The 144,179-nt window shown below is 45.9% G+C and overlaps 1 protein-coding gene and 1 long non-coding RNA gene across 4 annotated transcripts; one reads left to right on the forward strand and one right to left on the reverse strand.

Annotated features, from left to right (window-relative positions):
• Positions 1–31,804: 31,804 nt before the first annotated feature.
• On the forward strand, positions 31,805–103,551 carry VEGFC (vascular endothelial growth factor C). 2 transcript variants are annotated; one of them, XM_045821425.1, is made up of 7 exons: positions 31,805–32,337; positions 80,660–80,873; positions 82,294–82,484; positions 91,175–91,326; positions 98,765–98,883; positions 99,506–99,839; positions 103,045–103,551. In XM_045821425.1, the coding sequence occupies exons 1-7, from the start codon at positions 32,191–32,193 to the stop codon at positions 103,157–103,159; spliced, it is 1,272 nt and encodes a 423-aa protein (XP_045677381.1). In that variant the 5' UTR covers positions 31,805–32,190; the 3' UTR covers positions 103,160–103,551. The 2 variants fall into 2 exon arrangements, with proteins under 2 accessions (XP_045677381.1, XP_045677382.1); XM_045821426.1 differs by having other exon boundaries at positions 31,806–32,337; positions 98,765–98,871.
• Positions 83,097–89,329, reverse strand: LOC123807388. Of its 2 annotated transcripts, XR_006783638.1 has the most exons (5): positions 89,127–89,329; positions 87,220–87,298; positions 85,102–85,307; positions 84,369–84,563; positions 83,097–83,832 (listed from the first exon to the last, which is right to left on the reverse strand). It is a non-coding gene; the product is annotated as an uncharacterized LOC123807388 (long non-coding RNA). The 2 variants fall into 2 exon arrangements; XR_006783637.1 differs by having other exon boundaries at positions 83,097–84,563.
• Positions 103,552–144,179: the final 40,628 nt, after the last annotated feature.

The raw sequence follows: 144,179 nt of genomic DNA on the forward strand, positions 1-144,179 counted from the left end.
GCTCACGGGGGTAATCTCACTTCTGTCACTTCAGAGTCACCTGATCTGAGACCTTAGCTACATCAGTGGGATCCTTCTCCTGTGTCATATGAGCAGTCTAATCACAGGACTGAAATCAATCGCATCCTGCATTGTCCCCCAGAAAATGGTAGGTCAAGAGGACCAGAAGTTGCTCTTTTGACAGGGTCACTAGGCTTGATGAAACTCTAGTCAGATTGTTTAGGAAGAAGAGACGACATTCTTGCAAAGTCTGCACTTGATTTAGGACCCATATAATGAGGGAGTGTTACTAAAAATAGGTGTAGCTTTTTTTTATCCAGTCTGACAAATTCTGACTTGGTTTGTGGTATTTAGACCAATTACAGTTAGCGTGGTTGTCATGGTTAAGTGTAAATCAACTGTCTTGCTATTTTTCTTTTCTATTTTTCTGGCTGTCATTTATGCTTTTTCACAACATCGTTGCCTTCTTTTTTATTAATTAAATATGTGTTATGATACCATTTTATCTTCCATGTTCGGTTACTTTAGAAATTGTTTTAGGGCTTTTAGCGTACATTTTTAATTTACCATCGTCTATAGTCATGAAACACGTTACCATGTCCCATTCAGTCTGAAAACCTTACACTATTTCCCCCCCTAACTTTTGTTATATTATTGACATATTTTAATTTAACTATCTTAGAAAACCTGTGCTACATGGTTATTACTTTGCTTAGATATTCGTTTACCTTTTTTTAAAAATGAATCATTTCTTCGGAAAAGTTTAATCTGCCCTTAATCCTCTCCAGTGTAATTTCCATGTCAGACAGCGTAGGTTTTTTACATCTTCCACTTCTCTGTTATCTTTCTTTTTTGTTAAAACAGAATGCAATAACCATTTACCATTCTTGTATCGATGATAACATCTCGTCTCTTCTGAGCAATTTTGATCAATTGATTCTTCTCCTGTTTCACACTTTCCTACTTTTAACATGCCCGATACTTTTTTATTGCCAGAAATTGTGGTTTTTATCTTATCGAAGGCCAGACATTTTTATAATCCCTTAAATGTACTTGTGCTTTCTTATGGGATGCAATGATGTTACTTGGGAACTGATCCTTTCAGATTTTCATTTTAAGTTTTTTTATGTGTTTCTTTCTTTTTTTAATATCTTATTTATTTATTTTTAGAGAGGGAAGGGAGGGAGGGAGAGAGAGAGAGAGAGAAACATCAATGTGCGGTTGCTGGGGGTCATAGCCTACAACCCAGGCATGTGCCCTGACTGGGAATCGAACCTGCCACACTTCATTTCAAGTTTTTTTACGTGCGAACAGAGCTACCCTGAACTAAATTACTCACTCTGTGGACATAAGGCTTTTCTGTGTGCTCTCCCCAATCAGCCACGAATCTCAGGGGTGTTCAGTGTGGTTGGTGAACACGGCACTATACCAGCACCCTGAGGGTTTTTTCAATGGCTCTTCCCCCAGAGTTCTTTGTCTCTCAGTTCACTCATCTCCGGGACTCCGTCTAGAAGAAACTCTAGGTGTCTCGGCTTCCGTGGGCCCTTAGCTCGCTCTCCTCAACGTAGGGACTACAGAGCCTTCTGCCTAGGTTTCCCCTCCTTGCACTGCAGCTGGACACTCAATCACAGAAATAAATCAAGTTAATTGAAAGAGTATCCTTGTTTTTTTTTCTGTTTCTCAGAGACCACCATCTTTTGTCTGAGGTCCTGCATTTTACAAAGCATTTTCTCATATATTTTGTCCACTTAATGGTCATTTGGGGCAAGAAGGAAAAGTCAGTCATTGTTATTGCATCTTGGGCAGGAATGGAATACCTGGATTATTTTTTATTATTATTATTATTATTATTATTATTATTATTATTATTATAATGACAGTGTCCTAGTAAAAGCAAACCAGGGAAAATGGTTCATCAGCAATCATTTTCTCAAATCTGAAAAGGGTACATTGTGTTCAGCTTTAGTTCTAGTTTTCATTTCTGCAGATTGTGTCTTAAAGGAATGAAATACACATATATGCACACAGTTGTTTTTGTAAACCTTATGTCCCTGGTGTTATATACGTTCCATGTACTCTCACTCCCATGAGAAACTTCCGGGAAACAGCGTAACGGGCAGGATACAGTTCAATGAGTCTTGAATCCTGGCCACCATTGTCTTCATACCATCAAACCCACCTCACAAACCTTACAGTGGCCCATTGCCTGCCAGGCCCTAATAGCATTTCACTAAAAAAAAAAAAAAGAAAGCCGATAAAAAATGTGGTATCTTCCATGAATTTTGATAATCAAATCATGATTTCAACTATGCTGCTATGTTTTAGTTCACACTACTCTCCATATTTTTTATTTTCCTTCATAAGGAAATTTTTGGTGACTCTTTGTTAACATGAGAAATTCAACATTAAAGACTTAATGGTAAAGGTTTAGTATTTAATGTCATATTTTTGACTTCAGATATGAAATACCTGCACCAAAGGAAAATTTTACTTTTTGCCCTAATTTGGCTAGTGTGCCAAACAGAAATGTAAAGACTAGGTGAGTGGGAGCATTTTAACCTAATCAGGCTGAATTTGCAATAATAATAATAACAATAATAACAACAACAATAGAAGAATATATAAGAATAAAAGATAAGCAGGGAATGATGAAGAATTACAAATCTCTCGGTTGCTGCATGTCTAAGACATATTGTATATTAGTATTATTTTAGCCATACTGAGCTCGCCATTAAGAAGACATTTGCAAGGAAAACTGGGAATACTGTCAGTGTTCAAATGATGAGTGGTGTTGCCTTGTAGCTGTTCATAAGAGTAATGCTGGGGCATATGGTTTCCCACGTCTGTGTCGCTTGAACACCAGGCATTAGGACAACTGTGCCTACACAGCCCTTGGCCGCTGCAGGCGCCACACTGAGCATGCTCTGCTCCTCACCACACACACGCGGTTTCTGTTTCGCTTGTGTTGATTTCCCGCTTCGTTTAAATACCAAAAATCTGTTTTTTAAATAAAGAAATATAAAGCAAAGATACATTGTGACTATTCAGTTTTAATTGAGTAATCTTGAGTGAAAATTTATTTGAAAACATTTTGCATCTCCAGCCACATTTCAGCTGCACTGCCTCAGGAAAAACAGTGACCACAAAGGAGCAGAGCAAAACAAGGGCAGAAAAGGGTCCTGCCCAGGAGAAGGGAGCTCAGACGTCAGAGCCTGTCCGGGGGATCAAAGGCAGAACAGGACATGTCTGTACTTGAACACAATCTCATGCAAATAGACCAAGTTCAGGGAAGAACGGGCCAGAGCAGGGCGAGAGCTCAGCTTAGGCACTGTGGCTTCAAGACGGCAGGGACTGGGTGATGATGAACTCCTTTAACTTGACCTCATCTGAGAAGCACTTTATCTGCCCTTCCCTTCTAAACGAAAGCTTTGCTGGAGAGAGCAACCTTGGACGTAGGTCCTTGCCTTCCATGACATAATCAATAAAATACATTAAAAAAAAAAAGACGGCAGGGACCTGCTGGAGCTCCAGCACTCCCAGGGTGTCACTCCCTGGCTTGTGCTGCTCTCACGCACAAGCCAGGGGTGTCCGACTGGCGAGTGTACAGTAGGAAACGAGAGTGAGCTCAGCGCTCTTACTCCTTTTGTCTCATCAGTCCTCGCAGCCATACCTTGAGGCAGGTGCCTTTATTCCCATGTCACAGAGGAGGACACTGAGCCTGACAGTAATTAATTGATCACTGGTTCGCTCAAATGAAAATAGCACCTAGAATTCAATCCCGCGCCTCCTTCCTTTCAAAACGTTCTCTCATGAGCCCGTGCCCAGCAACGGCCCGGCAGGGGCCTGCACGTTGTTTCGTAGTTTGTACTGAAGGACGGTTCGGTGTGGGGATTGTGGGGGGTGAGGGTGAAGAGCGTGTCAGGGGGTACATGGTCATGGAAAAAACACAATAACATTTTGATTTAATTCAGTTTTAAAAACCAAAAAAGTTGAATAAGAGGACTTTTGGAAACTAGACTAACTACTTGTAAAAATGCCTTTCTGTTTGATTTGCCTTAAACGACTTATAGCAACGTTTATATTATTGGGATGCTGGGTCAGTGGGATGCAGTGTACCCACACTATTTCGTTTTCTTGCTGGTGCTTGGCATTATATCCATATAGCCAGGAACTCGAGTTCTCAATTTGAGTCCCCAGTGAAAAATTTTCTGATGCATTCAAACGGTAAATTTTGATTGATCAGGTCCTCAGCAGTCTCACTCAGTGATCAGTCAGAATGACTAACACACCTGCCTTCTTTTTCTGTAGGTCCCGGTTTCCTCGGTATACTTTTAAGGTATTAATCATAAAAGACTGAGAATGGCTCTAGTGACAGGCATTCCAAATTCTCTATGATTTCTTTCTGTACGTTTCCGAAATATAAAACGTAACGGAGTGATCGATAGTGATTGGAGGTGACACGCGTCAGGGTTCTCCAGAGGAACGGAACGAAGGCGTTAGCTCAGGGGACGGTGAGGGTTTGCAAACCTGAAGTGTGTAGGGTGGCGGGGGGGGGGGGCGCGCAGGCTGGGAACTCGGGCAGGAGTTCGGTTTGCAGTCTACAGGCACAACGTCTGTTCCCGCAGAAAGTCTGTTTTCGCTCTCAAAGCTTCCGACCCGCTGGATGAGAGCCGCCCAGATCCACTGGAGTCCACCCCTTACCTCAAGCCCCCTGAGGGCGGGCGTCAGCCATGCGACAGCACACCTCCCTAGCAACACCTGGCATGGTGTTTGAGTGGACCTCCGGGTGCACCAGCCCAGACACGCTGACACAGGAAACCACCTGTCACACGCAGGCAGCATGGCATTTCTCGAAGTGCACATTGAGACATTCCTAGAAGAGTAGAGGGACATGTTTTAGGAGCCCACGAGTGACCGAGTGAGAGATCTGATGGGTGTCAGTGAAACGTTTTCACCTCCTTTTGGGCAGACGAACGTCCTCTGGTGTGGTTCTGCGCCCACAACCCTTCGACTCCCTTCTCACCTTAGACCAGGTCTGGCGCTTCTCCGCTCTCCGCGGCGACCCAGTGAGGCTCCCTGAGAGCCCTGTGAAGGGCAACTAAGGACATGTCACGACGTCTTTTCTCTGGGATATAAAATGCCATTGTCAAATTTTCGCTCTGCGAAAACTTGTTAATGCTCCTTTAATTATAGTTGGATTATTTGTTCAAGCCGATGTTCTTCTAGAAAAGAGAGATCTTGTTAACATTGACACAGAGTCTTCAATGAAAATCCCACGTGTGGAGTGTAACCTTGTCCACGGGGACAGAGAACAAGCCCACACGCCCCACCGGACGGTACGACCTTTTCTGTTTTGATTTTCTGGGTGATCGTGAGGGTTCATTGGCCAAACACTAACTGTGCTGACACAGTTGCTATGTGCCACGGAGTACCTGGAAATAAAGAATCGGCAGAAGATATTTTTTGAATTTCTGTCCCAAGTTCCTCTGTGTGTGTTTTTCCCCCCTTCCCACTACCGCGGGAAGGAGCAGTGACCCCCACCCACACGGCAGAGTGCTCACCGCTCCGCTCCGGGTCTTCGGGCAGCTGGTCCAGGCTCCGTAAGCAGCACTGAGAGCCTCGTTTAAAAAAAAAACACTCATTCGCCAAGATGCACTCAGAAAATTATTAGTCTTTTTTTTTATAGGCCTGGGATGTGGCAACCTGCCATCACCTGCCCAGGTAGAAATTTCTTTTATTTTTTTTATTTAAAATCTTTTTTTTACTTTATTTTTAAATTCATTTTTAGAGAGGGAAGGGAAGGAGAAAGAGAGAGAGAGAGAAACCTCAATGTGCGGTTGCTGGGGGCCGTGGCCTGCAACCCAGGCATGTGCCCTGACTGGGAATCGAACCTGCGACACTTTGGTTTGCAGCCTGCACTCAATCCACTGAGCTACGCCAGCCAGGGCAGAAAATTATTAATCTTAAAGCAGAAATAAATTGGTATTATCGTCGCATTGAGCTGATGGGTAAGAACAGCACGTCCTCAAGGTTATCCACTCTAACACCGTGTTAGGTCGTTCTCTCACTGACCTTGCTTTGGGTGTGCCCTTGGGGCCATTCTCTCCATCTGCTCTTGAAGTCAGACAAACGTTTGAAATATTTAGGCTTTCCTTCTAAATAACTTCCTCTGTTGTCTAACCGTCCACTGTTCTTGTGGCAGTGAACTGCAGGCCTTCAGGTCCCTCGGGGTCTTCCGTTCTGTGTTGTTCCCAACCCCTTGCACACCCCCTGAATGCCTGGGGGTGGGGGTGGGCATCGCCTTTTAAAAAAACTGTAATATGGTGGTGGAATCATCTCAAAATCAGCGATTGCAGTTTGTTTGTTCCATCTCATAGATCTAAACCAGAAGTGTCCTTTTTAATGATGTTACCAATCACCCGTTTATTGGGGGAGGTTAAGGAGGGCAATAATCATCGCATGGCAATATAATTTTGCAGAGGACATTTCTCTGTGAAGAAACAAAGGAGCAAGTATTTGTAGCATGCCTACTTTGTGCCAGGCACCGTTAATGAATACTCACTGCTTTCTTACTCCGCCCATCAACACCTGTAGCCGGTCTTACAGGCCCATGGCACCTGTGTGAAACCCCTAGGGCTGAATGTCTCCGATTCATAAAGCTTCAAGTTTTAGGGCCTGGGGTATCGCCCTGCAATCAACATTAATACTTTCTCACTGAAAAGTATACATAACTGCAGAGGATGAAATTAGTAAAGGCTATAAATAAATTCATGTCAGTTCTGGTCAGGTGTGCTGGCCATGGGTACAGGTCAGAACAAGTTTTGCTGCCAAATAAGAAAAAAAAAATGAGTGGTTTTCCGGTTTTGGTATTGTGAATAAGGGAGAGTGAGCCTGTATTAACTGAATACTAGGAAGAGGAATCTGACATCTAGAGAGGTTCATACAGTCAGGGATACAGAATTTAAACCCAGACCTGGCTGGGTCCAGAAACCGTTTTTGTTGTTCTGTCATTGAACCTAAATTAAAGATTGATGCACAGATGTTCTTTAAGAATATTCAGAAAATTGGATTCACCAAGGGACACTAAAAATAAAGGCTTTCAAAGATTACCCATCCCTGAATCAGTTTTTTAAACACTTCTGTTGAACAGTTTTCCACTGCAACCGCCCATCACAGAACCACAGGGGAAGGTTATTTTTTCACACTCTGGAATTTAACATATTCAATAAAAGGAAAGTTCATATTCTTGCCTTAACTTCTCTAATCTCAAATTAACTCAAGCTGCTAATAAGAGGTTGCTTTGTCACGGAAACTTTGATGTTAGATTTGGTTTGAAATTATTTTCATGGCAACCTATGCAGGCTGTTCATTAATTAGAGTTTGCATTCGCATCTATTCCCATCCTACAAAGGCCTCCCTTTCTCCAGCCCACAAGGGGGTGCAGGTTGTTAGCAGGTACTAGCTGGACGCCCTTAGCATGATGGCAGTGTCCTGTCTCGCCTGGACAAGAAATGTTGGCGGAAGGATTGCAAATGCTTTGGATGCTACTCAGCCGGAACGTCAACCAGGGCTTGCAGAAAAACATGCTGTTGTCCCAGATCCCAGATGCTGCGTGCTAAAACCCTTGGACCAAGCAGTCCTTTTTTGGAAGGCCAAATGTAGTCCCCGTGTATTGCAATGAGCCAAAACTGTCTACACTTACCACACTACCCTTAGGTGAACTTCCCATAATTATACCACAAACAAAGAAACACAGAGTAATCCCAGTGGAATGCTTTCAAAGGGAAATAAATGACATATTGTGATTGTCTTCAATGAAAGCTTAGGAATAATTCATGCCTTAAGGTCTAAAAAAATGGCTCTTAAAAACCAGTAAAATTTTTACTCCTTTGCTGCCATCCTCAGTTAATGGGAAGCCTGTTATAAGATAATCATCATCACAAAAATTTACACTGCAGTCAAATTAATTGAAGATTTGGCAAGAAATTTTCTATTTCATCCATAAATGTGATTTAATAATTATAAACACAATTTTAATTGGCCATGTCTAGGGATTCACTGTCAAATTTTGGTCACTCAGAGAATCAAGCTGTTGAGAACCTAACATAGAGACCAATATTTAGAAAGACATTATGCATTTTCAAAGATGCCAAGTATATTATGCCTACTTTCCTTTTTTATTGATAGAATAGAAAGTTATAATTAGACACTATGCCACCTTAACATAAAACTGAATTTATCTGAGAGAACTATTAAATAAAAAGTAAAGAAAATGATCATTTAGATGCTACTTTTGATCTCTTTTTTTATTGCTGCAGACCTTTATGTCCTTGAATTTTTTTTTTTATTTTAATTGTTGTTCAAGTAGAGTTTTCTGTCCTTTACTCCCATCCCAGCCCACCCCGACAGCCCTCCCTACCTCCCTCCCATTTCCATCCCCCCAGTTTTTGTCCATGTGTCCTTTATACTTGTCCCTGCAAACCCTTCCCCTTTCCCCCTGAAATTCCCTCCCCTCTCCCCTCTGGTCAGTGTCAGCCTGTTCTGTATTTCAGTGTCTTTGGTTATATTTTGCTTGTGATCTCGTTTAAAACCATTGGCAATATATTTATCATGTTGGCCTAAAAATATATCACCTAGGTACTTTTAGCATGAAAATCCCACAGTGGGTTTGAAATGAAAATAAACAGTCCTCTACTTATATTGATGATTAAAGCTTCTAAAATGACATCATTCCTGAGATTCAGTGGAATTTTTCTAATTGCTGGCAAAATTACTTGAGTCACAAATCACTGGAAGCACTCGCTGCATAAACAGTGTAATGGTATCCACACTCCTCTTAGCAAAATTTTCCTTGGACTCCTTTTCCAAAAACTGGATCAACTTATATCTCTAATGTTTTCTAAAAATGCCTCATATTCTCCAAAAAGTGGTTCAGTGCCTGTAACATAATGTATTCACGGCCACTTTTGGATACTTATATAAATGTTTTTCATCTATATAGAAACTTTTCTTACTAAGTAATAATTCCATTTATAATATCACAAAATTAGTATTTACTGTGAAACTGTTTCATTGGTGTTAATAGGCACTTCCATCATCCTGCTAATATTTATAGCTGAGACAGAAAATACATAATTATTAGTTGACTAGTTCATTAGGAAACTCACTCAGGCATAGGAAATAAAATATACCCAGAAAAGACATCACAATACACAGAAAGAAATGGGAAGATGACAACTTTTTTTTCCTGGCTAAAAATACAAATAAAGAGAGCCCAACCACATAAAAACAGACCAACCATACCAACATTTCATTTCCTTCCAATGTAGTTATGACATATCAAAATTGGCTAGCCAAGAAACGGGAGACAAGCTGGAAATACAGTAAAACATTGTCCAAGCCAATTGAGGTAGACTTGCTGTTGTCCTTAATTGTGCCTTTAAACACAGGCAAAAATGAGGAAGAGAATCCACAGGAGAGTGTATGGCGTATAGAAAGGAGGAGTTAGATCCTTACCATCATCATCTCAGGGGGTTTCGATGTGTTTACACTTGTTCTCGTAAAGTATGTATAAATTCATATGACTTAGCTGTCTATTTTTGTTCCAATTATGTATTGAAACGACGATATTAAAACCTCAAATATCAAAGATGCAAGAACTAGATGGCAGAGCAGATAAGGGTCACAAATTAACAACAGTTGTGGAATAACAAGCCAGGGTTCTCCAACAGAGACAGACCCAACAGCATTTACAGGGCGGTGGTGTAGAAGATATTGTATTAACTGGTCGAGGTGCGTACGGCAACTGAGGCCCGAAAACCTGGGGCTCGTACGTCCAAGGACATTAGAAGGTGGACTTCCCAGCTCGAGAAGTGAGCCCGTGGGGGAGAAGAGCCGAGGGAGGGAGGGAGGGAGGGTGCGGCAGGGTGAACAGTGGCGGCCGGAGACTTGGCTTGGCGTGGCGAACGCAGAACCCAGCGCACAGCTGCTGTGCCATGGAGCTGTACGTCTGAAACTTGTACCATTTTGTAAACCAGTGTCGCTCCAGTAAATTCAACCAAAAAGGAAAAAATAAATGTTTGTTGCTGTGTTTTAGAAAAAGGAGGCAAAGAAGAGAGCACATTCGCCCTTCCTCTGCCTTTTGCTCTGCCGGAGTCTTCAGTGGACGGGCCGGGGTCCACCCGCACTGGCGAACACGGACCTTCCCACGGAACTCAGTCCACGGATTCGAGTGCTAACCTCTTCTGGAAACAGCATCACAGACACACCCAGGAGTGTGTCTGGGTGTCCTTTACCCTCGTCAAGTTGACACATAAAATTAATCATCACAAGTTGTAAGAAAAAAGTTGACTGGGAACTTCTCTATGTGAAAGACTGGTTGATTACGGTAGATGTGACAGAGGAATTCCGGTTCACCGATTGGGTGTTTCTGTCTTGGCAAGTTCACGGGGGGCCAGTCTAGTCCTTGGGCCGGCAGGGTGAGACCTTGATCGCTTGTTACTTTGGTTCAGCAGGAGGAGGCGATGAAGCACCCGAGAACCTATTTACACTGTTCAAACAGCCTCGCTCCAAAGAAACAGAAGATAGAGGGGCCAATTTATTAATTTTCCAAGGGAAATTTATAATGAGAGAATAATAGGTCTACTTGGCCAATTACATACTAGAATATCTTTTCCTTAATCAATGATTCTCTAAAGCCCTAAATTAATTCATCCAGTTTCTCCATCACCATCCACTTGCTTAAGGTTGAACAACACATTTTAATTCTTTATCAATGGCTGAAACCCTTGAAAGGAGGCAGCCCTTTTGTTCGTAGGATTCACCGAGCTCAGATCACTCTTTCAGGCTTCACTGACCACTCGCTGGGGCCTGTGCCTGTGGGGTAAGATGCCTGACAGTCGTCTACATTTAATTTACGTGATTTCTACGTTGCACCTTCCCCTGCAGTTGAATTCAAACAAATTGGCCGTATGCTTGCTGCAACTCCACTATGCGTAGCAAATGGGTGTGATCTGATGTGTCACTCTCACATGTGATGGAGTGGAAGGGGCGCTGAGCTTCCAATCAGAAGCACTGCGTGCCCAGGCTGTTTCTGCCGCCCACTGTGTGTCAGACACAAAAACAAAAAAAACCCAGGCACTATGGTAGTAATTTTATCTTCAGTCATCATTCTTAAGAAACAATAATGCCAATTTACTCGAAACCTAATACAATTTAAAAAGTAAATTTGTACTTCAGTCACCACATCGAATTAACTGGTGAAGATGTCACTGTGAAATGTGCCCAGTTTACAGATACACGTGCGTATGTCAGCATCTCTGAAATAAGTCTGTTGAGCTCTGAAGGTCCGCAGCCTGTAAGTGTGGACCCACTGGCTATTCACAGACCAAATGCAGACAGCAGCAAGTGTCTGCTCCTAACTTAGTAAGCCCGATGTGGTCATTTATTTAGTCTCTTAGAGCCTCCGTTGAACAGTATTCCTATTACCGGCCGTGTCTTCGTCATTCATCAGTTATGAAGTGCCAGTGAGACCAAGCATGGGGTTCACAGAGAAAGTCCTGGTTCTCTTCTCTTACCCTATTTGCCGCAGTCAACGCTATCAAAAGGGAAAGTGTGTGAAATGGTGAAAGTATAATGGTAGTAGAGGTCGTCGTAGAGGGATCTTCCAGGGAGATGACCGAGTTCTTTGCCTACTCTCTGCCTGGAGACGGAACCGACACCCTGCACCCCTGTGGGAGCGCCCCCAGCCCCACGTTCTCCAGCCAGCACACCGGAAAAAACCTCCAATCAGAGGAAACAGCATGCCGTACCACGTGGCATTTTCAGCCCAAGGAAAACACATCGGAATATTTCTTGAATCATGTTGGACGTAAACTCCGCATCTTCCCACAGAAGAACACAATCCGTACATGTGTGTCATCCAGAGAAGATCATCTGGTTCAGGTGGGCACGGCCAACACCGCCCTTTCGGGGGGCATCAGGAAAGCAAACAGCCGTGACGGCAAAGGAGAGCGAGAACCGGACGACAGAAACGGTCAGAATGTGCAACTGTATTTGAAATCATAGTTCCTGGTGCTCAGACACATAAACTAATGGCCAGTGAGTGATTCGTGTCTTTTAAAGGAGTTGCAGATTATAGAGAGAATCAAGACACCATGAGTTTGATGAGAAGCCAGAGAAAAATAAGGAAGTCGTGTCACTTGTTTATTATTATACACTTTACTGTGAGTGACAAAGTCTACATTGTAGATGAAACTATTTTCCAAGGGAAGGAAAACAAATCAATACTCAGTGTGGCACAGCCTGGCAAAACTTTCCATTCATGAAGACTGCTATTCAAAAGTTAGTGCCTTTCAAATTAAAGGATCTGAGGCAGGTACAGAAGCTATCTGAGAAGATCTACAGGAAAAGCCATAAGATTAAAAGACGGTAAACTCTTAGGTGCTTTAAACCAGAAGAGAAAGAGGAAGAGACGGCCTGACTGATCGCAGAGAGGCGATGAGCCCAGAGAACCACCCCCCCCCAGGGCGAGCGAAGCGGGGGGGTGGGAGGGAGGGTGCAGCAATCAGAAACCCGACTGCCAGCGGGGCAGAGAGGCGTGATGACTGCAGACACTCAAAAGTCTCAGCCCGGAGCCCACGCTGACACATTCAAGTTCTATCTGCTGTGTCTTCTTTTCAGCTCTCTGTTGTGTTCTGCTTACACGTGACTGAATATTATCTTTTCAATTTATCTAGGGAGCTTTATTTTCTAAAGATGTCCTCAGAGACACGCTTCCAGCAAGCCTGTTTCTCATTAGCGGACATCATAAACAGGAGTGTGTTTACAGCGCGGCCCCAGACAGCACAGAATTCCCTTTTCTCCCAGGGAGGCCCGGTGGGCTGAGAGCGGGGCTGGCACCAGCGGGGTGAACTTGGGACCCGGCTGGGACAAGACAGAATGGCGGTCCCTGAGATAACCTTTAAGTAGCCACATGCATAACTCTGTGTGACACAAAGACAGACCGTTGTTTTGAACACTATCTTAAGTGGTTCTAAAATATAAAAATCCATTCATGCAGAACTTAGAGTGTGTGGTCATTTAAAATGCTTACCTTCTGCTCAGTAAATGTTGACTGCCCACTGTGGACAATAAAGAGATATGACGATGTCTAAGACATTCTTAAGTGGCTCTGGTGACTCATCTGACTTACTGTAAAAAATTAAACCCTTAGAGATCACTCTTTAATACCATAGGGGTGCTTGGAAAATGCAGTTAAGCCAATTACCAATTAGTGAAGCCGGTTATAATTATAGTCATCAGTGGAAGTCAACAACATTATCCTAGGAAGTAACTGAGAAAGTTCGCAAATACGTTGATGAAAGAGAACATTTGCACGTATTTTCACTGTTGTAAAATACTTCTCTAAGGCCTTGGCTAGCAAAATTGATCATCAAAAGGAAAAGTCCACTCACGTGTACCCACTCACGCTGTCTTCCTTCCATGGAGGTGATTTCACTATCACGACGGTCGCAGGCAGCGAGACTGGGAAAATTCAGACAAAAGACGATGTAGCTAATTTACCCAGAAGTACTTGGGAGTGTGGTACTGAATGAGGAGCCAGTGGCGTATGATTCAGAATGGTCTGTATGAATCTGGCTCTTTCTGAATTTGTACGTAATGGTTTACTGTGATATTACTGTGCCCAGAGTAGTATGCATAGAATATCAGTGGTAAGTATGCAATGCAGCTCCTTTAAATATTAAAAAATATATACAGAGGATTTTCAAAAGAATATATTTTTATTCCTGACTCTGTTTAACATTAAGCAGAAGTCTAGTCCCCAGATAATTTCTGCAATATTCTGGGACCCCTCCACTTCAGGTATTAAAAGATAATACTGAACTAGTTCCAAAAGAGATTATTTAATCTAAAAATGCTATTCATTTCCCAAACAGCTCATTAATTGCTTAAGAGTACATGCTATCCCTACATATTCATATGACATTTAACTTTGTCATTTTTATGACTATAATACAAATTGAATTTTAAATCAGTTATTTCTGTCTTTATAAAATAATTCTTAAAAGGAGTTTACATTTACATTATATTTTTCTTGGTAACAAAATAGTAATTCCAAGTTCAAAATTTTATAAAATGTAAACTGTTTCTCAAGGTCTCAGTACATGTCCTTGTGGGAGCTAAAACACACATGCATTTGAGAGGATGGCAGGCGGAGTAAAAGAAACCGCTGTAAAAAGTTTACGTACATAGTGATGAGAATATTCTCCACTAATTTTTGTCACCATTACTTTTTCTAACTCTTGAGAAAATATAGTATGAATTCCACTAGTAGTAGAATTCCACTAGTAGTAGAATTCCACTTTAATTGTGACGATTGCGTCTCGCTGCAGACAAGTCTCTGCAGACTTCTGTGGCCGTTGAGAGAGGAAGAGGCAGGGAAATGGGAACGGGACGGGAAGGCAAACAGAGACGTCTGTGCCAGCAGAAGGGAGGTGAGCAGAGTCAGCTCAGTGGACACGGGAACTGGAGCCTGGGGAGGCATCTGGACGAAGCCCCCGGAGGATGCAGCGTATCGCAGACCGTATCTGTCTGCTGAGACTTAAGTGACCATGGCTTTGGAACGTAGCTTTTGTGCAGAGCTGCTAGCAGGGGTGGCCAAACTTTTGGCATCTCTGGGCCACACTGGAAGAAGAAGACTTGTCTTGGGCCACACATTAAATTTGCAAACATGAATGAAAACTGATGAGCAAAAAATGGTTTTAAACAAATGTATGGTTTTGTGTTGGGTTGCATTCGTAGCCATCCTGGACCACATGAGGCCCGTGGGTGGTGGGTTGGACATCCTTGCGGGGGTGACGAGGTCAAGGAAGGTGTTTGGGAGAAGGCGCAGGCCTGTGTCTCTCATGAATGTTTGTCAGGTGGAGTGCTCTCATCAGAAGACGGGGAAGGAATCTTTCCCTGAAAGAGAGAAACCTTGAAGAAATTACGATCCATAAATAGCTAGTTTGGCAGCAACCACAAAGGACAGATTTTGGGGATCCAGATTTAGTATTCCTTATTTCCCTGCTCCTAATCACCAGTCAGGTCATTGTATTACAGTAATTGACTCGGGATTATTCAAATTTATTTCATCTTCACTATATATATATATATATATTCCAAACTGATATACTCCAAACTGATTCAAAGCAAAACAGAAAACTCTTACTTGGTTGGATTTTAGCAGAATGACGTTTGGAAGAGCAGCTTGCTTCCCCAAAGTTACGAGCAGGAGACGGCAAACTATTCAAGGGGAGGGCGCTGTGGGGGCCTTGACCTGGGAAAAACGTGAAATGCCTAAAATAGAGGGTGTTCTGCTAAGCAGAACAGTTTTTTTTTAAGTTGATATAAAATTCACGTAACTTAAATTCACCATTTGAACCACTTTATTTATTTTTTACTTAACATTTCCTATTATATAAGTTTGAGGTATGCGGCCTTATACCGCAACACCTGCCTCACTGCGGAGTGGTCACCGTTACAGACGCAGCCGCCACCCCGCTGCGGACAGCGGCTCCCTTCACCCACTCTGCCCCTCTCCGGCGCCTCTCCCTTTGGGCAACCACCAGTCTGTTCCTTGCTCCTATGAGCTTGTTTTTGTTGTATTTTCTTTTTCTTTTTCTTTTCTATTTTTTATTCATCTATTTTCATTGAATGTACTGGGGTGACACTAGTTGATTAGATTCTATAGGTTTTGGTGTACAGTTCTACAACACAGCATCTGTATATTGTACTGTGTGTTCACCGCTCCAAGTCAAGTCTCCTTCCGTCACCCTTTATCCCCCTGTCCCCTCTCCTACCCCCCTACCCCCTTTCCCTCTGGCGATCACCATACAGTTGTCTGTGTCCATGCATCTTTTTCTTCTTTGCTTAATCACCTTTCTCACACAGCCCCCAATCCCCACCCCTGACAGCTGTCAGTCTGTTCTCTGTATCCATGAGTCTGTCTCCACTTTGCTTGTTAGTTCAGTATGTTCTTTAGATCCCTCATATGAGTGAAATCATACGGTACTTGTCTTTCTCTGGCTTACTTCCCTCAGCATAATACTCTCCAGGTCCATCCACGCTGCCACAAAAGGTAAGGTTTGTTTTTGTTTTATTGTGTTTGTTTGCTTTGCTTCTTTTGGGATTTCACATAGGAGTGAAATCATGATATTTCTGTCTTTCTCTGCCTTATTTAATTCACTTAGCTAGCATAATACCTTCAAGGTTTGTCCATGTAGTTACAAATGGCAAAAGTTCATTCCTTTTTATGGCTGAGTAGTATTTCATTAGCATCTTTTAAATGCTTTATCTATTGATGGACATTTCGGTTCTTTCTGTAGCTTACCTATTTTGCATAATGCAATGAACATAGAGGGGCATGGACTAGCTGGCTCAATGTGACTAATTATTAGGAAAATGCAACTCAAAGCCAGAATGAGATACCACTTCACACTCATTAGAATGGCTATTATCAAAAAGGCAAGAAATAGGGGGTGTAGAAAAAAGAGAGGCCTCATTCACTCTTGGTAGGGTTATAAATTAGTGCAGTCACGAGGAAAAGCAGTATGGAGATTCCTTAGGAAATTGAAGCTGAAACTACCATGTATCAGCTCACACACTTCTGGGTAAGAGCTATTAGGAGAACACAGGAACGTCTGAACCATTTGAAAGTGTGTGCCATTTCGGTGGTTTATGGTACAAAGTGGGCAACCGTCATTCCCCACAGTAACCACATACCCAGGAGGACCTCATTACTCCTGCTTTCCTCTTAGACCAACTGGTTGTTAACAGGTGTGTTTAATTTCCACATATTTGTGAATTTTTCAGTTTGGCATGATTAAAATTATTTTGAATTTACTGAGATCTGTTTAATGGTCTAAGATACGGTTAACTCCAGAGAATATTCTACGTGCGTGTGAGAAGGGCGTGTAGCAGCTGGTGGTGGTTGTTCTATCAATGTCCTTTGGGTTTTGTTTGCTTGTGGAGTTGTTCAAGTTTCTACTTCCTTGCTGACGTCCTCTCTCCTTGTTCTATCCATTATTTAAAGTAGAGTACTGAGGTCTTTGACTATTGTTAAATTGTTTATTTCTCTCTTTGCTACATCAGTTTTTGCTTTTGTATTTGGGGTTCTGTTTAGGTATATAAGTGTTTACGGTTGTTAGAGCCCCTTTAATTGACCCTTCCATCATCATATAATGTCCTTTTACATCTCAGAAAAAAATTTATCTTAAAGTCTATTAAATCTATTTTATATTTTACATCTATATTATCTTAAAGTCCACTTATCATGTCTTTGAAATGAAAGTGAGCCTCTTCTTGATAGCATATTTTTGGATCATTTTAACATATCCATTTGCCAGTCTTAGCTTTTTAATTAGACAGCTTAATGCATTTACATTTAATGTAATTACTGAGAAGGGAGCATTTGTATCTGCCATTTCCTTGTTTATTTTCTGGGACTTAATCTATGACACACATATTTCTATGTTTATGTTCTTTGATTTCTCCATTCTTTATTTACATTAAATAGATATTTTCTTGTGTACCAAATTTCTTGTGTACCATTTTAATTCCCTTATTTGTTTACTTTAGTATATATTTATGTGCTATTTTCTTAGTGATTACCCTGGGGATTTGATTAACGTATTGATTTATTACCATCCAGTTCAAATTAATACCAATTTAGTTTCCATATCTAAAAACTTTGTCCCCATGTAGTTTGATATCCCCTTTATGTTATTATTGTCACAGTTTACAACTTTACACAGAATGTGTCCAGACATATAGATGTATAATTACTTTATGTAATTGTTTTTATTAGATATCAGAAAATATGAGTTAAAAACTCAAAAGACATTAATAATTGACTTCAACATTTATCTATGTATTTACCTTTACTGCTGTTCATTGTATCTCCATGGAGATTCAGCTTACTGTGTAGTGTTCTATTTCTGCCCCCAAAACTCCTTCTGGCACTTTCTGTAGGGCAGGTCTACTAGCAATGAACTCTGGCATTTGGTAGTTGTTGGTTATCTGGAAATGCCTTAATTTCCCTTTTAATTTTAAAATATAATTTAACCAGAAATCTTAGTCGACCATGTTTTTTTTAGCACTTTGAATATACCTTCCTATTTCCTTCTGGATTACATATTCTTTGAGGCAAAAATCTAATGTTATTTTATTATTAAGGACTCCTCCCTTGTATGTGACCAGGTGTTTCTTTCTTGCTGTTTTCAAGATTCTTTTTTTGTTTTGGTTTTTGACAGTTTGTTTAAATGTCTTTTTTTTCCACCATTACATCTTCAAATATTTATTCTGTCCCCCTTTCTCTCTTCATCTGGGAGTCCCAGTCCCGCTGTACCTATGGTTCTATGCCTGAGGGCATCTCACAGGTCTCTTATGTTCTGTTCATTGTTCACTATCTTTTTTTTCTTTCTGTTGTGCAGACTAGACATCTCCACTGGGATCTGTCTTCAAGCTCACTGAGTCTTTCCTTTGCTGGCTCAATTCTGCTGCTGGGGCCTTTTAGTGAATTTTTAATTTTAATGTCTGTACTTTCCAATTCCAGAATTTCTATTTGGTTTGGGTTTGTTTTTAGTGATTTCTGTTTCTTCACTGGTATTCTCCATTTGGTGGAACATCATTCTCATGACCCCTTTTAGTTCTTCGGCCATGATTTTCTTTATCTATTTGAACCAATTTAAAATAGGTGACTTAAAGTCTCTCTATATGAAATTCAACTATCGGGCTTTATCAGAGCAGTTTTTATTAATTGCTCCTTTTTCCTATGTTCTGGCCTGTCTTCCTTGTTTCTTTGTATGCCTCATATGCTTTTGTGAAAACTGGACATTTAAAATATTATAATATGACAACTCTGGAAATCAGATTCTCTCCCTGCCCCAGGGTTCATTTTCTGCTAGTTGTTGAGTTTTGTTTAGTTATTTTTTATGACCTAATTTTGTAAAATCTGTATTCTTTGTCATGTTTGGTCACTGAAGTATCTCTTCTGTTACCTTAAGGGTCAGCCAGTGATTAGACAATGTTTTTAGATTCACTCTGTGTGCGTATTGGCAGGACATGTCCTTAACTGTCAGTGAGGCGGTTTGAACTTGGCCTTAGCCTTCACTTTCCACTTGTACCAAGCTTGAAGGTCAGCCAGAGGTGAGTGGTTGGGGCATTCTCAGGTATTTCCTGAGCCAGTAAGTGTAAAGTTCTGGGCATGTGTGTGGCCTTAGAGACCCCAGCAATATGTCAGAGGTTTTTAAAGTCCCGTTTCCCCAAAACATCTCATTCCTTACACTTTCCTTCTAAGTGCTTTGTTTAGCCTGTTTTACCTCAACTTTCTTCCACTGCCCCAGGCAGCAGCAAATAATACATTTGTCTATAAATATTTTTGACAAACATTGCCCTTTTAGCCAGTTCTCCAGGGAACCACCATACAAGGTTAAAAAAAAAAAAGAAATCCCTCAACCCTCAAAGTCCTTTTCTTTGCAAATAAGGTCCATTCTGCTCCCTCTAGTCCTGACATCTGTACTAGGAATGTGGCCTGTTATCTTCAAGGTCACGGCCATGGTAGTGAGTAGGGAATGGGACCAGAGCAAATTCAAACACCACAATACTGGGCTCTTACTGAGAATCAACCACATTTTTTTCTTGATCTAAGCATTCCACTGGTTGCTGCAAGCTATTGGTTAGATTCCAGATTTCCAAGATTGTTGATTCTGACAGTTTTTGTTAGGATTTCTGCTGCTTTCACGAAGGGACAGACTTTTTCATTTTTACTGCACCATTTTTTCTGACCTTCTCTAAGCAAAATCTCCACACAGGTATAAGCCAATGAAAGCTTTCTGTGAGCTGTTAAGTTGTTTTTGTTATTGTCATCTTACTAACACCCTATTATTTCATTTCGTTTTTTTAGTCGAGAGAGAATGTTCAATTTTATAGGACACTTTATAGACCACTTCCTAGAAAATAGCCATGCATAGAACAAGTTCCTCTTGTTTTCTAAACTCAGCCACTGACACTAAAAGTTCTTTAACAGGGCTGCCTTGTGATCGCGCCTGCGGATAAAATATCCGTGACTGGCCCACTGAGACCGTGGGCCTTGTGATTATTAATGCCACTTGTGGGGGAGGCCTTCAGGGTACACTTTGCAGTGTTCAGCTTATCTTCCCTTCTGAACACAATCACTGTGGCACTGATGCATCCGAGACTGCTGTGCTTGTATCACTGAAGAGTCACTCTGAACTATGATTGTCCCTTTAAGAGACTCGCAGGCAATGATGGGACGTAAAGACGCCTAGGAAAAAGAGAGCAGAGCGTGCAGAAAACAAGATTAGTTTTCCTCACTTGACCTTTACCAGAGAGAATTAAGCTCAGATGTTTCAGCAGCGGCGGTTTTAGAGGATGCCGCTCTTCCTCTGTGTTTAGAAACTCCAGGGGGAAAGGCTGCAGGAACTTCCGCTCCTCTCTCCCCTTGCTACCCCCATGGGACACGACCTGATGTGAATGTCACAGGTTAGTCCAGAACCAGGAACGTCACCAGATCGGGGTTCCAGAGAAATGCCCTAAGTTCTTCCCCAGAGCTCTCGGATAAAGGCATCCTTGGGGGGACCTGCAGGTGACGGTTTGCCCATTTACTCTGTGGACGTACATGTGAAGAGTAACTATAATAGTTGTGGGGGAGGCAGGCACGTCCCATCCTCGTATGTTGCCATTTGGATTGTCACAGAGCATCAGTGTCGACGGCAGGAGCGACATTCCCAGTCACGGGGACATTGAGGGCCCAGCGTCCTGCTTTCCCAGGCCAGCGGTTGCTGTTGTTCAAGTTCACTTTCTTTGAGATAAGAACCCCAATCTTATTTCAGAATACGTATTCTAAATCAATGAGAAAAATCAAATGTCTTCAGCTATCATTAAAAATAAATTTAAAAGAGGAAGCGATTAAAAAAAAGAAAAATCAAATGTCGAAACTTAGTACTCAGTCTTTTCGGAAAGAAAAGGCATGCCCACGTGGGGACTGTGAGGTGCACAGTGTCCGGGCACAGAGCGTAAGGTTTTCAACCAAATGCCGCCCAGCCAGCCAGCCCAAAGGGGCTCACTGCTGGCGCTGACAGTGCCCCGCTCCTTGGACACAGAGCGGCCCAAGACTTACTGGGAACGCACAGGGAGCCTTTGCAGAAGAGCAAGGGACTGCTCCCGAAAGAAAGAGTAAGATCCCATTCCCCATCCTTTGAGGAAATCCCAACAGAGATTAGTAGGCAAGAAAGCTCACTAAGATTTTATCTTCCTGGGAGATGAAGACCTTATAGAGAGGGGCTGGCACCAGCGACAAAGCACAAGGTCAGGGGTGAAGGTCTGGGTGAAGGGGTAGTGCTGTCAGAGGTGAGCTTCTTGATAGTGAAGACATTAGCAAGGGAGAACATGCACAAGGAGCAGCAAGGGGCAGCACCCCCTGGAGAAATCAAAGAAGAGAGGAGAAATATGTGAGCTAACGAGCTGGAGCTGGACTGGAAATGTGGATGCTGGAGCCGGCTGAGGACCCGCTACGCAAAACCCTGGAGCTGAGAACCGGACCCCCAGCAAGCGAGAACGGAGGTGCCAGGCAGCTGGAACCCCAGTGGAGCCTGCCCGGCACGTGGCCCTGTCTGGGCACCTTCGGGGCAACATGGTGTGGGGCAGGTCTCTTTGGGCCCTGTTAGGAAAGAGGGGGCAAGAAACATGGGCAAAGCACCCATTCTGAGCAAACGCCACATTCCAGGAGGCAATTTTTAGTTCTGCAAGACGTGTGTGTTCCTTAAGTCAGCCTTAGGCGTGGCTCTTTGAACCTGTGCCGTGGGGTCAGCAAATCAAGGTGCCTGGGCAGAAGGGCAGGGCCAAGAGGAGAAAGCGCAGGGCTTGAGGGGCTGTGCCCTCCATGTGGCCGGGGAGCCGGGAGGAGGGGCAGGCCACCGGGGAGGATGGAGCGCACGGAACGGGTAAGACATCAGAGGCTAAGGGTTTCATCTGACTGCGAAGTCCAAGGCGCGGTCCTCAGAGAGAACCAGAGGAGCAGGAGGTGTATCTGTAGAGGTGAGGATGGGGGACCCCGGCAGGCTAAAGATCTAGCGTGGTGTGCACCATCCGTTTCAGAGCAGGCCAAGGAGGACGAGGGCACAAAGAGGAAACGGGGGTAGGGAAACAATATGAAGCTCACGAAGGAAGAGCCAGCCCGTAACACATCACTTGGGTCATCGTTGCTGGAGGGAGGTCACATATTTGGCACTGAGCTCTACCGCAGGCAGAGAAAAGGCAGACACACCATCTGATGACATATGCATAGTGGCCATGAGATAAGAATAAACCAGTTACTTTGGCAAACGATGTGTTTTCCTAACAGTAAGCCTGAGGAAAAATTCCTGCTGTGGTTCTTTAAAATGAACGTGTTATGTGCTGTTGTTTCTAGAGTCCGAGAGGAATTTAGTTTTTAAGTCTGTCATGAAACATCTACATCTCTGTACACACACACACACACACACACACACACATATACACACACACGGTCCTCCGAATCAATCCTTCCGTCACCCTTCCCTGGCCCCACAAATAATTCTCTGATTGTCCAGATTTTCCCCATTACCCATTAAAGTGGCTTCGATCTTATCCTGCCTTCTCCCATTAAAAATTAACTCTCTAGCCTAACTTTTCAGCACCCTGATCTCTTTAAGCAACTAATCTGATACACTGAACATTTTCCGGAAGCTGTGATAATGAGTTAATATGTTACCGCTTCTGAAAACCGTATTAACTTCACGGCTTCTGGTTGTATGTCAGGCTAGAGATTTTTAACTTTGGCTTTTGTTGAGCAAGAGCTGTTTTCTTTCCTTTTTTTTTCCCCCAAAGACAGCATAAGTGGCCCACTAACATGTCAGATACGTGCAGAAGGAGCTGCCCAGGTTAAGGCTCATTTATTTTTTATTCTATCATGTGCCTGTTTCATTTGCGGTGGGTCTTTGGTAGGCAAGTGACAATTTAGTCCTTGGTCAGGAGGAATCAAGTGGTGGTGGTGGCTGAAGCTTAAGATGAACAGTTAGAAATCAAAAGCCACGAAACTACTAGCACGTTTGCAAGCTGGAATTATGCCTTCCATGGAACATGATCCGGAAGAGGGATGCACGGCAGGGAGCAGTCATTGTGAATTGTGAGGACCCGGAAGGTCAGGGTGGTCTGCTTCCATCACGTGCCAGAAGGAAGTTAGTTCCGGAGGGCCCGCGCATTAGGATGAATGTCATGCTTCTGAGCACAACCGTGCACGGCGGTTACATTTCTGCGCCATACACTAGTCTCAGCTAACTGGGGAAAAGTGCAATAAAAACTTTTCCAATGGTCAGCTTAGCTTTACGAAATGTGGGTGAAGCACAGTGAACTTGTATATAAAGTGTACGTGGTCTATTCTCAAATATCTCGACATAATTGTGGATAATGAATCCTTAGATTATTTCTTTTCTGTTGTTGTTATCGTTGGGATTTTTAGCTCAACTCCCCAGTTGCAAAACAGCTTCCTGAAACAAAACAGAAAAATACCTAGACCCAGAGAAGAAATTTAGAGGCAAAGGGCCATTCAGGTGCTCTTGTGTTGATTTTGAGAATAACTTTCTCACGATCCAGTTACTGAATGGTGTTAAGTGGGAAGTTTGAGATTTTCACTGTTTATATGTTATCTGTCTTTTAATTATAGAAAGTATCATGCATATGCAAAGTGAACAGAACAGTATAAAAAATCTCTGTCCACTCAGTTTCAGTAGTTATAAAAGTTCTGCCCTCCTTAGATCTATCCCCTGATTTCCCACTTCCCACACATATTATCAATCATAATGACAATTACTTTGTGGGTAAAATAATCACTATTATTATTATTATTATTATTATAGGTCTATTTGGGGTATGTTACATCCACAAAAAAAGAACTGAAATCTGGGCAGTGTAATCTGGTAAATGGGTACAACTCCGTAACCCACACCCACTGTGATACATGCAGGTCACAGAACACCTCCGTCTCCTGGGGAATGCCTGTGGCTCTGTTCTCACACCCTTCCTGTCCCCTAGGCCACGGTTCTGACTTTTCTACATGGTTTGACTGTTCTGGAACTTCAAATAAATGGAATCTTAGAATTTACCTTTCTTAATTATTTTACACTAGGTGCTTTCATTCAAAGAAGACTCCTGGGACAATAATAATGCTAGTCCATCAATCAGTAATTTATTTTTAATGCTGAGTAGAATTCCATTGTATGACTATGCTACAATTTGTTCATTTATTCTCCTAATTACTCTTTTAATTTCTTTTTTGACCTCTGAGTTGTTATAAAATGTTTTTTTAATCGCCAAATATTGGGGACTTTTCTACTTTTTTAAATATATCAATGGTTAATGATTTCCGATCTATTTCCATTAAAATTAAAGAGCATGCCCTATAAGATTTCAGTCTTTTGAAATACATATGTATTTTATATATATATTTATACATACTGAGACATTTTAAAAATGTTTTAGGGCTCCTGCGTATGGTTTATCTTGGTGAATGATCTATGTTCAAAAATAAAAAAATGTCTATCCTGGCGTTGTTAGAAATATTAGTATATATATATCTGTGTGTGTGTGTGTATTAAATAGTGCCAGTAAGCCAACATGATTAATGGTGGCATTCGCACCTTGTATGTCAGTCATTACTCATTATTTTTGTCTGCTGGCTCCACTGAAGAGGGTGCAGGAGTCTCCAACAATAACTGGATTTACCTGTTTTTGTTTTGGCCTGTCAGTTTTCCCCCTCACGCATATTGAAGATGTTTTTCAGATCACACAGAAGTATAACTCTTCTGTTTGGCTGGTGCACTGATGCTTTCACCATTTGCAACTTACCTCTCTCCCTTTGGTTAAACCTGCCGTCTCGGAGTCGGTGTTCCCCGACATACAATACAGTCAGTCCAGCGTCGTTGTTATTAGAGTCTGCGAGACGTAGCTTCTTCCAGATTCCAGCTTTCAACCTGCTTGTGTCTGGAATTAAAGCATTTCTCTTGCAGAAAATATATACTCGGGTCTTGCTTTTATAATCAATCTGAAAATCTTCGTCTTTTAATCGGAGTGTTTAATCATTTACATGTAATATAATTATTAATGCAATTTGATTTAGTTTTGCCATTTTACTATTTGTTTTCTTTTGGTCTTATCTGTTTTTTTGCTCCTTTGTCCCTCATTTTCTGATTTCTTTTGGGAAAATTTAATTCTTTTACAGTGCTTAATTTTGATTCCTCAATTGGCATTCCAGTGCTTTGCATTAGTTTTAAGGTGGCTGCTCTAAGCCTGGGTGGCATAGCTCAGTGGATTGAGCATGGGCTGCGAACCAAAGCATCGCAGGTTCGATTCCCAGTCAGGGCACATGCCTGGATTGCGGGCCATGGCCGCCAGCAACTGCACATTGATGTTTCTCTCTCTATCTCCCTTCCTTCCCTCTCTAAAAATAAATAAATAAAATCTAAAAATAAAAAATAAACAAATAAAGTGGCTGCTCTAGATAGTATATGATCTTTAAATGAACACAGTCAACTTAGTGTTAACATTATACTGCTTTACATACAAATAAGGAAAACTTGCTACAGCATGGTTATTCACAATTATTATTTGTGCTATTTTTCTTTATGTGCTACAACTAGTCACATTATAAATTGCTCTCATAATTACTGCTGTGTTCATGAAATTAATAAATAAATTATATATGTGTGTATTTATGTGTTTTTAAATATGTACATATTTGGCTAGAGACTTACAATTCTGGTGACCTTTATTCCTTCCTTTGGATCCAAGTTCCTACCTGCTGGGTAATTTCCTTCCAGCCTGACAACCTTCCATTAGCATTTCTTGTGTAGGTCTGTTTCAGTTTGTCCTTCACGAGGAGGCCCTCCTCCAGCCTCTGTCTGGTTTTGGCAATTCTCTCAGTGACTTCAAAGAGCTGGGGGTTTTCGGGGAGTTAGGGGACAGGACCAATTTTGTAACTGTTATCTGCAGCAGGCTTAGTCTAACCGAGCCACCCCACCATTAGCAGAAGCTGAAATCCCACTGTTTATATTTTAACATACTAAATTGTAGCCCTATTTATTCATTAAGGAAACACTTCTTAGGACGTTAAAATGTGCTAGACATTAACAAAGACACAGCTTATTCAAGGAATTCCAAGTGATTTAATGTCGTTAGGAGACAGAGCGTGCTGGGGAGAGTGAGGAGCTGAGTCTGTGGGGAAGAGCCTTGCAAGCTCTCGGCGTCTTATCTGGTGGGAGATAAGGAGCTGTTGACGGGCCTTAAGCAAGAGAAACATAGGCAGATGTGGGCTTTTGAAAAACCAAGGGTACAGAGACCAGGGAGCAGCCTAAAATTCTCCAGCGAGACATGGCAGATTATGTACCAAGGAGAAGCATCCTAATGTCCCGAAAGAGGCAGCAGGGCCAGTATTCAAGCTCCTGGACCCTGGAACCAGGCTGCCGGGATCCCGGGTCTCTCTGCCTCCTTCTCTGCGGCATTGGACAATGTAGGTCCCTTGCCCACAGCTCCGTGTCGGCATTTACATCCTGCAGGTCACAATGTCTGTGTCCTAAGAGTGCCGGGAGTACGAGATGCATTAAAATACAGCCAGACACCTGATGAGCACTATATGACTATAATGTTTATTTATTCTCAGATCGGTTGGTAGCACTATTTGGTAGAGAAATACAATGAAATAAAATTTTCAAAGGGCTTGAGGGTATATGGGGGAGATAAATGGTAATGGAAAAGCACAGTAAACATAAATAAATAATGGAAATGTTCAACGTGCTGAAGAAAAGATAGTCGATGTTGGAATTTTATTATCTGCTTGAATAATCATTTAAATACAAGGTTAGAAAACCAGAAAAAATGTAATACATGTAAGGAAGAAATAAAGATTAGGGTATCAGTATTCGTAATTATTCGTCATGCTCTGTCCACAAGGTATTGAGAGACTGTTACATGCCAAGTAATCTTTGCGGTTATATTTAACTATATCAGCATATGTTAACCAAGTTAGCATTCACAGAAACCCCACACGGAGCAGAGAGGTTCACCAGGGGTCACCCACCGTAGATCTGATGGGCAGCCAAGAGCCTCCCCCAGAGCAAGCCTCGTTTGGGAGGCCTGCAAAGGCGAGACAGGCCCTCAACACGAGCCGTCTGCCCCTGCCCCCTCCTGAGCCTCTCCTCCCTGCACGTCTGTTTACAGACCTTATCCCCCTCCGAGAGGCGGCCCTGGAGCGCGGGGCAGCGGGAGCAGACGCCTCTCTTTCTGCCAGCTTTGGTTTCAGTCACCTCCCCTGGTGGGCTCCCTTCCATAGAAAATGCCAGTGCACGGCCGAGCCCAGGGCTGAACGAAACCCAGTATTCCAACACAAAGGACTGGCCGGCGGGCGGGTGAGCCCTCCCAGGGAAACGTGTACCACACACAGAGCTCTGCTGTTGCTTTTGGACACGGCGTGCACACATTTCTCCCAGCGCTGGGGTCGCTGCGAGAAATGACGAAGGACGGAGGAAGCGGTATTCAAGGTGGAGGCCTTGACTTCTGAGTGGCTAAGAAACAACAGTCGTTGGTCAATTATCCAGAACCCTAAGCGGACAATCATGAAACAAAAAATAGCTAAGGAGAAAGAAACCCCAAACACGCAGATCAGGCATGGCCCCTGTCACCTAAATTAGTTCTCAAGGTCGGGAGGGCCCTGGCCTTGTCCTACAGCTGCCATTGTGACACCCAGCTCTGCCGGGGGAGCTCCCTCCATCCAAAGACTGTGGGCTTCTGAAGACTTCTTAGGGATCCCTAATTTTAAATCTCCTCCTGGAATGTCAGTCTGATGATGAGAGGGTTAAGTTTTTTGGTTTCTTTTAGCTAGGATGCATGAACCTAGGTATTTACTCTCTCACGTTCTCTGAAGTTTCATTGCCGTTCTAGTGGTCAAAATCACCCGAGATTTCCTCCCCACTGGGGTTCCTAGGCATTTTTAATGATGTCTTTTCCAGAGGACAAAGTCTCTTGTGTTTTTCGGTTGCACAGTGGCTGCTTGGGGGGACATGGAGGAAAGACAACTCACACACACACCTGTTGGTGGTAAGACTGATTACACTGCATGGTCCCCACGGCGTGTTCTGCCACATCTGCCCGCAGGGCGGCAGAGCCCACAACTGGGGCGCAGACACTGACTATGTAACTTACTTCAAGGGAGGCCTGTGCTGTGTTCGCAATGTTGAAGCCAACGATTGCTCCTCTGAGTTTGCAAATACCACTGACTTTCTCCGCTTTGCATGAGGATGGCGAGTGTCAGGGACAAGAGCATTTCTGAACAAACAGCAAGGCCCTGCGACCTTCTCTTGAAACTAATCATGCACAAGGGTGCCTGTACTAGTGGAGAGGCAGGTTGGCGTTCAAGTGAGTTTTGTTTTTTTTGCTACGGTGAGAACCATACCTTTCCAGCAAACAGAAGTGTTGTTCCACCTTGAAAACTAGCACGCACCGACTGGGCTGTTCAAACCTCGCAGCAAGGTGTGAGCGCATGAGCGAGCTTGTAAGTGTTCACAAGGTAACACTTGGCCTTAGCCTGGGGCCCTTGCCCACGGCCACCTGCCCAGTTACCGGGATTAATCTGGCGCAGGTGGAACGTGCACCTGGAGACATCCTCGGCAGCCTTAATCACATGTTTTCACCAATGCCGACCACACACAGCAGTCCATTTGTCCTGCTTGGGGTGGGAGATTTCCCGTGGGATGTTTGCAAGCTTCACCTGAAGGCTTCTGGTGAAACTGAGTAGCCATTCGGAAGGGGCCGGCGGTCACCCTCGGGGGTGTTTTTCAACAGCTCTTGCGCTGCTCCACAGCAGGTGTTGTGCCCCAGAGAGCAGTTCTCAGCACGGATCTTTGAGAGTTTAAGGGTCAGTGGGAACTGGCGTGCTTGATACTTGATTGGAGCAGCTGTGTGGATTCCCACTCCTGTTTTCTCCCCCCTTTTAGTTTCACTCCTCGAGGGTGTGAATACTTTCCACCCCAGAATCTGACTGTCGAGTGAATCCCCTATTTCTGACCGTGGGTGGTTCAGAGAGAGCGAGGGGAGAGCCGCAGTCGCGTCTGCTCCGGGAGCCCCATCCCCAAGTTCTCTGAAGTGGGTGCGGGCCACCCCTACCACCTGCTTCCCACTGCGCTCATCTGTCTGTTTGGGGGCATGGCTTCCAAAAACGGTGTCCAGTGTTTGCAGTCGTTTCAAATTCCCCTGGTTTCCTTATGGAATTTGGGGTCTCTCAAATCAGACGCGGGGAATTCACGGAGCTTTTTCCATCTCATTTTCTTGGTCCCCGAGAACACATAAACAAGGTGATGGATATTCGGAAACCCTGCATTACACGTCCTTAGCACTGCGCATCGCTGTCTAAAGTTGTGCCCATCCTACACAGGCTTTGGGGAGTCTCTGAAAATCAGTCTCAGCTCAGGCCGTGATCAGGGCTCACACCCCACCAGCAGGGTCTCCTGCTGACCTGGTTAACTTCCCGGGTTCCTGGCTGCCTAGAAGGGGTGGGAGGCTGGTTGGAGAGAGTGTTGGGGCAGGGGCCGTGGAGGCCACCGCATGGAAGAAGAGGAATAGGGTGATGAAAGCGTTTAGGCTTAAGTGATGAAGTGGGCAGACCTAAAAGAGAGGTGACCCCAGACCCATCAGCCCAGAATCTCCGGTGGTGCTCAGGTGTGCGCCTCAGGTACAGTCGGCAATCGATCACACATTAGCTGCAGGTACACGGCACAGTGGTTCTACATCCGTACACCTTACGACGTGATCCTGTGCGAAGTCTAGCACCCCCAGACAAAACGCAGACTCTTGTGAACATCCCCACAGCTACTGCGAAACCCCCAACGTGCACTTTTTAACCCCCTAAAATCGCCTTTTGGTATTCCAAGTGCGATGGAAGCTGAGAAACACCGAAACAGGGGATGGTTAGAAAGACGCGCCAGCTTCTTAAGCCTTTCCCCAGTCAGGTCTCAGCTGTCCTCTTTGCCAGGTTTAAAGGCCAATACGGCACACGGACCAGCAGCGCACTGAGAAGAAAGAGAGCCAGAGGGACAGCTCACCTACAGCGCCCGCATCCCGACGCATCCCGATGAGCTCGGGCGACGGGGTGGCTCCCAGGGGACGGGTTTAATAAAGATAAATGTCAAAGCCCACGCCTTGGACACAGTCACCCGACCTCACAAAGGCAGGGCAGTGCAGACGGGACCGAACAGCAACGCCCAGGGGACGTTCCTGAGGACCGCAGCTGATTTCACGTGGACCGTGAGCCCACGTTCGGATCTGGCTGCCAGGAAACCAGCTCGGCCTGCGCCGCGCCAACGGCTGCATTAGCGCCCGGTCGCGGAAGACCCTTGCTTCGGGCCTGTTGGAAGACGTTGCCCACCGACTCACGCCGTGAGCGGCGTGCTGAATGGAGAACAAGTTAAAATTAGATCGTGGCTGAGGAGGAAACTAGGAGTTGTCCTGTTACATGTTTTTTTCCCCAGGGAGGACATAGCATATTGCTCAAGACTATGGGCGATCGCTCAGGTTTATCACGCCAAGTCCAGAAGTCAAAAGCCATGAAGAAATGGAAAGCAAGGCTTTCCCGCCGCCTTGGCCGTCATCGAGGGGAAGGGGCATCCCACCGGCCTGAGGGCCCCGGTCCCTGCCGTTATTTAAGCCTTCACGTAAGTGATGCGCGAGGGGGGTGTCGGAACTTGTGCAGAGCTCAGTCTGATTAAGAACGTCTCCTCTCCATCAGAACTTTTACGATCTGCGTTTCTAAAGGTAGCTCCTTAGGGAAAGGGAGCCTCGTCTTCTCAGCAGTGGTGACCCAGGAGCCTGGTTGGTCCTCTGCAACCTGCACCCTCGGCGGGGCCCCGGAGACCACGGGCACAGTCAGCGCCACGTGCCCCCCTCCCCCGCCCCGTGGTGTTCCCAGGGCCCATGCAGTCACTTGTTTGCAGATGTCACTTCTTACAATATGTGGACCACATGTCTCTCTTCATCAGCCCCTTGCTCGTGTCAACTCAGCTTCTTGCAGAAAGTGACCCTGTGTCTCTTCGCTGTTCCTGACGATCTGGGCCCGAGGTTGGTATCTCCGCCGTCCTCACTGCACTCAGAGGACTGGGCAGTTCTCGCCTCGCCGGCTGCACGAAGTCCCCAGACCGAGGGACAGAGGGGCCGGGCCCGGTCCCAAAGTCCCGGCGGGATCCGCGCCATTGCGCCGACTCTGTCTGGGGCCCTTCAGCGCTCCGGGTCTATGTCCAAACCTGGAGCTGGGAGCGCGGGCCGGGCGTGCGGGAGTCGGACGGGCGCCCGGGCTGCCCGGGACAAAGGGGCTCCCTCCTCCCCGTGAGCTACTTTGTCCCGCTGCCACTCTGCCCGGCGTGGACGTGTCGCCTCAATGATGGGCCCGCTGTCCGCCAAACCCGGGACTGAACTGGCTCCTCCGGCCGCGGCCCCGGGCCGGAGGGAGGGACCCAGAGGATGAGGAGGGGTGGGAGGTGGGGCGCCCGGGAGGAGGCGAGGGCGCCGGGAGCTGGAGGGCGCGCGCTCCGAGCTGGAGCTGAGGGGAGGGCGGCGGGCCCGGCACGCTCCCTCCCTCGGCCTTTCTCTCACATAAGCACAGGCAGAGGGCGCATCAGCCATGCCCAGCCCTGCGCCCTCCGCGCCGCCCCGCGCTCTCGGCCTGCCGCCCCGCGCCCCGCCGCCCGCAGCGGCCGCCCGGCGCGCTCCACTCCTGGGAAGGGCGGGGAGGAGGGGACGCGTGCCCCGGGAGGTTGGAGGGGCCGAACATCGCGGGGGTGGGGGTTTCGGCCTGGCCCCCCTCCTTCCCAAAAGCACCAGCAGCCACGCCGGCCGAGGAGCCGTCCGCCCTCGCCCCGGCCTCACCTCGCCGGCCCCGAGCGCGCGCGGGGAGCTCGGATGTCCGGTTTCCTGTGAGGCTGTACCTGACCCCGTCGCCTCTCGCCCGCACTGGCTGGGACGGCGGCGTGCGACGTCGCGAAGGCCGCCTGCGGCTCGCCCTCGGGGGTCAGCGCTGGGCTCTCGGGCGGGCGGAGGGCGAGCAGCGCGTCGCTGCGCCCTGGCCGGTCCACCATGCGCCAGCTGCGCGCCTTGTCCCTGGCGTGTTCCCTGCTCGCCGCCGCGCTGCTGCCGGGTCCGCGCCACACGCCCGCCGCCGCCGCAGCCCTCGAGACGGGACTCGGCTTCTCGGACGCGGAGCCGGAGGAGGGCGAGACCCAGGTGGGTGCGGACGCTCGGGCCGGGCTGCGGGAGGGGGTGGGGGGTGAGGACCCCGGGCTGAGCGACGCGTGCGTTCGGTGTCACCTGGTGTCCGCTGGACCCGAAGTTTCCAAGCGGACTTAACGCTTCCTGGGAGCAGAGTTTTCTCCGGCTTTCAGACAAAGTTGTTGCCAAGCAGAAAAGCGAGTTACGGGAGGGAAGGGCCCAGGGAGCCGGCTGGGGACAGCGATCGCGGGACCGCTGGGAGAGGCGTCCCCGGGCTGCGCCCAGTGGGTCTGGAATCGGCGCGGACCCGGAGAACCGGGCACACAGGGGTCCCGCGGCTCTTTGGCCCCCGACAGATTAGTGGGAGTCGCGCAGCCCCGGGGCCGGGACGCAGCCCCGGGAGGCGTGTAGCCGCACAGCCCCGGGGAGGCAGAGCGCTCGGCGCGGTGCGCAGCTCCACAGAGAGGGGGGAAAGAGGAACCCAGGGACCGGGCTGGAGCGCCCAGGACCTCTGAGTCCCTTGCGGAAAACTGGTCGAACTTAAGCCCACAGGTCACCATCGGGCATGCTTTTCCAACGTAAGAATCTCTGCGTTTCTGAAATCGGGTCGTAACGTTCTGAAAAGTAAGGTGGGTTTTGTTTTGTTTTGTTTTAAATATGTGACGTTTTAACTCTTTGCCTAAAAAATGTTTCCAAGAGACTTTGGAGACATTCTGATGTGCGAAGAGGAGTTTGTGTATTTTTGCTTCTTACTCGCTCCCATGAAAGGCTGTCTATTTACCTAAGAAGTCCAGATCTGACGTAAGGGTGGAACACAGGCTTGCTTACTCGAGTTCTTGAACTCCTCAAGTTCCCTATTGGACACATTCTGGGGAGCCTCCTTTCCACAGCTCGTGGTCCCCTGCGGCGGGGGGTGGCGGGGGGGGGGGCTGCTTTGCTGGACTTCAACTGGTGGCAGGAGGAGAAGCTGTCAACCCAGAGGTGACTTCATTGATTGACATGTGCTAAATGTATAGAAACTAAATCGCCTTTACAGCTTTATTTTGAGAGACGTTTTAAGACTGAAAAGGCTTATTTAAAAAAAAAACAGACTACTTTTGCCTTTAAATTTTCAGGGAAAGTTTTCAAATATCGGACCCTAGGGGTCAAGGGAAAACCTGTTGAGGCCAAAGCAAAGTATGCGTTGACTGCAGGACAGAATGCATTGGGTGAATTGTAAAATGATTTTTAACACACATGTTTACACAGGTGTCTGTGACTGTTGTCATGGGGATGTCTTCCTCGTCCTTATTAAATGCCACCAAAATGTAGCATCGGACCCACGGACACTTTCTGTAGTTTCACTTTCTGTTTCTGCAAAGTGGAACTGTCGAAAGCAATGCCCGTGGTAGCTCGCTTCGGTTTGCAGGAAGAAAGCGTGAAGCCGGAGGTCAAATGAGAAGTCTTTCCTGATAAGCTAAGAGCCCTCATGAGAGTCGCTCAGTGCTGGGACAAGCCTGGAGAAAGTGCACGCACGTGTGTGTGTGTGTGTGTGTGTGTGAGAGAGAGAGAGAGAGAGAGAGAGAGAGAGAGAGATGTGTAGGTGCATGGTTGGATGGTAAAAGTTCACTTATTTGTAATTGTCAGAGTCGTCTTCCTCGGTGATGTAATCAAGTGTTCCCTTTGTCAGGAAAATCTTGATGCATTTTTCTTCCCTTTTCTCGTGTTACCGCCCGTTTATGTCCGGCATGGTGGGGGTGGGCGGACACTCTGCAGGCAGGACGGGCTCTTGCGCACGTGGTGACACACCCCGTGACGTCTCTGAGTGTCACCGACGGCAGGGCGGTGTGCCACTGTGCCCGCACTGCAGCGTCCCCACCCAGTGTTTGAGTAGAGGGCGACGGGCATGTGTCACCCGTGCCCTCAGTGCGCCTGCAGGGGCGTGCTCCGGACTCCACCGCTCTCCCTAGTGGCCTAAACAACCGCCTCCTTTCGTGCTAAGCCCTAGCCAGGAGCTGATGGCTCCTTTTCTGTGAACTAGGTAAGCCCCAAGAAGAGATTTCAGAAGGTAAATAGAAGACCCTAGATACACGTGACCTGCAATAAAGGCAAATTTTGGTAATTTACAGTCGGAAAGCTTTTTTTTTTAAATATTTAAAAAATATAAAACAACTCACTAGCTATGAACCAAGATTAGCCATCCAGTCCCTCACCATACCCCCAAAGCCGTTCAGAAAACTGGAGGTAAAACCACAGATGGAAACAAGATATCCTTGGTCCTCCGCTTACATCTGAATTTATTAGGTTCCTCTTTCCAGTTATCTGTGTTCGTATGACTTCCTCAAGAATTCTCAAGTGTCTCTCTGAAGGGTGTCAGCAACAGAAAAGTAAGGTGAGCACGGAGTTTCCTATTGTATAATTAAAATTAACTGTACATGATGGGAAAAAAAGAGAAAATATTGAAAATCATCATCACACTAAACAAAACTGCGAAACCTAGAAGAAGCACGAGATTGCTGCCTACAGTCAGTGGCAAACAAGAGATGAGGCGGAGCTGGTTTGTAAGGGCAACAGAAGGAAGAATTACACCCCATGAAATATGCCTGCAGAAGTTTTCCTCTAGAAAGTGGGTTGAACGAGGAGCATGGACCCCAAGATCCTCCTGTGTTTTCAGAGCAGTAAATGCAGGGAGAGCACATCCCAGCTGCCCATGTTAAAGACCAGGTTCACACAAGATTTACGGTCTGTGTCCGCTAACTGAGTGAATAATCTCAACGATGAAATATTATTGAATAAATCAATGGAACATCTTATTTTCTGTTTTACACAAAGGACTTCAAACATCCCTCCCTTGACAGTTTACATGGAAGGGAAGTAGATTAGCTTAATGTTGATAACATTAATAGCTATTTTTAGTTGCCGTAATAAAAGCACATATAGTTTATGGGGTCTGTCACAAGGAAACTTCATAATAATGGCAGCGAGCTTGCTACATGCCAGCGTTTCTCCTCCATTGTTTATAAATCTGCATACTTTTGTTCTGGATCGTTCTTTATTTACTGTTTTACATTCATCAGTGGGGATGTTTTTCAAAATACCATCTGTGTGCTGACTGCAGCAGAATTCCTTAGAGGTCTTGAATTTTTGTTGTTTTTTTTTTTTTTTTGATCTGACATCCATCAAATCCCTGGGCTTGGGTCGAGGCATATACCGTTTTAACCACCCTCCTAAGTCTTTCTCTTGCACAAGGACAGCCCCAGACTCACCAGTCTGGGGTATGGAGCAATGATTCATTTCATTGGCTTCATCATCTTCATTATATAATCGTCGGGTTTGCAAGAGAAGCTGTAAGTCATGGGCATCTTAAGACACCTAAGCTATTTTTTTCCTCTCTTCAAGAAGCTCACAACTCAGGCAGAAAAAAGAAAGGCTCTAACACAAAACCTCCAGGGGACATCAGGAGAACGGGACCAAAGCATCGTCCGTGTCCTGAAGTTTGTGCAAGGGAGTCGTCCGTGAGGCCGGGGGTCTGGGTGCCCGGACAGAAGGCAGAACTTGAGCTGTAACTTGGCCGAGCATTCCCATCAGCCACAGGGTCCCCCTTCAGGCCGTGGGTGGGACAGAAGGCGAGAAGGCAAGTAGGACTGAGGGGCTCTACAGGGTAGGAGTGAGGGCTCTGCAGTAGCCCCGAGTTTGTAGAGGTGGATGGGGTCGCACTGCGTACGGCCAGTTGCAGGGATCTGGCCATCGTGCCGTGGGTCGTGGAGGGTTGGTTATCCGTGACCTGGGCACCTGAGAGACCTGGCTAGTCAGAAGGCTGTTGAAGTCAGGTGTGGGGTTGATTGGTGGTCAGGACTCTTGCAGGGGTGGGGCATGGTCTAGTTAAGGAGCAGCAGGAATAGTCTAGAAGAGAAATGGTGAATACAGTGCAGCGGGGGCCGTGAGAACAGAGGAAGAATCTGCTAGCGGAAGAACCCATAGACCTGGTGACCAGCTGATGGGAGAGATGTGGGAGAGGAAGACACCGGCGTTGACATCGGTGTCAGAATCATAGGACAGGGTGGGGCCTGTGATAGGGTCACAGCCTTTCAGAGAAGAAGCTGGTTTTCATGGATAGGTGAAGGCATTAGTTCAGAAATCACTTGAGATTTGACTAAACTAAGGAGTCTTTGGAGAAGCGACTTAGGCTCTACAAATTTCCATCTCATTAAAGGAAACTAATTGTCTAGGATCAGCTGGATTTAAGCTGCATAATATACCAAACATATTTAAGTGTTTGACAAGCATTATTACAATCCCTAAAGGAAAATTAACAGAATTGCGTCCCCCGTTGCCCGGCGTTAGAAATGAGAAAGTAAATGTTATTCACGTAAAATAGGCCATGAATGTGGCTGTGATGTTTAGCCATTTCCTTGCAGTCTCCTCCGAGCTTGGTGTTCAGGGCCCAGCACATTTCTCTGGTGGGCTTCAGATCCCGTCCTTTTCGGCAGCCGCCAACCATTGACCTTCAGAAAGGAGGAGATTCGCTCTCAGGGAAATGCGCAGTGTTGGTGCGCGTGGACACCTTTGGGTGCTCCTCCTCCCTTCCTTGCGCTGCACCAGTCCGTCCACGTGAGGGGCTCGGGGTCCGACCCCCTGCCGGCCCTTGCTGAGGAGGGCAAAGACTGCCACCGAAGAGTTGGGTTCTTGCCCCTTTATCCCTGGGTGTCTGATGCTTTCGCCCTGAGCCTATAGCTGTTGCGTTTAGTGTTTCCCTTAGAGGACAGGAACTGGTGCTGGTCAACCTCCAGTCTTCTAAAGGGTTGCAGAGCCCAACTCTGAATGGTGCTCGGGATTAATGTCTTTGGACGTAGAGAATTCAGTTCTCCCCTTGTTTTGGTTTCTACTTCTTTGTAGCCTTTCTTCTGAACTGCGAACATCTGCCAGGCAGCCGTTGGTTCACGGGATGGGTAACTTTGACATTGCTGTGGAGGGCCCAGCTCATGGCCGGTTTCGGCAGCCTATCCGTGGGTGTCCCTTCCTTGCCCTCCCTGGGTGACCCGAGCAGGGTGATGGAGTGGGAGAGTTCTCTCTGGAGTTGTCAGCGTGGGTCCCACCTGGAGTGAGGTTTCCCCCTTCTCACCTGGACGCCTGGGGACCTGGGAGCGGGTGTCAGAGGGAGGAATGTTTTCTGTGGCCCCAGCTGTCATCTCCAGCCACTATAGGGGACGTCACAGGCTCCGATGACCCTCTAGATGCCTTTGTACGTGGGGAGAAGGTGTTTCCATAACAATGAGGTGAGATCGGCCCCACCCCAGCACTGCGGGTGCCCAGCTCCGTGCTAACCACAAGCGGCTTTCCCTTTGCCGCTGCACCTCCACCGGACGGACGATGCTGTTCCATCTCATGAAAGACAATGACCACGGACTGAACCCGGAACAAGAATACAGCTTTTCGTTTCTTTTGAAAAAAAAAAAAAAAAACGTTAGCAGCATCTATTTTAGAAACACGTGGCAATGGGTTTGGGCCTTCCAGGATTTGGGAGACCCGCCGTCCACCCTCCCTTCCTCCTGCGAGTTGCGTAGCCACGTGAAGGCAGAGAGCAGTGTGACTGTGGGTGAGGGCTCCCTTGTTCATGTCTGTGTGCCCCCCCGCCCTGCAGCGGGCCGCTCGGAAATAAACCTGGACTTCCCCCCGGGGCGTGCCGCTCTGACTAACGGGAGCCCACACACGGCCCACTCGGCAGCAGCGTCGTAAGGATGCAAGGGTGGCCCCTGACCAGGGTCTAACTAGCGTTCCTGACAATGATGAAGCAGGTTTTCCCAGCTGCACTAGACTACCTGCAGTGAAAGGCTGGGATTGCACCTGCGCCCAGGGACCTGTCACGGACCATTGGATTTGGAAAGGACAGGTGTTAGCTGGCGGAGGTGCCCCACCTCCTGCGCGTTCCGAGGCTGTGGGTTCACCTCTCACCGGTCACAGTACCCGCCGTACACGCACGCTCTGCAAATACCACAAACACGCCTACACTTTGGTTCATAACACAGACTTGTAACTTTGGGTTTGTAGAAATCACTAATCGGGGGATCATTGACACATTGAAAGTCATGTAGCAGAGAGCTTCATACAACAAGAGGTGACAGTTCTTTTGATTTACAATGTAATTCCAAATTACCGTAAATACTTTACATTTGTGTAGTGGTGTCTCCTAAAATCGACTCCCGGAAATTATCTGGGTAGTTTCTATCTTCAGTGGGTCGATTTTTTTCGGGGTTTGTAGTTTGATGATTAGAGAGCAAAGAGATGGTTACTTGGTTCGCTTTTTGGAGTGCCCACCCCAAAATCCATCAAATAAGTGCCTCAAACCTGCCTCAAAACGCGGGTGGATTCGTACCATTCCCCTGTGCGTACTGTGCCTTGGGGTTTTTCATGTTAGCAGGGTCTCGTGAACCCCTTGCTGCAGTCCTGAAGTCCAAAGCTCATTTCCCCAGATTATTTGGTGCTGTAACCCTGGAAGGATCTGAAGTAAAGCTATTTGCCGTCTTTATGCATGCTCTGTGTTTGAATACTTCTTAACTGCATTCAGGAACTAGTGCGGTAGTAAGTCTGAGATGCTGCCACAGGCCCTGGGGGCGGGGGCAGGGGACACTCTCAGCTTGCACCCTGGGTTTCCTGGAGACTTTTGGAACTTGGGGTTCCTGCCGTCCCAAGGGCTGCGCCTCTTTTGCAAAGGCCAGCCTCTGGCCTCAGTCACCCGATTGTCCCAGGGACCCCCTGGAAGGTAACCTAGGGACCCTAGAAGGAGGCCGTGTGCACATGCTGACTCCCCTTCCCCACGAGGACCTGGGTGACGCCCGTTTCCATCGGAATTCTCCCGGTTCAATGCGTTTGCATGCAGGGGCGTTTTAATTCGTTCTCACCAGCGGGAGCTTCAGGGCGGGGCAGGAAATTACAGCACAGCGAGGGACTGAGAAAATGCAGAGTGGGTGACTCCTCTAGGTCACAAGCCTACCCTCCTTTCTGAGAAACAAGGCAGGAACTCATTAAAACACCGGAAAGAAGTCAGCCTATAAAATGCCTGTGGCATCAGAGATTTTGTGCCAGGCTGCTGATTTAGCAGAAGTTGTCTGCCCAGCTGCTGGGGAGCGCGTGGTGGGTGGGGGTCAGGTGGGCTGGTGTCGGCAGAGCTGGGGCAGAGCTGACACAGCCGAGAAGAGAAGCTGCTGGTCGCACACCAGGGAGGGAGGACCTTCCAGAAGCCACCACTGAGTGAGAGCAGAGACCAGAGGCAGTGATGTCTGGGCGATCAGGGTGCTGAGGGCCTGGGGGCGGAGCTTCAGGGAACCCGAGGGGACCCTGGGGAAGGCCAGGCCGGAGCAGGACTGAGGGCTGAGCTTAGGTGGAAAGCCCCAGGAGCCACGGAAACTCTTCAGTAAGATCCTGGAGTGGAGTGGGATGCGGCTTTGTGCGGACTCCTGGTGCAGATGTGCCTGGACAACCGGATCAGAAACTGGTCACCAGCGTCCCCGAGGCCCAGTGAGCTGCGGGCTTCCCTGCAGTGTCGGCCGCGATGGCCCCACCACTCAGGTGGTGCCCCGTGTGCTGCCTGAGTCCCCCGGAGGCTGCCGACTCCTGATGGGAACAGGGACAGCCTCTTCTGACCCCGGAAAACACCCATCGCCGGACTATCTGGAAACACTTACGAAGTCTATTAATAACAGGCGTCTCTGCTATTGTGGCTCGCATTCCAAACAGAGCAGTGTAAATAGTGGTCACGATTAGAAACACTCACACACACACTAACACACACACACACACACACTCACACCCCCACACCCCCACACCCCCACACACCCCCACATACACCTCTTAATGGTTCTTCAACAGCCTAACCTGGACTGAGTGTATTTTCCTAAGTAAATATTATTTTTAGACAATCTATTAAAAGACACTGTTTTTAAAAATCAGAGCGTATGAGATTAGGTTCTCTGTCGTTTATACGCTCACTTGCAGGCCAGCTGGCAGTTAAGAAAAAAAGAGAGGTAACCCTAAGTTGTAACCCAGCAATTTCTTCTTTTCAAAGCATACCCCTGAGTATCTTCTTGCTCACAGTAAGTCTGGAAAGAGGGGGCAGGGAGGAGCTATCAGAGGAACAGTCCGATTACTTTGTAGCTGCTGTTATCACTGTTTTCTTAACATGCCAGGAAAATCCACTCACACTGGGCGGGCGCCGACCAGAACACGGACACGCTGACGGAGGAGTGCCCAGACGTGCGGTTTGGTGTAAATAACGGCACTTCAGGGGTTAGAAGGCCGACGTCTCATCAAGTTCGACGCTCCTATTGTCCTCCGTTGGACAGGTGGGGAGGAAACACATCTCGGAGTAGGTCAAAGAGATGCGGCTTGCCGTTTCTGTATCATCAAGTGCTTTACCGTGAAACGTCCCAGGTTACCATTTCCGTGCATTTTATGCGATAGCGATGCACGCACTTAGGAGTGGTCGAGGCTGCCCATGAAGCTAGCTCTTTTTCTGACCTCAGAACACATGGTGGGGGCGCAGGGGGTGGGAGACTTTGCTTCACATCTCCTCTGCTGGTGCCCAGCGCTGTCCACATCTCTGCTTGTCTCAGTCACAGCGCTGTCACTTGCTCCGGTGACCCGAGGCCTTGGGTGGACAGACAGTGAGTGCGGTGGGGAAGGGCACAGGCTCTGGCACGTGACCCTCTGCACTCCAACCCTGGCTACAGGGTTTCCCATCCCGCCTTTGCCACTTACTGGCTGCGTGACCTTGGGCAAGTCGCTGGACTTCTCTGTGCTTCCTCTTCTAGAAAAGCAAGTCAGTGACTAATGCCCACATCATAAGGTTATTTAGAGGAATGGAGAACAGAACAGAACTATCTCCTCGCACCGTGGCTGGTGCATAGAGCATCCCATGCATTTTCGTCAAATCAAGGGGCTTCATTATGGGGGGTGGGAGCACAGGTGTCAGTACTGTGAGGGCGATAGGGTGGGGGTTCGCATCGGGGGTGTGATCGGAGCCCCAGAACCCGTCGTGAAAGGAGCTGCGGCCTCCTCTCGCTCAGAGCTCCTTGGGAGGAGAAGTAGCCGGTTGAGATCACATGCCAGATGGGTGGCGGTTTCCGACCACTAGTTTACTTGACTACAGCGCTGTTGCCTGCGCGGAATATTTTTAATTCTTTCTGTGTGTGTCTGTGGTGTGTATTTAGTTACTTTATCCGTCCGAAGTCCTCTTCCAAGTTTATGTTTTGAAAAACAGAACACTTATTTAGGTTCATGTTTGCTTATGGGTAATTTTATTTATGGCTTCCCTAAAAAAACAAACGACTTCTGTCTCAGAGCCAGATTGGAGTTTCGGGGACGGGAGTGATTCATTGCCTGTTCTCCCTGAGTCCTGGGCCTTTCTTTGAATCTCGGCATCCCTCCGGGCCAACGTAGAAAGTTGTCCCAGGCCCAATTATTCATGAGTCATGACCGTCACACTTCAAGTTGGGCAATTGGAAGCCGCTTCAGGATAAATAAATGTTCATGCGAATGACATTTGTCCTTCCTCCTACACGCAAGCAGAGTGAGACCTGCGCCTCTGGAGACCAGCGCTGTGCTCCTGTAGGAGACACAGCTTTGTGTCCGGCCCCGTGAACACAGCGATGTCCCTGTCAGACACACACCTGACACCTCAGTTAGGGCGGTGGAGGTGCGAATAGATAAAATCGGCATCACAGGCGGGGTGGTCCTGCCGACCCGACAGTGCGTGCTCTGCTGTGATCGTGAACGGGGGACAGTGGGAGTGGGGCAGCCCCCAGTCCCACGGGGGCCCCTCCAGCGCCCTCCCGCAGAAGACACCTGAGAGTCGCCTGTCGCCTTGCCCTTGCTCCTGATTCTAGCTTTGTCCCACCTCTGCGAAGGGCCCGCGGCGCTGTGGTGGGGAACAGGTGCGCACACAGCTCATTTGTCCGGTCCACTCCGGGCTGGACACGGGTTTCCTCCCCCCGGGGCTGACCGAGGCTAGTGGGAGTTTCACTTTCTGGTCAGCAGTTGAAATGGTGACTTGTGAACCAAGACACTCGCGAGCTCACATTGGGTCTGCACTGTGCACATGAACGGCACGCACTCCCACGTGCCCCGCGTGTTGCACAGAGGTATCCCGTGCTTGCTCAGTGGGTGGGCCATACATGAGTGTGACTGGACATCTCCGTGAAATGCCAAGTAGCCCGTTGCCGCTAGTCCGAACCTTAAGGAGTCCCAGTGACACAACGTATATGGGCAAGGCTTTTCTATTCTGAAGACAGTGTCACCCAGACGTCCGAAACATGACTTCAGTCCACGTCCCTGAGGGTTTCCTTCGGACCTGGCGGTGCACGGGTGTCCGAAGCTGCGTGGTTTCCCTTACGTTTTCCATCCGTGCTCCCGTTCAGGCGGTGTCTGGTTCTCTGGGCCTGCACTGTTAGGGCTTTTCTTAAGTGAGTGCAAAGGGAGCCGTTTCTTCTCCGTCGGTGCTCAGCTGTCCCTCCGCGTGGGTCGGCCGGTTCCCTGTGCAGTTGGGTGAACGGGCAGGGACTCCAGCCCCTGGCCTCCCTCCCGGGCGGTTACAAGGACCCCTGACTTAGAGACGACGCCTCTCTCCGAAGTATCCCACGGGGCGGCTGTGCCCCGGGTGCTGAGAGGCGTGACGCCGCTGCTGTCAGCCGGAATTCCGCACACACCACCCTATCTCCTCCCCTTTACGGATTGCACACGCCTTTCTTTCCCTTTATCCCATCCATCTTTCGGCTCTAGTACAATACAGTGCCGTTACATTAAATATTTTAGATCCACTTCAGGCAACTTCTGTTCATGATAAAATACTCATTTTCACCACTGCCAGGGATTCTTGTTTATACCACCCTGCACTGTGATGTATAAATGTCCTCCTACAGAGAACGTTCACTTTCAGACTGCAATTGGATTTTCTTAGGGTGCCTTTAAATTTGAACTTAAATTCATTTGGGAAATTGGGTTCTGCAGACTCTGTAGTCTTTACCTCAACACATCTTCCCACCACGCTGGTGCATAAATGATGCTTTAAATCAGGCTGGCTTCGATTTTAGTGTAATATGACCCGGGTTTGCGGCCTGAAAAACTTGGTATATATACCGCGTCCATAAAACGAGGAGTGCTCACTGTCTGTATGTGGAGTGGGCATTTGATGCGAACAACCAGAATTTTTTCCCAAACTCTCATCAGCTCTTTTTTTTCTTTTCTTTTTATCGTGGTGGTGCAGAAGTCATTCTTTGGAAACACGTCTACCTTTATACTGATTTTGTCAAATGGATTTACTTCACTGCTACCATTCGAGTTCAGAAGAGTTCAGGGGGTATGGCTAGACTGATGGGGACAGAAAAAACATGTGCAGGTGACACCGGAAACTGAGCAGGGAGGTTCCTGGGCTGCAGGTCGCAGGGTGTTCTGGGGCCGGAGCAAACGTCCTGCAGCAGGGGGCGAGGCGCCGTTAAAACGCAGCCGAGTCACCTTTGGTTCTGAAAACTTGACTTCTGTCTAATGAGGTGGGTAACTAAGAGATCAGTGTCATTTACGATAGCCCTTAGAAGTCTTTAGCATTTCAGCAAAATAACGGATGCTTTAGTCCAAACTGTTTCATTGGGTAACTCCTGCTCGAATCCCCACTTGATCAGAATAGATGTCGTCCTGAAAGATGCCTGGGGACCGCGGACTTCAGCAGTTGGAGAAAGGATGCTTTGCTTTGCGTGTCAGGGCCCTGCCCTCCCGCAGCATGCTTTTCTAGGGCAGAGTCGTTTCCTGACTCGGTTCACTTTTTTCTCGCTGTGCTTTTCTTTACTTTTGACATTGTCTGCCTTGCTTCCAGTTATAAATGGGAGCAATGGTCAGTAGCGAGCCCTTGTAACTTCTGGCTGGGCTCCCCCATCGAAGCTGATCCGCAGGGCTCTGCCCGCGGACCGCGAGAACCGAGTGGGCCGCGCCAGGCGTCCGCGCCCGGGAAGGCACGTGGCCTGCGCCTCCCGGGTGCCTGCGCCTCCCGGGTGCTGTGTCCCTGCGCTCGTATCCTTCCGATCGCAGTTCAGGGTCCTGGTGGTTATAATGGCGGGCACAATAAAAGTCTGTCTTACTTTGAACTATAAACAGATGAGACATCAAGTGCTTAGATTTGGAGAATCATTTACAACTTGGTTATAACTTCAAGCAGAAGGAGTGAAACAGCTAGGTTTCTAGGCGCATTCTGACTGTAAAATAGGTGCCTTACATGTGGCAAGAGTAACTTTTATACCTGTGTCTGTCACTTTATAACATTGATTCATTTCACTAAGTAGCTGTTGCCTTCCACGTGTTAGGGTTGAAGGTATTAAATAAAATATGAAAAAAATTCTGTAAAATTCCAAGATGTACTGTTTCATGTATTTTAAAGTTATATATATATATATGGTTCAATGGAAGTATATATATTATATATATAATAGTGATTAATTTTTTAAAGGACTAGCTTTTTAAAAAAATAATTTATTTATATATACTTAGAGAGGGAAGGGAGGGAGATAGAGAGAGAGAGAAACATCAATGTGCGGTTGCTGGGGGTCATGGCCTGCAACCCAGGCATGTGCCCTGACGGGGAATCGAAACTGCGACGCTTTGGTTCGCAGCCCACGCTCAATCCACTGAGCTACGCCAGCCAGGGCATGATTAATTTTTATGAGATGCAAATGTAAACAAGAACTTAGACTTAAGCAAAGTATAACTAGTAATCTAGGCCAGTGAAAAAGGTTATACAAACCTTATCATGCAGTGGCTGCAGAATTCAATGAATTCACAGCCTCTCCATTACTGGCAATGCCAGCTAGTAAGTATCAAAGTATGAAATGTCTTCAATGAAATGAAGAGCACGAACTGGGCTCTCTGTAATTTAAAACACGAATTCAAGATAAGTAGTTTCGTAACTCTAAAAAGGAATACTGTGTGAAACTTTGTACCCACAAACCCAGGTTGTTCATTTGATACATCCAGAAAGACAAAAGCAGACAAAATGAAACAAAATGCAAACGTTGTGAATGATAACAATTTTCAGTCTTGCCATTATCCCTGGGTCATCGCGTCCCACTTTATTTAAAACGACAGCCCGGGAGCTCCGGTGTGGTCCGATGGGGTCAGAGCAGAGATGCTTCTCTGTCCCTCCGTGGCCCCCTGTCCCGTGTGCTGCAGCCCTTGGGACGTCAGCCTGCCGGAGACCTTGGCAACACCTGGGAAGAATCACAGGGCACGGACGTTGGGGTTTTTGCTCCTCACAGACCTGGGCATGTGACCATACCTTGGCTAGGCTGGTTGCTGTTCCTCCTCTTAGTGTAATTCAAAGGGTTCAATGGAAATCTTAAGCGTAGTTGAGACCAACCCCTGATGTCTTGTGTTGCCAAGTTAAAGAAAAACTTATTTCCCAGCTCTCCTTGCAGCTAGTGCTGCCAAAGGATCCTACTGGCCAATGAAATGTAAGGCAACATGTAGCCAGGGATTTATGAAAAAATGTTATTTTTCTGATAAGGGTCTGCCTGTCTTTCTATTTTCTGCCCTGGAAATCAGAAAATCCCTTCTAATTAAAAAAATTACTTTATGCTTATCAAAAGAACTCTCTTAGACTTCTGCAGACTAAAATTTTTACGGTTATTAATGTCAGTCAGTGAGTATGGAGTGCCTTTCTAAATTTGTACCTAATCCCTTGCCTCTGGAGCTAAAATAATTTAATGTGCAAGCTGGATATAATCTTTATATCCAGCATTCTTTGCTGACTGATGGGATCTTTTAAAATTCTACATTTGTATTTTGTAAATACTTTAAGAAGTGGCCACATTTCAAATAAATAAAAAGTTCTGTTTGTTAGGAAAACTATACCTTTGGCCCTTTTTGCTGTGAAAAGGGTTAATCCCTGGGGTGTGACCCTGACCGACTCGAATTGTTTTGAACATGGAAGCCAGAGAGAACAGAGAGAAAGAGAAGGCTCGAGGGAGAGAGTTAGATGACAAGTCTCAGAGCGACTGGGGAAACAATGTGCAGACAAGCAAACATTTTCATGTCTCCCTCCAGGTTCATGAATGCTTCAACACCTGGGCTATTCAGAAATTGCGCTGGAGTGTGGGCTTCTGGAGCCTGGGTCTGTCGTGCTGACATGACGACGGGAAGTTAGGAAAGGGTGCTCGTTTAAACCTGCAACAGTCGGGAGTGAAACCTGCAGCACGTACCCCAGGGGGACGTTTAGGGGTGATTTCAAAACTGGGTTTTCTAACCTGCAGAGTAGCTATTCCTAACCCTTTGCCCAACACAGAACGTAAAGACATATAATCCCTCCTCCATACGGGTGGCTAACATTTGTGGGGGAAACATTCACCATCAAATAATAAATACATGATAACGAAGCTTAGTTTAGGGAATAGTTTACTTAAACTTTTTTACAGAGCCACGGCATGATCACATGACCAAGTCTGTGAGAAGCAAAAAGCCCAGCAACACCTGTGTCCTGTGAAACTCTTATTAGCGTCTAATAATAGTTTATGTTTAAGCACAGCACATTTCTCTTTTAGTTAGGTTTTTTCCTTTGCTGTCAAATTTGCAGCTGGAGCCCACGGGCCAAGCTGCAGTAACTCAGGGAGAACAGAGATTTTCCACCAGACAGGCCTTCTCCTTGAAGGTCACCTTCTGTGTCTTGGAGCTGTGGATGTGCTCCCTCCTGTCCGGGCTGGGGGTCTTCACTCTCTCTGCCATGTCATTCCCCGCCCCGTGGGACGTCAGCCTGTCTGGGAGGAGCAGTATCTGGGCCAGGTCCCCCTGCTTCAAGGTGCTGGACTGTATCCGTTATTACAGTCTGGTTGATCTTGGTTCTGGTCTGAGGCTGGACCAACTGATTCCCAGGATATTCTCCCCTGACGGTCTAGGGCATAAAAGCCAGCACCCAGCATGAGCCTGGTGTTAAACACACCATGTGTTTTAATCCCTTCAAGACAGCCTCTGGGCCGAGTCTATTTTTACTTACTGAGTTTCTGTAGGGAGATCATTTTCATTTCGAATATTGGGCATCTTGTCCATTTCTTGGTTCTCTAACATTTAAAATTTCAGTTTCCTATTCTACTTCACAGGCTGTAGTCACTTTGCATATGCAAAGATCTTTTTTTGGCACAAAAACACGTGTCAGACAAACTGAGCACATGCAGACCGCTTGGTGTCACCGAGCACGGCGCACTCAGAAGCCCAGGGTGACGGCAGGAGATGAGGCTCTGGGCAGCGAGCACAGGACCGAGTGCACAGGTGGCACCTTACAAAGTGGTCCACCTGACAGTTATGTGATGTTGCTAGTCAGTGTTACCTCAATCCATTTAATTTAAACAGAAGGGATTCTTTGGTTCTGGCTTCTGAAGTTATTAACCACATATTGTTTTCAATCATATTTAAAACCTAATACCTATAAAGCTGCCTTTCCTAGTTATTATTGAGTTTAATAACTCAGTTGCATCAACTAGAATTTTTATGTAACATACAGACAGTTTCAGTCTACTAGAAATCATATCCTAAATTATACATTAAGTAGTCCTGTGGCATAAATTGTTCAAGAATTATAAGTAATGGCATGTTATAAAATCAACAGATAATATGTGTCATGGCTTATCAATATATTTTTTTCTTTTTCTTAACCATGTGCTGGGAAAAGTAAATTCTACTAAGTATATGCACGTCATTTTTTCAGTATTCTAAAAAGTGAGGTTGTTTTCATAAGCGAATTTTCTGGACACCAGAGAATTAGCAATTTTAAGTATTATAACTCAGATTTTTTATTGTGATGATTAAAGTATATTAAACATAACCTCATCTTCAGGATCTGCTATAATTGTAACAAGAGTTATTGCTACTTCCCATTCCTGCCAGCACGGCTACTGTGTGCAGATGTCTTTGTACTTTTAAAAAATGTGCTTTTATTCTGTATTTTTCCCTTTTCCTAAGGCCTTTCTTTACTTCTGTTCCTTGATGCTAGGGAGGAGTTTTTGTTTTTGCGTTTTGTAGCTATGGCCACACCATGAAATAACAGTTTGTGAGCTTCTGGCGATCTTACCAACAACTTTGAGAGCATCAGTTCAAATCTAGCTGCACTGGCTTAAGCTAATTTTAGTCGATTTTTCTCCCTAAGGGGGAGCTAAGGGCTGGTGCACCATGGAGCTCCATTCTGCTCTCAGTGCCCCGGATGCCTGTTTCTCTCCCCTCGTGATTCCTAAGCGAGGCTGATTCCTGCAGAAACATGTCTGGTTTCAAGGGAGGAAGAAGAAGGAGACAGGAGGTTGTGCCTTAACAGAAAAGGAAGACCTTTCTCAGAAACCCTAGGTAGATTTGCATTTACACTTAATGGACAGGCATCTCTAGCTGCAAGAGAAGCTGGAAAATCAAGTGTGCGCCCATCAGACAACGCTGGGGCTCTCTTTGTAAGGAAGAAAGGAGGATGGATTTTGATCAATAGTGATTGTAACATTGGATTGATGATTTCTAGATTCCTCCCCCCCCCCCCAGAAAAAATTACTAATTTTCCCCCTGAGGCTTGCATTGCAGCCACGGTCCACTCCTGGTACACTCCTCTGAAAGATTAATGCATTTAACCCAAAAGACTGAGAATCTAGTTTGGAGATACAGTTCTTATATGAAATAGATATAGAACATGAGAATTTAAACTTGCTAGTTTTATTGTGTCAGAAGTTAAGAGCAGTCACAGAGAAGGGAAACACTTGGGCAAACGAATGTTTTTAAAAACTATTTCAATAATGTAGATTCCAGTATGAGATAAATGAAATCATGCCAAATTAAATAAATATAGCATTTTTAAAACTAAAAAAAATTTAAATAGATTGGTAGTGTTTTTTTTCTTTTACTCTGTGTTTTTGGTAAGGTTGGGCACAGAGAATTTTCAGACTTGACCTACCTTCTTGCCAATGGCGGCATCTCTGCTGCTGAGTATGTGAATGGAGCAAGGCTTCCTTCGTCCGCACACCCATTCCTCCCTGTCCAGTGAGCTGGACCAGTTTGGTGTTGGAGGAGATTCCCCATCTTCCTTGTCCTCGCATGGGTCTCCCTGAAAAGCGGGAACAGCTATTGTCAGCTGATGACAGAGAATGGTAGTCCTGACCACTGCATGGTCCTCACAGAGGGCGAGCAGCGACCACCCTCCCAGACGGAGTGTCCGGAACTTACCACCAGGTGCCCGGGGGGTCTGTCTTCACCCTGCGTGGCCCCCTCCTGTGCTGTATCCTTCACTCCCCGAGACAGAGACATGGGGGGTAAGCTTCCCTAAACGTAGTTAGTGCGTTTCTACTGCTGTTGGGAACATTTCTTTGGTACTCCCCCATTTTCCTTAATATTTCATCCTATTGATTTTATTATTCAAATCTGTAGCCATATATATGCTCAGCATGTTTTTTTCCAGGAAGTGAACATGTATCAAACTTAATGAGAATTTGACATGAAAAAGACATTTCAAAGAGGGAGGGAAACAGCTATGATGAGAGTATCTGAACTTCGACTCTTTCTTGTTCAATTTCCATATCATCCTCTTATACACGAGTATGATTTGACTGGTTTATATATTTTTAAAAAATTTCCCTTGCCACTGAATTATTTGCCCTTAATCTTTTGAATTATTCTTCTTATTGTGCCTTACGGGCAGTTGTCATATGTGCTGATATTTCAAAGTAGTCCCCCAACAGAGCGTATGTGATTTCAAATACTGACTCTTTTTAAAGTGAACTTTCTTGGAAGAAGTACATTTTGCACGTGTGCTGGTCATTTGCACGTTCAGGTGAATGAGAGATGAGAGCCGTTGTACTGGGGGAGAAGGAGAGAAGAAGCAGGCCACCCAGTGGGTCCCCCGGAAACCAAAGCGGAGCCATCCCCCTGCTCCCCCCCCCCCCATGGCGTGGGAGGGGCAAGCAGCCGCTCCCCGCAGGGAAACCGAGATGGGACCACAGGCTGCGGTGTGTGCGGCTTCTGTTGGCTCCGTATCCTCGTCACGTTGAACCAGCTCAAGGACACTCTGTCGCTCACCCAGGAGCTCAGTTCTTTTTCCAAGGCAGCGGTCCAGAGCACACCAGGAAGGAAATAGATCCTTTCAAAGGTGACAATGTACCCGATACTGTTTTTTATTTTTTTCCTGGCTGGAAAGTCTGCACTGAAACTCTATTCCATTCTGCTTTCTCAGGAAAATGCCCCATTCAGGCCACTGGAACAAACATATCAGGTTTGAAAGCTGACTTCATGTGTAGTCAAATACACCTGCGGAAAATATTTAGAAAACTGTCCTAGTGACTAATATCTTAAACCATTTCTACAATAGCGATGTTGGTAATATTAGGGTGGATCCTTTGCTTTGGCTTTGACTTGTCCCGTCTGAAAACAGACTTCGAACGGATAGCCAAATACACTTGCTAAGTGTGATTAGAAAAGATTTTTCTAATATAAAAACTTTTTTTGAAAGCCTATTCATTTTAAGCAATGATGTGGATTGAAGTCTTTAGGTAGCTGGGAAGGGACATTAAGCTACTTTCTGTTAGTTTAACGCTTTAAAAAATTTTCAGTTAGTGGGAAAAAGGAATAAGATCCAGATATGATGTGAAGTTTGTATGTCTCGCTTACTTGAATTTTGTTTTTCTAAATTACTGTTTTCAAGATCACACAGGACAATCAGGTAGCTGTTAAGTTGCCTTGTAGGAAAGCGTGCTATTGATGTCTTGGCATGAGTTACCAAGAAATGGTGTTTTCAGGGAGCACTGGGGCCCACAACCGTCCCCTAGAGAATGCGAGTGTGCTGACTCGAACCCTTCTGTTGCATTGTATATTGTAGAGAGCGTAGGGCCGTTGAAACGGTGCAGGGACTTCGGGGTCAGAACTGGAGTTGAATTTAACCCTGCGCTTAGGAGCTGTGTGATCCTAGTATTTCGGAGTCGGTTTACTGTAATTGGGTAAAATGGTGTGTATCTTATGGCATTGCACGCGAGTGCCCTTCAGGCGCTGCCCTCGTTAGCCCCTGGGGAAGCGTGCGGCCCCCATCGGGGCCCGTCACAAGTGTCCCGCCCCTCCCCGCGGTTCTCACGTTTGCCTGCAGAGCCCTGCGTTCCGGTGTGTGTCCGCCACTCAGGTTCGGAACAGAACACCTGCCGCGCCTGTGAGTGTGGAGCAGGTGTGCTCCTTCAAGTCTTCCGTTGAGTTTTGCTGGCCTTTGCACCTCGTGTAAGTGGAATGATGTTTAGGCATTCCTTCGCAATTTGCTTTGTTCACTTAACATCAAGTCGCTGCGATTCATCCACGTCGACATTCTGTAGTCATAGCTCCTTCATTTTCCCTCACTTTCCAGCGTAAGATTGCACTGCGAATCTACTATCCCACCTACGTATTCTCTTATGAATGGAAAAGGTCCATTTTTGGACACTTCACTTTGGGCTCTTTTTCCTTGACTCTGCATTTGGGTGGGTTGAAGGTGAATTTCTCTAGAGCAAATGTGTGTTGTTGTGTTAGGCACCCATGGACAAAGTAAACACAGCCCACTTCCTAAGGTATGTTTCGACTTCAGCCTGCTGGAACCACAGGGGAGACTATTGGAGAATGCAGACCGGGGTGGGACTCCCGTGATGATGTCACAAGGAGGCGATTTCTGCCCTTCTTTCTCCTGGAGCAAATGTGGAGACGTTGAATTGTTTTGCTGTCTTCTGTGGACATGAGATTTTTTTCCTAGTTTGCCCATGGATTGAGAAGACGCTGTAGACTTGGGGGGTCCTCACTTAATACAGGGATTTTCTACTTGACTTCCCATCCTAGGGGAGTTCTGGGGTCTGTCTCTTGAGATGTGATCAATTTCAACACCCAAGTTCACCAGCCAGAGCTCCTGCTCCCAAGGTGAATGTGACCGGAGTGCTGGCATAGTCTCTGATTCCCCTCTTTCCCTTTATTTTTGGTTTCCCAGGACCTTTACTTTCTTATTGCATATTCATTATAATATGGAGGTACAGACACACATTCATAGATGATAGGTAGATAGATGATAGCTAGCTAGCTAGCTAGATACACTTTTTTTTAGAAAGAATCTCTTCTAGCAAACTGATAGACACAGAAGTAACTCATTCAGGTTTTACAGGAGATTCTAGATTGTCTGTATGACCTGAAGGTGACCTGAGGGCTCCTGTTCTGGGTCTGCATCCGCTGACATCTGCTGCCATGGTCCCTCCCAGCTGCTCACCCATGGGCCTCTGGGGTCACGGCCACAGGGTGAAATCAACGTCTTTTCTCACTAGCCTACTATTTAACTTTTTAGCAATTTTAGGACAATTCCACAGAAGATCAGTATTCCTAACACTGTTTTTCTCCCAAAAATTTTCACTTGCTTTTGTTAGACCAATAACAGGAAACTATAGAATCTTTTCACTTTGGGTGACAAATCACCTAAAATTCCTGGCGCCCTTGCCCTTGCCCATTGAACAGCCAGATCTTTGGCATGCAAACTTCCTTATACTGACTTTGGGTGATCTTGCCTTGTGGGAAACAACTCCCGTGGTACCCTGAGCAATAACGAATGGCTGACATCCTCGCTGTGATCGATGATGCTCTCTGGAGCTGCCTCACTATGGCATTTGTTCGGGTCCTTAAAGCATAATTCTTGGTTTTGGAATCAGCCAATTACTTATGAATGGCATATGTCTAGGGGAATTAATGCAACTTTTTCAAACCCTACCCACAGGAGAAAAATGGCCAGAGAAATGACTGATTCATTGCGTGCTTCACAGAGCAGCTTTAGGTTGTAAGAAAAAGTTTAAGATCGGACTTGTGAGGGGGAGGACGGATAAGAAAAGGAAACAGTAAAATCTCGTGATGGAGTGGAATTCTTGTTACATGTCCTTCTTACGTACTACTCGAGGGAGGCTTCCGGCACTCGGCTGATAAATATTTACGCATAAGCATAAAAACATCTGAAGACATTTCAGCTGGTCTTAATTGCGTCAGATTATATCCTCTAACCACTGAAAGGTGATTTTGCCTGGAGAAAGTGCTTCTTCTTTGGGGAGTGGCTATTAGAGAAAAGCCTATTGCTCAGTAGCCTAATTGAAACGTGTGCGTAAAATTTAATGAAAATAGCTTTTATTGTGAATTATTTTTCTAAGTATAGAAAATTTATAGAACTTCCAAAATTTTTTAAAAAGGAGAAACATATTTTTAAATCATCTGTAACATTACCACGAGAACTTCTCATTCTTTGCTCTATGTTTTCCCAAACCACATTCAGAGAAGATCATGCTTAAAATATCATTTTATAGCTCACTTTTAAAATGTGATATTCTCTATTTTTCAGATCCTGAACTATTCTTGAGAATCTGATTTTAATGACTCATTGCCTCATTTGTATTTATTTATTTATTTATTTATTTATTTGTGTCCTTGCTGTTAGCTATTTTCATTTTTTTGTGTGCAATACATATTTCTTTACACATTTTCTCTAGTAATTTGGAAGGTCTACCTTCTTCAATGATGTTTACCTTTTACGTTCTAAAAAATATCTTAATCTAGTTTATTGTGACAATCCCAGTAATGGACTTTATCTCACTGGAAGATAGGATAAAACATTTGCTGCATTGCTCTCCCCCAAAAGCATGTCCAGTTTGGGTGGCGTAGTTGGAGACTCAAGGCCTAAAGTTGTTTTTGTTAAATGTTCATATTTTACAGTTTATAACGTCATGAAAATTACCAAAAGTTTTACAACCACATTGCACACGTATTTCATGCATATAAGTTTACACACATGCAATTCATGTGGTATATATGCAAATGCGTTTTACAAACACATTGTACATGTGTTTATAACCCCATTGGCATGTATGTAGACTGTGCTCTCTGTGGAATGTTTCTGAGCTCCCTGTGAATTTTTTGTAAGTTATTTTGATTCACTTTTGAATCTGTTGAATGATGTCTTGCAAACAAATGTTAGGGAAAAAAGCAGGAGTATATGGAATCAGTGCAGGAACTGTGTGTTTGAATCCTCACACACGCGCGTATGTTATTCTCTTCTCCTTTACTCACACCTTAACCACGAAGCAACTTGCCGTGGAATCAGAGCACATTGCCCGCCCCCCCTTCACCCACCCCACCGGGAACAACAGCCAAAGCCCGATGAACATTCTCGAATTGCTCTTTGGTGTTTATGTTACAGACCTGACAGCTAAAAATAGAATTTTATCTGTGGGATGATATGATTTCCAGTCTTTTTGGATGTGTTTATTTTTGCTTTCATAATATGGGAGACCCTTCTTGTCCTTGGCGTTTTAATGATTTCACTGGGGCATGTCTAGACATCACTCGGCTGTGGTGAATTCTCCCTGGTCCTCAGGCAGGTAAACAGTGACCACTCTGCCGCAGAGCTTTCGTGAACTGGGAATGACTGTTAGTAATGTTATTATCGTTAGTATATTAGTTCCTTAAACGGTACTCATCTCTAGTTCCTCTTGTTTTCACTGGAATTCCTATCACATATGTTGAATCTCCTGGAATTATTTTTAACATTTCTAATTTTCCTTATTATTGTTATAATCTCATGCTTTTCCTCTGAATTCTGAAAGAATTTGCGAGGCTTATCTTTTACGTCACTGATTTTTTCCACAGTGTGTCTCTTTAGCATTTTTAAATTAAGTAGTCTGAAAAGTACATCCATTTTAACTTTTCTCATTTATCTTTTGTTTCTGGCCCTTTTTGTGTGTGTAATTTTTAAATAAAATCTTGTGTTATGCAGTACTTGATAAAATGTTATTTATTTTAACTTTCAAAGTGTATTTTTGAGACTTGTGTTCTTACACAGCTGATATGTTCTTGTCTGATCTCCATCCTTATAAATGAATGAAAATTGCCCCAGAGTTCATGTTAAGGTGGGCTTCCACAGAGGTTATGTAAATGCTTGTTATATAGAACATTTTACATCCAAACTCTAGCTGAAAGAGTTCTGAATTCTTTCAGCTTTATGTCTCTTGTTTTATGCAATTAAAACTCTCTTTGTATGTATTTACATCAAAAAGAATCTTGGAGGAATGGACTTAGAAATATGCACTCAAGTCACTATTTATATATGTTATATATAAGATTGTCAAGTGAAAAAAATAGCAAAAAAAACAGACATCTATATGGTGGGCTGTTTCAATATGCCACTTTTTAAAAACTAATGTTCAAAATATCCTAATGGTTAGATTTTTCCACAAGTACCTCTTTTTCTCCACTCTCCTAAATGAATTGGCCGAACCCCCAAATACCAAACCTAAGAAGTCTTTCCAAGGGGAAGGCTGTCCAAAGAATTTCTAAATATAAACTGAAAATGTATCTCAATAATTTTAAATTTCTACAAATAGCATAGTCATCGAGTTTCTACCTCCATAGGATGTTATTTGAGCTTTTTGTGTATGTATGGCTCGTTACAATTCAGCTGTGACTTTTTACTGATCATTTTAAGGAAGGAAGACAGTTTTCATAACTTCGTAACAGTGAACATTGTCCTCCTAGAGGGAGTTGGTCAGCACTTTAGAAGGTCTCTCGGTCGTGTCAAAGGGAACCCCTGCTCGTATATCTGAAATACGATGCAGTCATCCGCTGGTTGATGGCGACGGGTCCCGGCTCTGCCGTCACTGGGCTTGGATGGTCGTGGGATGAGCTCACGAGAGCTGGGGAGTCTGGCAAGTGCCAGCCAAGCCCAAATGCGTGAAGAAACCAGGGGTCTGCTTCAGGAACGGCCATGAGATAGTATGAGCACAGAAGGAGGTTCGAACTTGAAAACCCAGGGAGAAAAGAGATGGGCAGCTCGGGCAGGAGTGAAGTCTGGTATTTGAAGGCCACGCGGGGCAGGGGGTGGACACCACGGGAAGGCTTTAGGCTTCGGCCACAGGATGTCAGCGACACCTGCTCGTAACCGGGGCTGGAAGAGGAGCCCGTTTCCTGGGGACACGCTACCCAAAGCAAGAAAAAGCCGCAAGTCCAGAAGGGGGCCTATTTGGGAAGCGACTAACTAATGTACTTCACATTCTCATGGACACGGATCAAGATTGATAGCCACATTGAATTCAACATGAGTCAGCAAGAAGGAGGTTTCCCAGCACCAGCTGCCAGGACTAAAAGGATGGGCGCATCCCAGCACTAGAGGGTGTCCGGTGTGATTTATGCTTCGTGGTTGTGCATCTGCGTGGGAATTTACCGCTGGGAAGGAAATTTAACTGCTGGGTCTTTATTTAGTATTTCAGACCAGCTTGATAACCAAAGTGGGGCATCTCAGAAGGATGGGGGATACACCTTAATAAGAAAAACTTAGTTAAGCATATTTACCCTCTAAAAATGAGGCCTCAAAAATATGAGGGGGTATTGTTTGCTGCTGCTAATGAATTTTTCCTTCCCTCTACTAATAACTCATATTTGAGAACATATTTATTTCTCACTCGGATGGGACTAGATCTAAATCATTTACTTTTCTCCTAGAGGTTAAACACAGAGAGGTTACCCACATGATCAGATGATCCACAGATGTATGTCACTAAGTGAATGAGTAACTTATGAAAGATAATGCCAAGACATAGACCACATAATTCATGAGCTACAGAAAATGTCCTGTGAAATTATGCTTTCACGTGTATGGAAATAAAAGAAAGGGCAATATGTTAAATATCATGAATAACATTTCCTGAAAAGATACTGAATCTATAATCAGGATAATTTTCAGATAAAGAGGACTGTTGTGCTGAAACACAGGAATAATTATATGAGGATGAGAAGGATGAAAAAGAATTAAACCCCGATGAAAATGCTGAAGAAAATGAGCAGATGGTATATCCAACTAGAAGGAAGAATTTTTAAAACTCAAACTCAAAATGATGAATAATCCTAAGAAATGTTAATTAAGAGCATAAACTATAATTGAAGATGCTTTTGTTTGCCTGATACTCCTTCAAGTCCAGTAGTCTAGGTGACACACACTTTTGACTTTACATTAGAATCTATCTGTGACTTTGCTAATGTCACTCTGTGCCTCGCTTTCTGTTAGTGTCTATTGAAATAGCTGTTAACAGATGAAACTGCCCATTACGGTCGAATGTCCCGTGCATGGCACGGCACGGCACGGCACGACGTAGGTGACAGGGGATGACGTCACTTCTGTATCGATGGCCTAGGTTTGTTTCACAGACCCAGAGATCCCCTGAGTGCTGAACTGCTGTAGGTCCATGACCGTCGAGTCCATTCATTGGGCATTGAATATACGTTACCTTCGAGACTGGCCCCATGTGCATGTCCCTTTACGGCCCTTGACATTCTCTGTCCAGTTCTGTTAGTGATGTGGGTGTGGACTCTAAACGGTGCTCAGGGGAAGAAAGTATTGTTAGTGGGTCCTTGTTCTAGCCATGTCCTTCCTTCCCCTGTCTGTCAACATGCTTTCTCCTACTGGTCTGCCTTTACATTCTCCTGTCAAGCAGAGTTTATCACCCAGCTACCATTTGCTGAGTGCTTCCTGTGTGCTGGTTGTTGAACGAGGCACGTGATGTGTAGTTGGTACAGTGAATCTGGGAAACATCGCAGATTTTTCATTTTACTGCACTGTCTACACCCTCCACCAGTCCATCAGCCAGTCAGTCTATTAGCAAGGCAGCTTCTCTCCCTCTTAAATGTGTCTCAGCTCCCTGCGCCTCACCGCATTTCAACTGCTGCCCTTCTCACTTCAGCTGTCTTCACCCCTTGCTTCAATGATTCTAACACAACGTAATCATCCTGTCCGTTTCCACTCTTCATGCCCTTTGAATCGATGCCTATGGCAGCCAGGGTGTGTTTTCAAAATTGTAAGCAAACTAATATCATCCGTCCGTCTCACCCTAGCGCTGACTTCTTCCCATAAGGTGTGGACTGAAGTCCAAACTCCCCCACGTGGATTGTAATGGGAGTAAGACCATGGTTAGGGACCTGGAGATGGAATGGCGATTCTCCTGCATTATCCGAGAGGGTCCAGCGTCATCGCAAGAGTCTGATAAGTGAAAGAAGGAGGCAGGGCCGGCAGCCGGGAGTGATGTGGTGTGAAGGAGACTCCCTGGGCCATTGCTGGCTTTGGGGAAGCAATGGGGACACGACCCAGGGAAGGCGGCAGCTTCTAGAAGCTCAAAAAGACAGATGGGTTTTACTCTAAATCCCTCTAAAAGGACGCGAGCCCTGCCAACACCTTGGTTGCTGCCCAGCAACAACACTTTGGCCTTCCTACCTCCAGAACCGTAAGATGATTTATTTGCACCGTTTTTATGCAACTGAGTCTGTGGCCTTTCCCCCGGCCGCAGTAGGAAACTGACAGCTGTAGTACGACGAATAGACCTTAGTGCAAACTCACAGGTGTCAGGTCGCCCAGGCACACACAGTGACCTGAAGTGCGTTTCAGAAATCAGGACGGTTGTCCTCATACAAAGGCGTTAGGATACTGTTGGCTCTGTTCCCTGTGAAGGTCACTACATCCTCGTGGCTTTTTTGTTTCATAACCGGAAGTTTGTACACCTGACCCCCCTTCACCTTCTCACCCATCCCCCCGCAACCGTACCCTCTGGCGACCATCAGTTTGTTCCCAGTGTCTATGAGACTGTTTCTGTCTCGTTCCGTTTGTGCATTAGTTGTTTTTATTTAAGACTCCACGTGTAAGTGAGGTCATACAGTACTCGTCTTTCTCTGACTGATTTCACTGGCTGGATACCCTCTAGGTCCATCCGTGTCGTCACAAATGGCTGGAATCATCATACTGTACACCTGAAACTAATATAATATTGCACGTCATCTATACTTGTAATGCTTTAAAAAACAAAACAGAACATCCTAGTGAATTTCAAATATATACACACGGTGATGGGCTTTGGGAAGAATTTGGCATCTGAGAATGCAGAACTGGTTTGGAATTCTGCCTAATTGCTCCCTATTTGATCTCAATCATTGTTGAATTTCCCCTAGCTTCAAACTCATCATCCGGAATGTAGGGACGGTGACCTCTTCTTGCTCCTCTCGGGAGTTCGTCGTAGGGGTCAATTCAGAAAATGCACCCAAATGTACACTGCGGGTTCCGGGAGAGGGCGCGCCGTCTTTGCTGGCTTTGTTAGCAACTGGCAGTGCCAAAGAGTTCATCTTAGAAGTCAGAAACCCAAAGGATATAAATTAGGCCACATCATTCTAGTTAATGTCTACATTGCTTGGTGTTTCTGAACGAAAGGAGCAAGTATATCTTATATTTATAGTGAAGAAGTCATAATTCTGTCTTAAAAGATTGAAAAGGGCCATTGTTTTTTTTCCCCATCATATGCATTTTTAAATTGCAGCTTTCTGTCCCTCGCTTAGACATGTGTTAGAGCAGCTCGTTCACTCGGGAATAAAGACACTGTCGTGGGCTCTGAGATGCTGAGCCCCACGTCATCTGCTGCGGAGAAGTTATACAACCAGGTTCTGGAGTCAGCTCTTCTAAAACGTTAGCAAAACCATGTCCTACGCATCCCTGTGCACGTGTCTCAACATTAGCAAAGTCTCTCCGGGACTCAGAAGACAGCAAAGCCCCTCTGATGACCAGGTCGTCGGAGCTGCAAGTCCCGGAAAGAACCGCCTGCTGAGCAGCGTGGCCGCCGCGGCCCAGGCCGCCCGGACTCACCGGCGAGGAATCCACACCACTAATGAGTTCCAGAAGGTGCGGTCGCTGCTTTCTCTCTTCTGCAGTCCTCGAGATAAAGGCTTGGTGCCCGGGGTGTTTATGCTGGGGCCGATACATCACTCTTTGACACCCCCGGCCCCTTCCAAAAATAAGCCCCGAACACAACCATAATAAACAGCGGGCTGTTTGATTTCTAGACAGCACCGCCGTCGCACAGCCCAGAGGAATGCCGCAGCTGCACCCCGTCGCTTCAGTGGCAGCCGCGCGGGCTGAGGCGGGACAGGCAGGGGAAGGCTGGGCGTGTCACGGTCTGTCCTCCTTGTGGATTTTAGGTCACTGCTGGCAATGCCAACTGGCTCTCGGGACCTGTCCCCACGTGTTAAGTCCCGGCCCCACCAATACATTGCGATGTAACTCATTCATTGAACAAGCTGTGTGCCATGCACTGTAGTTTGGGTCCTGAGCTAATTTATTTCTGCTTTTGTTTTTACTGGTATTCATGGTCCATAAAAAGATCAGCATCGTAGTTCATGTAGGCATGATTCAGATCAGTTTATTTCACTGCAGTGAGCTCGGAAAGAGGGACATATTCAGTTCATAACTTTGATTTGTATCCACCTTGATTGGTTTTTACCTGCATCTCATGTCCTCGTGCACCCCGTTTTAAACTCGCAGTACCTTGCTGTTGAATTTTATACACGATGGCACAGGATACAACCTTGTGATGCCTGTCGATGATGTCAGAGCTCTGAATTTGGAAATGGGAAGCGTGGGCGAGAAGCACGCCCCTTGCTTGGCCTGCGCTGTCATGAGGTGTAAAGTAAGGTCCAGTCCTGCTGACTGTCTCCCGGTCTCGCAGCCTTCTGTGCAAGTCTCGGCTCCATGCTCTCAAGCAGTAAGGACATTTTGCATCTGCTTAAGAAATAGAGCAGGCCAGAATTCATGAGCATCTGGCACCTGCCTGACTTTAGTGGCTCTGTGGGAATAACTGACGCAGGGCGGTGACCTTTGATAACTCCCCGTGGCTGTTTGGGAATTCAACAGTGGCTTAATATTGTTAGTGCTCTATTTAGAGTTTTAATGTTGGGTCCGTACTAGAAACCACAGCACCAACCAACACAGCTCATGTCAGCTGCATAATTTTCCAAAAATATAAACACGAACAGAGAAAACAAATCAGTAAAATATAAGAATTGTGAGGAGGAGTGGGAGATTTTTCCAGAAGTAAATTATTATTTAGCAAGTCACAGAAACTGAGTTCTTAGTAACTGTTAAATCGAAAGGGATTGTTTTTCCCTTACAAATATTGATACTGCTGCAGTCCAGAGAACCAAGTCAAAACTGCATCACCAAGACTCTGGAAGGTTCTCTCGGATAGATTTGGCTTCAGGCTGTTCAGTTCCAAAGGCCACGTCCTCTGTATTTTCTTTCCGAGTTCAGAATTTCCGTGGGGCGAACTCGGGGTCGGAGCTCCTGCTCAGAGCGAAGGGTAGCCCAGGCTTAGGTGAGGGAGGGACATTCTTTGTGAACCAGAGACACTCTGCCTGTCTGGTTGATGCAAATGGTTGCTGTGAAAAAAACAGTTACTAACACACAGAAAGCGCCCTGTGGGGTCCTCTTCTGCATTAGTGGTTTCTGCTCCATCTCCGGTCAGGTCTCCTCCCCGCCGTTTGATCTTGGGCTCACTGTTTGACTTTATGCTCCTGGAAAGCCCTAGAAGGGACAATATTATTTTTCAGAATGAACCCCAAATTTGCCCTCATTCCACGGTTCTAGCTCTGTCCCCCGAGGAACAGAAAACAGGCCTTTGCATGTCAACCCAGTAACCATCTTCCTTGGAATAGATGCCGCCCGGGCTGCACTGGACGTGGCCTGACCTTCAGGTTCTTCCTGTCACCGCTGTCCTCATTTGGGTCATTCCCGGCCGTCTAAAATGAGCTGTCCACCACGCAGGGCTCCCTCTGCAGTCTGCCCGTGACAGACCCAAGAGGACCCCCAAGGCAGTGTTAACAGGACATTACATTTTTGACTGGTGATGAACTTGTTTGGAACTGAAACATCCAGGCTTTGTAAAGCCTGCAGTGCACTTGTAAATACCTCAAACCCAGACTTTTGCCCATGAGCTGCTCCTAGGCCTGGGTGTTTGCTGCGTGATTGGAGACCATCATGTAATGTGGCCGTTTCTGGGACACCTGGCTGTTTCTGGAGACAGATGATGGAGAGGACAGAACCCGCCCCGCCCCCACCCTGCCCCTGCAGGCTCGGGCTGAGCACCCTGCCCAGGCTGCTGTGGGAGAGGGGGAGCAGTCGGGGGATCGGAGCCACAGGCAGCGCTGGTCCAGAGAGGGAGAACTGGAGACCCAGTGTCTCGAGGAGGCGGCCCAGGACTTCATATTTTTAACAACAAGGGAATAGACTATGCATGTATGTGTGTGTGTGTGTATAAATATACACTAAAGCTTCAGAACCACCGGTGTGGTGAGGGACAGCAGACGCCATGGCTGTTCGAGCTGGTGGGTGGGACTCGAAGGAACTGAGTGATAAAGCTTCCCAGGGCACTCAAGGGAAAGGTGACATCTGGAACTCCCCACAGAGACGTGGCTGGTGCGGACTCAGGGCGACCTGTCCGGGGAAGGCCACTCCATCGGAGTCTCCCCATCGTCCCACGCGCTGGACGCGGGGAGGAGTCAGACGGAAGGTTTACCTAGTGCAGGCTACAGCCCGGGATTATACAATTGTGAAGTTTAGGGATTTCTAAAATTATATAGACAAAGTAAAATATAGCGCAGTTAGCACAGGCTGTGAAGTGCTAGGAATGTGGGTTGGGACCCCGTCTTCCCTCCCCACTGGCCGTGCACCCTGTGCAAGTTATTGAACTTCTCCAAGTTGGTTACCTCCATTACCTCATCTGTGAAATAAGGGGAACGTCATCTACTTTGAAGTACTGTTGTGGGGGAAGCGATATTGTTACCAAGCTAGCACGAGCTCTGATCCTCAGCAATAAGAATATTAATAATTATGACATATAACAAGGTTATGCGTATCACTTGTCCTCTTCCTCATCAACGTTATCATTGTTACGCATGACCAAAATATTGGGGTAGAGACGCCAAGGTCACTCCTGCTGGACATCATGTTTGATCCTAAAGGTCACATCACCTGTTGCTCTGCCTCACACTTGCCCCTGAGCAGTGAAGGGAAAGGAGAGCTACTTTGTCATTTACAAAAGGACCTTGATACTTCACAAGGAATGTCAGCGCTAGGCACTTTAAGAAAAGGTGGTGTTTCTTTCTTCTTAAATCCTGTATGTGCTTCCTGGGATTCTAGGGTGTCCAAACCATGGCCCGCGGGCCGCATACAGCTCAGGGTGGCTATGAATGTGGCCCAACACAAAATAGTAAATTTACTTAAAACGTTGTGTTTTTTTTGCTCATCAGTTTTCATTAGTGTTTGTGTATTCAATGTGTGGCCCAAGACAATTCTTCTCCCAGCGTGGCCCAGAGATGTCCAGAAGGTGGGACACCCCTGATGGAGGTCCTGATCGTTCTCTGACTTCCGGCTCGAAGCCTCACTCAGCACGGACTCACACTCACGTGAAGTGTGGTTCTAAAGGAGAGGCTGGGACTGGACCACTGCCTTCGCTAAAACAGTCGTGTAACTGGTGACTTTGTGGCCAGAGTCCGTGAAATCACAGCAATGTGTTTCCCAAGATTAATTCACTGTCAAATATTTCCAACACAAAGTGATTGTTATTTCTTAGCATGGGATCTTTATTACACTTAAATTTTATTACTGCCCTCAGCAAGGGAAGTGCCCAGCCAGGTAATGACTTTAAGAAGAGATGACTAATGGCAAAAGTTTCTTGAAATTGCGGCTATTTTTTTCTTCCTGGGGGTGACCAGCATTTCTGGACACCGAAACTCTGATAAGTGTGTGTGGCTTTAAGTGTAGTACGGAGTTTGGGGTCACAGGTTAGAAACAGTGTTTGCCCCACATTTACTCTGCTGAGGTCTGACGAAGAGTTCAGAAGGGTGATATTTGTTTAGCTTACAAAATAAATGTTTGGAAATCACTGAATAATATACACTCTTAAGTGCCTACATGCATTTGTCATTCATAAGAATAAAACAATAGAAAGATAAATGTAACGTAACTCTCCATGCTGTTGGGTTTTCAACTTCATGTATATAAAAGGTTTATATGGCATGCATTATTTATATATCATTGTCATATATATTGCTTTATATGTTATATGTTTTGTACATATATTTATATATTATATAGATTTTACACTGACTACATAGTTGGCCATGATTCATCCTGTTTCTAGTCTTTTGTGATTACAAGGCTTTTAATCATTTACCCTCATTTTATGCTACTGTGTAACTTTTATTGGCCATCATTTCAATTATTTTAATGAGCAGGACATAGCCAGACTGCTCATACACTCCATCGCAGATAGTTCTCCCAAATATTTTCAGCATTTGTATTTTAATAGATAAAAATATATACTTTGCAAACCTCCTCTTACCACCGGCTCCGTCCTGGAGCTCAGACCGGCTGTGCGGGGCAGGAAGGAGCGTGCGCAGTGAGAGTAGGGCGGGGCTCAGCAGCGTGTTTTCCCCGGCCTGCCCTCCCCCGGTCTTCCCTCTCCATCCGGTCGTCCTCTTCTCCTTCCCCTGGGTGGGGAGGGGGGTCCTCCTTGAATACCTCTGGCCTTCGGCGTCTGATCCTCCCTCTTCCCTTCGTCCCTCGCCCACGTGGGCTCCCCTCCAAGCTCAGCCCACCCTGGTAGCTTCGGTGTCCGCGTCAGTCCTGTCTCCAGTTAGGAGACGTACATTCTGTTCCTTTTCTGCTTTCCTCACATGCAACTCATAGAAATATACAGACGTATTTTAAACCGAATTTGGTAATTTTATGCAATGGGATCCATAGGTTATTTTACAATAATCATGAAGGAATAACACAGTATAAAATAAGTTATGAGGAATGGCAGTGATTTTTCAAGGAGACTTTTATTAAGTAAAAAGCAAAGCTGTCCTTTAAAAGTTTTATTACAACTACTTTAAGATTATTCTGTTCAGAACACTCATTCATATTGTTTGTTTTGGGCCCTTTTTATCAAGTAAAGAAACATTTTTTCCTCTTTAGGTAAGATTTAATCCTGAGAATTATGTGAACACTAAAAAGCAAATTACTTTTTTGGAGACATTGAATAAATTCTGGATTAATTTATCTTACTGATCTAAAAATATTTCATATTTCACATCTCAGCATTAAAGGAACAATGGTAAAATATTTTTAGAATATTTTCAAACAAAATTCTTCTATAAAAATTCCCTCTTCCTTTAGCATAACATCTTTAAATTTTTATGCTAGTTTGCATTTTTTTCATTGTAGGTTTACATTTTATTTTAGGGTGTTTATTAGTTAATGTGAGAAAATGGGGGTTCTGCTGTATCATCACTCAGGTTTATAAGTAGTGCATGTTCTGGACAACCATCTAAAATGTATACATAGATGCATTATATATTTTGATTAAGAGTAGTGTTTTGAAAATAATTGTTATCATTTGCTGAAGTAGAAGGATTACTCTTTTAAAACGCATCCTTAACAATAAAATGAGTTATGCTTCACTGTGTAGCGCACTGGTAAATATTTAGTCTATAGTATCCTTCTATCGCTCTCTGTTTAGCTAAGAATTGTTTCTAACTTGGTGAGTAGTCCCCTATTTAGAAATATGAAGAACACTGAAGCAATTATGAAATGCTTGATTTTTAGAAGAAGAAACATTTTAAAAATCACAAGAGATATTCTCACTGACATGAATATTTACATCCAAGACAGTCTTTCATTCCTTATATGTGTATGAATTTCACTTTAGACACAGAGGGGAGGAGGGCCGGGGGCTGGGCGGACACGGGGGAGGGGTTAGAAGTGCAGATTGGCAGCTGGACAGCAGTGACGAAGACGTAAGTACATCAGAGGGAGCAGAGTCAATCATACTGAAATCACTGTGTGTGGTGCCAGCTGGGCACTAGAATTATGGGGGGGGAGTGACTTCATACATTATATAATTGTCTAACGACTGTGCTGTACACCTGAAACCAATACAAAATAATGTTGAAAGCGAACTATCATTGAAAAATAATAATAGCAAATGCATACTTCCCTTGGAGCCGCAGAGAAGATATCTGTACACTTATGAAGGGCTCCTTATGTACGCCTGGAATTATACTAAATTCTAGGTACGTATCATCTCATAAACATCTCAAGAAGTTGTAAGGCAGATGCGTTTATTGCATCTTCTTTCCAATGAAAGTAATTGCATCACAGAGAGACTAAATCATGCATATGCTGCTGAGTTTTACCGCTGAGGCTAAACCTAAAAACTGTGTTCTTCTATACTGAGTGCATAGACAGACTAATCATTTTTTTAAGGTTAAATCAAGAGAAAACATCACAAAATTTAACAGCAGGATAATTATACAAAACATGGTCACTTTATAGTGAAATACAGCTGAACCTTAACAAATGATGAAATTCATACCCATCGTTCAAAGCATGCAGCCTTTTATTTTTGTTTTAGTGATTTTGGTGCCAATTGTGCCCATATTTTCCTTCTTATTTAAGAAATAATTTTCAGGCCTGGAGTCCTTACAGAATTCTCCGTTTACAAAAATTAAGGCATGGGTTTCCATGGTGGCGGTGATGGCCCAGGATGGAGACGATGCCTCTTTCCTAGCCAGAAACAATGGATGTAAATCCATGTTTGAATGAACAGTCACATCTCTCTCAATTAAAGCCAATTTGTTTCCAAAAACATTGCTATTTCCGATATTATAGGAGGCTATTTAAATGGGCCAGTTTATGTAAGATAGATTTCAAAAAGATTGCAAGGAAGAATTTTAGGTAGCTCATTGAAAAAAAAATGTCCTAGTTCTTTAGAATAGTGATATTGAAAATGTTGCAAATGACAGGCACCTCTGCCAAGCAGCAGATGAGACCCTGTTCGGGCAGTGTCCCCTCATACTAGCAGGTCACTGTGAGGTCCTCAAAGAGTACACTCGCGGTGCTGTGTCCAGGGTGTCACCGTTCAGCACGCTGAAAGTCCTTAAAAGTCATGTTCCGCAGTCTCTTGCTCCATCGGATTCTCCCTGTGCACCAACGTGGGCAAAGATTATAGGCAAAGACAAGCATTTCATCTCCGGGAGGATTTGCTCGAAGAGCCTCTGTCCAAAACATCTAGTGCTGAAAAAAGAAAAGCTAGCGGTGGTGTAGATGTGCTGGGATTTTGTTGCTTTTTCTTTCCCATCCTGTTTTATATGGTGTAAAGAGTAGAACTGGATCAACTATGAGTTAGAGTTCTTCTGACATCCAAAAACGGACAGAAGTTATTCCATACTGTCAGACTTTAAATTGTTTAAGTAAAAACACATGCAAAGAGTAACCTGACCCTGGGAAAGCAACAGGAGTGCAAAGCCATCCAATACTGCATATAAGGGAGGTGCAGGTTGGTATGTATTATGTACCACCGACAGTGTGGGTAAAAGCGCTACATAAGAGAATGTCTGAACAGAACCTGAAGGAAGATGAGGAAAGGAAGACATTCTCATTTGTACCTGAAAGGGTATGAGAAGGTTGCTGGTAAGGAATGTGAGTGTATATGCATGCTCACAAAAGCACATGCATTTAAACATTTTCTTTTCAAATAGTTTTTGCTCTCCTTTAGGTTCCTCCCACTTAACTTCTGCAATTTTTGTGAAATTCTTGTACACATTCCTTTCACTCAGTTTTCCCAAGAGCAATTAGTCAATACTGACTTCACATGAAGCTTTGATAACCCATAAAAGTAATTGTTAGTTTAAAAACTGAAACATGATGTTTATTTTAAAAGATTTTGCATATAGCCCTCAAATGTGTTTACCAACCTCCGCACCGACAAACAGAATGGTTTCTCAGACAGAAGGAGAACTCAGCAAGGACTTGTTGAATAATGATGATGGAAGTTGCTACACATAAAAAGAATGAATAATCAAGAGCCAAGATATGAATTTCAAAATATTGCTTAAGTTGCCAAAAAAAATGCAAGATGGAATGACCATGTAAACATGGTCTTGAACAATGAGCACGGTTCTGATGAATGAGAAGAGGAACAAAGGGATTTGAGGAGAGACAGAGATTGCTAGTGTCCCTAGTGTCCAGTGGCAAACACGCAGTGCACTAGACAGTCGGTGTCTTATGGAATTGCACAGCTGACACCCATATACACTTATTCACCAAACCAGCGTCACCCCAATACACTTAATTACAAAGCAAAAATGAAAAATAAAAGGTAATTGCATCCTCTTTAAAAGAGCAGCTAGTTACACTTGTGGACAATAAGAACTGTTTGTCACAGATTCATGTTGGGGACAGAGGGAGAGAAGCTGTTCAAAAAGTTCGATCTTACTTATGGAGGCTCTTGAAACTTGCATACTCTGGTGCAATTACATATGCTCAACTATCGGGTTACGCCCCTCGAACTAATTATTGAATTATAAGTTTGATACTTTTTAATTAAATGGTACACGAGAATAGTTAACAGTACAATAGTGTGATAGTGTCACAGGCTAGTCACGGAGAAGCCATCCCCTGCCATGGCCTCTCCTCTCCTAAGTCCTGTGCTTCAGAAAAACCACCTCTTTCCCATCGTTTAGTGGTTGCTTTCGGTCGTTACCTTCATAGGATCATTCTGGGACTTCCTTGACTGTTTTGCATTTGGATGTGATCTCTTGGCTTGTTACTAAGAAGACAAGGGTCCGGCCTGTATCCCTTCCCTTACCTCTCCTCGTATTGCCCCACCCTTGCCCAGTCCATGGACACATTATAAAACTCCACTGAAAATTGGTGACAGAACCTAGCAGTTGATGAATGAACTCCATTGTCTTCTTCTCTCTCTGCTGGAGTCCTCCGTCTCTCTCCCGGCAGCAACCAGTCAGCTCCAGGTCCTGGGGGCAGCTCTTCCTGTCTGGGAGGAGAGCGCCCACCTCCCAGACCGTATGTCTTCCTCTGCCTCAGCTGATGCCCTCGTTTTCGGAAGACGGCCATTTCTTAACAGCTTTATTGCAGTAGACTTTACATCCCATCAAATGTACTCACCGTAATCAGTTAATGATTTATGGATACACAACAATCACCATAACCCAGTGTTCTAATGTCCTTACCACTCTAGAAAGTTCCCTCGTGTTCCTGTGGTCAGTCTCTCGCCCCACACCCAGTAGCAGGCAGCTGCCAATATGTTCATTTCCTATGCTTTTGTAATTTTTTGAAATTGCTTATAAACGAGATTAGACAATATATTGTGTTTTGTGTCTGGCTGTTTTCACTTAACATGATATCGTTGAGGTTCCTTCCTGCTATGGTACGTGTCAGTAGTTCATTCCTCTCGGTTGCTGAATAGTGTTCCATTGTGTCAATAAAGCACATTTTACATATCCATTTAGACAGTTCATGGAGTTTTAAAGTGTTTTCCAGTTTGGGGTTACTATGAATAACGTGACTAAGAACACTCATGTACAAATCCTTGTGTGGACAGTTCACTAGCAGTGGAATTACTGGGCCATATACGTGTGTGTATGAATACTTTAAGAAACCGTCAAACTAGCTTCTAAGCATGTATGTTTGCGTTTGTATGAGCAACGCATGAGGGTTCCAGGCTCGCCACCACCTCACACATACTCGGTGCGTCATGCCTCTGATCACAGCGCTCTACCCAGTGTGAGTGGCCATGACCTCCTGCTTTTAGCTCTGATGCCAGTAAATATTATGGATAAACTGACAAAATGTGTATACCAACAGCTGTGGTCTAATAAAAACTAAAACCCATGAGTTGAAAAGTTTTATATTACTTCAAGACATCCTATTTGTCATGACTCATCACTGCCATGGCTTGTTAGCTGGTACAAGAACTGGCACCTTAGAAAAGCCTGTCGGGGTGTTTTGTCATTGCAAAGGTGAGGGACATACAATCACCTATTTAATCCTCACCGATACCGAACTCGGGGTCCCCACTGCCGCGTGCTCTGTGGGCTTTGTGGTTGTTGATCTTGCTTTCTCACTTGGTAGCTTTGGGTCTTTTACAACCACCTTTTCCCCTGTCTCCCCTTCACCTGTAACTAGCAGTGTGGCAGGTCTCCCATTCTGATGCAATGGGGACAGTTGGGAACCATTATTTTTTTTAGCTAGTAAGAGGTTTCGGCCAGGTAGGGTCGGTGGCAATCCAGTAAGGCTCTGCGCACTGGAGACATGGATGGAGCCGAAGGGAGGAGGTTCCCCAAGGTCCTGGGCTTCAGATTCAGAGCCTGGGGGAGAGACAAGGGCGACACCAGCAATCAGTTTGTAACTCTGCTATCTTTGGCGAAAATGGAGCTAGAGGTGTAATGTTTCCGTTGCAGCATAACTCTGTCTTTCCTGTTCTGCCCCAAACTATCGACTTTCAGAAGGCAGTCCTGCGGCCCTGTGCTTTCACTCACCTGGCATCACATAAGGGAAGAAAAATGCAATCAAGTGTTTTGAAATTTTCAGTGAAATAAAAACTGAAGGGGTCTTTAGTAGTACCTTGTTAAGTAGTCCTTGCATGAATAAACACTTTTTTTTGTTACTTTTTATGAGGCCTGTTTAGGTCAGGCTTTTTCCTTCCTTCCTTCCTTCCTTCCTTCCTTCCTTCCTCCCTTCCTGTCTTTCTTGCATTTTATTTTCAAAAGATGGAATATTAAACCTTTTTAAAGAGCTGACTTCACATTTTTCCATGTGAAAATGAAATAGAGCAGTTTGAATATTAATATGATGAAATAACTAGTTAAAATACAAATGTCATACTGTTTCTTCAAATGTGATGTTGGAAAAGAAAGTTGTGTTTGTTTTCTTACTCTCTGATTGAGACTAAAGAGAGAACATTCCTAAATGAAACCTTAGTCACCTTAAGAAAACCAATGCATCATTATCAGTAGTTACTGTTTGGCAATTTCAATCAAATTTGAGTGAAATGGCCTTCAACATTTTGTCTAATGTTTCTCTTTGGCTTTAGGAAAGCATTATTCGTAGAGTTGTTCCCTGACATGAACAGCGACAGGAAGCTGCTCACAGCCCTCACACCTACCCCGTCCCTCCGTGTCGTGCCGGAGGCCAGGCCTGCTGCAGAGAGTGTGTGCGCAGCAGGTGACACCGCGGACCTGCGGGGTGTGAATCAGGTGAAGAGTAAACTAGCTGGCGTTTACGACGCCCGAATGAGACGAAAAGAAAAACAAGGCGGATGCTAGCATCGATTGTGTGAATGGGGTTATTTGGGGAGAGGGGAGAGAAAGCTGGATGAGGTCATTTCGGTCAAGGGGCCAGAACACTGCAGGGAGGCTGCGCCGTTTCAGCTGAAAGTCTATTGAAGAGAAAGCACCAGCCACGGCGTGTGCCAGGGCAATATAGTTGTTGCTGTGGGGAACGTGAGAAAAGGCTGGGAGCTTCGGGGGCATCCTTGTCCTGTGAGGGTGGGTGGGGTGCCACAGGGCCCACCTCTGAGAGGGGCCCGTCCCTGAAGCTGCTGAGGCAGAGTGCATGGGTGAGTGGCGTCATTTTGTGGGCGTGTATCAGGGATCCTTCTGCTTTGTGTGCAGAGACCCAGCGGGGCAGCTGAGGGGATCCATCGGGAAGGTGATGCTAAGAATTAGCCAAGACAGAGCGAAGGCGTAAACCAGGAGGTCGGCAGTGGACTTGGAGAAAACTGGTGTGTTGTGGAGCTAAGACGCTTAGTGCCTGCTGACAGACCCTGCTGAGAAATGAGGGGGAGGGAGATAAGTGAGCCCCAGCTCAGGCAGTGGGAGAAACGGGGGAGGAAACAGATTTGGGGAGGAAACCCACCGATTCCGGTTCGGACGTGTGACCGTGGGGTCCTGAGGACTCTGGTGGCAGCGCCTCTGAGGGAAGGGTGCTGGGCCCTGCGTGTCGCGTGGAGCCCTCAGACGCAGCCCTTCCCTGCAGTATCGGACCCGGTGGGTGGGGGTCCTCGGCGGGGAGCGTGAGCAGGGTGGTTGGGAAACTCTGAGCCCGGGGAACTCCAACACCTGGGATTATGGCTCAGAGATGTCAGCAGAGGTGACTGGGAATGGCGGCCACTCCGGGGAAGAAGAAGCAGAGAAGTGTGATCTCGGGGGACAGAGAGCAGGTGGCTTCGAGGCAGCACCAGCACGGCGATCAGTGATCACAGGGCAGAGGGCGAGGAAAAGGTCACAGGGGAGTTGTGGGACCCGGTCCCAGGGGGGCGATGGGCAGAAACCAAGGTGGAGACGTGAACAAGGGGCGGGAAGTGGGGAACAATGCAGATACAGACAGCGCTCCCCAGAACTGTGCAGCTGTGAGGGAGAGAAGGGACACAGGACATTCTCAGGGGGTCCTCCGTTCCCAGACAGTTCTTCTCTGCGTGTGCACGTTCCTCTGACCGCGTGCTCGTGCTGATTTTTACACTCGGGGGAGCGGCAGGTTGGTAAGTAATAGGAGCACTAGGTCGGGAGAGCAGCGTGTGTAGGTGAGTGAGTTGCGGTCCACCGTCTCCTATTTTCTGGATGGAGTGTGAGCCAAGCTTGTCCACCAACCGCAGGAGTGAGAGACGGGAGGGAGGGCGGTGATTTGAGATCAGCATGGGGATGAACGGGCGTAGAATAAAGGGACTAGCCGGGACAACCCTTAAAGGAAACGTCATCCTGATGCTTGTTAAAATGCCGAAGGCCGTCTGTGCTTCAGGACTCGGTCAGGCTGAGCAAAGGTGTGTCTAGAGCAAGCAGGCAGGGGGTCCCGGAGTCCCGGGCGAGGTATGGGCGTGTCTGCGCTTTTCCCGATGCTGGGGGAGTGAATCTGCCCTCGGGCAAGCTTTCTGGTTCTTTAATGATGAACTGGATGCGAACAATGAATCTTTCATCCTTTTTCTAGTTTGCCTGAGTACTGAGTGTGTATCCTTGGAATAATCCAACAATACACACACACACACACATGTTCACACACACACGTTCACACGCACATGCATGCACACACACCTTCTAGAGCACAACTGTGGCCCAGAATGAGTACCATATACAATAAGTGCATGGGAAAATGAATTTACAAATAAAAGCACATAGAGAATGTGTGCTTTTGCTAACCTGGAAAGAAATTCTTAACTCGGTTTTAATTATAAGGAGACATTGCCCAGCCCAAGGGCTAGTAAAATCACAGGCTGGAATTTTTGTGTTTCAGACACAGTACTTCTGGTTAAATAATTCAGCGTTGTTTTTCACTCAACACTGTGTCATAGCAACAGATTCCATGCCCTGCCACTCCAGCCCACAGTCTGGAACCCTTTAGCCACACAGGCGCGTGAGCCACACAAGCGGGTCATCTGGAGTGAATCGCAACATACAACACAGGTGTGCCTTAGAGCCCACAGATTCCTTGGAAGGAACAACTTGAAGAACCTTAGAGTTAATATTCTCAGTTCTCAGAATAAATGTATATCATTTCTAGCACGCAAAGTCAAGGGAAGGAGAGACTTGGTTACAAATGGCAAGCCTAGGACAGTCTTTGACATAGAGTAGTCCTGCCATAGATGTCATAAAATCATAACATTTTCCATCCTTTGCTATTTATTTAAAACAGTTTATTGGAGACAGGTGACTCCTTAGTGTACCAGCCTTCTTCTTCAGTGTTTTACAGATGTCTTACTTACACATACAGTAGCTTTGGAAGGTACGTTTTGTTGTCTATACTTTTTAAAAGGGGAACCAGAGTCTTGAGATTTTAATAATATCACCATTATCTACACTTATTAAAATTTTACTATAAATAAGCATGGGGCTACTTTCATACCTTATTTCAAAGTCCCTCATTCAATGGTTACGGCCGTCCTCCTAGTTCCTAGGGGGATGGGGGCCTGGAACACACTCACACACAGAGTGAGCGGAGACGCTGAGACCCTGCCCAGGTCTGTCTGTGCCCCTAACGCACGCTCTTAGCAGAATGGCGCACCACGCATGCGCGGCTCTCCAGAACGCGCGGTCTGCTAAAAAACTCAGAACTCAGCCCGTCATTTTATTAACAACGTGTCTCCATGTATGCATTATGTGGTTTTAAGTACCAGGTGCCTGTGATTGGCTAAAATGAAACTTTGTACAGCACCCACAGGTTTTAAGTGAGTAAGAGTTACTATTAAAGTATGCTGTGAGAATTGAGGTTTTTAGGATGTTTAATGAGTATCCCCTCACGTAATTCCAGGCCGTGTGTTTATTGCTAACACTGCACTGTACAGTGAGTAACTACAGCTGTCCTTGCGTGTCTAATGCATGCAAGACACTGAGCAATATATTCAACTTATATTATCGAATCTCCTCAAGTCCCTCAGATTTGTTGCAGAAACCATTATTAACATTGCATAGGAGAGGGAGGAAATGGAATTGCAATTAATTTTTGGACATCAGTGATAAAATTTGGGGCATCACAGTTATAAATCAAATAATGTACTTAATCTCAAGATTAATTATAAATGAATTAATCTGTTGCAGTGTGGTACTGGCATAGGGCAGGGGAAAAAAAAGCAATAGTAAAAATTCAGAAGTCCCAAAGCAAACCCAACCTGCAAAGTCCTGTGATCGATAGCAAAGGGACCAGTGCAGTCCTCTGAGGAAAATATGGGCTTTTCAATAAATGGTGCTGGATCAATGAATTATATATGAGAACACACAGAATCTTGACCTCCACCTCGCACTATACTTGGAAATTAAGTCTTAGTTAATTTCTGGGCCAAATGTGAAAACTAAAATAATAAAGACTCCAGAAGATAATGTAGGACATTTTCATGACTTTGCGATAGGTAAAGATTTTTTTAAAGACTGCACCAAAAGCACTTACCATAGAAAAAAATCCAGACATCATTTATATTCTGCACTTCAATTCATCAAAAAAAAACCCAACAACCCACCATACGGAGAGCAGTAATACTGTTTCCATAGTGGAAAAATATGTTGGCAATATACGCATCCAACAAAGAACATACACCCAGAATATGTTAAGAACTCTCACCGACCAGTAACAAATAAGACGGCCAACAGAAATGAATAAAAAGCAGCCCTGGCTGGCATAGCTCAGTGGATTGAGCGCGGACTGGGAACCAAAGTGTCCCAGGTTTGATTCCCAGCCAGGGTACATGCCTGGGTTGCAGGCCATAACCCCCAGCAACCACACATTGATGTTTCTCTCTCTGTCTATCTCCCTCCCTTCTCCTCTAAAAATAAACAAATAAAATCTTTAAAAAAAAAAAAGAAATGAATAAAAAGCTTTTAACCGGCCCCTCCTAGAACAGGGTAACCAGTGTCTAAGTGACATGCAAGTGCCCCGCACCACCAGCCCTGTGAGGACGGCACACTGAAACCACAGCGGGACACGTCATCGCGTCCACGCCAGAATGGCTAGCGTTGAAAACCGACATGACACATTGTTGGCAAAGACGGGGCGCGAGCAAAAATGTCTCTGCGACTCCAGGGCATGTAAATTGATAAATGTTCCAAATCAGTTTGGAAAACGGTTAGATCGTATTTATAAAGCTAAGCATATGCATACCTCATGAACCACCAATTCTGTTTCCACTTATATACTGGCCCCCCAAAGTATACCCTGTCCATCAGGAGAATGCAGAGTGTGGACTAGAGAAATAAACTGCAGAAATTCAGACAGTCGAGAGCAAGACAGCAGTGAAACCAGCGGCTCCACAGAGCAAAGGTGAACATCACCAAGACCAGGATGAGAAAAAAGGCCCAGCGTGCAGTGCTAGATGCTGTAGGGGCCCCGTTTATGCATAATTTGAAAAGGACTAAAAACTAATGACTTTGGTAGAAAGTAGAAATGCAGCCAATGGTAACACCGGTGGAGAGTTAGAGCTAAGGACAAGAAGGGGTCCTGGGAGGTGGCCAGTGCTCCGTGTCTCGGTCTCGCTGTGATGACAAGGGTCTGTTCAACTTGTAAACCTTCTTTGGACTGTGTTCTTGCAACTTGTTCGCTGTTTGGTGTGACTATTACTTGCCAGTTAAAGATTTTTTAAAGCATTATAATTGCTTTCGGTATTAGAGAGCATTAACATCAATTGGTCTTTAAAATACCAAAGGAAAAAAAAAGGAACTTTACAAAAAGGAAATATTATAACCACTCATTACATTTTTTAATTTCAAAATAATTTTCTGGATAAGCACTTTTTTAAAAATATGTAAAACTTGGTTTTGAGATTGGTTGACTCTTCGGCAAAATAATTACAAGCAATTAAAGGAAAAAGGTTGTGAAACATTTGAATTTATTTACCCAGGAAGCCTGTGTCTAAACCACTACATTCTCTTCTTGTTATGAAACAAAGACTCTGCTAAGAAATGCTTGTGGAAGAAGGAAAATCATAAATTACCCTGGCCAATAAATACTTCCCCCTAAGAATGTCGCCATCAGTCAGTGCAGCCACTGCCATTTCCCGTCCCCTCATTCCCTCGTTCTGATGTCCCTGCGGGCTCCACAAGGTGAAGTTCATGCAAATGCTGAGCCTTGGGACTCAAAGTCTTAAGAGTTCACTAAAGACAGAGCTCACTCTTACTCAGCTGTGGGGTTTCCCAACAGCAGCCCTACTCTCCTGTTGGCCCAGATAACACGTTTTGGGGGGGCCCTCCTGTGCACACAGAATGTGGAGCAGCATTCTTGGCCCCTACTTACGAGTGTCTGTAGCATCATCCCCCCACCCCAGCCTGAAAACAAAAATGTCTGCAGACCTCGCCAGGTGACACTGGGGAACAGTGGCTCCTGTTGAGGACCCGTGCTTTTCGAGATGGCCACCAGAAAATCCGAGGAGGGAGTTTCAGTTCCTTGGCCTTTCCTCAGCAGGCAGTAAATGTACTTATTTTTGGTTTCAAATACCTGGTGATGTTTTTGTTTTTGCGATCATATCTGGGGGGGAAAGTAGGAATGAATGTTTCTGAGGTCATTTTGCCCTTCTGCAAGAAACGGAAGTGGATTCCATTTGTGAGTAAGCAGCAAGCAAGTGGCTGTCGGCGCTCAGTGCAAGAAATCAGCGTGCGCAGCATCCACGGTGCTGATTATGCAGATACGACCGATCGTCCACTTTGGCATTAAAGTAGAAACTCCTCTCAAAAATATGAGTATTTAAAATATTCTCTAAGTCTACTGAACTCAGCTTTAGATGAAATAAACATTTGATATTTTCATTTAATTCATATAGATGATACACTAAAAAAGTGACTTTTCTTTTTAAAAAAATAAAAAAAATGTATGCTATCAATAATAGATATAAAAAGTCCACTCTTTGTTACGGCATTGTTTTCAAAATTTATACTAAAACATTTTTGAGGATTAGGTAAAGTCCATTTGAAATGTAAGTGTTCCAAACCAAACCTCCTAGTGTTAAACTGACATTCGGATACTCCTGTTCCCAGGGTCGTCTGTGTGACACATCAGGTTGGTGCAGACATGGGTGGTGGGGAACCCAGAGGGGGAAGAATCCTGATCCGACACCTTCACTGAAACATCAGGTCAGATGATGTGCTGAGCTTCTGTGAAACATCTCCACGCTTTCCACTCCTGAGAAGAATGCCACTTGATTTTCCATGTTTATCTATGATTCTCTACATCTCCGTTCTGCCACCTAGCCCAAATTTTACTTTAAAAGGGTTGCTTTATTTTATAATTTTAACTCTTTTTTTATTGTTGTCCAGTTACAGTTGTCCCATTCCCCGCCCTTGCTCTCCCCTGCCCAGCCCCAGCCCTGCTCCCATAGTCAGTCCCCACTCTGCTGTCCTTTTCCACATTTAAATAAGTAGAATGTACTTTCAAAATTGACAGATTTGCCTAGCATGGATTGTTAGTGAGAGGAAACAGGACAACCTCAAGTTCAACTGTCACACAGCTGCCATAGTTGAGTGAGAAACTATGAATAAATGAGTCCCTTGGCTTTTTCGGGGAGAGAGTACCTTCAGCCACCGCTGATTCTAATGATTGGCTCTGAACCGATTTCCAAAGGAAAAAGAAAGAGCAGCTAATGGGAGCTTAGCTATGGACCTCGACATCTGCCATATATATGATAGATGGATTCCCACCGGTAATCTGCTTTCGTAGGGCAAAGAGATGATGAAGGAGATGAATAATATGAAAAATATTTCCTTTAAAATTTTAGGACATTTCCTATCTTATTAAACTGATAATTTGACCAAGTAATCTTCCCTCTGCTTCATTTTATGAAATTGTCCATGACAATGTACAGTTTTTCAAATATAAAATATTACTTAAGCCAGACCTTTAAAGATAACATTTGCATTTTAAGATAAATATAAGTGCCCCTTACTTTCCTTTTGAACATTGACTTGTTTTTCCCCTTTCCCCCTAAGTATAGACATGTTAGACAACTAATAGGATTTGCCTATGACTCTTTTTGGCCAATTTGTGAAAATGCAGTAATGTGCCCATGGATTTCTTCAGTGGACAGTTGCCCATTCTTTCAGTTTTGGGTATTTGGGAAGAGGACATGCTTTTAGGAGAGAGGAAATTTTCCACAATTCAAGTATTTGCCTTTTTTCATGCATTTTCAACACTATGAAAGTATTAAATGAAGGTTAAATTCGCATACAGCATAGCCTTTAACTTGAGTGTTGTTTAAAAGGACTGTTGACACTGGACTGCCATCTCCAAAAGTGCCAACATCTGAGTCACAGTGGTGCCAGAAGGAGCAGAGAAGAGCAAGAAATTGAAAACTGATTTGAAAAAGTAATGGAAGAAAACTTCCCTAATTTGGTGAAGGAAATAGACATACAAGTCCAGGAAGCACAGAGATCCCCAAACAAGTTGGACCCAAAGAGGACCACACCAAGACGCATCATAATTAAGATGCCAAAGGTTAAAGATAAAGAGAGAATCTTAAAAGCAGCAAGAGAAAAGGAGAGGGTTACCTACAAAGGAGTTCCCATAAGACGGTCAGCTAATTTCTCAGAAGAAACTTCGAAGGCAAGAAGGGTCAGGAATGAAGTATTCAAAATGTTGAAAAACAAGGACCTACAACCTAAGTTATTCTACCCAGCAAACCTATCATTTAGAATGGAAGGGCAGGTAAAGTGCTTCCCAGACAAGGTAAAACTAAACGAGTTCATCATCACCAAGCCATTATTGCATGAAATGTTATAGGGACTTATTTAAGAAAAAGAAGATAAAAACTATGAACATTAAAATGGCAACAAACTCACAACTATCAACAAATGAATCTAAAAAAGACAAGCAACCAGCCATAACAGGAACAGAATCATAGATACGGAGATCATTTTGAGAGTTATTAGTTGAAAGGGGGGAGGGGGAGAATGAGGGGAAAAGAACAGTTTTGAGAAGCATAACTGGTAGGTATAAAACAGACGGGGATGTTGAGAAAACTATAGGAAATGGAGAAGCTAAAGAACTTACATGCACAGCCCATGGACATGAACTGAGGGGAGGGGCTGCTGGAGGGAATGCGGGTGCCAGGTGGAGGGGGGCAAAGGGGGAATAATTGGAACAACTGTAGTAGGACAATCAATAAACTGTACTAAAAATGAATAAAATAGTGGTGAAAATCTCTTAATTAAATAATATTTTTATTTTTAAAGCAAAGATACTGATTTCGTGCTTCAAACATTAGAAAGGGGAAACCATACCTATTTAGAATGTAGTTTCCCCATCCCAGACGCTTGGCTGAGGGTGAGGGGAGCCGTTCATTACCTGCATCGTTCGCAGCTCCGACGTCCACTGTTCAAGTGCCACATACCTGGGCTCTGGAGCCGGGGCGATCGTGGCAATGTAAAACAAACAGGTCACGTTGCATTTCACTTCGCAGATAAAGTTGAACAGTGTGTCATTTTCCTATAACTTCAAAGCATGATTTTTAAAAGTGTATTTTTCTTGGGTGTAATAACTACTGGAATATAATACGGATGTTCCACGTAATTGGATGCACGAATAGAGACATTTAACTATTTGTAAGCAGAATTCTGATCACACTATGTCTTCATACCAGAATAAATTGTATGATGATCAGTTTTTTTGGAAACACTGGAGGATCTGCCAATATATAAACTTTTTTGTGATGCTGTTGTTGAAATCCCATTCTTCATGAGATTATCAATTCTAAAGTAGCGTCTGTAAAACTGATCCCTAATTTCAAGCATCCTGCTTAATTATATTTTATTGATGCTGAAAACTACAAATGAAGCAAAGCATGAGAATGGAGTTCAGTTTAATTTTATTTCTGTTGGAAGGTAACACAAGCTTGAATAAATTTTCCAACTTATAAACTTTCCATTTATGTAAAATAACTATAAATAAAACAAGCCACTTCAAAAATTGTTGTTAAAATTATATCACAAATTTCTTGTCTTAAAAACAAAGTATGTATTTTAATGGTGGGATTTAATTTCATTTTGATTGTGGTAATGATTCAAATTAATGTACTAATGAATAGGTTGCCATGAAATTTTATATGACTCAGGGATGATTCAGAACATTTTACCGTGGATCCAGCACATACAACGTTAAACCTAAAGGTCTTTCGGTGGCCCTGTGTACAAGTCCTGCATTCCGGTAAGTACTTGACCTTGAGTGTGTCTTCGACAGGCGTATGCGGGCAGAGACCTGGAGGAGCAGCTGCGGGAGGTGTCCAGTGTGGACGAGCTCATGACCGTGCTCTACCCAGAGTACTGGAAGATGTACAAGTGTCAGTTACGGAGAGGGGGCTGGCAACAGGAGGAGGAACAGCCCGACCTCAGTACGAGGACAGAAGACACTATAAAATTCGCTGCCGCACATTATAATACAGAGATCTTGAAAAGTAAGAATGGGGAACTCTGTATCTAAGGGGGGTTATATATACATCCACCCAGTGTGGGTTGCCAGCCTCGGCCTTTGCTTTCAGCATTTGTACCACTGAATAGTTTGGGGCCAAAAGTCAATATTGTTTTTCAAATACAGCATTTCATGATTTCACTGTGAGTGGTTGAGATAATTTTTTGAAATATGTATAAAGAGAAGAGAGTGCATGCCTATCAATGCACTTTAATTTTTTTTAATTAGGTGAAATGTCATTGCAAAATTTTAAAATATGTAGATATATTTTACACCGTGAGATTAATCATGCAAACATTCTGTGTCTTGCAAAATAATTTAGAAGTGCTTAAGTTCTAAATCATTCCAACTCATCTTTTCAAGTACTACGTGTTGCCTTATTGGTTCACAGGTAACAGGCTCAAGAGGGTACTTTGGAAAAGTCTCTGAAAGATCCAGCAAAAAGGGTCACAAAAAATTATGCTGTTGCATAAATTGGCATAGTATAAATTGGTAAATTACTTTAAAAAAGTAATTCCCTTCTGTTATTAGATATTAACGTCTATAAACATTTGAGATTGCAAGGTATCTTCAGAACAAAGCCAATCAAACAAAATGGCTTCCTGGTTCAATAATGAATAGCTTGTCCTTTTTTCCCCATTGGATTTTATTTTAGGGGAAATATGGGACAATAGACTAGAACATTTAAGATGTACATCATTTGTAATGCAGTAAAGAGTCAATGGTGCTGTGAGTAAACCACTAAGTCATTGGAAGCAAAATTCTGAGAAAAAGCATGAAAGGAACAGGAAAATTTGACTTTTCTGAAAACAAATGTAGTTTGGAATGCATGTTCCCGTTGATGGAAAATACCCTTGTATTTCAAGTAGCTACCACCAACCTTGATATTACCCAGAATTGCCAAATGGCCCTCCTGACACTGATGTTTGAATTGAGCCCAAAACCATAGCCATGTTCTCATTTACACCTCCATTGAAAAAGAAAAGTCAAATCCTGTTCCTATTTGCTTTGAGACCATGAAAACAGTGCATATTATGGCAAATGAGCATGACTGCCTCTGCGAACCTTGGCAACATCTCCACGTTAAAGTGGTGTTTTTTTCGGTGGAGAAAACCAAACATAAGTGCTGGGGAATGTTGATGTTATTTTAAGAAAGCATAATCCTAATTCAGCTTGATGCATGGCCGTAGAAATTTAAAAAACACATCCTTTGCTGTTCTATGGTGTTGGACAGCGGACGCCAGTTCACAGGGCCATGTAGGATGCCATCAGTTATTTCTTTAAAGTTGTCTCTGCAATGTCGATCCTCAACTCTGAAATCAAATGTCAGTGACATCCGACTGCTGTGGGCTGTTTCCGCCGTGGTGGCTTCTGTGTAACCTCTGGCCTTCCCTGTGACTCGACAGGTATTGATTATGAGTGGAGAAAGACTCAATGCATGCCGCGTGAGGTGTGTGTAGATGTGGGGAAGGAGTTTGGAGCAGCCACAAACACCTTCTTTAAACCTCCATGTGTGTCCGTCTACAGATGTGGGGGCTGCTGCAACAGCGAGGGGCATCAGTGCATGAACACCAGCACAGGCTACCTCAGCAAGACGGTAGGTGTCCGCCTCCGCCTGCGGCGCGTGGCCCCGCCCCGCCCTTCCCGGCCCTCTGTTTAAACCGCGCGCCCCTAACAGGACCTTCGTGCAGTGTGGAGTGTCGGGTGTTCTCTTTGGGGATGGAGTTCACTCCTCAGTATTTTGTGGTTTGGATGATATGACATCACAAAGTAACTGATGCCCAATAAACTCCCGCCGTGGTGCCAAAGCCAAGTGAAGAAAAGAATAAATGTGCACAGGACTGTGTGTGCGTTCACATGCACGCAAACAAATCATGCATGCACACACACACACACACACATGTTGATCTTTGAGGACAAAGAGTTTCACTTGGCAATAAGTTATTTTTATTTTTAATATATTTTATTGATTATGCTATTACCGTTTTCCCATTTCCCCCTTTATTCCCCTCTGCCCTGCACACCCCCTCCCACCCGCATCCCCCCCCCCCCTTAGTTCATGTCCATGGGTCGTACATATAAGTTCTTTGGTTTCTCCACACTATTCTTCACCTCCCACTGCCTGTTTTCTACCCACCATTTCTGCTTCTTATTCCCTGTACCTTTTTCCCTGTTCTCCCCCTTCCCACTGATAGCCCTCCCTGTGATCTCCAGTTCTGTGATTTTGTTCATGTTCTGGTTGTTTGCTTAGTTCATTTTTGTCTTTTCTCTCTTTTTTTAGGCTCAGTTGTTGATCGTTGTTGATTTTTCTTTCCTCAGTGACATATCAGATACTGCTCAAAACTCTCCAGAAACATTGCATTCTTGGGACTGAGCCAGCACTCAGCTGGGGTGTGGATAACGGCTCTTTTCTGATTGGACGGCTCAGGCCAGCATCAGTTCTGATTGGTTGGCACAAACATTCTAAGTTGTTAAATATTTTGAATGACACTCTTTCGTAGTTGAACTCCTTGCACAGGGTTCCCAGGGCCTTCAGGATCCGGCTGCTACCTACATCGGCAGCCTCAACTGTCACTGCTTTCCCCCTCAAATACTACTGTCCACCAGCTCCGAATTGTGTTATTCTTTAAATCATGTCAATGTCTCTTATCTCCAAGTCATTACAACACTGTGCCCTGGGTTCGAAACACCTCCCCGCACCCCATCCGCAGGGCTCCGCTGGTCTAGCTAATTGCTAATAGGCCTAGACGTAAACGTCACTTCCGGTGCGTGATAGCTCCCTTTCCGCTTCTGTTGCAGCATCAGTCCCTTATCTCTCGGATGGGTTTACTCCCCAGGCCCTAAACTCCGCGAAAGCAAAGCTCGTGTTGGGTTATCTCCCTGGGGCAATACAGCCCAGTAGTTGGCACACCGCGAGCAAACGCTTGGCACTGGTAGAATGGAGCCTTAAAGAGAACAGATTGGAGGTCAAAGTTAGAGCATTGCGTATATACTGATGTTGAAGAAGGTGAGTGGCATGTAGGTGGAGCGATCAGAAAGAGCCCGGGCACATATCATCCGAGAACTCCGCAGCAGCGACTGGGTCAGTAGCTGCAGACTCGGGAGGACACATCACATTGATAAATGTGGTTGGAAGCCCTGGTGCGGCTGGCACTGCTTAGAGAACCGATGGATCAGGAGAGGAGAGGGAAAGCCGGGATTCGATCACTGATAGTCCTGAGATTTTGTGAGTTCATGCCCTTCCCCCTCCTGAAGAAGCCACTCAGACTTTCTACGGCAGTGAAAAGGGTAGTTTTAGTCCGAATTGAAGTGTGCGAGTGTGGTGAGGCCCCCACTAAGTGCAGTGGGCCCACGGGGACACGTGGGGCCTACAGGAGTGGGGCTTGCAGCTGAGCCAGCCGATCCAGTACCAAGAGCAGGCCACGTGTTGGCGGAGAAGAGCACGGGTCTGCAGGAGTGCAGGTCAAGGAGATGTACACACCCAGGGAGAGCGAGGCGGGAGACTCCTCAAGGCAGCGTGGGCTTGCATCGAACGTTTTCACTGATATGGCAGCTTCTAGAAACTTGCGCTCAGGGAACGCCTCTGCCCCAGTTTATTGTATGATGTTTTCAGGGCAGTATAAACGGGAGTGCGGGGCGATCCCTTTCAGACATAAAAGGAAGTTCCTTCACTGCTCTGTTTTTGAAGGAAACAGAGTTTGTGTTTTGTTAAAGGCGTTCCAGACACATCATTTAGCAACACAAGTCACCTGTTGGAGTCATACACGTTGTAAGGGCAATGGACCCTGAGTCAAGTGACACCCACGTGTTCTGTGGAAACGTCACAGGAATGCCTTTAAGGGCTGCATGGAGGGTGTGTTATCGGAGCGTGTGAGGAGCCTGGCTAGGTGCAAAGTGGAACCATCTGCACCCAGCATTCCAGGGGCCTAATCAATAGCACCTGCTCTGCGACACCCCCCCCCCCCACACACACACTCACCCAGGGCTGCTGAACCCTTCAGGTGATTGGGTGGTTTTGTGACCTCTTCCATAAACAGATCCTTTCAGCGTGTTTTCTTATGAGCAGTTGTATATTTAAGAGATAGCACCAGAGAGTAGAAAGTGGATTTTGCACAAGGTCGAATGATTTTATGATGAATGTAGCAGCAGAAGAAAGTCCTCTGCTTCTGAGCCAGATATTTGGATTGAGAAGTCAGTTAAATGTTAGTAGTTACCTTATGTATTTGCCCTGAAGACAGGAATGAAACAGAATTCTGAATCCCCGGGGCTTTCGTGGGAATTGGGACCTCCTCGCTGTGTGCTCTGGAGGCAGTAAGGGAGGCGGCTCCGCCTGGGAGTTCGGTCTCTGGCTCATCCTGAAATACCTGAACAGGATCCATTACACTTCTGTGTTGCTATCTTCAGGAGAAACGGCTCTTCTCTTTTTCAATTATGTTATAAAGAAATAGTAAAAGCACAAAAGCATTCCAGATTATATTTGAGTTAAACTGGGGTTTTCATAAAATTTTCTTTGGCAGAAAAATCTTTTAAACCTAAGTACAGTGAGCAATTATAGACTGAAACTTAAAGGTACTATTTTGCACTACAGACAGGGATGGTCCTTCCATTAATGAAACAGAACACTGTGGCTGTCTGAAAAATTAGCTTATTACATTCATATGTACTCAACAAGTGGAATGGGTTTGTTTTGAATCTTCGGCTAATTAATATTTGGCATGCACACTTGTTGAAAATCAGGTTTTATCCAGATGGGGAAAACCCAATACCAATAACAGCTAACCCAAAGTTTCTTTAGGAGTCACATTTGCCTCAACAAAAAAATTAATGCATCTATTATAAGTAGCACTTTTTTTTTTCAAGTCAAAGTACTGATTGTGTCCACAAATCCTGTCAGTATTTCTAAACCTCCTGGATGGCATTTTTGTTATAAAGTTAGCACTGAACATATATTTTATGTATAATAAAATCTTAAATTGATGCAGAGCCAGATGTAAATCTGTTGGGGTCTGCTCTCCTATGTTCTTCCCGGACCAAATTAAGCTCCACAGGCCCTAGGTAGTTGGCTATGTGGATGATATGCTCAGTTGAGCAAAAAATAAAATGCAAAAAGTAAACGCTCAGTTTTCACTTTTCCCCATTTTGGGGTGGGGGATTATTTCTTTAAATGACTGTGTAGTGTTTCTATCCAATTTTGCCATTATTAATCACACACTCCAGGGGCTACAGATTGCTTCCACACTTAATTAATAGACTCCAGGTTGGAATATTTAAATTAAACATGGTTGTGAGCCACCATGCTTTGAAGAGAAACCGGTTCTATTTTGGGATGTGAAGGTATAAAGGGAGGCATTTTTTGGTTGCCTATTTGTACGAAGTTAATCCAGGATCTTCTCAGTAAAAAAGTTCTGCACCTCTTTTCTTGAGTAGCCTGCAAACTCAGTAGAAATAGGAATTGTTGCTTTACAACTGTTGCTATGCTGGGTAAACAACCTATTGTTTCAAAAAGTGGCTGTTTTTGAAGTTCATTCTTGTTGGTGAGAATTAACTCTTAAATGTTCTTATTAAAAAATTCCAATTGATAGCAACAGGGAAACTCTCAGTTGGAAATGATCGCCATTTCCTTTTTAAATTACAGTTTTGCAGAAAACACAATCAGGGCTTTTTTTATAATTATTATTTTCCAGCCTTGTTTAAATGCCCCTTTTATGTAAGTTCTTTTGATCCTCAAAGCTGGCTACTCATTAAATAGGCATATATTGACAGACTAGCATCAGTCTCCATAAGGAATTTTACAGTTATTGAAACCCTAAATTAGATACGAGTGAATATCTTAAGAACAATTCACTTCATAGCATAAAACTATTTTAGGAAAATTGTCATGCTCTAAATATCAAATTCTGATTGCCACCACCAGTCCGTGCTGGCTGAATGCACATATGTACATAGTGGCAGCTCATGCTGAGTACATGAATTTTGCATTTGATGAGCATAAATCTGAATTAGAAAATACTATTATGTACACATTAAAGCCCCAAATAGTCTGACAATAGTGTAAGAATTCTTATTTTATCAAAATGTAAAGAACCTATTATTGCCTCAAACACTGATGTGTTTGAATAGACCTTGACTCTTCCAGAGAAAATTATAGAAACTGTGTTGATTTAGCTTTTCATACAATGGCAAGCACAGATTTCCAGAAGAGGGTAAAACTATAGGATTTTGCTCCCTGACAGCGTTTGTGGTAAACTAGAGGATGTTTTGAAAATTCTAACACAGCATCATCACCTGGATGACGAGTTCTCTAGTTCACTCCCATGGTTAGTTTTGCTCACCTGTGAGGTGCACAGATTGAGATCACTCTGTGTTCTTGACAGTCGAGCAAGGCACCTGGCACGTGGCTTCTTATAGGTTCTCAGAAGCAGTTATTGAAAAAAAGATAAGGAACAATATTAAACAGAATTTTTAAAATTTGTAATTCATCTACCAAAGATTCAACTCAATCTTGAAGGCAAATGGGGAAGACAAGGGGAATCCAAGCAGCCCTATTATGAAATCACCATATTATTGTCCCTATTTTATACTGCAGTGGTGGCCAAGGGAAGCTGGGTAATTTTTCCAAGTCATGGGAGTGCTAAATTGAAAATTCAGGACTCCCAATAATGTCTGCCTGTTTTTGAAATCATCCCCTTGGTTATTCTTACATCTCTCGTGGAGAAGGGAACTTGCCAGTTATTTTAACAGCATATCGATTTATTTTAGGAGGGGGATGTGTGAGTTTATAACGTGATTCTAAATATTAATATTTTTAGTTCAAACAATTTTACATTTTCAAGCACCTATTATCTGATTAGGAAAAAAGACACATGGACATTCTTAGTAGCATAGGCATTAAATATAGCTATATAAAAATGCACACTCACTCAGTAAAGAAAAGAGAATTTACTATGCCTGTAAAGGTAGTGATTATGTAATTGCTGGAAATGAAGACTGTCAATCAGTGCGTGCACTTAAGCACAGAAAGATCTGGAAGGCGGCAGACGCCCTTCGCTGGCAGGAGCCGGCTGAGGTGCAGTGACTTCCTGCGCCCGCAGCGCACTCTCAGATGTCCCTGGTTTTTCTGAAATTGACACTCACGTCAAACTCAATTGTTCAGAATTTCCCTACTTTTGATATGCGTCACAGACATCTTTCTCTGGACCCCACCCTCTGTTCCACACTGTGGCCCGGTCAAGTAGAGAATTAAAGGAACTCCCTGAAACATTCAGGTCAAAATTTGGAGGTAGAAATGTTTCAAGAAAAATTTTTGTTTGCTTTAATGCTTTGACCTATTTATTCCTTTTGATAGAGTTAACTGAATTTAACTGATCAATTGCCTCTTTACACTCAAACAAGAGAAATGAAACACCAATTATTAAGGTTTTTATTTTATTTAATTAGTTACACTATGGGTATATTTTTCTCCCAAGTTTTACTGTAGTTTTCAGCCAATAGGAAATAAAACACTTCTCTGAACAGTGATTATTTTTTAAATCCCTCTTTACCTGACCCTTTATGCTTCTAGTAGTGTGTCTGCCAACACAGATCTCTTCTCCTTGGAAGTATAGAGCCAGGCTTATTTTTCTAGGAACATACTTTCTTCATGGGCATTTAACTGACCTTCATTCCACTGGAACATTTTTCCCAGCCCCGGGTCTCGACACACACTTGGTACTTGCAGGTGGGTCCTGACTGTGGGCAGATGCCCTGGGAGCCACCCAAGTCTCACCGTGGCAAGGTAGGGTCTGGAATGGCCGCCCTTAGGGCTGGGAAAACATCCTTCACTCCTCCGAAATAGCCCTTATCTCAAACAGCGCCTTATCCTCTGCTCTCGGGCTCTGTTCTGCCTCATGTCACTTGAGACATTGACAAATCCTGCAAGGATTACTTGCCAGCGTAAGCCAAGTGCCCCTGCAGCCAGAGCCAGCTGAGCCCTTTCCCTCCAGTCATGTGGGGCGTCTCCTGTCTCCCCACTGCACAGGGCTCCTGTCCTCACAGCCCCTGTCCTGCCCCAGTCCTTAGAGCTGCTCCTGGTGCCCGGTTGTCTCTGCTCTGGCCTTCTGTACTTGGTGTCCCCGAGACCCGGGCCCCTGTGACCACAGACACCTTTCTGGAGCTCTCCTGTCATTCTCGGCCTTCCCTGGGTTTAACAGCTCCCCCATCCGGATTCTCTGCATGCCCACGCCTTCCCAGTTGTACTTACCAGCTCATCGGCCTCCTTCCACCCCTCAAAGGTTCCCGGCCCCAGGTGTCTTTGATTAGAGAGTTTATGACCTCACCGGGTCATCTTATCAATGCCCCAGGCTTCAATCACAACATCAGTATGGATGACTTTTAGATGGCTCTTCTAAGCTCCAGGCACAAGTATCTACCCGCATAGTAGACAGAAAATCTAGGCTCTTGTGGGCTGGGCTCTGCAGGTTTCCACTGCTACCACTGTCGCAGAGCTTACGTCGTTTGCAGAAGTGAAATATGGAACATGTGAGAAACGGCTCGTTTTCTAAGTCACTTCCTATTTGTTTTGTAACTCTGGTTGTTCATGTAGGGGCCACAGATGTCATGAGGAGTACTGTTCCGTTCGTGGGCACTGCAGAATTATCGTTCTTAAAATAGTTATGCATGGTGTAAAGGGCTTCTGCCAATGTGGTATTTCACCTAATAAAAGTTTTTATCCAAACTGCATAAACAAATGTCTCCTGGAGAAGAAACAGGTCAAAAGCATGCTGCTGGGGTGCGTCGAGGTCACATGCTGAAATTATTTACATAGAATGGAGTATTCTGGAGCATAGCTAGAATCCAGAGAATGCATGCAAACAATTAAAAAAACCCCACACCCATCAGTAACCACTGTGTGTGTGTCACGTTCATATGTATTAGCTTATGTAGTTTTCATAACGGTCTCATGAACTCTGGGGCCAAATATCCTCTTCAGCTTTGAGAAGTTAAATGACTGTTCAAGTTCATACTACTTCTAAGTGGGGTTGCTAATCCAAGTGTCCCCCTGGGTGTCTGGGGGTGACCTTGTGCCCGTCCCTCCTAAGGCACCAAGGCTAAGAAAGCAGCTGGCATTTGAAATGTATACATTTCGAGTGAAAAAAATCCGCATTTTGTAATGTGGGCATTTCTGGATTTCCTTCTTCAGCCTCCTTTCAGTAAGTCTCTCCGTAGTATGGACAGCATGGCCAGTAGTCGTGTTCCCTGGGTGTTTTCACTGACCTCCCACTGTTGGTGTGAAACCGCAGCCAGGCACCGAGTCCCGGGGCTCTGGACTGTGTCTTCTCTCCTGCGCCACTCCGATGGCCATAAAAGTAGCAAACAGCACATGGTTCCACTGCGGTGACGTGGCTACAGGTGGATCTTATCAAGGAGCCGCTGGCCAGGGTTCCACGTTCACTGTTGTGACTGGCCATCATTTAGATTTCGAGGGCCTTGGGAATTTTTTAAGTCCACACAGGTTTTCTTAACGACTCATTTGTCCACTTAAATTCAATTTTCAACTTGAACGGTTTAAAGTCTTGTTTCTGTAGAAGGAAGAGAACTGGAATTCCCCACAAGGAAGGCATTCAGAAGGAGACTTTGGTTAAAGTAACTTGTGAGGCTCTAATGCACAGTCGTGGAAAATGTCCTACCTTATGTTAAACGTATTATTTCCCTAATACCTTTGTCAGCACAGCAGAAACAAAGCTTTCTCTAGTCAATAGTAGATGTGGCTTTTTTTTTCTTTTAAACGTCATAAATTTATAAGAGATCACAAATACATGTAACTGCCCCGAAGGACAGATGTAATTTGGAATGAAAACCAATTTCACGTCTGTGTGTATTCAGTTTATGTACGACGAGAGTTAAGCAAACATTTCTAGCTTTGCTCTTAGATCACAGAGAAATGTATGTCAGTGCCACTTTCTCACCCCCTGGAACAGCCTAAGACTCTGAAATAATCCTTTTTCCGTGAAAACATTGGCCTGCCACAACTCTGCTCTGGAATCGTTGGCTGGTTAACGAGATTCTAACGTGTTTTACAACAGTGACAGGAGCCAAGCGTATGGACTGTTGATGAAGCTGATAAAGGGAATGGATTAGAAGCACAACAGTTTTTGCGCCGTGAACATAAAACTTTCCTCGTGCACGTAGCAGGCGGCGCTCGACCTAATCACGAAGAGTTCCTCCCTCTCTTTTCGGACTCCGGCATCCACCCTAAAATGCTGCACAGCGACGATCTAATGTTTTCTTCTCTCTGTCCCTTCTTTGTAGTTGTTTGAAATCACGGTGCCTCTCTCCCAAGGCCCCAAACCGATAACGGTCAGTTTTGCCAATCACACGTCCTGCCGCTGCATGTCTAAGCTGGACGCGTACAGACAAGTGCACTCCATCATCAGACGGTCCCTGCCGGCCGCGCTGCCGCAGTGAGTATGACGCACGCTTCTTTCGTCCTGTCTGCGTCCCGTGCCGCGTGCGCAGGACGCTGTTGCGCGTGGCCCGCTTTATTCAGGGGAGCTGTGTGACGTCTGCGCTAACGCGTGTCGCCCCCAACACGGAAGACGACAGATGTAATCGTGTGCCGGGAAAACAGCACCAAAGAAACAGGGAAGCCCGCCGTCCAGCACTTGCATGTTTTACTCATGTTTCCATAGTGTCTCCTTCACCGTGCTACACTGTCTGAGGCACGGAGAGACAAGCAGGAGTAAGCAGACCCCGGGCCTTAGAGGAAGCCAGGTCTAGACTTGAATGCAGGTCCGCCACCAGTGAGCCGTTACACACCGGGTATTTCGTGTCTCGGAACCTCAGTTTGCTTCTACAGAAAGTGTCAGGATGTAGAGAGAACTGAATAAGGTACTGAATGCTTTACAGTGCTTAGCACCATGTCTCGTATCAAAGAGATTATCATAAAGGGCAGATGCACTTTTATCACGAAGATTCACGCCTGACTCATCTCCTTATCTCTGTGTTTTTCAGTGTTTTTTTTTTCATCTTTAGCTACCCTCAGAAATGTATTTTATATTCCAAGCAGTGCACACATAACTATGTGTGTATAAGAAATATACATACAGTTTTTTCTAAGATTTTATTTATTTATTTTTAGAGAGGGAAAGGGAGGGAGAAAGAGAGAGAGAGAAACATCAATGTGTGGTTGCCTCTCACGTGGCCCTCACAGGGATCTGGCCTGCAACCCAGGCATGTGCCCTGACTGGGAATCAAACCTGCGATGCTTTGGTTCGCAGCCCGCGCTCAATCCACTGAGCTATGCCAGCCAGGGCATATACACATATAGGTTTAAAGTAGACAACTCCTTAAGTGGACAGGCATTGGAGACACAAGTGTAGGCCTTGGGAACGACACGTTTGGGTTACAAGGAGAAAGAGGGTGTGCCGATAATTTTAAAAAGACAGGAATACGAGTTTGAAAAGGACTTAGTTTTTCCCGCGTAGCTTGAGTGTCTGTAAGAAACCAACGTGACTGTTCGGCAGGCAGTGGGGTGTGGAGCTGGGAGGAGGCGGTGGGAGGTGTCCGCTCATGTGGTGGCTAGGAGCATATAATTGATAGTGAGAGCAACTGGGAGAGACGAACTCGGCCAAGGAACGTAGAGGAAGTAAGCAGAGAAAATGAAACCAAGGGAAACATCAATATTTAGAAAAGCGTTAGAGAAACAATTGTCTGTGCAGGGGACTGAGAAAGAGCTATCAGAAAAAAATGAGGGCTAAAGACTGACAGAGAAAGATATTACAAAATCCAGAAGGTATCACAAGAGCCAACCAGAGTGCAAGGACAGAGGGGTGGTGAGGCGATCAACTATTAGAAAAAGCTCAAGAATGAGTCCGCTTGCCAAAGGACGTGCAGTCAGGATAACATTGCCCGTAATTCATCCTGTCCCCTGTGCTGGGCAGAGAGGGAGCGTGTGTTTGAGGAAGGAGGAGAGAAAGTGAGAACAGAGACCGATTCCGAAGGCATCTGAGAAGCAGAACCACGGGGGCTAAGTAATGTCTCCAGCGTCACAGGACGAGGGTGTCCACTTCAGAGACTCAGACTGTACTTTCGGCCGGCTCGCTCCTTCGGGGCTGCAGCCCTCACTGCATTGTTAACCTGGTTCGGTCAGAAAACTTCCAGCATTTGTTAAAAGACGACAAAAACAAAAATGACATATCTGTCTGCCCCAAGTCAGAATTTACCAGTTTTTTCCATGTTTACCTAAGATACAACCCAGAGGACCAAGTCACCATTCTTTTTTTTTTTTCCACTTTATTTTTATCGTTGACACTATTGCAGATGCCCCCACCCCTTCTGTGCCCTTCCTCCACCCCTTCGCCCCCCGCCTCCCCTCTGGCCCTCACTGCACTCGTGTCTGAGTCCGTGGGTGATACACACACGCTCTTGGGCTGATCCCAGCACCTCCTTCCACCGGCCCCCCGGCCCCCCCGGCCCCCTCCCCTCGGACAACTGTCACTCTGGTCCGAGTCACTACTCTTAATCCCCCAGTGCTGGAAGTGATCACTACCAGAAGTTGTATTATTTTCATCCGTGCTCTTCTAGCTTTACGGAATATGGGTGTGTTAACACGCCACAGGAGATGGTATAGTACAGCTTTGACTAACGTTTTTCATGTTAAAGTGGCGACCTTGCCTTTTTCTCTCAGCAGTATGTTTTAATCGCATTGACGTCTGTAGGTCCGGTTTGTTCATTAAGTAGCTGCGCAGTATCCCACTGTATAAATAAGCCAACGGAATAGTCATGCTTATTCTGTGACAATAGACTACAGGAAAGGCCGTCTGCTTACATGTGAGGAAGAGAGGAAAATGTCGCAGGCGAGGGATGAATGCACTGAAGGAAATTTTACCCGGTGGTAAATTTACTGGTTAGTTCATCGGTTATCATTGTCAAGGTCCCTCAGTGTTTCCTAAAAGAATTAGCCCATTCTGGGGACAATGAGTAGACCAGAGTAATTTAACTGGGTTGCAATCTTAATTCATACATTTATTCTCCGTTTTCGTGTAACACCATCCAATGAATGCCTATTGATGTGAATCAATTTTCTCGGGTAAGAGACTGCAGACCCTGAGGCACGGTGTTTCTAAGAGGAAGCTCACTGTGCTATAGCGGGAACCTATAGCACATTGACCTGCCTGCTCTGTGCTGTGCCCCTAAAACGCAATAACCAGCATCCCCTCGGCTTGCTGATTGACAGGCAGGAACCACAGCAAAGAGCACGTGACTGGGAAGATGGATCAGTACACCCTCTGCACGGAGGTTGTGTCTGTGAGGTTACCCAGAGGTGGGAACTGTTAGATCAGGAATGTTGTGAAGCTGAATGTCAAGTTCAACCAAAGCACATCGATGATGGTTTTTAATAAATGTCCATGTTACTAGACTAAGTCTACCAGTTGTTTTCTCAAAATTATTAATAGAATGTTTCAGCAGTTACAGTTACAGAAAAACCGAGCAGAAAGTGTGGAGTTCCCATCTACCCCGACTCCCCTGGCAGCCCTTATTATTAGCACCTGGCATTAGGGTGGTGTGTTGGTTACAAGGGATGAGCCAGTATCAACACATTGCTAACTAAAACCCGCGCCTTACATTACGACCTTTTGGTGGCACATTGCGTGGCTTTTGACAAATGTGTAATGAAACGTATGATGACAGTACCATACAGAGTATCTCACGGCCCCCCAGCCCCCTGCCCCACCTGTTCAGCCCTCCCTCCCTTCCCCCAAGCCCCAGGCACCAGCCAGCACTCTGACGTCATAGTGCTCTCTCGTGCCCTCGACACATGCTCTTTATTGTCATTTTTTGGTTTCCTTTTATTGTTTTTCTGTTACTGAAGTGTGGCTGTGACAAAGCAATGAGACCAGTAGCTATCGTTGAAGGACCTTTCACTGAATTCTTGGTTCCTTACCTTTATCTAATTCTGTTAGTTCCAATCAAACACAGAGACAAAAACTGGCAAGCTGGTAAATGCAGTAACTGCTAACTTCCCCTCTTTTCAGCCTGCCGCACTTTCTCGACTCCATACATCCCAGCAGGCGAATTCAGAGTAAATACAGGAGAGTGGGAAACACAGGCCTCTAGACTTCTCTGCTCCCCTGGGCTGCTGTGGCCCCCTGCTAGCGGCGCCCCACTCCACCGCCAACAGCCCCGGCCCCGGCCAGCCGGCTGGCGTCCAAACGGTGCGACTCCTGTTTCACAGCCAGCGGCTGAGCCTCTGCGTATGGCAAGTTACTGCTTTAAAACCATCATTTCTAGTCACATAAGAAGTGAAGGATTAGATTTATAAGCCCACTTTTTCAGATTAATGCAACCTTCTTATTAGCCTGTCAATGATTAAGCCTGGAAAAACGGTTGTAATGAAATGGTTAAAACCATGGAGTGTTCATTTATTGGTCCTACTTCCCCTCTACTCCTTCCATATCCTGCCCATCCCCGGCTCCGCCTACTGTTCTTCCAGTCACAGGACTAATGGGGCATGAGCAAACAGTAACATAAACAGACAGGAAACAGAAATTAATGTGAAATTGATGATAAGCAACATAAGGAAAGACAAATGTATGCATTTCATTTAGATACATCTCTGTTAAATAAGTTCCTTTTGTTTTAGGCGATTTGTACAGAACCTGAAAAGGAATGCGGTTCTGATTTCTAGGTGTGGTATTGGAGATGTTCTTTAGTAATACTGCATATATTTAGCCACTTTCTGTCCCACATTAACCACTCTTGCAAAAATATAAGCAAACCCACGCCTGTGTAGATAGATGGTCAAGCGTATTCAAGGCCTATCACGATGAATCCAATAAGAACACCATCCGAAAGGCTTTGGAATGGCACTGTTGAAACTTCTTCCAGGGCTCCGTGGTGGCGGTAATGACAGAGTCTGGTTGCCCTCCCAGCAGCTGTTCCGACAGCAGTCCAGAGCCAGGAGGGCCCGGATTGATGCTGTCCCAGAATGTTATAACTGCAGGCTGGAGTCATGCGAATCACAGTGGTTCAGATGATATCCACCGCGGGCATTTAGGAACTCAAAATTCTGTTTGATTCTTATCAAAAATGATCGATGTGGTCCAAGCTCCCCTCATTGGTTTCCTTAATGGGGCACAGAGCATCCTACTGATGCCCCACTGAAGACTTGAGGATGCTCTGAAGGGCGGAGAGAGCTGGTAGTGCACGCTTTCAAAGGGATGGTCCGGGATCCCCTTCCACATTTAACGGGACTTAGCACGCATGGGCCATTTAAGGAACCGCACTGTGGGCCATGGAAGCTACATGGTGGGCAGAATTTGCATCTGTTGGGTCGTTGAGAAAATAACTTATTAAAGGAGCTGCCAATGAGAGTAACTGATTAATAGCGCAGTTCCTCTCCAAAGAACGAATGCGCGTCTTAAAGAAGCCAGTGAGTGCAACAAGTTGCATTTGCATTCAATTAATGTTAACATTCGTTTGCAATGATCTATGAGATGTTTAGTAAAGCAGGTCAACAGTAGTTTACTGTAAATCAAGATGCAGTTCACTTCTTTCCAATTAGAAGTGTATGACAAAGATTACGGTTCTTGGGAAAGCGGCAACATTCCAGCTCTGTTCTAAGTGGTGCCACGTGTGCGGTGGTAGTGCGTCTTCGTGCCCTGCACGGGGATTTGGGGAGTCAGGGGATTTCCGAGTGCATAGCAGCTCCGGTGCCAAAACTACAGAAGATGAGGGTCAAAGAATTAGTACTCCCCGAAGTCCCACCATGACACTCACAGTACGAGAGCCAGGATCATGACCCGACATGTGCAGTGTACTCTAACAGAGCACATTTGCAGCATATTAGTCCTTTACAATTTCAAAGAAGAGATAAGTGGCAAAACAAGACTGATTTTTATCATGAAAGCATTGTTCTCCAACACATATGTGTATCCTTGCACTTTTGTCTTCTAATTGTAAGTAAATAGCAATGACTATCCAATCAGCCTAATGACTTTTTAAAATAATTATTGAAATGATTTTTAGAAAAACATCTCTGTCCTTCATACAGATTATCAGCAGGACTGTGGTTTTGTTTGTGGGTTTGTGGGCGGGAAGGGAAAGTAGGAAAGTCGGTTTATTTACACAGGATTCTCAGTATACATCTTCTTACCGATAATTGCACAGTCTGCTTTGCTTTCCAAAATGTGTCTTTGAGTCAGTGTTTTATAAATACCCTATACAAAATAACTAATTTGTAAACATTGTAATAGGTTCCACATTAATATTCATAACAAAATTTTAATAGGATAAATGTGCTTTGGAGATTAAGACAAATGGGATAGGATTGTGCTAAATCTTTTATCCACCATGAAAACATTTCCTTTTGTTCTAAAATGACAATGTTTTGGAAAGTGTGTCTCCTATTTTTTTTTAACATGAGAAGCTTTAAACACTAAAAGCTTGTGACTCACATTTAGAGCAGGGAACTTCTAAGTAATGGTGAAAATGCATTTCATCCAAATATATGTTTCTCTAATTAAATGGTATATAGCAGGATTTCAAATTTCGATTTTGAAATATTTGCTAACATTGACGAGTACTAGTTTCTTATTTTTGGCAGTTTCTGAAGTCATTGTTTTCTAGAAATTTAAGTTTTAAAAATATTAAAAACTAAAATATTCTTGTTTTATACAAGAATTAAGTTTATCCATGAACAATAAACTTGTTCAAGTTTACCCTGAACAAACCATAGTTAGCAATATGAGGGTTATGTGGGCACAGTGTTTACCATACAACATAATTGAGTGTTATTCTGAAAGTTCCATTTTTATCAACATGAAGTGCAAAAGCTAAGGAGTTAGTATAGACAGATTATATGCAATTATTATTTCACTCTATAAAACTAGATGTCTTGCTTTGTATGACATTTCCAGAAGTATAATCTTACACTTATTCCTACATTTGTTTCTGCACACAGTCTATACATTTAAACTTATATTTTTGAAGACATTGAAATGTTGGAGAGAACAATATAGTTTTTCCTCACCACATGCAGGGAAATTGTTTTGTTTCCATGCCTGCTCCGGATGAACAAGTGCATGCACGTTTGGAAGCCCCACGCAGACCCATGAAGACACACCCCTGCGGATGGAAATCTCAGTGTTCACCAGTCCACTTGGGCTAGTGAATCAGATGACTCCTGACGCTCTTTTTGGCCATTTCCATAGTTTAGATAGAGGGCCTTGTCACTTTTCCAAAGAGAGGGAGGGAGGGAGGGAGGAACTGGAATAACAAAAACCCTGGTCTTTCTGGTGGAGTGTCCACTGGGAACTTTGCATTAATGGACCCTTGACAGCTGTGGGCATCTGGGCCTCAGAAAAACAGTCAGTGAAGGTGCCTGTATGAGAATGTTTCCTGTAGAATTCTTTGAAAAAGCTATAGTTGGAAACAACTTCAATCACTACAAATAGGAAACTAATAAAATAAAAAATAATACTCCATTTTATGGACTGCTGCAACCCCTAGAAATAACGGAGCAGAACTTCACAAGATGACAGACGAAGGTGTCCATGATGTTTGTTTAGTGGAAAATGAAAATTCCAGAGTGATACAAAAGACTGCCCCGTGTTTGCACAGACCAGAACACTATATGATTATATAAATTAATGCACATGCCGTGAAGAGGTCGAAGTCTGCAGTGATACCAGAAGACCACACCACGGCCACTGGCCACGTCTGGGATTAGAATCTGACAATGGGTGTGGGTGTGGCACTTCGCCACGCTTCCTTTCCTGTGCCCCTGCATCATTTCACAGCATTTCGTACTAGTGTGTGTTGATGTCGTGACACAGAGGTGACGGGTTCTGCCTGCTCCGTGCCAGTTGCACTAACGCTGACTCATCTGTGTCCCCCAAGGTGCCTCGCTGCCAACAAGACATGCCCGACGAATTACACGTGGAACACCCACGCCTGCAGGTGCCTCACTCAGCAAGACTTTGCATTTGCCTCTAGTACTGGAGACGGTAAGCAGAACGGTGAGGGGTTTTCTTAAGATTTTATTTATTTATTTTTAGAGAGGGAGGAAGGGAGGAAGAAAGAGAGGGAGGGAGACATCAATGTATGGTTGCCTCTCGTATATTTCTGGAAATGTCATACAAAGCAAGCTATCTAGTTTTATAGAATGAAATAATAATTGCATATAATCTGTCTATACTAACTCCTTAGCTTTTGCACTTCATGTTGAATGCTGGAGGTATAGTCTGCAACCCAGGCATATACCCTGACTGGGAATCGAACCAGTGACCCTTTGGTTCACAGGCCAGCACTCAATCCACTGAGCCACACCAGCAGGGCCAGAATGGTGTTTTTTAGGACTAAATGCCCGGGGTCTCTATTGTGATGAACAGACACTGTAATGTTAGTCCCATGCACGATACCGAGGGCATCGTACCCTGAGTTAAGTCACTATGCGATAGGACCTCTGTGGCCTCACATTGATGTTAGTTGAACTCCCTTGTAAAGCAGCGTGCCCGTGCTTGTGCACAGCCCTATAACGAAAAACCTAGAAGGAAAGACACTCTCAGTGCTTGTAGCTGCTCCCCACCACACCCGGCACCACGCGAAGCACAGTAAGATGTCCCGCCTGTGTTTGTCTAGACTCGGCGGACGGATTCCATGACGTCTGCGGACCCAACAAGGAGCTGGATGAAGAGACTTGTCAGTGTGTCTGCAAAGGGGGGCTCCGGCCTTCCAGCTGCGGACCCCACAAAGAACTAGACAGGGACTCGTGCCGGTGCGTCTGTAAAAACAAACTTTCCCCCGCCTCGTGTGGGCCCAACAGAGAATTTGATGAAACCACATGTCAGTGCGGATGTAAAAGAACCTGCCCGCGAAATCAACCCCTCAACCCCGCGAAATGCACCTGTGAGTGCACAGAAAATCCACAGAAATGCTTCTTAAAAGGAAAGAAGTTCCAACATCAAACGTGCAGGTAAGAAGTCTTCATAAATCATACTTACTTCTCTTCCCTGGAAATAGTTCTCTCAGCCAAAAGCCGTCTTCCCAACCCAGATAGCAGCTGCTTGTTGTTAGCGTGAAACCGGTAAGCGCTGGAAGATGAACTCGGATGTTTCTGAACCAGCGTCAAACTTCCATGAGACAATGTTTGCTCCCAAACGGCAGGAAGGGGCCCTGGGAACCCAAACCAGATCCACGCTCAGAGTATCCTCTGAGTCCTCGTCCCGGAGGCGAAGACAGTGGCCCCCAGCACCCGCTGGAGGGCGGTCCCCTGTGCAGCACTTTCACATACAGCCGGGCAGCGCACCCCGGCCCCGCCGGAGTGAGGATCCCATCTGATCTTAATCAGAGGAGGACGACTGTTCTAGACGCAGATGATTTTGCCCAAATTCATAGAGGATAGGACAGTGCCACTTCCTGTGGGATTGAATCTAAACCTAAAAATACGCACGCAAAGCGTTCCATGGAATTAGAGAAATAAATTAATGTGCTGTTTCAGGTCACTCAGGGCTCACTCCCTAAACCTTGATTGTTTTCCCTTCTTCACCAGGAAAAATAAATGAGGCTTTTGGACTTGAACCCTTTCGAGGCGGGTCCTGAGCTTCTTCCCCTCTCTCCTGAGAGCAAAGGGGGCAGCCGGGGAAGCCAGATTGGCCCTTGGGCATTCCTCCCACATTCCTTCAGGGAGCCCCCGCCAGTCTTGCCTCTCCTCTCCTGACCTTTAACACCTTAATGCCGTTGTCCTTTGCCCTCAATTTATAAAAGTCTCCAAACGTCTTCTGTCTTATCGGCATCTCCCTGTGGTGCAGAACGCCCTTGAGCAGCCAGGATCTGTCTTCCTTCTTTCCCGAGTTGCTCCAAGGCTTCTGTGTTCGCCTCTTTCTGTTTAAAATGTTTTTGCTATTAAAGTTGTAAGATTGCACAGGTTCCCAGCGGACAGCATTGTAATACGTCCTCAGTATGTTGCTTCCTGTGCTCATCACCCAGTGTCCAGTCTCTTGCCGTCACCATGTATTTGTCCCCCACTCTCGCCCCTCTGGTAACCGCCCATCCATTCACCTCTCTCATCGCTAACTTCTCCACCAACTGTCATGTGGCTTATGCCCCAGGGTTCCACGGTGAACTTCTGCTTACGGTGTCCATAGACTCTTAATTGTCAAGTCCAGTAGACAGTTTGGTGTTTACATAAGCTGTCCTTTCTGTACCCTTCCTTTCAGCTTTCTTCTGGGTCTTCACTGACATAACGTAGTCCTTTCCTGGTGTCTCTGGGTTTCCAGACGTCCGTTCCTCATCGCCTTCCCTGGCCCCTCCTCTTCTCTTCCGTCCACTCTGTAAAGACGGTGACAACACCCATTCAAGGGGTGACTGGTCACGTGACTCAACACTTACTTTTCAGTCATGTATGGTTTAGTGTCTGCATTTGCACATGCATCGCTGTCTTTTCCTCAGTCAGTAAAGCGCCCATCTTTTTGATTCTCGGAAGTTGTGTGCTCTCATCTTAGTTTATATTTCTGATGATCTGTCCGCACTCGCATTTCAGCTGCTACATAAAGAGATTTCAATGAATCTACGTATATCACTGATGTCTTTTTCATTGTTTCAGGGTACCTTATAAGGAGCCTTTTTTCTCTCTAGAATATTTTAAGCAATAACTATATTGTAATTTTACTTGCAAATTCCTACTCCACCAGGATATCTCAAAAATGCAGAATATAGATATTAAATCTTATTAAACAATTTTGCATATTGAATCTTCTTGAGTGAACCTAGTTAGAATGTATTGAAAAGCTTAAAATTTTTATGCTTCCATAGTCTAACCAGCAATTATGTTTTTCTCCTGAATTCTTACATGAATTTAGTCAAACAGATTTCTATCATTGAATTTCCCCTAATCCTACCTGCATTGTTTCATGAAGGTTTTCCATCTACTGCTACTTCCTCTGTGTTCATTCTTCTAAGTGTGTACTTCTCGGTTTCATGCATATACTGAAGCAAAAAATAATTTACCATGTTTTTCTGACCATAAGACCCACCTAGGTTTTAGAGGAGGAAAATAAGAAAAAAAAATGGAAACAAAAAATGTTTAATAACATAAATAACATAATATTTTACCAATGTAGATGTAAACAGAACTCAAAAGCAACATTAACTTTTATTCCTCCCAAATTTGCGGGGGGGAGGGGGGAGGTGCATCTTATAGTCTAAAAAATACAGTATATGTTGAAAATATGTATTCTCATTTTTTCTTTATACTTATTCCAAAATTGTGGTGGGCAGAGTATATATCCTTTGGCCCATTGCCTTAATCAGCAACTTTCATTGCTCATTGAGAATTATATTTTTTAGTGTAGGAATAATAGTGGTCTTCTAAAATTGCACTTGTATTTAGAAGTTAAAAAGATAATATTTTAACTACATGTACTGTCTTTGCTGAAGCACAAGAAATGAAATTATAAAATCACACTTGTAGTTTTTCTGAAGTGCATTTTGCATTTCCATGTCAGGTCATTTGCATTTTTCCTTGGAACCCCCTGCCCATTCCCACATGTTAAGCAAACACAACTTAAAAAAAATAGTCGTCTTCAAAGAAGGCTCCCATCCCTCAAAGCAGCAACAGGGCTTTGGATGTGCTTGGCTGCCTGATCATGTATTCTTCTCCACCTCCAGACCCTGGAAGTCTAGCGGAGGAGGAGGAGGGGCCTCCACGGTGACCTGGTCCCTCCCTCTGCAGATGGAGCCCAGGTGGACCGGGGATGGCTGGGTTCAGGCGCTGCGAAGTCAGGGTTCGCTGCACGTCTCAGACGCTAATGAGGTCTGCCTTGCTTACGTGATCACACTAAACGAGCAGACCTTAAATAGATGCTTCCAACATTTCCATTTCTGTTAGGAAGCAGAGAGCACTTCAAAAGCATTAATGCTGACAGCTTCTCATTCTCCCATTTGTTACATCAGCAACGGAGACACTTGGGGGTGGGTGTGGGGGTTCCATTCCTCTTAAACTCTGTGATGGTAAGCATGAACTTGAACAACTTACCAACCTATAAACCTAAGGACAATTTTATGACAAAATGAGTGACCTCACCCTAGTGTAAAATTTAGAAAACGCAGAAGTGTGTTTGCAGCCTAACCCGTTCCTCGCCTTGGTCCTGACAAAAGTGTGCGTCTCTGCGTTTCCCCAGTTGTTACAGACGGCCGTGCGCCAACCGACCGCGGCACTGCGAGCCCGGACTCTCCTTCAGCGACGAGGTGTGCCGCTGCGTCCCTGCGTACTGGAAAAGACCGCACGCGACCTGAGGTCGCACTGGTTTCCAGTCCCTCGAGTCTCTGCCCTGCAAACCCGAGCTGCCCCTTCGGAACTGTCTGGGGACAGAGAGACCTCTGTGGGGCCACCATGTCAAGGACGGGAGCAGAGGATTCCTGACCCGCGGGGGTCGCCGCTACGGAAACGGGCTCGCACTCATCTGCCAAGGGCCTCTCGTAAACACTGGTTTTCCACCGAGGACCCAACAGCCGAGGTTTTCCTGTTATGGTTTAAAAAAAAGAATAATGACTATATAATTTATTTCCACGAAAAATATTGTTTCTGCATCCATTTCTATTGCAATAACAAGTGGTAAAGCTCACTGTGATCAATATTTTTATATCATGCAAAATACGTTTAAAATAAAATGGAAATTGTATTATAAGCCGCTAAGTGCAGCCCGTTAGCGTCCTTGCCCTGTAAGCAGAACTCGCTGTGGTGGAGCGTGCCTCTGCCCTGCCCTGGTCCTTTCTCTCCAGCCAGATGCAGGCTGGCACAGCCATGCACACGTGGGAACCTAGGCAGGGAAGTTTCCCAGGGGTAGCAGCTGCTATCACATTTTATTCAAAGTCATCTCTTAATATATATCGTGATTCAAAACATTTCAGCACATGATACTCTTGAATGTAGAGCCCAGTGAATCAGCCTAGGATGTGCCACCTTCTTAGACAGTCTGCTTCCTCCGGACGACCACGTGACTGAGCTGTGCCCTGTGCCGGGAGCCCTCGGGATCTGGTCGGCCATTTTTAGCTTTGATACGCTTTTAAATTCCATTAATTGTTTAGCTAATTTTTTAAAGAACATCTAAGTTTGGAATGAGCCCCTAAGGCCATGGAAGGAATATTAGAACCTGATACGACTGTTCCAAGTCATCAGCTTAACAGTCCTCTAAACTATGTGTTAACAATTAGTTTCTCAGAAGATACAGGGTAAGCCAAAACATTACTAAGCCAAATATTAAAGCACGAAGCGTGCCAGAAAAAAAAATGTTTCATTTGTCCCAGGAGATGTAATAATTGTGGTCAGAAGCAAAAGTAACATGGACAAAGACGATACATTGCCAGAGATACTTGCAGTTTTATGTGGACTATAAAAACCTCACTGCACCCCATGGTAATAATCGACATTTTGTGGTGCCACTTTGAAAGATGGCCTGGAGATATGGTGTAACAAGGACGTAGTGTATTAGCAAGACCGACTCAGCAAAAAGCTGAAACACACTGTGGAAGTGTCCATCACCTCTTGGAGACCCTCCGGATTCTGGTCCCATCCACCTGCAGGGTGAAGAGCAGGAGACGCTGGGACTTCTCAGTGCCCGTCACCCCATCAGAATCTCGGGAAGTCTGTCAACCGAGTTTTACATCTAGAAACCTAGGGCTGCACACTCCGTTGAGAAGTCTCCAGGGGGAAAAACATTTTGGTATGCAGTTGTATAAGATCTAGTTTCCAGACTTTCTTTTTTTGGAGAGGGGTTTTGACACTGGCTGACTGGTTGAGGGAAACAGATTCCAGCATGCGAATTTCTAAAAATAGCCTGGTTCTCCCGATTTGCACTCACTGCACACAGGAGTGTGCGTGCTGACCAGAGACAGCCTTCTCGGGCATCCCAGCGTGCACCTCCCGAAGGGAAGGAGGCAGGGTCACGCTCTCTGGTCCTCCTCCGGAACCCCTGCTCTGAAGGGGTTCTTGAGATGGGTAGGAGTAAGGAAGCAGACACAGGTGAGAGGCCAGGTGACAGCGGCTGTTTGAGTGTGTTGCCAGAGGTCATGAATTCCTTACCTACGAAGTTCCAGCATTCACCTGCCTGTGGAGCATGCCCTACTGTGTGGTCCCCTAGGAGCTGGGCTTTCCTTGCAGGGGTGTTCCAAGGATGCTGTTTACTTTCTGAACTGAAAATGAGAATGACGTGAAAATAGTACATTGCTTTGCAATTAGTACTATTAATAGTAGTATTAATAGTATGGTAGAAGAGAGAGCATTGATATGTCTGATTTTCACAGGAATTCCAGAAAGTTCCAAATAAATCCAATGAGTGTATCCTAAAAGTGCATATAGCACACCCAGAAAACTGTTTGAGGGAATCAGCGGTACTTAGCTTTATAAAGTGGTTACTGGCTTATCTGTTCTTGAATTGTTTGTATGTTGGGTATTTTTAAGAAGGGGATAATTCTCTGTTAGCTTGTGTAGCAAGCACAGTTTGGTGGCCTGAAAATCTTTACGAAACCCAGGGTTCGCATGCTCTTTTCCATGTGTTCCACAGAAAACCTCAGTGCTTCAGACACGCGGGGGAGCGGGAACCCTGGACTGGGAATGACAGACCGGGTTCCCGATCCCGACTCCTCGGCCGAGTCTCACTTCATCTCCGAAAGGAGGGAGTTGAGTTAAAACTGTGCACGAGGCCCCTGCTCCGATGTTACAGAGTCTGTGCTGGAACCCTTCCAGAGTGGGGGAGGAAGAAGACAGAACATTAGTAAGAACTTCAGGGGAGCCCCATTCTTCCCGTCAGTGGCCCCACGAAGGGCAACTATTAATCTGGTAAAAGTATTGCTATGTAAAAATTATAAGCGAAATATCTGTCTCCTGTAATACTATAATTCCAATTCTACTTCTTAAATTCTAAGTAGTTTAGTTGGCTCAAAGCACTGAAATTGTATCCCACGTGGAGACTTTGGAAAACTGCTGTCAAGTGTTGAAAGAAGTAGTATCTTGAAAAAGCAACACCAAGCCATTTTCATAAAGCATAAATTAAGATTCTGTTGCCCCCTCCCAAACCTCGGTCAGATGCACATATGCTTACAGCCTGTCCCCTGACAGGCTGTCGAAGCAGAACCTGACTTCTAATGCTGTGCCTTCCGGAGCCCTGATTCCCGGACTTGGTTGTGTATGGGGCCTGGTATCTGAGCACACAGGTCCCGATGCTGGATGCTGCCCATGAGCTCACCCACCTGGGCCGATCACCTGTCGGGCTGGAGGAGCCATGGTCCACACAGGCGCCAGTGACGGTGCTGATTGACGGGAGGGATTGTGAGACACCATAACACACTTCATTTAAATTCACAAAACAATGAGTAGCTGGATAAGACTTCAAAATTGCCTCTGTCAAAAATACGTCACCCTACAAACGCAACACACACATACTTTTCAGAGGAGGAAAAGCAAGCGTTCGTGTGCAGCCAGCACACGCTGCGTTGTCGGACCTGAGGACAATATCGTGAAAGTCGTGGCCTCTGCTTCACCGTTTCAAGGCAGCTGCCTGTGTTCTTCGTCTTTTTGAAAGTTAATTTGCCTCGATTTCAAATGAACCTATTTAAATTAAGTAGAGATGTTTTTTGAGGATATTACTAGAAAGGCAACTAGTAGCTGACATGTCTTTCAGGTTTAAAAAAAAAGCTTCACAGCCACGGTCAAGTCTAAATCCTCATGATGGGGACGTCAGGGAGCCCGTGCTTCCATGACAACTGACCCCCCCCATGCGCCTCATTCTTTATACTTCTTATCTCCTTTCTTTGACAGCCCGCCCCCACCCCAGGTGCTAATTTTTTCTCTTCACATTTTAGGAATCTTGAATAATGACCTCTAACCTGTCTTCTTCTCCTGCTCCCATCCCCCAATGTTTCTGCTCCACAGTATCTTGGGGTCCCAGCGCAAACATAGCACCGGAAGCAGACAGGACCTGGCGGGGCACCTTGACTGCTCCTACTCTCTCCCATTCTGACACCCCCTTTAAGACGGCGGTGTGTCTCAATTTCGATGGTGTGTGGGAGGCCCGTGTTCCTCAGTAGGACGCAGGGTCAACCAAGGATCACAGATTCGCATTTGGAATTGCTAATGTGAAGGAGGAAAAAGGAAGAGAGAAAAGAAATGAAGAAAACATGAAAACAGGAAGAGGGAACCAGAAAAAAATGAGAGAAGGTCAGAAATGGAAACAGGGAAATGAGAGGAAAAGCAGGCACACCAGAATTTTAAGGAGAAAAGGAAGATGTCTCCTGACCTGTTGGGACAGGGATGGGAAGGTGAGGTAAATTCTGGAAAGGCATGGGAAACATTTCTGCCTTTTGGGAGCAAGAATGTCAAAGGCAAAATGACAGTATCTGTCGCGTAGTCCTGGAAGGAGATTGTGCTCGTTACTAAGGAAATGAGATAAATGCCTTGACGGCTATTTGGAAAGGTCAGTGGGAAACAGCCTGAGGTGGGACCCTGGAGGTATTTGGCACGGAACGACTTGGGCCTTGTGCACATACACACCCTGAACGCCACAGCCGGCAGCGCGATTCCCAGGGCCGCCCGTCGCCTTTGAGAAGGTCACGGCACACAAAGAACTTCCTCATCTCCGAGCGGCAAGCAGACGTCTTCATGGGCAATTTCAGACCACGTGAAAATGTCATCGTGATGTGTTTTTCCTAACAAGTTAAGTGGCCGGTTTGGCCCGGGTGAGAGAGAATGGCGAGCTCTGTTCTCCGGGCCCCATGGGGTGGGCGGTCTCGATCCCCCCCAACCCCCGTGGGGCACCAGGCACCAGGAGCCTCGCTTTGCCCAGATGCCGGTTTGCCCATCCCGGGTTCTCTGGGGGAGCCAGAGCTTCTTCCGTGGGCCGAAGAGGGGTCGGAGGGTGCGGAGGTCTCTTGGACAACCCAGCCTCCTCTCTGCACCTGGGACAATTCCAGGACTTTCAGTTAGACCTAAGAGGGGTTTCCAGAAGTTACAGAGGTCGTCTTCTCATGTTCACAAATAAGGCACCTGTCACCCTGAACTGTTCAAGGTTCCCCCTGAGTGGGCAGCTGAGTGGCAGAGTCCGTATGAAGACACGGGGCAGCGACCTTTCCTAGCCCCAGCGACAAGCTGTGCGTGTCCCACAGATGCCCAGGGTGGGCACCAGACCTGCCCTCCTGGTGCCAGCGGGACTGCCCTGATTCTAGCGGTTTTATGCCAGCATTTTGGGGGGAAGAGATTTTGGTTTTTTTAAAGGCCCTTTGCAAACTCTTTTTCCAAGCAGTGTGAAATGCGACATTTTCCTCATTGGATTACTTGAAGGAGCTCTTGCCGTCTGCCGACGCCAGCATCTCCCGTGGGTGCAGCTGTGGCTGCTGCTGAGGCACAACCCTGGCGCGTCGCGGTGCCCCTCCTCGTCCCAGGAGCCCGCACGTCCTGGACACGCCCAGTGTTGGTCGGAAGGCTGGCATGGCCTCGGCTCGCTTTTCAACACGCTGCGCTCTGTGGTCATCTGCTCAGCTGCCGTAACAGAACGCCACCGACTCGGGGCGCACCCACAAACACCTGTTTCCTCACAGTTCTGGAGGCGGGAGGCCCCGAATCGAGGGGCCAGCAGGCCTGGCTCCTGGTGAAGGCGCTCTTCCTGGCTGGTAGGTGGGTGCCTGGTCTCCTGCTCACCGAGTCCTCACGTGGTCTTTGCTCCGTGTGCCCCGGTGGGAACGAGAGCCCTGGGGTCCCTGCCTCACCACGTAAGGACGCCAGCCCTTTTGCATCAGGGCCCCACCCTTGTGACCTCGTGTAACCCCAATTACACCTCGGCACTCTATATTTAAATGTGGAGACACGGGGGTGGGGGTTAGGGCTGCAGCATATGGAAGTGGAGGGGACACGGTTCCGTCCATAGCAACCCACCCTTTACAGGCAAATGTTAGTGGTCCAGAAAAAGTAGAATATGATTAAAACGCTTTGACACCAAAGAAAGTGTTTACCCAAAGGCAGATAGTGCACCTGGATAGCTTTGGGAACTGGACTGAAGGAAAATTAAACAAGATCTGCAGAGAGCATAATTAATTCTAGAACATTGAAGCTACACCTGAAACTTCACCTGAGAAAGTTGGTTGAAAAATAGGCTAACTGAACTATAGGTAAAAATGATAAAATACCTGTATGTAGAAGCTGGGTTTTGCTCACAACTTGGGTCTTAAATTTATCTGCCTCTGTAGTTGGTACATCAAGATAGCTCAAGCTCAAGCTGTAATGAGCTTATGTTGAGCCACAGCCTGATTCTTTCAGACGTTACTGAGACCATCCTTACAATGGCAGAAGGCACCCTGGAGATAACTGCGGCTGCCTATGGTTTCCCAAGCGAAAGGTACAAGCTGGTGACCCCAGTCCACATTGCGATTCTGCAGACGACCAGAAATCAAAGCCTCAGTTGTTGATTTCAAAGTCCTTAATTTTTTGGTTGCTGATTGAAAAATTGGCAAAGACATCCATGTTTACAATAGTGTTCGCTCTGCAATAGCCCCTCAAGAAGTAATTTCAGTAATCTCTGGTGGTTGCAAGTGCCAAATCCTCTTTTTAGCCACAATTAAAGTGTTCACACACTCAGCCTTATTTACAAATTTCAACAAAGTTCTGAGAGAGCAAATGTTGGTATTCAGCAAAGTACCAAAAGATCAAGGTAAATATTCTAAGAATGAGGGGTATTTTGAACATCATCATTTTTTGTAAAAAAATACAGACAGAAAGAAAACAGATGTGAAACAATTTAAAAGCATTGGAATATTAATGCTATTAAGTTAGAAATAAATTTTGTATTCAAATTTCTACTCGATTAAGAATTTCTCATACCATTGGCAGAAATTTCCTTCATTAAACAAAATGCACTTCTGTCAGAGACTTCAGAAAGTCAGTGTAAGTCAGCGCGTTTCAAACATTAACTCTGAGAGAATTCTTGCTGCATTTTGTGAAGGTGACATGATCTGGAAAATGTCACCGACCAATGGCCCCCGTTCCTGGGCATCCATCGGAACGCAGGAGGCAACACCGGGTCCTAAACAGATAGCTTGCTTTCAAGAGCAGACGTAACTACTAAAGAGCCGTCGGAGGAAGAATACCATAACTCTGATCTAGCTGTGTTGGGCATTCTCATCCATTTCTAGCAGATGTGAACTTGCTTTTATATTCTTTTTCCTCTCAAAAGGAAGTAAATGTACAGAGGGTCCCGGAAATGCAGAGTGCCTTTTCTGACGGGTGAACAACAGAAGGTTCAGTCAATGTGGTTCAAAGCACAGTTTTTTCAAATGGGGTCAAGGTCGTTGACATTCTTTGTCAAATGACACAGAACCCTTGGCACTGCCGTTGGCTATAGGTGTGGGGTGTATGAAGTGCTTAACTGTCCAAAATTAAAGCCCTGAAAATACGCAGGATCGTCAGACTCTGCCTGTGGCATAGTCAGTGTCTGAAGATTGGGATCTATTGGAAGGGAAGAGACTGCTCACAGGTCAATCGAATTCTTCTTGGTGATTGATTGATCGAGGAGCTTGAGGTGGACCATTAAGTGTGCTTTAATTGTGATCTTATATTTTGTATGCATCTATACTGATTCACTAGGCTTTTGTTGCAGGGATGAGACCTTGTCTTTGGAGTTGGGTATGGGCTTTTTTGGTTATATGGTACTTAAAACACTTTGTATATTTTGGAGGTTTTTACTGCATTAAAGGGGATTGAGAAACTAAAGTCACTTGCAAAGGAAGCCAAAAAACAATTCTTTTCTTACATTTACCATAAACATTGATAGTTGGCTGCCCAGAACTAATCCGCAACCCTTTTTATAATTGGCTTTCCCTGACTGAGCTTTTCCAAAGCATTTAATCTGTGTCCTTAGAGTTTATATTAATTTTTCCATGCATTAGGGTTACTTTTGAAGAAAAACACTGAATAATTATGCATCCATTCATTTCGCATAGTAACTTAGAATGTGGAGATGACCAAGTTTGACTCATATAATTCCATAAACATGAAAAAAAGCATTTTTGGTGACTAAAATAGATGTAAGCATTCTTAAAAGGTTTCACACTATGGCCTAGGATGTTTCAAAACGCCATTCTTTCGCTCTTCCAGATTTCCCTTAAATACATAAAAACAAACAAAAATATGAAGTTAGGTGTATGGAAGCAGAGAACCTAAAACTGCTAGTGTAAGTTTGTCAGTGGTGGTCTTCCTAGATTTTCTCACTTGCTGTCTTCCCAGTGACTTCGCAGTCACTCGGGACGCGTCCAACACTTACAAGCTTACCTTCTCGGACACGTTCATCCCCTGCTCTTTTCCCTTCCTGCACCCACCCACACTCTCCCTCCCAACCCCCGAGCAGCAGGCCTCAGCTTATCCCTGGGAGGCGGCAGAATAATGTGTCTGGTTGAAAGCTGAAGAATGTCTGTTAAAAGCTTATGCTACGTGAGATAAAAATAATAAAGGAACAAGAATGTGACCTCTGACCTCTCTGAACCATCAAGTTGCCTTTCCGGTTCCACTGCCAAATGGCAGTGGACTTCTGTTTTCTAAACAGAAGTCAAGTGAGTTGTAGGTAACAGTAATTTAAAACATTGTACCCAGAAGTCTTTTATGTGTTTTCCTTTCCATAATGTTGATATAAACAATAGTCGTATTTGAAAAAAAAAAGGACCATAGCAGAAATAATCTCAAATTTTACTTTACTTTCTTGCACCTATTTTCTTCCTCTTTTTGTGTTTTGATCTGAGAAAACTTCTGAGATGCGCACTCCACAGAATGTGCCCATTTGCTATGGAGCCATTTGCCTGAAGGAGTCTTAGACTGTCAAGCGTGATTCCAATACATAATTTCAATAAATCTCTAACCATAATTTTATTTTGGTGTGTGTCCCTTCAACCGACTAAAATATTCAAAGGTTAATGTATCTGTTCAACTTTAAAATATTTAATAAAGTCCATCATTTCTTTTTCCATCACCACCAAAGGGGCCTGATGAGTTTTCTTCCACCCGTTTGCTGTGAATGAGATGGAGGAGCCTCGGGGCTTCGGACAGCACCTCATCCGCCCCTGCCCTGCAGCCCTGCAGCCCTGCAAGGACGGAGCCGGGAGTCAGGCCTCACGTTGTCCTGACTCTGTGCTTGCATGCGTGCACCCTGACCCCCTGGCCCGCCCTTCGAGGACAGTGTAAATTCCCCGTGGCCTCGTGAGCTCCCACACCACACCGCGCTCTCTCTCTCTATGAAACCAGACATTTCCACGTAATTCCATATTCTCTACATTGTTTTCTCCACAGCCAGTAAACTCAGCAAGTTAACTTGGAGGTCATATCTAGAAAGAAAATCTCAGCTGCCTCCCATTAAAGGAATGGGTTTCATTTAAATGTTTCCTGTTTTCCATCTATTGCCCGATAGGACCATTGTGTGTAACACAAAGTCCGCCTCAATTAGAAACTGACCCGCCACAATGAAAGTGCGGCTGAGACGCAGAACAAGTACAAGAAAGGTGAACCACTGGGAAAGGAGGGTGGATACCGTTCTTACTTGGGAGCTTGGAATGTCTCGCGTGGAGGTCCAGGACGTTTGTCATTGGACTGACAACTGGAAGCCATTGTTCAAAGACCAAACAAATGACAAATGAGGAAATTCAGTTTATTTGTATCATATAGCATTAAATAGATGGAAAGATTGGCCGCAAGTATTCACCTGTTTCTATACCGGACACGTTACACCCTAAGCCATCTTCCGAGTTGAACGGCATGGCGCCAGGGTATCAGCCCGCTTCAGCTCAGAACATTTCCGAAACGAATACAGTTTGAACAGGGGCATCCGGCCCCTGTGTGTGTGTGTCTGTGGCGGGCCTGCGAGTTCCTGATGCTGATTCAACTGCTGGTGTAAGGATGAAGAGTGTGTGTTTGCCCGTTAGAGTGAGATGCTTTCAGGCCAAACGGGAATGAAAATGTCTAACCCAATATCCCCTTGCTCCTCTTCGGTGCTTTTAATCTTAAAGAGCTGCGTTGTCTGGTGGTGATGTCTCCCTTTTGTCATCTGGTTGGCAATTGCCTCTTGGTTTTCAGTTATTTCCTCACCCACTTGTTTTAAGCGTGTTTCCTGAAACCAGCATATGGACTCTGTCTCCTATAGAAGAGTGGGATGTGTTCTCATTTTGTTCGATGTCTTATATTAGCCGATGTTATTTTTCCACTGTACTTTCTATCATGCTTTCCTTCTTCTTAGTTTCGTTGGTCTTACCCACAAAATCCACCTCAAATGCCCACTCCATTTATGAACTTCATTTTCTTTCCTGTCGGTCACAGGTGTCTGTTCTACTGTCTGCTGGAAGCAAGACAAAACAGACAAACACCTTCTTCAACACGATCCGTCACCCTGCAGCCCCCATCAGTGAGACAACAGGTTAAAGCCCGCTTGCTTCCATCCTTTCTTCCCCACGGGGCCAGCTCCCCTCCCCCTTCCCTCCCCTAGGCCGGCTGGGACCCCTCGGTGGGGTGGCCCGCAGCCCCCACGCTCACCAGCGCGGAGTCTCTGCTGTTTTCTGGATTTTACTTCCCGGCACCGACCTGAGGCCACCTACCAGGTTTTGCCGATGAAAGGTGAGTGGAAGTTCTCCTTGTGGGTTCTGAGCCGAGTCGGTGAAAAGCTTTGGGCGCTTTTGCAGCCCCTCCCTTCCTCCTTCAGAAAAATCATGCAGACGCATTGTCTTGAGATGGCAGGGCCACAAAGCTCAAGTGTTTGGTATTTGGGAGGCCGGCAGAGGTCGGCCGTCCGGCCAAGTCTCAGAGAGTGAGGAGGGTTATTCGTAGAGGCAAGTGAGAGGTAGGCTTTGGTTGCAAAACAACCACAGAAATTTGGGGGCTGCTTTGCGCCAAAACAGAGTCTATTTTTTGGCTCCTGTTCACGACTCCTTGTTTGCCGTTTGTATGATGTGTCCTCGTGAACAGGTTTTTGCTGGCTCTTCAAGGCCTCACATGTAAGGGGCAAATCAAGGGCGCTTTGTCTGTGCCCTAGCGGTCAAGAGAATAGAATTGGATGCCGGGCAAGGAAGCACTGCCAAGACTGAAACCCCAAACAGGCAGGCTTTGGCTTTAAGAATATGTGTTGGGTAGAAATCTGAAAAGCTGTGCAGAAAGGTGAAAATCTTCCCCAGGAGACACCCGCCTCCTCACGCCTGGAACCTGGGAACCTGACGGTATGGCAAGTCCTTCCCAGGCGTGATTAAAGGAAGACTCTTGCGATGCGGAGACGGTTCGGGTGGGCCTCCCGTGCCGCCGCGTGCGCCTGGTGAGGGAGAGGCGGGGGAGGCCGGGCACACGGCGACGGAGACGGAGACGGGAGGGCACAGACCAGGGAGCGGCCGAGGCAGCCGGCCCGGACGCTGGGAAAGGCAGGGTGGGCCCTCCGCTCGCGTTTCCAGAGGGTAACCGAAACAAGAATAGATCAAAGAGTACAAAAGCCAAGGGAAATGACTGAAGAAATGTTGGAAGAGTGAACAGACAGAATGTTACCAATACTGTGTTTGCAAGCCTCCACAATTTCAGCAATTAGGCTTCTCGTGGGCTATAAAACTTCTGGGAAGGGCTAATGAGACCAGCTAGTGCTCCACACACTATATGCAGCCCGTGAGAAAGAAGGCAAAATCGGATGTATAAGAGAGCGGCGGGGAGAAAGCCAGCCCAATATGTTTTTGTGGGATCGTTAGATGCTTGACAAAATGCAAGCCAGTAGTTTGTTTTCAAGTGGCTCCGATTTGCCAAAATTCCAACGATGGTTTAAGCATGCGTGTTGGAAGTGGGCAGAAGCGAAAGTGGAAAGGAATTTTAAATTATCAAGGAAAGGTTCAGCCTAATCCATCTTAATGAAAACAAGACTTTATAGCAATTTGCCAGAGTCCAGTGAATTTGGAGCATTTTTAATTCTCCACAGTCTGCGAGATGCCTTTTCTGTGATCGCGGCATCCTCCGTGAGCACGTTGTAACCGCACTCCAGGACCAGGTAGGCCTTCACCTGTCTCGCTGGAAACAGGGCTCACTACCTGTGCATGTAAGAAATACTGGGTTTCAGGCCAAAGCCCACCCTCTTCTCAAACAGATCATGTTTTAAAAAAAGAAAAAGTAAAAGGTGACAGAATCCATTCATTATTCTGATTTGGCACGGGTCAGCCTGCTCGAGTGAAGAACGAGACTTCCCAGGGAGGAAATCGCCTCACCCTGAAGGACAGCAAAGAAGTGGTGGCGGCCAAGTTCATGATTCAGAGTGGTGGGGCAGCAACACTGGCGTGTGTCGCGAAGGGCTAACAGTGTGAATCTGATCAGCCACGCAATGTATTAGCTCTCCGTCGCCGCATAGGAAGTGATCAGCTTGTGGCAGCACCCATCTGTGACCTTACAAGTCTGTAGGTCAGAAACCCAGGAGGGCGGATTCCCATGCTCAAAGCCCCTGGCTGACTTCACGGATCGGCTGGGCTGGGCTCCGCCTGGAGGTTCTGGGGTGGAGTCTGCTCCAAGGTCATTGCCGCTACTGGCACCATTCCGTTCTTCCCGGAGGCCGCTTGTCCTTGCCCCAGGGACCCTCCCTCTCAACAGGGATGAGATTTCCTCCCACGGACTCCTCTCCTGCTTAGAATCTCTGTGACCTACTCCTCCTCAACCCACGGGAGAAATTTTTTAAAGGCTCACCCTGATAATCTCCTTATTTTAAGGTCAACCGATTAGTAATCTAAATGTCTGTAAAGTCACAGGATCCAGGAGGAGCACCAATGCGGGAGGTCATTGGGGTCATCTAAAATTCCGCCTGCCGCACCTAGTAAACATCGCACGGTTAAAGCAGCGGACAAAGTCCATTCCCTGCCCGCCCTTGCTCCTTACTCGGGCAGCCGACCTCACCGCTCGGGAACCCGGGCCCACAGAGGGGGTCAAGTTTCAGAGTCAGAAAGCAAACCTGGAGTTCCCTTCTATCTCCGGCCAACTCGCTGGGGATGACGTATCCATTCATCACAGGACCTCACCTTCTACACCTGCAGCAGTAAAGGAGGACATGATGTGCACTTCATAGTGTTCGGGTGAGAATTAAATGGACGAATAAGGGGAAAGAACGTCTACTTCCAGGCTTCCTACTACATAGTGGCCACTCAGAAGCAATCTCCAGGCTCTGACTGCCCCTCTGCAAAATTGCTGGTGGGCTGCAAGCGCAGTGTTCCTCTCTGCCCCTGTCCCTTGGGTAGCCGCACTTTTCACCAGTATCCCTTTACTGGGAACCCATGCGTATCACCCCCCGCTTTATGTTACACTCAAATTAAAGCAGAGCAGTGAGCCACCAGCACATGAATATTGGACATTAACTCTGTGTGGACTGATATTTATGGAGTTGGGCTACATCAATTAATATCAATGGATATTGAGTGGAAGAATTCAATATTGAGAAGGGAAAAAAATAGCGAACATCTGGTAAATTTTATTTTAAGTGTCATGCTAATAAGCTCTGGAAATGTTGTATTAATTTTTATAACAATCTTCTTTGTAGGAGCGTAGACTCCAGTACTGATCATATCTTTCTCTATTACATAGAGAGTAAGTTACTAATATCTGGATTTGTCGTGGTTCAAAATATTTTAATGATGTAGATAAGCATACGCGCGCATCTTGCTGATGAAGCTTGAAAATGATTTACGTAGCTTCTCCAAGGTCGTTAAGTAAGTTAATGGCAGGATCTGGAACATTCCACAACGATGACCTCCTGTTGCAGAACAAGCCCCGAGTCTTACGTAAACTCATGGGCTTAATGTTTCAGTGTCATCCCCAACATCTTCCAAATGTTTCTGTCCTCAGATGCATGGAGGCGGCCTGGTGAAATGAGACGAGCAGAAACCAGATTCGAATGGTGCGCTGACCCGGGTCACTGTTCGCTCTGTGCAGAGCCGAGAACCGCTAGCCAGTCAAAAGTTCATGCCCTATGGGTTCAGAAATACCATATTCCCAAGTTTATTTATTCCCACTCTGTCCAGAGCATCCTAGAGAAATCACTCACTTTACAATCAGTTGTTGGTAATAAGAATGGACTTGGAAAAAGTCACAAAGATTTGAAGGAAAACAGATGTCTCTCTCTTTTTTTTGTCTTCACAAACGCTGAAACAATAACAACAGAAAAACAGGCCTCGCTTGAGTGTGTTTGCACCACAAAAACAAAAGTGAAAAAAGAGAGTGCATTTCTCCGATAAGTGGATTCAAAACTACTACCAAAATAATCACAGTAGACCAGACCAGAAAGTTGGCATTTCTTTTGCCTCATCTGAAACTATTCCAGAACCGGGGAAGCCACAGAGCTGGTGGCTATCACTGGATTTTGGAATGGAAAAGAAAGCTGAAAGGATTTTGGAAATATGTCACTAAGTAGAACTTCCCAATTAAAAAAATGATTTATTTTTAATTCTTGAACATTTTCTAACTTTTGGAAATGTAGGTGCATTCAAGTATCAGAATGAGGAGTTTAAATAAATAAATGGCCAGTTTATAGACTAAAGAGTCACGCTTATTGAAATAAAGTTTGAAATGAGCTGTCAAGAGGAAAATGCAAATTACCTTCCTGTTTAGACAGTTTGTCTGAATCTCTGACTCCCTGTTTGTTCCTTGGGCCTGGCCAATGCGTTTCCAGGGAAGGACTTCCACTCCACGACCCTCCTCTCGGGCTGAGGCCTCCGCTCCGATCGCCAGGCACTCACTAGTAACCCAAAGCGGCCGCCACAAAACTGCTTTGCCGATTAAAACATTACCGTGGACATTTTCCTGCTTCTTAAAACCAGTTAACATGGCACAGACTTTATCTAAGAAGTACCTAGTATATAGAAACTGCATTGTAAATAAGGCTGTTTTTTAGGGCATCAACGTAAGAAACATCCAAACCTGCAGAGAATTTCTATCAGTTTATTTGAGCCAAACTGATGGCTGTTGCCAAGAAACAAAATCCCAATGGATTGAGAAAATACTCGGAAAAGGTGTCAGTTCTACCACTTACTTTGTACATCAGATTCCATGGAGAAATCACGGGGGGCGGGGTGTTCCATGAACCCCACAGGTGGCAGAGTACAGAAGCAGGAGCAAGCAAAGGAGGGACTGGACACGAAGTAAGACGATAGACACACACCTCTTTCACCTCGGTGGGTCCAGGACAGGTGGCCGTGTTCACGGCACACACAGGTGGAACCCCTGGTCTTCCGCAGAACAGGACGACAGAGCGGGGTTCTGGGTCTCGTGTGCTGGTGCTTGGTGTGCCCTGAGGGGTGTGGAAGAGGAGAGGACCCCTCACGTTCCAGAGGTGTGTTATCCTAGAGGCAGGAGGCCACTACACCAGCTCAGTTAAGGTAAAGACAGACCTTTGTCAGGGAAGGGACCAGCCTGGGGTGTGACTCCCGCCCTGACCTGCCTTCACTTAGAGAGTTTTTTTTCTGCCGGACCATCCTCGTTGGTTGCACTGGTCTCTGGGTGTGTGAGGCTGCCAGGCTGGCCTCCCCTGAGCTGGTCCGGTTGAACATGCGACCCCTTTTTGTCCCTGAGGATATACAGAGAGACAGGTGGGTCTTTGATTCAAGAAGAATGTAGTACCACTAGACACTATTTATTGCATTATTTTCTTCCTTATCCTCAGCAAAGCTGGCTTGACTGTCAAATGAGTTCGTGTACATGATCAAACATCTTTCATTCTAGTAAGTAAAGAATAAATAGTGGGGTATTATCGTATCTGGTCTCCTCTACCCTTCACCCCTCACCCCCACCCCGTTTTCACTGTGTTCCAAATTGACCATCAGGAGTGCAGTGATCTTCCTGGAGCACTACCCAAGTAAACGCCCTGCCTAAGCTGTTACAATTTCCCCCTCCCCCTCTTACGCAGAATCCTCCCTCAGCGTTCAAAGCGCTCCACCGGAATCCCACTGGGGTTTTCCCACTACGCCCCAGGTTTTGGTGAGTCCGGACCCTCCGCTTCTCCCAAACAGCCCTGCACCTTCCCCAACACCATCATCCTCTTCTGGTGTCGCTCCCTGTGGGAACGGTCTTCCTGGCCCCACCCACGTGACTGCTATCTTTACTGGTCACGCCATAGTTGTTCACAACCCGTTCTTGTACCAAACCAGATTATAAAAAGAATATTACTTCATTATAAAAGACAATAAGTGAACGTAAGAATAAAAGCTTACACTCACTTTAGTTCAAGCATCAAGCGAAATGGTTGGCATTTTGATGTAACACTCCTGCCAGGCTTTGTGGTTTTGCCGTGGTATACACTTGAAAAAATAGTCTCCTCCTGTACATGATATGCCTCATCAGCTATATTCTCTTTCGTGCCTACAACACAGACGTGCTCATAAATACAGATATGTCCACACTTCATTCCACGATTGTTTCTTTAAAGCGGAGTGTCAGTCACCTCCGTGCACCTTGCAGCACCCAACGCAGTGCGGCGTGCGGTCACGCAGAGCCGTGAGGGTTCGGGCCCGCTGTACCAGCCCCAGCTCCCGGCCACCCTGCAAACGTGTGCTGTCCACTCGGCCCTGTCTCCGCAGCCCTGCTCAGCTCCTGGGCATTCCTGCCTGTGGCTTCTCCTACGGAGCACATCCACCTCCTACTTTGTCCTCCTCCTTCCCTGCTGCCTCCGGTGTTTCTAGCACTGTCGTCCTTTTCAAAGAGCCCTGCCTCGCGTGATAGGCCGAGAGCCACGCATCATCGGTTACAGGTTTTGACTTTGCAACTTTTGTCTGCTTACAGTAATCAGAACAAAAACAAATCCACTGAAGTTGAGTAACTTTTCGACTAGAGTTTATATAAAATTTTGTTTCGTATCAGAAAAAAACATAAAATTCATCACATAAACAATGGATTTAATAACATGTTTGTATTATTATATACATATGCAGATAATCAAACATTTGTTAAAATAAATTGAATCAGAAAAGAATCTAAGTAATACGATGGTTCTAGAGGCAGAGAAGATTCTCTAAAACAAATCAGACTCCTTGTTGGCCCTGAACGGTAGGCACTCCGTTGCCCTCCGGGTCCTCACTGATGCCGCCGTGATGGCAGGCGCGGGAGTCCCTTCTTCACTCCGCACATCTGTCCCTCACTGATACCCTGGAGTACGTCTCCCTGCGGCTGGACCGCTGGGGTGAAATCCCCCCCCCGACATCAGCTGAGCAAGGACTGGGGAGACGTGTCAGTTCTGACAGGGCCCCTCCACTGCCTCCGCACGCACAGTGTGTGGGGGTGAGGAGGGGCGTGTGGCCACCATCTGGCAGAGCTGCAAGTCCCAGCTCCGCACTTGACCTTCTCTGATACCGTCCTGGCGGGGAGCTGGGGCACCTCATTACAGCCCACCCACTGCTGTTTTATTGGCATGAGTGGGAGCGGGCCCACACTGTTTTCTGAGGTGTTTGGCTAGAGTAAGAAGGTACTCTCTGAAAGTCTTATTGCTAGGATACCCTTCCCTGGTCCTTTGGCCAGAAAGAGGAGGCTTCTCTTGGGACGTGTTCTCTCTGCACCTGTCGCTGGGCCTGGGCTGCCAACTTCTTTGTCTCCAAGTCTGGGATACACAGGCTCAGAGAGAAGCCAGGGAATGCCCCCCGTGTTAACCCTTGGGCCCTACGTCTCCTACCTGGTCTTCCTTCTCTCCGTGTTTCAGAGCGTGTCTTGTACATAACGGGCATGATGTTTGGTTGTCCTTAGGGGAAGAAATAGGAAACATTATGTCTATTCCTTCTTCTCAGAGCACCGTTGATTTTGAAACGGTGCTGTTTCAAAGGGATAAATGGAAAAATTCCCATTATTAGTGAGTTTAAACACACTGTTATCCTCGAGTTAAAACTATTATTGAAGAACCTCTATGAGAAATTACCGTTGGAAACCTACACAGAAAATACTATCAAGGAGCATTCTTATAAATGAAAGTCATGCTAACGTATGCAGTTAGTCCATATGTGAGCGTTTTTCCAATTACCTAAAATTTATTTGAAGAATGAAACACTGTTGGCAGACTACTCCGAAGTGATCCTTCTTTCTCGTCGTTTCGATGGGAAAAAAGCAAACCATGTGATACAAGAAATGCCTTTGTGTCGTTGGCCTGAACGGAGTGACTTTTCCCACAGCTGGTCCAGTGTCTAATTATCATTATCGCCTGGCGACGTCCACCCTGTTATCAAGGAGGAAGTCACCTGAGCTTCGCCCTTGGGCGACGGAGGTGTTCCAGCAAGCGCGGAGACCCGTAAAGAACTACTTGCATTCCAGAGGAGAGCGTAACTTTAATCCATGTTATTTTTACTGCAGAGGTTGCCACGTCATAAAAACAATAGATGTTGGAAACCCAGAGAGAACTGGTCACGAGAATAGAAATGGCCTGACTGGTGAGGAGGGCTGTCCACGGTGTACGCTTTAGCATTGAGTTTAAGGAGTCTGAAAGGGCATCATCTATCCAATGGTCACAGCTTATGGCGCCTCTCCTTGAGGCCAACACTCTGCGTGAAAAATGCGTACACAGGCCATCTGGTGGTGGTTTCTTAATGATTTGGATTCTGACTTCCTCTAAGCGTGGTCTTGATCCATTTTAGTACACAGTACACCATGCATTAAAATACACTGAGGTGCTAAAGGGGAATCTAAGAATGGAAATGGGAAGGAATACAATTAAAGTAGCTCAAATGTTTCCTAAACATACGTCTTAGCCTCTAACTTTTGGTGACAATTGCATATGCTCTGGGTTACAGTTTCAGCAACGCACAGGGCCACTCTCAGGATTTTTCGAAATCTATTTGCAGGCACACACCTCGCGGTGGGGAAATCTCTGCTCTCTGTGACTTCTCTGCAGTGGTTTGATATTTCAGGGTCACTGAAAAAGGGCGATTGAAGCAAGATGTAGGGGTCTTTCATTCTATTGACAAGGGAGTTGCAGTGATGGTTTTTGGCTAATGTAGACATCCTGCATTAAACCTAAAGATGCATGAGGGGCCTCAGCGTGCATGCCAACGCACTGGGAAGCTGCCCCACCCGCCTAAGGACTTCATCCGCTGCATAACCAGCAGTACCGGGTCTCCTTCAGTAATGCCTCACTGTGAGTTCTCTCCCCAAACGTCTTGATCGCCTGTTTGAAGTCCTCCCTGCGACATTCCAATAAAGTGCACCCCTCTCTCCTCGGCTCCCTATGATTTGTTACATGTACTTAGTTAAGTGGTTCTCAGCTGGAGGTATTTTGTCCCCAAAGAAACATTTGGTGAAGTGTGGGGATATATTGGTTGCCGCAGCCGAGGGTGTGTTATTAGAAACGAGCAGGTGGAGACCGGAGATGCTGCTCAGCATCCTACAGCTCACGGGGAACCCAAGAAACGTACCGCCTACAAGACGGAATCATGGACAAAGAGAAAACCTGACCGGGCCAATCACGAGTAAGGGGATTGAGTCAGTAATCAAAAACCTCCCGATAAAGAAAAGCCTGGGACAGAGGGTTTCACTGGGGAAGTGCACTAAACATTTAAAGAAGGATCATCACCAGTCCTTCTCAAACTCTTCCAAAAAAATGAAAGGTAAGGAATACAACCTGGCAGGCATAGCTCAGTGGGTTGAGTGCGGGCTGCAAACCAGGCATCGCAGGTTCGATTCCCAGTCAGGGCACATGCCTGGGTTGCAGGCCATGGCCCCCAGCAACCGCACATTGATGTTTCTCTCTCTCTCTCTTTCTCTCTTCCTTCCCTCTCTAAAAATAAATAAATAAAATCTTTTTAAAAAAGTGAGTTTAGTTTAAAAAAAAAGGTAAGGAAAACTCCCTAACATTTTATGAGGAGAGCATTACCCTGATACCTTAGCAAGAAAAAAACACTATAAGAAAAGAAAACGGCAGTCCAAAATCCTTGGTGAATATAAATACAAAAATTCTCAGTGAAACATTGGGACACTGAATTCAAAGCGCATTAGAAGATTGGTAAACCAGGACCTAACGAGTTCATCCCTGGAATGCCAGAGTGGTTTCACACGTGCACGTCAACAGTGTGCTCTATCACATCAACAAACGGGAGGTAAGAATCAGCTAATCATTTCATCCTTCAAAGATCTGATAGTTACTGTTCTTAAAGATCATCATTTGGGAGGCCTCCTGGCTCACTAATTAGTTTTTAAGTATTCAACATTTCATTGCAATTAGCTAACTAATTCATTGACAAACTTTCTCATAATCAATAGTTTATCAGTTGAAATGAATAAGTGAAGGCAGTGTGGGATACGTGATTCCTTGAACCTGATGTAATATCAAGCTTTGGGGCACCTTCCTAATTGATTTTCTTATCTTTACATTGTTGCCACGTTTTACTTGTTTATCCACTACATATGCATTGGAGGCAAGAGTTGAATCTTACCCAGTTTTCTCTATCCACTGAGTTATTTAACTGAGTATCTTCCTGCACATTATTACTATTAATTTCTGTGCAATTTGGCATAATTTCCTTGGGACTTATTTTTATAATAAAATTAAAGTTTGACCATAATGGGTTAAATTTTAAGTTATTTTACTTTACCTGTATTTTCTATATATTTTTGAATGTCCAATCATTTGGTAATAGAAAAGAAATAAAATAGCATTTAGTTTGGAGTGAAAAGGAGAAAATATAGCATTCACCAAACTTCACATCAAAATTAGCTAAAATTTTGGACAGAAAAGGAATAGATAGAGTTTTTTATCCTAGCTCTTTTCTTTCCTTCCCCTTTAGAGAAAAGTTCAAAAGAGCCCGTTGATTTGGAGCACTTAGGAACATAAGTATTTCATAAATTCACATTAATAATTATAATAGTGTTGCCCTTCCAAATAGACCCACTGAGCACTCAATATAATCTATATTTAATTTTTTGGATGTTACCTTGATCACTTCTTCATTATGTGATTATAAATCCCTGAACCTATGATGTTAGGAAAGTTTAGTGAGCTCCCAGGACCGAGGACCCGGGCTCCTTCACAAAACGAGCAATGCATTATTATCAAAAGCAATGTCAGTTTAAATGCCTGTCCAATTACAGCTCCTTATCTCAAGCCGGGAAGCAACAGAGTTGTGCCCATCGCACACATGTGAGGAGTTCTCTTCTGCATAATTATGCAATCATTCTGCGTGGGTGGCTGCTCGGCTTTAGTACTCACTTCCTCGCACGCACACGAATCTAATCAGAATGCACAGCCTGGAGGGGAAGTGACCATTTTTCACAAACTCCCTTATCTCTGCCAGACTCACTGACTTGCGTGCCCTGTGTCAGGCGGGGCTGCCTGGGCTTTGCGTCGGGGGTCACATGCCTTGGTATTCTTCTACGAATGACGCGGCGTGAGCCACGGATCCTCAAAGAGAAGGTCAACGGGTTGCGAGCCCTTTCTTCCACCTTCAGCAGTGACTCCGTTGGGTGGTGCCTTCTGCGTTAGAGAAAGTCCGACGCGGAGGATCCCAGCCTTGATGCCGATGGTATTCAGGACCTTCCCAGGGTTTGCTATTGTGACAGGGCACACAAGGGCATGACACCGTGGCCACTTCAGTCATTGTGAGAGCCTGGAGTGTCCCTGGGGAGCTTCAGAACAATCAGCTCCTCCTTCAGGAAATGAGAGGAAGTGCTGGCCCAGTGGAAACGCCTTTATTACCTGTTTGAAGACTGCTCAAACAACACGACATCCTTCTGACCAAGCAGCCGGGGCTGCACAAAGAAACCTGAGACTGTTTTCACACTGGGCAGCGACAGACGTCCGGACAAGTGCTAAGGAGTCATTTGCTAACCGCACGCTGCCCAAGAAGGAAGAAGGCCATGTGGCCATGTACAACCAATTAAGCATCCGTGAAAAACTGTCCTTGACCCAACGCTTGCTGGAAGTCTGCTCTATGTGGACCTGGTGAAGGCTTTGCCGCCATCCCGCTGTGCTGGGAACTCCTATCCTCGGGTTCAAAGTTTAACAAAAAACCTGCCTGGGCATCAGCTACTCTCCAAACAGGGGAGGTGGCATGCTTGGTTTTGCAAGCCTGTGGACAACTAAGGATTGAAAGTCTTCATCATTTTCTCTCCTTCCCAAGGCAGAGCTCGGCCCCAGGAATGGGGGTGGAGGGGCACCCCTTAGCCCACCCATACTTTCTGAGTTAGGGCAGGTGGCAGCACCGGGCTCCTCCTTTGGCTTTCCTGAGTTAGCTCTGGGTGACTGCTTCTGAACTGTAACTCTCTGGCACTCTTGCAAAGCACATACTTCTCCTCTGATTTCCTCGGCCTGTGCTTTCTTGTTATAATATACTCTTTGTCTTCTTTTGAAAGTCTTCTTCCTTCACAGGAACACTGTTTCCTGTTTGAACACTGCTTCCTTCACTGTTTGAACACTGTCTCATATACATGAGAAGACAGAAAGAAGGAATTTGGCCTCAAGACTAAGAGAGAAATCCTGTCTGAGTATCCACCCCACCCGGACAGCCCTGCAGGTTTCAAACCCATGATGGTAATCTCAGCTCTCACCTCATTTCCAGTCTGCCCGCCTGCCCGCGAGACTGCAGATGCACAGCACCCCCCCCAAGCCCCCGTCTTCATTAACTCCACACCGCGGGCTAAATAAACGCTCCCCTCGAGCATGTGAGTGACAGGCCCCAGGGTCTGGAGACCCCTCCAGCAACTCAGCTGATCCAGGCCTCCCACCCCTGGGTGCTAAAAATTTTCCGTTTGCATTGTGAGTCCGGGAGGCACCCTGAGGTCCTGCTGCTGGAAGGCCCTAGAAAAGGGGTGTCCTCGGGGGATAGCACCACAACACCCCAAGGCCACCCTTTGTGTCCACACAGGACAGTCACTGTGAACAGGAAACTCCCTCACACAGGTGTTGGCAGCCGCGCTCCCCCCAGAGGACCCTGCCCACAGGCCCACGGACACGCAGAGAGCCCATGCACACAGGACAAAGCATGGAAACACAGACAGAGGGACCCCTGGGGGCAGGCCCAGGGGGCAGGGCAGAGGAGGGGCGAGCAGGCTCTGAGCCTGACTGTGGAAAGTGAGGTGTGGTTTGAAGAATGAAAACTTGGTAAATTTAGCCAAAAGAAGGACCCACGGCCTCCACCGGGACAAACTTCTGAAGGTGACTCCGTGGATTGAAGACCAGCTGCAGGGTGGCCTTGGGAGGCTGAAACCGAGGGTCCTTATGCCCATGATTAATTTAAGCTTGAAATCCCAGCTCTAGAAATCATCTCTCCCCCTCCACCCCCTCAGAGCCCTAGCCTTTCCCCCAGATAACCAGCAACCCCTGAGGCAGCAGAAGGTCCCCTGACCTGGCTAACGGTCACAGGGCCCAGACCTCCGCAGACTCAAGGTCACATCTTGACCTAAGTGATGTGTCAGCTCCTGAGCTCTAAGGTGGAATGACCCTCCTGGCCATGTGCCCGGGAGACAGGACAGAGAGACACCAGCGCAGCCCTCAGAGCTGTCCCGGAGACCTGAAGCAATGATGCATCACCTTTACCTCCCCTCCAACCCAACAGCCCCAGCAGGACCCCCGAACCCTGACCCACGGTGTCTGTGATCTTGTCCCGTACAATCTGTAACCTACACGCCATCGGGGAGTTCGGGCTTTTGAGCATTAGCTTCCCGTTGCCCGGGATGGAGCCGTCCGTCAGTAAAATGGCCAATCTTTCTCCACCGCACGTCTCGGTGTTCGCGTCTGGCTCTGCCCGCGCGGGTGGGTGAACTCCCTCTGTTTGGTTACAAGCTGTATGCTGAAGGCGAAAGGACCCATGAAGGAGGGAGACGCACCCACCGAGTCACCCCCAGAAAACAGTCACCCTAGAGTGACTGATGCCAGCCACCTGTTTGTAGTTCGGAACACTTGTGCGGTGAGCGATGGATATAAAATAGGGTCTAACCCCACCGTGTGGGGTACTAACCAGGGGAATGAGAAGACACAGCTTGAGACCCCAAGCTTTAAGTGCGGAAAGACGGAGTGGTCACGTGGACCAGTTCAGCCACTAGCTAAAACCCATTCCTCTGGACTCTCTACTTCTCGAATATGGTTTCGTGGTGGAGAGAGCACAATCTCATGAACCTGGCTACGCAAGCAGGAATTCTGCACTCCCCCATCCGTGTCTTTAAGGCCACTTGAGCAGGAATGTCGTGTTCTCTGGGGCACAATGCTTCACGTACCAGAGGTCATGGGCTGGGCGGAGCTGGAGCCAGTTCCCCTCCGAGTAGCAAAAGGTAGCAAGGTGCCCAGATCCCCTCCCGCCATGCCCCACACCCTGAGCAGGACATGTTCAAGTGCCTCCTCTCCCCACCTGTGCCTACCGCTTTTATTCTGTACAATTTCTCCTAAAATTCGCCCCTATTCCATAGGTTGCTTTAATAATAATTCTAAATATTTCAACCCACAGTTCAAATGTTCATGGGTATACATCCACTTAGTTGTTTTAAAATAGTTCCCAGGGAAGATTGCTCACTTTAAAAGTATTTCTCCCAGATAATTATATATAATTATAACGATGGACTTGTATTCAGGCACTGTCTGTGCAAAATATATCCGATCCATTAAAAAAGACATTACGAATGATCCGTGTTAGCTAAATGAGCAGCAAACATGTTCCTCAGCAGGTGTTTCGTAAGAGCCCTGAGTCCCATCTTCCCCGGGACAATCGCCTAGAGGCGGCCCAGGTGCCTAAATAAAAAAAGGAAAAAGAAAACTTTCTCTTTTCTTAAGCCTGCCTCTTCTGCTTTAAATATACAGGGACAGTCTACTCAGACAAAACTGGCGCTTCCCCCAAGTTTTCCGCTCTCTCAAACAGAGTCAAGACTACGGGAGCCACGATGAGAGGGAGCAATGGGAATTTAGGGATGCGCGTTCTCCCGTAAAAGCCGCAGAGAAGCTCAGGGGTGTTTCTACGGGACCAGTGTCAGAGGCTGTGTGTCCAGGGAAGCTCCAGTCGTCCGCTTGCGGAGGACGCACAGGCTAAAACCTCCTCTTTAAACCAATTCCCAGATAACTCGCCCACACCCTAGGGGGAGCCGTGGAGCCGACAGCCAGCGAGGTGAAGAGATGCTCACAGGAAGTGCCCTCGAGGGACCGGCTGGGGCGCAGGCACGGCCCACGGTCTGTGCGGGTGGTGAGCAGAGGTCCAGCAGCACCTGCTCTTCTGCACCAGTCGCTGCGGGGCTTCTCTGCACGCTCGTGAAAGCTCTCGGAAAACAGTTCATTCCGCGGTGAGTCCCAGCCATCCACAGCTCCTTCCTAGTGTTGACTGACCACATACGGGCCTTTCTCCTAAGATTTGCTTCTCATCTCCAGCCCCATCATCTTTGTTTAGTGGCTCCGTGAAAGATACCAACACGGCCTGCCAAGGGATATGGTTCAGTTGTTGTTACTCAAGCAGGCATTTGCTCCGGTACCCCGCGGAGTGTTCCGCAAACCTCTCTCTCCCTTAAGAAACCGATGGAGCCCAACCTGTCAAGAGCAACATGCTGCTCTGCTGGGCACCTCCCCAAGTTGTGCTAGGAGGACCTTGAGTGTGACTTTGTTATCTTAGGTTAAAATATTTCAACTCTGCTGGGAAATGGGACAAAGCAGCCAGAGCAGGGAGAGGAGTGTGGAAACGTTTTGGAAGGGAAACACCAAGTCTTATCTCCTGCAATGTGTCACTGGCTAAAATTTTTAACTTAAACGTACAAGTTCAAGCTCACACCAGACTTTACTCCTTAAAATTATGACTTACTGAGGTTTAGAAAATGCAGCTAGCTTATAGAAATAAAATAGCTTTTTTTCCCCTCAAATCTCATGGGCTTTATAGTTATAAATACCATGTTTCTGAATTCTTGCATGACATGTATTATTCCCACTTCACTTCCCAGGTCATTAAAAGAGGTGTCTTATAAAAATAAAAGTCAGTTCCCTCATTCCACAATAAAGGCGTCTTTTCAATGTTTACTCAATTTATTCTATATGTACAAGTTACACATGTAAGGAGATGATGACCTCAAATGACCGCTAAGCCGGTCCCTTCCACCTTTGGTTCATAAAAATCATCTGTTCCTAAAGAGCCACTCACAGGTCTTTACCAGGAAGGAGTGATGCCAACTGTGTCCTGATATGTAACAGATTGTGATGGGTAGAACTTCAGCCAACATGCTCTGGAGCCAGGGTACAGGAAACGGAAAATTAACAAAGTTAAATTCATTTGAAAATCTCTGAGCCAGTTGACACCTGGTAGCCTAACAGGACCTGGCAAATACGAAGATACAGCAGTATGCATGAAGCATTAAAATAGCTCAGGGAAGTTTTGGAGGGAGTCTAGCACGAAATGAATTAAACTCAAGGAGTGGAATCAATGACTAAGTGTAGCATATAAGGACAACTCCTAGAAAACTATTTCAAACTTAGGGTCATTTTACTTTCAAATTTGTTTTTTTTATTTTTTTAAGATTTTATTTATTTATTTTTAGAGAGGGAAGGGAGGGAGATAGAGAGAGAGAGAAACATCAATGTGCGGTTGCTGGGGGTCGTGGCCTGCAACCCAGGCATGCACCCTGACTGGGAATCGAACCTGTGACACTTTGGTTCGCAGCCCGTGCTCAATCCACTGAGCTACGCCAGCCTTGGCTTCGGATTTGTTTTAAACTTGGTTTTTCAAGTGATAAACTACCAGCAGGCTGTGTAGCAACTTGAACTTTGATAGTCATTAGTGTTGCAGGGGAGCAGTTTTCCACCACCATCCGCTTCCTTTCCTGAAGTAGACCTGGACCCCACACAGCCCCTGCACTTGAGAGCTGGTTTCTGCCAAGTGACGTAGGGGCCTTCTGCTTGGGCTACAGTGCACCCGAACCTCATCGTTGGGCAGGAATGTATACATGTGCATGTGTAAACACACGTATTATTCTCTGAAGATGTGTCTTTAAAATTCATACATTTCTGTCATCTGTCTTAAAGCATTGAGGTCTCATGAAACAAATACGCTTCTCTAAGAAAACATCGTCCCCGTCCCATTCCGTGTTTCACCCCCAGGTCAGTGTCCCCAGTTGGGCCCTGGCCTGGAAAGAAGTCCGGTCCCCTACAATTCCCTTTGTGTTACCTTTTGCGTTTCTTCACATGTCATACAAAACAAAGAACAGAGAAAGGCATGGCTTCTCCTATCGCTTGGTCGCCTTCTGGCAACCTCTCGCTTTGTGGGACAACGCCCAAACAAAGGAGCCATACCGGTCAGGGCAACACCTGGGTTCTTAGCCATGTGTTCCAAACGACCACATACGGCCACTGGTGCAGAGAGGCACCAGTAGGCGGTGGGCATGGGCTTCCTGAAGCTTCATCACCACGCGAGGCCGGCAGTATGCCGCTGCCGCTTCTGTGTCCCCATTCTCGTCCCCCAAACAACGTAAAGCACACAGGAGGGTAGGGTCTGCTGCCGCCCTGGTAGGAGGAACTTGAAGCTGCTGTCCGAACAAGGGATGTAACAAGCGGGGGTTCTAAGGAGCCAGCCACCAAACCCCAAAGCCCCCAGGATGACGGGTAGTAAGGCAATGATTACGTTGGGATCCTAGTTATACATACAAATGCATCCTTGGATTCAGTTAAAGCTGACTTTTAATTCAGGAATCGGTGTGTCATTCTCCCCAACTGGCCACATTCTCCCATGTTTCTTTCTAGACCTTTCTTCCTCTCTACATTAAACTTCTTAGGTACCAGATTACTTCAGTTGCCAAGGCAAGATTTGGTCTCTCCTGAATGAGCTGACCATCTCCAGAACCCACTGGAGAACTGACAGGAGTGTTGAGCTGGCGCTCATTCAGCATCATGTGAGCTGGGTAATTCACGCCTCGTGACAGCCCAGTGGCCAGGGTCCCATCACCTTTTCTCCCCAGTCACCAAAACAGGGAGTGAGGAAGATCGAGTAACTGGCCCACGGACACACAGCGATAAATTCCCTGAACTGCTGGGTTCCCAATCTCCCTCTTCATTGCCGTCTTTCCATTGTGGAATATTCAGACGGAACACTCAAGTCAACCGAATCTCACCTGAATTCCTGTTTGCCTGTGGGGTGTCGCACCGGCAGCCCTCAAGTCCACTGAGGTCACAGAACGACCGTGTGTGTGTGCCCAGCATGGCACTTACAAACATTGGAAGTGGTTGCAGATAACTAACACTGGGAGGTAGCACATCTAAATTGCAACTTCGAGCTTCTCTTGAGCACCCCGTTTACCGGCTCATAAACCATCAGTTAACCCCATGGGATGCCCGCACAGCTGAGGCGGCGGAAGTCCCCCAGCTTGTGAGTCTGGAGCCAATATGTTTAGAAACATTCAGCTGCTGGGAAAAGATGCTGCCCACCGAACAAATGCTCACAATTTTCCTTGCGCGTTGCCACTTTCTGATCACGCTCGGGAGAAAGTGCTTGTTGTAAACGGAGAAAGAACAGACACGATGCTTCAACAGGAGCTGAGTTCCGAAGTGGTTTCGGATGGGCTTAATCTTTGCTTGACAGGCACCAGCGGCGGGGCCAGGTCTCGCTAAGCGCCTGATGCTGATGAGCGCTCTTCCCGGCTCCGGGGAACAGCGTGCATCACTCCTCCTGCCTTGGCAGGAAAATCCACCTGAGAGTCTCAGAGGTCTTTCCTCTGCAAGATCTACCGGCCAAGATCTGTGCTTCTTACGAGACAAAATGCCCACCCAGCAGTTCTGCACTCAGCAGAAGCCTTAAAATATAACTCTCTGGTTCTAAACCTGTCCTCGTGCTACACTTATCTGATGATTAAGAAGCTTGTGTCCGTGTCAAAGGGAGGTTCGTTTCCCATAAGTAAACTCCTGGTGGGCAGGAGGGTGTCATTTATAATCCCGTATTCAAACACATAAAATGGAATAGATGTCATGGGAGTTTCCATTTAACTAGAAATAAAGATGTTTCCTTTCATCTGATAAGTGTTAAGAATTTTCTGTAAGCTAATGCCCCGGTCGCACCCTCCACCCCTTTTCCCTTGTTTATTTCTGTCCCAGAGGCCTCACATCCTGAACCCGTGTCTTTCCTCGAGGCCCCCTCCCACCGTATTTCATTGAGTGTGCCTGCAGGACGACACTCTCCCCCGGTGCCCACCCCTCTTTCTTGCTCCTCTTGTCCCCGGCGATCAGAGGCGGCGTGCCGCCAGGCTCAGGAGCACTGGGTCCCAGAGGAGCCGGGCTGCGATTATTTGCTCCTAATCGCGTGAATGTGGGCACGTGGCCTCAATGACCCTGAGATCCCTGCGTCTGTAACACGGGTGAGCGTGACCGCAGAGGTGTCTCGTGAAAATCAGATGAGATAACCTGTGAAAACTGCTCCCCACGGAGCCTGGCACCTGGTGCGCGGTGCGTTTCCTTTGCAGACCTGTCGAAGAGATGCTGCCTTCTCTGAGTGGAGCCGATGGGTAAGCGAACGCAGATTGTGTCGGTCACTTGTCTTACACCCAAGTCATCCTACTTCTCTCCTCTTCAGTCTGGGCATAATAACATACAAACACACCTCAAGAAAAAAATACACATTTCGAAACACAATTTTTAGCCTTGTGGAAAATTTGTCTGCCTTTTCGTCTCAACCCATACATAATTTTTAAAATAAACAAGATTGGAACTGAATCTTACCTTGAAGACTCTTTAGGAATCCAAGTTAAATAAAATATTTGGTTCAATGGACCAAATATTCAATTCAATGGACTTCTCTCATCCCACCTACCGCATCACCCCCCCCCCAATTTAACAATAAAGCTTTTGGTGAGAGAAGCTGCACTTGAGAAAGAATCTGAAAAACAAAAAAGAAGTTAACGTTGCACTCTCTACGTGCTCTGAATGAATAATTGAACCAAGTGGGAAGGAAATTACTTTGAAACAACACTTTGCGGATCCTAAATTACAGGAGCAGAAAGTAAGGGTGAGGAGGTTAAACGACTTGTTGAGGCCATGTAATCAGCAGCCTGTCACAGCCAGTGGCTGAGGCGGGGTTCGAACCCAGTCCTGTCTGCCTGGGAAGTTAATGCTCTGCCTGTAAGTCACGTTGTTCGGTGATTTCCCGCCGGGTTTTCAGGCGCCACATCTTCGGTACCAGCGAGCTGAAATCTAAAGCAAATGCACAAAACGCAATTATTCTTAACTCATCCTAAGCTGTAAATATTTTCGGAAATGTTCACTTCAACATAGCAGTATGTCAGGGCGGAGGTCCTTAACTGAGGACCCTCTCTCTCCGCAGGGGGGACTTGGCAGTGTTTGGAGACGATGTTGGTCGTCACGACTGAGACCCTGTGGGGCGGGGTGGGGGGTTGCGGGGGGGTTGCTACTGGCATCTCGCCCGCAGGCGTTACTGGTATTGCTAAGCACCTCGGTGCGCACAGGGCAGTGCCCGCCAGCAGGGAAGCACCTGCCCACACTGTCCCGAGTGCCAAGGGTGAAGAGTCCTGATCTGAGGGCGTCTGCGTCACGGCCAATGAAATAATTGAGGACAACTTTTACAACCTGATGGCACATGAGTTAATATTTTTTATACCACCGAAAGTCGAGTGAAGCATTATGGAACCAAAGTCTGCACCAAGGCAACATTCCACAGGGGAGAGCGCAGCACGGAAAACCGTTTTCGCCCCAAGGCCATTGTCTCATCAGAAGGCGCAGCCACGAAGCAGAAGTCCAGTTCCCGTGATTCTTCAGGGAGGGCAGCGCCCAGGGACCCCTGGACACTGAGCCTCCCTCGGCGCCCTCTCCCGATGTGACTCTGCAGCGGAGGGCGACCCTCCCTGGGACCGTGACCTACAGATTCATCCGCCTCTGTGCAGCCTTGCAGCCCGATTTGGTCTCTTCTGAAGCTTTCCTTTTTATTTACGACAAGGCTGGCAGTGCCCAGGGGCGCTTGGCAGAAGCCAATAAAAAGTCTCTCCTCAAGATGGCACAGTGACTGTAGGCCTCCAAGCTCCTTAGGAAAGCGTGTTCCCACTACAGTGAGCACGGTGGCACCAGAAATAACCTGGCAGGTAAGTAAACAAATCCCCACGATGAGATAAGCTCAAGATCGCTGACAATAGAAGCTCAGCATGGGGGGATAACTGGACATAAATGATGGAGTGACTGCGCACACTCGGGAGTGGACACTCTTCCCCGTCCCCAGTGTCTGGCTTTGTCCCGCATCCTGCACCTTTCCTCGCCTCTTGAAATTGGGAGCAGCCACCTGCCCTTCTTTCTGTCGCCTCTAGATGGCGCGGTTTCGGCTGCAGCTCTATCCGGAAACCGAGGGCTCAATTCCCTCTCGTTGCAAAGTTAGCTGGCCCACGGAGTGCGGGAACCTTTGGTCCCAGGCTGTCCCTCTTTGACTCAAGGCAGCTTCTCTGCAGGTCTCTGCTCATCAGCTCCAAGGGTTCCCCTAACAAGCCTGGGTGTGTCCGAATTACCAGGGACGGGAGAGTCCAGACACCGATTTAACATGCTGCTTAGACGTCTGTGTCTGTTTCTGGTTTCCTCAAACAGTGTATAACTCCCCGATGGAGGACCCTGCTCCTGGTCCAGGCTGTTTAATTATCCTGTGCTTCTTGGCCTGGGCACAGCACAGAGAAGCGACTATACGTGAGGGGCAGGGGTGCGGATGAGGGGACAAGTCCCCTCCAAAAGGTATCACATAATATCCCCAGGAGTCACTGCGCTTGGCCCTTTGGCCTGCTCCCTCGTGATCGAAACCAGAACCACAGTCTCAGGACCTCAAGCACACACTTCTGCGGACACGGAGGGAAGCAGACTTTCTCTACTACCCCAGAAAATCCGGGGCCTTCATTATTTAGTAGAAGGTCTTTGCTACTAAAGACATTATTTAAAGGATCATGTTCTCCAAGAAGTTGCCTTGGACCAGGCTAGGTTGCCATGGAGGGACGATTCCGTAAACGGAGCTGAAGTGCTCCCCGCTTTGGTTGGCCAGGGTAGTACCATTGTTCTGCAGGGGGTGAAGAGACAGGAGGACTGTTTGGGGAAAGAAAACACATCTCGTCTCTTGAAGTTTCGTCATTGCGAGGTCCACTTCAGAAACCTCGGCTTACTGATGGATCTCTCCTTTTGAAGTATAAATGGTTTCATTAAGAGCCTTGCGTATCTGATCTCTTTCATGTGAACTTTCTTTCCCTCGTTTGATGCTGATTTATTATTCAGCAATTTAATGTGCTGGATGTCATCATTGGATGAGGTTTAATTCATCTTGACTCGGAGAGAGCCCCCGTACTTGAGTAATTAATGCTTCACAGCAAATATTGTGGGATCACCTTATACTGTATGTGATTAATGTTTGGAAACACTATTAAATCTATGAAATGTTTGATTCCCATTTTCCTTTCCCAGACAGGGAGACACCCCGCCATGCAGAGAAAGGAGATCTCTCCTTCAGGGCACACGTCGGAGGAGGGCTGATGGCCGCCTGGCTCCAGGGAGAGTGAGCTCGGTGGCCTGCAGACAGCCACAGGCCAGAGCTTGGGGCCACTCGCCTGCCCAGCTGCTCCCTCTGCCCCAGGAGAACCATCTGGAACAGCGTAAAAAGCATTTACCTTCCTGGGACCCCTGGGGTCCTCCAGCAATAGAGGTTGAAAAGGGTGAGTAGAATCTCTCTCTCTTAACGTAAATTCATGCGCAATGCCCCTGTATCCCTTTCCTATGGCTTCTGTAAGGGAGGGCCAAGAACTAGGTGGCTTCAAACAAAAATCGTATTTTCCCATCACTGTGGAAACCGGAGTCCAAAAGGGAGGCCTGGCCAGGATCCCCCTGGAGCTTTGAGAGGGACACTCCCTTGTCTGTCCCCCTGGATGTCCACTTCAGAAGTGGTGGACATCCGGGGCCCTTGGCTGTGGCAGCGTCGCTCCAGCCTCTCTCTGGGCATCCACGTGTCCTCCTTCTCCCCAGGACACTGGTCATCTTGGACCACGGGCCCACACTGCTCCTGTCCATCGTCCTCCCTCTGACGGCAAGGACCGGCACGTGCAAAGACCTCATTCTCAAGTGCGCTCGCTGTCAGCCGGACCAGGGTGGGGTTTCAGCATGTCTCCGGGAGGCACACATGGGCCTGTAACAACTGCTAACAAGGACCAGCGTAGGCCAGGCCGAATCTCCCGGTTTCCTCACAGGCCTGGGCCGGGCCCCGCTGCCACCAGAGATGAAATATGCTGTTCCGTGGGTCACGGGTGCGAACAGGCCAGCGCTGCCCACCCCTTTCAACCCGGTGGAAAAACTTCCGCAGAAGACGGTGGTGCCACAGAGACACAGGAGACAGAAACCCGGAGGTGGTGACACGTCTCCTGAGACAGAGAGGCTGCTGGCCCCCCGCAGTCTCAGCTCGAACCTGCAGGTGGAGACAGGTGCATCCCGGCCCTGACCATTCCCACCAGGTGTGCAGCGCGTGCTCACCTTTCCTGCCTCCCCTCGCCTCGGGTTTCCTCTGGAACCCGGTGGCTGGACGCTGCTCAAAGGCTCAGCAGTGACGGGGGTGCCTCAGCATCGTGGGGGAGGGGGATAGAGAAGAAGTAGGGGCGGGCGAACCCGTGGGGACCGTCTCCTCCCCAAAACAAAGTCAGGCAGGAGGCAGGGAGCGGTTTCCCTGGGAGGTAACAAGGAGGTGAGCAGGGAAGAGCCATCGCCGGAGGCAGGGTTCAGAGGTCATGTCATTGACGGTAAGGATGCCTTCGGGTCACTGGCTCTGTCCCACGGTGCGATAACTAGAATTGCTACCCTGCTCTTTGTGGTCGCCTCCTCCAGGGGGCACGGTGCAGGGCGGGTGGGGCTGCAGGGACGGTCCAGTCGGTATGTCTGCTCAGCGACAGAGGACCCAGCCAACTGGCATCAGGGGCTCCCCAGACTTGAGGTAACAATCCCTAGCTACTTGGCCAATCACTGTACAAGACGCACAGTCACTTCTTGTCCCTACGCTAATAATTCACAACCTTTATGACTCTCTTTTCATATGATCATTCTGCAGTTCTTCCTACCATCGTTTACATGTCTCGCTTTTTTTGGAATGATTGGGGTTTTTTTGCTGGAGAATATTTCAGGTCTTCCTACTCCTCCATCTATAGTTTGGGCGAGTGACGTGGACATCTGCTCCTCAGAGCCACGTACAAAGTGTGACTGTGCTACCCAGTTCTGCAGGGAAAATGTACCCACTGTCTTCTTCTGGGACAAAAAAAATGGGAAGAAATGAGCAAGTGTGGTACAACATATTTTAACTTATCACGAATGAGAACCGTTGCGAATACTTGGACATGAAAGAGTGCAGACTGAGTATGTGACTTGTCAAGTCTCGTTTAAACAGTTAGTTCATACCTAGAGGGCTGTCCAAGTGATCACTGACCTTGGCGATGAGACAAGAGCAGCATTTTCCTGAGGATAAAATGTTCTTCAGAAATATCTCGGGAGAATCAGATGTGGCCTTGCTTTGCTTTCATCACTAACCATGTGCCTCTGCCTGTTTCTCTTCCTCGGCCAGAAAGCAGGGGGTCTTTTCAAATAAAGGTGGGAAAATGTCGTCCCGAAAGCTCCGCCTCTTGGATTACGGGTGGGCTTAATAGAGTCCTGATGGAAATCATCTTCTCAGGCTGTGAGTGTATTTTACTGCTCTTGTGGGTGAATGGCAGCAAAGGATTTAAATCAAGAACAAAGCAAGCCACAACATTCTGAGATCAGTCCACGGGGAGCAATTTTTTTTGTTTATTTGTGTTCTTTTAATTTTAATGTCAGTGATCCCACAGAGCTGTTCTTGTTCACAAGAGAAGAGTTTGTGAGATTATAATGAGTGACTGGTTGAATCAATTAGTTAATGAATCAGTGGGTAGACAAATGGGAAAATATAAAAAATAAAAATATGTTTAGTGCTGTGATCTTCCTCATCTTTTTAGATTATGTTTTAAGTTTGGGGCATTGAAATGTAATATTTTAAGTGAATTTATGGCAGTCTTAGATTGTCATAACATTCTAAAATATTATTTCCTAGAAAAATAAAAACTTAGAAATTTTACGGCCTCCATAAATTTTTTTTAAATAAAAGTTTATTTTTGAAATTCACAAAATCACATGGCTCTCATCAATGATTTGTTTTCTCTGGATCCTTGCTGAAGTAGCCACTGGTATGAAACATTTAAAAAAAAATTTCTCATGCTTTGTTTAAACTAGAGATTTCATGTCTAATAACGGGAAGACTGGTGACCACCAAACTGATTGCTACATTAACACTCACTCAGTTATTCAGAATGAATAATTAGAAAAAGGTGTTTGTTTGATTAAATGAAGCCTGTTGACTGAAAGGAAAAGCCAGAAAGAATGAGATGGAAAGATATTATTTCATGTATTTCAGATCTCAACCAGCGATGGGAATGGACCTCATTATTTCTTTTGAAGAAATGAATAAAAGAGAGGAGACCTTATGTAACAGGGTGCAGCCAAGAGGGGGGACCCCAAATAGGGATTTGCAATGGGGTCCAGAATTCGAAGTGTTCAAGAAATATTAGGATCTCCTCACAGCCACTCCTCCCAGGTGTGGGTTGGGGGAAGGGACACATGGAGCAGGGCCATTGAGAGCTGTTTTGTTCAGCAACAGCTTTGTGACTAATCCACAGGCGTGGTCATTTAACATATCTATAACCTTTGACTGTTTGCATAGATATGCTAAATAGCTGTGGCCACACTCTGAGCCAGGGGAATGGAAGTAACTTCCCTACCAAGACATAACTGGGAGCAGGTCCCCCGAGTTACAGCGCCTGCGTGGGAGCTTGGAGATGATTGGCTTCATGCCACAGGGCCACGCCTGCCCAGACTCAGGATGGCAGCCCAGTGAAGCTGGAAGGATTTGGGAGTGCTGGCAGGTGGAGCCAATTGTGGGAGGAGTCGGAAATGGGGCTGCAGAGGAAGATTGGCGCGGGGATTTAAACCCAGACGCAGCAGCCATTGAGGGGACAATCACTTGGTCTTTAGCAGAGTGGGGACCCCCGCAGCTTTACAAGGGGAACCACCACCTGGCTTTAGTAGAGATTGCGGTGACACAGCTGATGATGCCGGGAACTGAGGGAGGCCTACCAGCCGAGACGGATCACTGGGAAGAACCAGGGACCCCAGGAGCCACAGACTTCTTTTTCCTGAGATATGGTACCCCAGACTGGGCAAAGGGGAAGGAAGGACTGTGTGTGTTTGTGGGTGTTTTAAGGGACTTAGGGATTTTGATGAAGACATTTTGTCACTACTTTAGGTCTGTATAACATTAAATAAATGTTTCCTTTCTTTTTCATGAATCTCTGGCATTGAGAGATGTCTTTCCTCTGGCAGCGGGCATAACGAGCCTGGGGGGTTCCTTTCGGCTAATAGTATATTGCCCTCAGCCCCCCTCGGCTCCCCTGGCCCCCCTTGTTGTTCTGTAACACTTATGTAAATGGTATTTTTCAATGAAGGAAAACAGGTTATTCAGATTAAGTGCATCCTCCACGTTTGCCACAGAATACCTTCATCCCAAGTGTGTACTCAACAACTATTGATATGTATTGAGCTCCTGTTGTGTCGGACACGGTGTTTCGAGGACCTAAGACTCACAAGTGAACACAGCAAAGTGGGGAGCTCGAATTCCAGGGAGTGAACAAAGCCTGGCATCTCTGCGAAATTTTAGCGCTCCAAGGATAAAGCGAAGGTCCTAGGAAATTCCAGAGGGGGGCGGGAGAAAAGTAAAACACTTAACAATAATCTCATTGGCTTCCACATTCTTACCGACCCAGAACACTTGAAGATACGGGAGACTCGCCTTCGGAGTTCCAGGGGAGAGCACGCTGAGCTGAGAACCCCTCGCCCAGCGAGGGCAGCCCCAAGCACGCAGCAAGCTCTGCCCCGGGCACTGCGGCGCACGAAGCACACGCCCTCCCTTCCGGCTCCTTCTCACCTGCCCGCGGAAGGTTCCCTGCTCCCAGGAAGTCCGTCCGAAAGAGATGCCCTGTGTCCCTTCACATGTTCAAGAGCAGCCTCATTGGTAGTTGTTAGTCGATAGTCTGCTATCAGACACAGAAACTTCTCTCTTTGCAAGCCTATTCCTCCCGCACACCCCTGCACACACACACGCGCGCACACACACACACACACACACACACACACTGCACCTGAGCTGTGACTCCAGCATGGGGCTGGGCAGCAGAGTGGGGACAATGTCCTCTTCCCTTTCTCCCTCCATGCCTCCTCCTGTCCAAACCCTTCTGCTCTTTGGGAAAACCCCGAACTGGGCAAAGGCCATCTTCAGGGTCAGTGATGTTGTCTGGTAACCGTGCAGTGGCTGCCCGCGTCTGTCCCCACGGACTCGTCCTCTGGTCACCTTCATTAAGGGGACCCTGCTTGCTTGCATGTGTGGTTGTGAAGAGGACCAGGAAATTAATTCCATTTGGGGAGCCTCCCTAGTTTCCCTCACAACCGATCAGCACACCACCAAGCTGTGTCGTCTTGGGCTTCGCAGTTTAAATGTCACTTCGCATCGGCCGGTCACTTGAGCCTCACGTCCGTCTGCAACGGACACAGCAGGCGAGTATACTCCTGCATCGGAGGGTAGACAACTGAGTGTCAGCGGGCTCTGTGAGCAGCCCACGGCCGCCGGCAGACAGATCAGAAAGTCAGCTCTGTATTTTTAGACTGAAAGTCATTCTCTCCATCTCGCAAATTCTCTGTCTTGTTACTGCTCAGACTCGGTATTGCAGCAGCCTCTTGCGTCTCGGGGAGTCTCCAAGTGGGCTCACCAGTGTTCAAGTCCAAGAGCAAACGTCAATCCCTGCCGTCCTCCTTCTTTCCCGGTGGGAAGAAATGCCTGGAAGCTTCTTACAGATGCTCGGGAGTGTGGCGTGTGCATCTAAGGATGGTGCTCTCACGGCCTGGACGGCAGCCCCCAGAGTATAAGGGCGTTCTCCCCACAGTTCCCTCCAGGAGGGACATGTTTCTGCCTTCTCATGCAGCACATATCGAGATGATAGTTAGTACATGTGAACAGCGGAGTATTCTTTAATGAGTGACTCAGTTTCCACAGCAACCCGGTGAGGTACCCTCATCGCTCTCATCTTACCAATAGGGGAGTGGAGCCACGGAGATGAGAACGACTTTTTTGGGGTCACAGAACGCGCATGCGGCAGAGCCACAGATTGGCTGGAGCCCCGTTGCCTCCACAGCTGCTTCCATGTAGTTAGCTTTCCGCCCGTGCCTGCCTTGCTGAGACGAAGTCTATATACGACATCCTATATAATGTAGGATTTTACCACGTCTTCCCATCTGTCTTTAAAACTGCTGACGGAGGTTTCCACATGAGTCTGTGTTTCAGGCCTAGTATTGTGACATCCATCGTTCTGTGGCTGTCCCCGAAATGCTGTGGGAATACCAGGAAGGGAAGGACGCCTTCTCAACCTTTCACCACAGTTGAACTTTTATTAGCCGTGTTTGCCATAGCTCTCCACGCCTTACTTTGCTGACTGGACATCCTTTCAGCCAATGGGTAGAGAAGAAAACAATTTTTTAAAAGATTTTATTTATTTATTTTTAGAGAGGGAAGGGAGGGAGAAAGAGAGAGAGAGAGAGAAACATCAATGTGCGGTTGCTGGGGGCTGTGGCCTGCAACCCAGGCATGTGCCCTGACTGGGAATCGAACCTGCGACACTTTGGTTTGCAGCCTGCGCTCAATCTACTGGGCTATGCCAGCCAGGGGAGAAGAAAACAATTTTTAACAGAAGTCACAAACAGGTTATTTTTCCATAGGATTGTTTGGCTGATACTTTTTATGCCAAGTGAGGAATACTGTTCCATTAGGAACAGTGGAATCTGGGTCTAGATTTGTCTTGAGCTGAACTTCAGTATCTTCAGGCTAAAAAAAGGGCTGTTGAAAACATCTGTCTTGTCTCTACGTGGAATTATTCTGAAGAAAATTTTAGCTTATATATGAGAGGTTTTCTTTAGCATACATATTGGTATTATAGTGCATTAATTCAAATATATATTTGATATGTGTGTCTGATATGCCAAAATCACACACACACACACACACACACACACACACACACACCATTTTCCAGGAACTATTAAAAACACCCAAAATCAATCATAAATCTAAAATCAATCACTGACCCTAAAATCGACCATAAAGATACCTGTGCCATATGAACATTGAAGACTTCAGAGAGGTCGTATATACTTCCGATCTAAAATTCCAAAAAGACTCTAAATGCAACTGACCTGAAGGCAATTGTGCACTCATTTCGCGTTCACCTATAAACGGCTGGTCTTGCTGGTCTTGGATCCTCCCACAGGACGCGTATTAAGGAAGACAGAGAATGCGGAAGGGGTTGGTTTTTGACAGGTATAAGGAGCATCACACGGAAGGGAAACCAGGGGAGTGTGTGTTCACCCAGAGAACTGCTGTAGATGTCCTCACCCCATGTGGCCTGTGGTTCTGGCCACAGAGGCAGAGACTCCATCCAGGTGACTGGAAGGAGAAGATGCTGGTGCATTCCCGTCCTGGACCACATCACTGTGATGTGTGGAGTTGAGACTCTGTCATTAAACCTTGCCCTCCCTCTTGAGAGACTTACTGTGTGGCTAATGTCACACTTTACGTGGCTTGCTAAGGTCACTCTGAGCCCTGCTATTGGCTGCCTCCCCACAATGCCGCAATTGCTAAACTGCATTCCGAGTGGGTAAGACTTAGTTCAGACGAGTATCTTCCAATAAAGGGAAATAATTCAATCCTGTAAGTGCTTCACGATATTATGTCAGAGTCACCATAAATTACACTCTGATTCATTTATGACTCAGCTGCTCCAGGCTTAGGCAATGCATTGACTCTAGTATTTTTAAAGGTTTTGCTCAAGCTCAAAGGTCCAATGTGGGGTCTCTTCATGAGTAGGTTTCCCAAAGTGTCCTCTTTGCTCCGAAAAGGGTGCATCTAAAGTTAAAATGTAGTGCTTATATAATACCCCAGATTCAAACTCTAACTTCTGACACTTTGAGACTTAATCTGCATCCTGAGGCTCCCACAGAGAGTTCTACTAAGGATTTCATGGTTGATTATGGTTTACTCCACTCCTGTTGCTGTTTGCTCAATGCTTGTTTTGGAAGCACTAGGCAATTTACAAATCATCAAATTCTTAAGTTGGCAAAACTTTCAAACTGGCCCTTCCCCGCCCCCCTGCATGGTAGGCATTTACCCTAGTCACCTTGTGTTACATACGGACAGCAAAAACGACCTGGACATAGTAAAATCTCTGCCAAAAATTTCACCATGGGAAGCTGATTCAATCTGTGCTTCACTTAAACATTAACAGTAAATGCTCCTGTGCTGTGAGCGTGAAGTCTATGCAGGTGACCTTTCTACTACTATTACCTGTATCTACCTGTGCCTGTGGGCTGGGGAGCAGCTCATGTCTCTGTTTAGGGTTCATGGGGTTTGAAACCCTAAGCTGAGTGACACTGTTGACTTGTAAGTGGCATTTCATGTACTCCAGGACCTCTGCAGTGTTCTGTTATATGTACACAAACTTGTAAAGGACCAAATAACTTAGTCTTGTCTTTTGGGGGTGGTTCTGAAAATTGTGTGGTTCCCTTATTTCCTAAACCTTAATCTCCAGTGATATGCACTCATTGACTAATACAAATACATTCAGAATTGAGAAAATGTAAAGTGGAATTGAAGTAAAAACCATACAAGTACAACTAATCAACAATATTCTTTTTCGCTGTCCCTCATACTAGCACCACGGAAAATGTTTTCCATGAACTGATCAGAGTATAGTTTTTGTAAAGAAACACTTACAAAAACCATTGAAAAGTAATTCATAGTTTATGTTAAATATCTGTTTCTGCTTCGGGCATCGCCAAATTCTAATTCCCGGGCTACACAGTCCGCCCCCCGCTACCCCCAGTGTCTCCACTATAACCCAAGGATCCACAATCCTTTGTCTCAGTCACAACATAATATAAAGAATAAGAAACTGCCATGATTATTGCACAGTTCTTCCTGCAAGGATTTTCTCTTCTTTTTTAAAAAATATATTTTATTGATTATGCTGTTACAGTTGTCCCATTGTAACAGGGTGCAGCCAAGAGGAGAGCCCCAAATAGGGGTTTGTAATAGGGTCCAGAAGAGCTTGGAGATAATTGGCCCCACACCACAGGGCACACCCGCCCAGAATGCGGGCAGCTGTGGCCAATTGTGGGAGGAGCCGGAAATGGGGCTGCAGAGGAGGGTTGGTGCTGGGATTTAAACGGAGACACAGCAGCCATTGGGCGTCTCTCTTTTTGGGACCACACATCTG

Source organism: Phyllostomus hastatus, unplaced genomic scaffold, assembly GCF_019186645.2.
Source record: "Phyllostomus hastatus isolate PE091 unplaced genomic scaffold, TTU_PhHast_1.1 phas_scaffold_46, whole genome shotgun sequence".
In the NCBI taxonomy this organism is placed as follows: Eukaryota; Metazoa; Chordata; class Mammalia; order Chiroptera; family Phyllostomidae; genus Phyllostomus; species Phyllostomus hastatus.

Bases quoted from the DNA above. Each gene is read 5' to 3' on its own strand.
- VEGFC (XM_045821425.1), top strand. From the start codon at position 32,191: ATGCGCCAGCTGCGCGCCTTGTCCCTGGCGTGTTCCCTGCTCGCCGCC. The intron at 80,874-82,293 runs GTAAGAATGGGG...GTGACTCGACAG, and splicing joins TAATACAGAGATCTTGAAAA to GTATTGATTATGAGTGGAGA. The intron at 99,840-103,044 runs GTAAGAAGTCTT...GCGTTTCCCCAG, and splicing joins TTCCAACATCAAACGTGCAG to TTGTTACAGACGGCCGTGCG.